The 116,300-nt window shown below is 44.6% G+C and overlaps 1 protein-coding gene and 2 long non-coding RNA genes across 3 annotated transcripts; 2 read left to right on the top strand and 1 right to left on the bottom strand.

Moving 5' to 3' along the window:
- Window positions 1-10,472: 10,472 nt before the first annotated feature.
- PTPN14 (protein tyrosine phosphatase non-receptor type 14) lies at window positions 10,473-105,582 on the bottom strand. Its single transcript, XM_073553360.1, has 19 exons — window positions 105,229-105,582; window positions 64,819-65,155; window positions 59,879-60,048; window positions 51,118-51,221; window positions 45,468-45,532; window positions 38,766-38,836; window positions 38,239-38,326; window positions 36,629-36,717; window positions 35,643-35,730; window positions 34,712-34,794; window positions 33,817-33,874; window positions 32,498-32,564; window positions 27,336-28,813; window positions 26,394-26,531; window positions 24,506-24,724; window positions 23,442-23,570; window positions 21,366-21,600; window positions 21,097-21,260; window positions 10,473-13,435 (listed from the first exon to the last, which is right to left on the bottom strand). The coding sequence occupies exons 2-19, from the start codon at window positions 64,999-65,001 to the stop codon at window positions 13,307-13,309; spliced, it is 3,558 nt and encodes a 1,185-aa protein (XP_073409461.1). The 5' UTR covers window positions 65,002-65,155; window positions 105,229-105,582; the 3' UTR covers window positions 10,473-13,306.
- Window positions 41,002-50,829, top strand: LOC141056904 (uncharacterized). Its single transcript, XR_012221955.1, has 2 exons — window positions 41,002-41,288; window positions 50,685-50,829. It is a non-coding gene; the product is annotated as an uncharacterized lncRNA (long non-coding RNA).
- Window positions 105,583-107,829: 2,247 nt separating the features above from the next.
- Window positions 107,830-114,117, top strand: LOC141056875 (uncharacterized). The gene is made up of 2 exons (XR_012221946.1): window positions 107,830-107,970; window positions 113,337-114,117. It is a non-coding gene; the product is annotated as an uncharacterized lncRNA (long non-coding RNA).
- Window positions 114,118-116,300: the final 2,183 nt, after the last annotated feature.

The raw sequence follows: 116,300 nt of genomic DNA, 5'->3' as shown, positions 1-116,300 counted from the left end.
TTTTATTCTGTCATCCCTGTCAAACAGCAGAGAAAACCTTTTCTCCTACGACTCATTGGGGGACACACAGAGACCGTGGTGTTATGCTGCTGGCCACTAGGAGGACACTAAGTAAACCTTAAAAAAGTTAGCTCCTCCCCTGCAGTATACACCCTCTCGCTGGCTGAGATTCTCCAGTTCTTACTTAGTGTCTATTGGAGGCACTTGGGTCTGGTTTCATACCCCACCGGTTTTATTTTATTTTTGAATTTTCTGTAAATTTTTATTTTTTAATTAACGGAGTGAAGGGGGCGACTGTTCCTTTCTACGGCCCGCTCTCCCCCGAACCAACAGGCATGCACGTGGAGTAACCCTTCACGTACACTTTCCTGCGACGAATGGGGCTGATTCCTCTGACGATGGTTCCCTTATGGTCGGTACTCCACGGATATGAGGGCAAGCGCAACAGGACGTAGCACAGGAGTGCATGAGCAGACCTGAACAGCGCTTTTTCAGATGCCCTGAATCAGCCCCAGAGCTCTCCGTCCCCCTACCCAGAGGGTGGATTGACTGAGCATTACCCCCCTGTAAAACCTCCTCCAGCTCTGCTACATCGCGTGGAGGGTGAGACAAAGACCCTGGACAGCGACGACCTGACTGAGCACAGGAGTGGAGGTATGGGGTCGGGTCCTTGTCCCCGAGAGAAGCGCTGACTTAGCATCAGCGGCGGTACACTGGCACCCGCGGGGAGGCCAGAAATTTAGCCCCTGACTTTTTCGGCCTGCTAGGCCGCAATTTAAATAGAGCCACCCTCGATAGCACTGCCCCCGGCGCCTACCACGGGTAGGCCAAAAATTTAGTCCCCGGCTTTTGCGGCCTACTAGGCCGCAATTTGAATAGCGCCGCCCGCGCTATCGTCACTGCCCCCTCTTGGCGTCTCTCATTCCACTTTTCAAGCGGGTCATCTTAACGAGACGTGCAATTCTAATCTCAGGGGCCATGTCTGTTACCTCTGCTGCAGTTAACCCTTTCAGGAGCAGCCGAATTCCGGGTGATGCCACAGGGCCACTGTTTTCCTCCCGGAGGACATAACACAGGACCATGGGTAAGCTGCATCTGCCCTCAGATTAAAGCTTAACCCCTTCCCGGCACATTCCCTGCAGCTGCAGTCAGACTCTGCCGTTAACCCTTTCTGGAGCGCTATGCCTCACAGGAGGCTAAATAGGCCGCTAAGAAGCCCACTGCGTTTTTCTACAGTGTGTACTACCTGCAAGTCGGCCTTACCACAGCGAGCATGACTCTCCAGTGCTCAAGCTAAGCCGTTATGCACGGACCGTGACCCGACCTGCGCTCTAACGCCCCTCGCAGCCGCTGCTGACGGGCCTCCTGCGTCTGGTACCCCCGAGTGGGCAGCGCCCCTGTCACAGTCGGTGGAGCCTCAGACCAAAGCTATATCCCCCTTCGGGAGGACTGTCTCTGCCAAAGCAAGCTCATGGCGCGTATCCTAGTCGTGTCCGCGCCTCAGCATCAGTGACTCCTGTCTCTCGCTCGCCCTCTCCTGAGGTTCACAGCGAGCATAACTCTGATTTTGTATCTGTCACGTCAGCCCCTAAGAATCCCCCATCTGATCAAGAGTCGCTTGATTCTCTTATAGAATCAGTCAACAGGATTCTGAGGTTGAAAGAGGAAAATATTCCCGCTCCAGCACTCCTCATTTAAGGAATAAGCGTGTGCACTGGTTATTTACCAGCCGTCCAGTATCCTAGGGATCAGCCATAAGTGGTTCACTGGGCAATAGTTTACTCCTGGCTAAATACTCTTTTGATCCAGACCTAATGAAGGATCGATTACAGATCCCTCCGGTGGACCCTCCTGTACCGCGTCTTGCTTCCACAACGCTCCTATCTGTTTCTGAGGGTTCCTCGGTCAGAAACCCCTCCGATCATCAAAATGACTACCTTGCCTGTTCAATTTTTTGGAAGCTTCAGGAGCGGCGTTTTTTCCATCCTTCGCCGCAGTTTAGGTCACTAAGGCATGGCCGCTTGGGCAGAAGTCCTGATTACTGCCTTCCAGGGCACCAATCTTCCTCCGGAGACAACCTCTGTCGCCAGCCAGATGATTCACGCAGCGAACTTTGTAGTAGACGCTTCTTTTCAGGCTGCCAATTGCGCGGCTCATACTGCTGCTAATGCGATCGCCATTAGAAGAGCCCCAGGGCTCCGCGGCTTTTGGGCAGATGCCACATCTAAAAGTTTGTTGACTTCTCCCCTCTTTTCAAGCGGGTCATCTTTTTTGGAGAGAGACTGGACCAGCTCATTTCTGATACTACCGGGGGAGAAGACAAGTAAATGCCTTCCTCAACAAAGGGCTGTTCGGCCGTTTTAGCTCCAACAGCTGGCGTGTTTCGATTTTCTCGCAACAATTCCAGTTGGTCCTCCTCTACCTTCTCTTTCGGATCAGGTCTATCCCTACGCGGAGACAGATGCTCCCAGATCTCATACAGATCTAACCGTTCTTGGAAATCCAGGCCTAGGGCTTCTGGATCTAGGGGAGCCAGATCTCATAGATCTACCTAATGACGACAAATGGGTCAGGAAGCTGGTTCTTAGGATATAATATAAAATTTCTTCCCCTCCCCCCCAACTTGAGTTTTCCTTTCCTCTTCCTCGAGAAAGACAAGAGCCTTCCTTCGGGCAGTTCAGGCTCTTCTAAGGGCTGGAGTCATCATTCCGGTCCCCCTTCACGAAGGGTTCAGATTTTATTCAGTCCTTTTGTGGTTCTAAAAGAGGACGGGTCCATGCGACCCATCTCTGGATCTCAATTGTTAATCACCTTGTCACAATACGGCGATTCCAAATGGAAACTCTCCGATCAGTTGTCGCTTCCATGGAATTGGGACAGTTCCTAGCATCCATTGACGTCAAGAACGCTTGCCTTCACATTCCGATCTGCCCGTCCCTCCAGTAGTTCCTGCGTTTTGCAACTCACAAGGAACACTTCCAGTTCGTGGCATTGCCCACCACTCCCAGGGTCTTTACCAAGGTCATGGCAGCGTTCCCCCGGGGAGTGGTACTGTTACCGTATCTGGACGACCTGCTCATCAAGGGTGCGTCCCTTCCAGTCTGCAAGGAATCTGTGTGGATAACAGTAAATACTCTTTCCCGCCTAGGGCGGAAGATAGACTGCGAAAAGTCTCTCCCAGGACCGGCTCACACCTCCCGCGGATTCACCACTCTCCCTCCAGGAGAGATACAAGCCTTACAACAAGCAGAGCGGCCTCTTTCTCGACCAGTTTCTCTCTCCATTCGTTTCAGCATGAGAGTTCTCAGAAGGATGGTGGCAGCGATGGAAGCAGTTCCATTTGCACAGTTCCACCTCCGTCCCTTACAACATGCATTGCTGTTAGCTTGGGACGAGAACCCGTTCTCCCTGGACCGTCGGATTCCTCCGTCCCTGCGGGACAGGCAAGCCCTCTGAGTAGACACCGAGGTCCTCCCTGAATCAAGGGCGGTCTTTACCCACAGTAAGATGGTTGGTAGTAACCTCTGATGCAAGTCTCCTCAGTTGGGGTGCGGTCCCTCGTCACCTCACGGCACAAGGTCATTGGTCAACCCGAGAGTCACGTCTCCCCATTAACTTTGGGAGATAAGAACAAACAGATTAGCTCTAAGGAGTTTCCACCATCTCTTCGCAGGTCTCACCATCAGGTCTCAATCTGACAACGCCACGGCTGTAGCGTATATCAACCGTCAGGGAGGTTTTCGGGGCAGGATGGCCATGCACGAAGTGAGTTTCATCTTCCATAGGGCCGAGACCAACCATTCGCCCATCTCACCAAGCCACATCCCGGGCTTGGAAAATAGAAGATAGATTTTCTCGGTCACCAAGGCATTGCCTCGAGGAGGTGGTCTCTTCAGCTGGAACTCTTTCAGATTTTTTATCGTTGGAGGACTCCAGATGTGGATCTCATGGCCTCAAAAGGTTCCTCGGTTCATTTTCCGATTGCACGATCCTTACGCCATCGGAGCGGACGCTCTAGTTCCACCATAGCTCCGGTTCCGGCTCCTGTACATCTTCCCTTGTTTCCGAGAGTCATCAAGAGGATCAGAGCGGAGGTAGTGTCAGTGATTCTAGTCGCGCCAGACTGGCTGCGCCGAGCATGGTATGCAGAACTAATACAACTAGTCGCTGACGTCTCCTGGCGATTTTCATATTATATGGATCTACTCTCGCAGGGCTCGATTTACCACCAGAACTTCGGGGTCCTGTCTTTGACGGCGTGGCCGTTGAATCCTGGTTTTTAGCTCAGGCTGGTTTCCCTCACGACGTGATTTCCACCATGATTAGTACCAAGAAGCCTGTGTCCATGTGCATCTATCACCGCACCTAGACAACCTTCCTTTTTTTGTGGTGCAAGGTTCATGGTCGATCACCTCCGGTATTTTCCATTCTGGCCATATTGGAATTCCTTCAATCTGGATTAATATCAGGCCTTGCGTTTAGCTCGCTCAACGGCAAAATTTCAGCCTTGTCAGAGCTTTTCCAACACAAATTGCCACCAAGCTTCAGCTCAAGACGTTCATTCAGGGAGTTTCCCATGTGGCGTCTCCTTGTAGAAGACCATTTGACTCATGGGGCCTTAACCCGATTCTCGGGGCCTTTCAGGAGGTTCCTTTTCAAACTGCTATAGGACGTGTCACTGACTGTCTTCTCTTGGAAGGTGGTCTCTCTAGTGGCAACTACGTCAATCAGACGAGTTTCGGAATTGGCAGCCCTTTCCTGCCGTTCTCCGTTTCTGAATTTTCATCAGGAAAAGGTAGATCTCAGGACGTTCCTGTCCTTCCTGGACAAGGTCCTCTCCTCTTGCCATCTCAAGGGGAAATTGTTTTGCCTTCCCTTTTGTTCTGCCACCGGTCCATCGCATTGAGAAAGCCCTCCACACCCTGGATGTGGTTATGGCGCTGAGACAGTACATCTCGCGAATGGCTCCTTTCCACAAGTCAGATGCCCTGTTCATACTTACAGACGGGCATAGGAAGGGTCTAGCCAGGTTGATTCACTTGGCGATTCAGGTATCCTACCGTGTCAGGAACGCACCTGTCCCAGCGGGGATTAGGGCACGCTCTACCCGGTTAGTCCGCTTTCACATTTGCGTTAAAGGCCGCAGCGTCGGCCTGCTCACGGCTGTCGCTAAGCCCCGCCGCGCCTCTGCCAGTAGCTCCGCCTCCGGGCGAATGATGCTGCATGCGTCCCCTATCACTGAGGACGCAGGCCGTGCGCAGTATGCGTTTGGCGGCGCCTGCATCCTTTTGACGGTGCGCCGAGCGCAACCAAATTGCAACAGGTTGCGTTTGGCGCACCATCAAAAGGACGCAGGCGCCGCCAAAACGCATACTGTGCACGGCCTGCGTCCTCAGTGCAAGCGCCCGGAAGCAGAGCTACCGGCGGAGGCGCGGCAGAGGGCGGGGCTTAGCGACGGCCGTGCGCAGGCCGACGCTGCGGCCTTTAACGCAAATGTGTAACCGGCCTTAGTGAGCGCCTCTTCGATCTTTCGGCACCAGGCCTCGCCAGAACAGGTCTGCAAGGCAGCAACTTCGTCCAGTCTGCATACTTTTACAAAAAGTTACCAAATTCATTCTCAGGATTCTCCGCAATTCTGCGACTTAGTCCAGCTTGCGTACCTTTAGGCTAAGTGCACACGTACCGGAACGCTCGCGGAAATTACCGCGAGAATTCCGGAATTCCATTCCACGGGAAAATCGCATTTTAAATTCCCGCGATTTTCCCGCGGGAAAAAACTAGCATTTTGTAAGCGTAATTAGCGTTTTCCAAGCGATCTGTAGCATCGCTTGGAGAACTGATTTAAAGTTGTAAAAAAAAAAAAAAAATAGTGTTATTCTCACCTTCCGACGTCCCGCGCATCCGTTCCCAGTAATCCTTTGCGAAAATGCCTGCGATGACGTCCGTTCTCGCGGTTATTCGCGATGACGTCGCGCGAATGACTGCGAGACTTCGCAATCCCGCGAGAACGGACGCCATCGCCAGGCTTACTGGGACCAGGAGCGAGGAGAGAGGCGGGAATGCTGCACGGGACGCCGGAAGGTAAGAATTTAAAATAAAAAATATTTTTATTCTATTTTTTACAGGGATATGGTACCCAAAGCCCGGAGGACAGTCTCCTCTCCTCCGGACCGTGGGTACCATCCGCAATTGTTCTGCTTACTTTCCGCATGGTGTGCACAGCCACATGCGGGAAGTAAGCGGAACAATGTATTCCTATGGGTGCGGGATCGCCGCAATTCTGCAAATTAATGAGCATGCTGCGTTTTTTACCGCGAAGCGATTCCGCTGCTTGGGAAACCGTGGATAAGTTTCTGCATTTTTTCCCACGCTGGGAGTCCCCAGCTGACCTGAGGTGAGCTTATGAGCGTGGGAAAAAAGTCAGATACTTCCCCATGCTAATTAGTTAATCTCCGGGAAGCCAGGGAGGCTGCGCAGAGCTTAACTAATTCATTCTGCAGTAGTTTATAGTGGGGCTGGTCGCATTAGTACCGGTCCTCATTGTAAACTATTTAACCCCTTGTGAAGGATTACAATGGTGGGCATGACTGAGCAGCGGAGAGGTAAGGATACTGTTGCTTTTTTGTTTTTTGCAGGTCATGGTTTTATTTTTGAATAGCAGAGTAATAAAAATTGGTCAAAAACTTGTTTATTTCATTAAAAGACTTTTTAATTAATGTCTGTTTTTTAACCCTTTCATAGTCTAGGGCTAATAATGGATCGGTGTCTAATTGACACCTCTTCATTATTAATCGGCTTAGTGTCACCTTCCAATTGCAAGATGACGTTAACCCATTAATATTAACCAATTAGCCACTGCTACAGGGCAATGGGAATATAGAGGATAAGTGCCAGAATAGGCGCATCTTATAGATGTGCCTTTTCTTGCGTGTCTGGGGGAAGATTTTAGTAGCTGGGGGGGGGGGGGGGGCGCAAAAACAATGGTCTCTCTCAAGGCTATTAAAATCTGCCCTCACTCACCTGCTTTACCTCTCTGGTTGCGATTTTGCTGCGGGAGCCCACGCATTTTTTTCAACCACTTAAACTAAGGGGTTAACACAGACGTCCCATATTTTACACAAACCCTAATTTAATTAGGGTAATAAAATTAAAAAAAAAAATAAATAAATAAAAAAAAAACACATGAAATGGTTTACTGTATGTAAGCCATGTGTCATTTCACGTCGGGTTTTGGAAGGAATTTACAGAAGCCGGCAATTGATTTTGCGGCTATTCTACCATGTAGAACATGGGTCCTCAAACTACAGCCCACATGCGGCCCGCCAAGGACTTTTATCCGGCCCCCCGCCAGGCCGACAATGAACTCATGAACTGCACTGCAGTTCAATGCCGGCGGGCCCTGTAATCGCGGGCGGGACGAGGCGCCTAGGAAAGGCGTTACGCAGCCCTCCATATGCAGCAGAACACAGTGCACACAGACTGCATGATTGTCATCACGCCGCCTGTGCAGGAAGAAGACTGGGATGAGCGGGCGCCTCTTCAGAGCAGCAGCGGACATAGGTGAGTACTTTTTTTTTTTTACGCCGGGTCCTATTGGGGTCATTTACCTGCCTATTGGGGACATTTACCTGCCTATTGGGGACATTTACCTGCCTATTGGGGACATTTACCTGCCAAATGGGGACCTGTGCTGCCTATTGGGGACATTTTGCTGCCCAATGGGGACCTGTGCTGCCTATTGGGGACATTTACCTGCCTATTGGGGACCTGTGCTGCCTATTGGAGCCATTTACCTGCCCAATGGAGACCTGTGCTGCCTAATGGGGACATTTACCTGCCCAATGGGGACCTTTACCTGCCTATTGGGGACCTTTACCTGCCTATTGGGGACGTATGCTGCCTAATGGGGACATTTATCTGCCTATTGTGTGCACAGGAATTTATTCATAATTTTTTTTAAACTATATTCCGGCCCTCCAACAGTCCGAGGAACCGTAATCTGGCCCCCTGTTTAAAAAGTTTGAGGACCCCTGATGTAGAACTATGAAAATAAATAAAATATATATATATATATATATATATATATATATATATATATATATATATATATATATATATATATATATACACACACACACACACACACACACACATACACACACACTAGCTGAAGAGCCCGGCGCTGCCCGGGCATAGTAACTAACTGTGGTTAGTTATAGCAAATTATAATTATCCTCCATCACATAGTCCCGTGCCCATATACCCGTCATACATATCCGCCATCCCATAGTCCCGTGCCCATATACCCGTCATACATATCCTCCATCCCATAGTCCTGTGCCCATATACCCGTCATACATATCCTCCATCCCATAGTCCTGTGCCCATATACCCATCACACATCCTCCATCCCATAGTCCCATGCCCATATACCCATCATACACCCTCCATCCCATAGTCCCATGCCCATATACCCATCATACACATCCTCCATCCCATAGTCCAGTGCCCATATACCCATCATACATATCCTCCATCCCATAGTCCTGTGCCCATATACCCATCATACATATCCTCCATCCCATAGTCCTGTGCCCATATACACATCACACATCCTCCATCCCATAGTCCCGTGCCCATATACCCATCATACATATCCTCCATCCCATAGTCCAGTGCCCATATACCCATCATACATATCCTCCATCCCATAGTCCTGTGCCCATATACCCATCATACATATCCTCCATCCCATAGTCCTGTGCCCATATACACATCACACATCCTCCATCCCATAGTCAACCATTATGACATCATAATGAGCGGCGGGGCTTGCAGCCTATGACGACATCAGCGTCGCCATGGCAACCATTGTGACATCATTATGAGGGGAGGGACTTGATACACACTTTTTTCCCCCCATTATGTAGATGGGGCAAAATTGTTTGGTGAATTGGAACGCGCGGGGTTAAAATTTCGCCTCACAACATAGCTTATGACGCTCTCTGGGTCCAGACTTGTGACTGTGCCAAATTTTGTGGCTGTAGCTGCGACGGTGCAGATGCCAATCCCGGACATACACACATACATACACTTGAGCTTTATATATTAGATATATTCTAATGTGTATATATCTATTCTTTCGTTTGGGTTTTAACCTGTCATAGGGCTCCATTATATGTCCATTTTGCAAGCCTGCGAGAAAATCGCATACACATGTCATAAGGATTACATACAGATGCTTACATGCGCAAAATACGCGCTCACACCTTGATTACGGATGACATACGGAGCACTATTTAGGGGACATTTCTCTGTATTACGCATGGAGAGTACAGACCGTATTTTGCGTCGGTTAGTGTGACCCAGCCTCACTCTCAACATTGCCCCCTGCTAGTACTGATTGCAACCTGTTGCGTTTGGTGCTGGTCAGTACTGCGATTTGGTGCGCTCGGTGCAGCGTCAAAAGGACGCATGCGCCGCCAAACGCATACCTGCGCACGGCCTGCGTCCCCAGGGCTAAAGATAGGGGACGCAGGACGCATGCAGAGTCCTGCGCCCGTAGGCGGAGCTACTGGTGGAGGCACGGCAGGGGGCGGGGCTTAGCGGCAGCCGTGCACAGGCCGACGCTGCGGCCTTAAATGCAAATGTGAAACCACCCTTAATATCGAGAGCATGCTGCACTATAAAGAAAATAAAAATGGTGTGGACACCTCTATTCTTGATAACCAGCCAGGCAAATCTGACAGCTGCGGGCTGCAACGTTCAGCTGTCAGCTTTAGCATGGCTGGTTATCAAAAATACAGGGGAACCCCATGTGTTTTTTTTTTTTTGTTTTTTTTTTAATTTATAGCGCAGACAGTGGCTGATGAATACTCCCATCAGTCGCAGCTCTATTAACACTTGAATACAACTCAACATTGTCCCCTGATCGCAGCTTGAGGAGGGAACAATGATGCGAGCTATCTTCATATCAGCACATGGAGCTGGGGAATAGTGTGAACAGTACTGCTGATTCCCAGGCGCTGGTACGTGCAATACTGATGTGGCACACTGTTGCCGCAAGTATTAAACACACGGACATATTTCCGGTACTGGAAATACCAGTACCGGAAATATCAGGACTAGTGATGAGTATACTCGTTGCTCGGGTTTCCCCCCCCCTCCCCAAGCATGCTCGGGTTCCCCCCCCCCCCAAGCATGCTCGGGAAAACCTGAACAACGAGTATACTCGCACATCACCAAATCAGGACGTGTAAAAGAGCCCTAAAGAGGAGACATGCACTACCCTCAGACCTTTTTTTTTTATTTAAAAGCAGAAAAAAAACTCAAAAAACTGAACAAAGTGGTTTTAAAACAGTAATGAATAGTAGTATGTCAAGCAGACCCATTTCCATAAGCTCAACCTGCACAGATATGTGACTAGCAAATTTAAGAAAGTAGAAAAGAATTGGATATAACCTTCATAGGTATACAGGCAGAAAATTATTTATTTTAAAACAATTTTTGAAACGGAAAAAAATTACAGTAAATTTGGCAAGAACTCAGTGTTTATTCATATACATAAAAAAACAAAACAAACTTTGCTCAAATTAGTTTTCGCTTTCACTTTGAAGGATAAATGATGGACCCCTCCCCCCCCAAAAAAAAAAAAAAAAAGGACAAAGTTTATAAAAATGAAAAAATTTACACAGAACAAACTTTTTTGGTCCATCAGTTTACAACCACAGCTGTAGAAAAACAAACGCCGCTAAACAGTCAAATGAATGTACAGGAAGGCAAATATACAGCTGAAATATAATACAGTATAGTAACAGAGCTCAGCCATATACACAGCGGCATGGTATCCCCATTGTGCAAACAGGTTGGGAAGGAGTTACTTTCATAATTTTATTTTTTTCTTAATTCAAAAGAACACAGTTAATTGCTGTACACGAAAATAAAATGCATAGAATACATAATATGTGCGCCCCGGGCACAGAGGAATGTGAGGTTTTACATGTTACAGTATAAAAAGGACCAGTACAAAATTTAAAAAAAAAAAAAAAAAAAAAAAAAAAAACTTTACATATGTATGAAAAGAAAGGCTAACATAATATTTAACTTAAAGCAGATAAGAAAATGTCTTTTTTTTTCTTTTTAAAAACAGTGCCACCCATGTCTATAGGCCATGTCTGGTATTGCAGCTTAGGTCCAATTCACTTCAATGCAGCGGAGCTGCAATAATTCACCTATTCTATGGACAAGTCATCTAAAGCCTGGAAATGGGCATATTCGGTATTAAAAATTGCTTTTTTTCCCTCCTAAACGTGCACCATACCTGTCCATAGGTTAGTGTGTGGTTTTGCAGTTAACTTTAAAAAAGAAAAAAACTCAACTGCAATACCAGGCACAACCTATGGAGAAAGTGTGGCACCGTTTCCGGAAGAAACCAGATCTAATTTTCTGATTCTGTACAATCCCTTTAAAAGGGAATCTGTCAACAGAACTTCACCTAAGAAACTGTTTATAGTTGCATCCAGCTCTTTGCAAGACATGTCCAGAAATACCTTCCCATGAAGTCCGTTCCTCCATTACTGAGAAATCAGCATTTCAATTAATATACAAATGAGGCTGATTAGCTATGGTAGATCTGATGCCTCCGTCACTCCAGCTCTAGTCCCCAACCTAGCGCCGACTCTTCCTGCTTGACTGACAGCCTCTATGATGTGCGACTTCAGGCAAAAGGAGCTTTCAGTCACGCTGGAGGCGGCAGCATTGGGCAAGGAATAGAGCTGGAGTGACAGAGGCTTCAGATCTACCATAGCTCTTCAGCTTCATTTGCATATCAATGGAAATGCTGATTTGTAAGTAACAGAGGAACGGACCGGCCGTGAAAAGGTATTGCTGGACTCGTCTTTGACAGAGCTACATGCACATATAAGTAGTTTGGAGGGTGAAAGACTTGACAGATTCCCTTTAAGACAATTTGAAACAATGATCTCAAACATTAAAAATATTGAAAAATGTGGCCCTTCTATTTTCTTTGGAGATCCCTTTGAGGTCACAGTATTTGCTCGCAGCCAGTGATAAGGGTAATAAGACCATGCTCTGTGAGCAAAACGCATCAGCAGCTGCACCAATCTCTGAGTCTGCATGCATCAGTTTGGAGTCCAGGGTGTTGAGCTCACAGAGCATGGTCTAGAAATATGGATCTCTATATTTTATGGTGTAAAATCATGGAATAAGTCGAAAACTCTCCGGATAGTGTAGCACTACATGCATGTGAAAAACGTTCTGTAATATTTTTGAATTTTTCAGACTTTTCTTCTTTTGGAGGGATTATTCACACGTAAAATTTTTGAATTTTTCTGTTACAGTAGCAACGAAAGTCACGAACTTAATCTCATTCACAGCATGACTTTTTGACCAATTTTCTTCTGGTTTTTTTTTCCCCCACTCAGTTTTTGTTCTGTGAGATCAGAAAAAAAAAAAAAAACCACCAACTGAAAAAATAAGCAGAATTTACACTGAATTTTTTCTCTATTTTCTTCTTTTCCTTCATTAAAAAAATGTCAAACACACACACTGTAAAAGCAGTAGAAATTGCCCCCAATAATTACTAAAGTTGTTGTACTATTTCTCAAAATTGACCACAGGAAGAGAAAAAAAAAAAAGTCTGAATGGTTACTATGGGAAACATTGAATTTTTTTTTTTTTTTTTTTCGAAATCTGACAATTGGGATGCTACTTTGAGAGATATAGAAAAATGGAAAAAAAAACAAAAAAAAACAAAAAAAAAAAACCTACCCAAGCTCAGCTTTTTAACTTTCCCTGTGCAGTTTAGAAAACTAAGGCTGGGCTCGGATAGGTGGCTATGGACCATACGATCACAGATTCTGGATTATAAATTGATTAAGGTGCATTTTTCATGTATACTAACTATACAGCAGGTTATAGACAAAAGTATATATTACTAGAGATAAAAAATAAAAATCAAGCAGTCTTTTTGCATATAAACTAGTGCACGATATTTATAACAAGCATTCCCCCCCCCCCCCCCCCCCCCCATTTTTATTGCTTTTGTACAGTTGCAGACTTCTGCGAATAAAAAAATTCAGGCATCAGATTAAAAAAAAAAAAAAACTCAACCACTAAAAAAACATCATACATCATAAAATGTGGTTCAAGAAACTGTCCAACTTTTTACATAAATAAGAAAAATAAATTAACTTATTTCAAATAAAAGAAAAAAAAAAAAAAAAAAAAAAAAAATGAATGAATCCGATATTAAATACAAAAAAAAAGGGAGGACACCGTTACGCTATTAAATGAGTCTGGAACTTTCAAGAAACTGGATCAGAACTTGGTAGACAAACTTATATTGAGCGATCGTCTGAATCAAAAACATCCTTTGTTCCCGGAGATGGTTCAACATCATTGGGATTTCAAGGTTCTAAAATAAAAAAATAAAAAATTTTTATTATATATATTATACATGCAAAATCCTAATTGTTTGGGATAAAACTGTTGCAGTGAGACATCAGGAGGCCCCATTTACTCATCAAAATCGTTAGGTAGAAGAGTTTCGTTCAGGCACACTATCAAAGAAAATACAAGTGCTTCTCACAAAATTAGAATATCAAAAAATTAATTTCAGTTCTTCAATACAAAAAAGTGAAACTTATATTCTATAGAGTCATTACACACAGAGTGATCTATTTCATGTGTTTATTTCTGTTAATATGATTATGGCTTACAGCCAATGAAAACCCAAAAGTCATTATCTCAGTAAATAAGAATAATTAATTAACAAAAGACACCTGCAAAGGCTTCCTAAGCGTTTAAAAGGGAACCTGTCACCAGGTTTGGCCGATACAAAATACAGCCACCGCCTTTCAGGGCTTATCTACAGCATTCTATAATGCTGTAGATAAGCCCCCAATCTGACCTGAAAGGTAAGAAAAAGAACTTTTATTATACTCACCTGGGGGGCGGCCCGGACTGTTGGGTGTCGCAGGTCTGGGTCCGGCGCCTCCCATCTTCTTGCGCCACCACCCTCCTGTTGCTTCATGGCTCCTCAGCATCACGCTCCTGCGAAGGCGTACTTATCTGCCCTGTTGGCAGAGCAAAGTACTGCAGTGCTCAGGCGCCGGGAAAGGTCAGAGAGGCCCAGCGCCTGAGCACTGCAGTACTTTGCTCTGCCAACAGGGCAGATAAGTACGCCTGCGCAGGAGCACAATGCCGGGGAGCCTGTGAAGCAAGCAGGAGGACAGCATCACAAGAAGATGGAAGGTGCCGGACCAAGACCAGCGACACCCATCGGTCTGGACCGCCCCCGGGTGAGTATAATAAAAGTTATTTTTCTTCTCATGCAGCTCGGATCGGGGCTTATCTACAGCACTATAGAATGCTGTAGATAAGCCCTGAAAGACTGTGGCCGTAACTCGTATTAGTCAAACCTGATGACAGATTTGCTTTAAAAAGGTCCCTTAGTCTGTTTCAGTTGCTCCACAATCATGGGGAAGACTGCTGACTTGACAGATGACCAGAAGGCAGTCACTGACACACTCCACAAGGAGGGTAAGCCACAAAAGGTCATTTCTAAAGAATCTGACTGTTCACAGAGTGCTGGATCCAAGCATATTAATGGAAAGTTGAGTGGAAGGAAAAAGTGTGGTAGAATAGCTTAGTTACTCACCGATAACGGTGTTTCTCGGAACCCATGACAGCACCACGGAGAGAGGGGATCCGCCGTTCAGGAACAGGAACCTACAGAAAAAGGGCGGTACCTCTCCTCCGCCTTCAGTTGGTTAGAGAGCATCAGAGGGTCTCCAGGTTAGTTAGACAACAGAAATACATACACAATATTATAATACTGCTTACTTATCAAAGCACCGTGCCTAAACGGAAACACTCTACTAACAATAACACGTGCTCACCATACTCGTGAAGGGGAATAAGCGGGTGCTGTCATGGGTTCCGAGAAACACCGTTATCGGTGAGTAACTAAGCTATTCTCTCTCACCCATGACAGCACCACGGAGAGAATTTCAGAGATTGGTAGCTTAGGGAGGGCCCACCGCCTGAAGGACCCTTCTCCCGAAGGTCAGGTCAGGTGAGGTCAGATGTAGAGGCTAGATCTAATCTATAGTGCCTAAAAAAGGTCGAAGGTGATGACCAGGTGGCCGCCTTACAGATTTGTTCTATTGATACCTCAGATCTTTCAGCCCATGAGGTCGCCATTGCCCTTGTGGAATGAGCTCTCAGCCCTTCTGGGATGGTATTCCCGCTGGATGAGTATGCCAGGGCAATCGCATCCCTTATCCACCTTGCCAGGGTACTCTTGGATGCTTTGAGCCCCTTCCGAGGACCCTGGAAACATACAAAGAGAGCCTTCCTTCCTACACTTTTTGGTGGCCTCTAAGTACTGTACTAGGCACCTTTTAACATCTAAAGTGTGGAACTTTTCTTCCCCCTTATTTTTTGGATTTGGGCAGAAGGAAGGAAGGACTACCTCCTGGGACCTGTGAAAATGTGATGACACTTTGGGCAAATAGGCTGGGTCAGGTTAAGATAACTCTATCCTCTAGGATTTTTGTGAAAGGAGGCCCCGCTGACAAGGCTTGAATATCACTCACTCTTCGGGCTGATGTTAGTGCCACCAAAAGCACCGTTTTAAGAGATAGGATTTTTAGGGGTGCCGAGTGAATTGGTTCAAACGGAGGGCCTGTCAGTGTTGAAAGTACAAGATTCAGGTCCCATGATGGTAATCTTTGACTGGCTATTGGCCTCGATCTGGTTGCGGCTTTAATAAACCGTGCTACCCAGGGATCACCTGCCACATCATGGTTATAGAGGGCGCCTAATGCCACTATTTGTACTTTTGTGTTGACCGCCAGACCCTGTTCTAGGCCCACTTGTAGGAATTCTAGGATCTTATCAATCTGAACCCCGTCCTGAACCTTTGCCATAGAGGTGGATAGAAATTTTTTCCATATTCTACCATAAGCTCTCATTGTAACCGGTTTCCTACTCTTTTGTAGTGTAGTTATCAGGTTTTCTGAAAAACCCCTGTCCCTCATCAGTGCCCTCTCAAATTCCATGCTGTTAAATGGAGGTTCGGTGCCTGAGGATGTAGCACTGGGCCCTGCGATAGCAGGTCCGGGAGATCCGGTAGGACCCATGGGTCGGTTACTGAGAGCATTCTTAGCCAGGAAAACCAGGTTCTTTTGGGCCAGAAGGGGGCTATCAGTATCATTCTTGCCCTGTCCTGCCTGACTTTCTTTAGGACTGCTGGAATGAGCATGATTGGGGGAAAGGCATATGTTAGATTTTGTGTCCATGGAAGCATAAATGCGTCCAGAGTTAGACGATTCCCCCTGGGATCTAGGGAGCAGAAGGCGTCTACTTTTTTGTTTTTGAAGTCGGCGAACAGATCCACGTCTGGGGTCCCCCACATTTTTACAATCTGCCGAAAAATGGACTGCTTTAGTACCCATTCCCCCTGTCGCAATTGGGTGTGGCTCAGAAAGTCTGCCCTTTGATTCTCTGTACCGCGGATGTGTAGGGCTGTCAGAGATAATAGGTTTGCTTCCGCTAGTTTGAGGATTTTGGCGGATGTGTCCATTAGGGTTCGGGAACTGGTTCCCCCCCTGGTGGTTTATATAGGCCACTGTGACCCGATTGTCCGAAAGGATACGGACATGGTGGTTCTGGAGTAGGGGTAGGAAGTGTGTTAGGGCATAGCCTACTGCTAGAAGCTCCTTTTGATTTGAGGAGGCTTAGAGCGAATGGGGAAATCAAGAACTGAGTCACCTCGTTGTTCATGTGCGCTCCCCATCCTGTGGGACTGGCATCTGTTGTCACTACGTGTGTTATCTTTGGTGCCCAGGGGATCCCTTTGGACAGGTTCTCCTGGTTTCCCCACCAAGCTAGGGAATGAATAGTGCTTGAATTTAGGGTAATGCGACCCTCTAGGTGTCCCCCTACTACTGCCTGGTTGGCCAATACGTCCCACTGGAGATTTCTCGTGTGTAACTGAGCCCATTGAACTGCTGGTAGGCAGGCAGATAGTGAACCCAACAGTGACATGGCCTTCCTTAGTGTCATGGAGGGATTTTGGATTGCTCTTGCTGTAATTTGAGCGATCTTCTCCTTTTTGTGGTTTGGGAGGCGACACTCCTGAATGCTTGAGTCTAGTGTTAGGCCCAAGAATTCTTGTACCCTGCTGGGCTCCAATCTTGATTTTTTTAGATTTAGAAGCCAGCCCAGGTCTTGTAGAGTGTTCATCACCCTGTCTCTCTGTTCCCTGCATTTTTGAGCCGAGCTGCCCGCTATTAGGAAATAGTCTAGATACGGGATTATTATTATATCTTGTTCCCTTATATGAGCCATCATTTCCGCTACTATTTTGGTGAATACTCGCGGGGCTATCGATATTCCGAACGGCAGGGCTCTGTACTGAAATTCTTTGACCTTGCCTTTTATTGAGACGGCTAACCTCAGATACTTCCTGGAGTCTTTGTGGATAGGGACGTGATAATAAGCGTCGCTGAGGTCCAACACCGTCATGTAGCAGTTTGGGAACAGGACTTTGGTGGTAGATTTGATCGACTCCATTTTGAAGCTCTGGTTCTTGACGTATTTGTTTAGCTTTCTCAGATTTATAATTGTACGAAAGGTGCCGTCTGGTTTGGTCACTAGAATAAGAGGAGAGTAGAACCCTCTGCCCATATCCTGCAGGGGGACCTCCTGGAGGACTCCTTTTTTTACTAGGCCTAGAACCTCGCTTTCTAGCGCTTCCTGTTCTCGCATGCTGGATCTCAGCGGCGTTGTTACATATTTTTGAGGCGGGAGAGAGAAAAAGTTTATCCTTAGGCCCTCCTGGATTAGGTTTATTATCCAGGGGTTTGTTGAAATTCTCCTCCAGGCTCGAAGGAAAAAGAATAACCTTCCTCCCACCCTTGGCGTACTGTCACTTGGAGGGCTTTTTGTCCCGGGGAGAGTTATTAAAGAAGAAGCCTCTATCTCTTCTTTTATCATCCCCACTTTTGTTCCCTTGGTGGTCTTCTCTGAAAAAACCTCCTATTCCGAAAGGGTCTTTTAAATGCCGCTGGCCCTAAGTTTGGGAATCCTTTTTTCTTGTCCCCTGCTTTCTGGAGGAGGTCATCCAACGTTTACCCAAAAAGGAATTTTCCTTCACAGGGGACTGAGCATAACTTCATTTTGGTCTGAAGGTCCCCTGGCCAAATTTTAAGCCATAGTGTCCTTCGGGCGGCCGCGTTTGAAAGTGCTGCTGTTTTGGACGACAGTCTGACTGAAATCGGCCGATGAGTCTGCTAGGAATGCAGCCGCTCCCCTTATTACTGGGATAGAATCTAGAATTTTATCTCTAGGTGTCCCTTCCCTCAGCTGTTTCTCAAGTTGGTCCACCCATACCATTAGGGCTCTTGAGGTACATGTCGCCGCTATCGCTGGCCTGAGGTTACCGCCTGCAGACTCCCAAGCCCCCTTTAGAAAGGTATCTGCCTTATCTAGGGGGTCCCTGAGGGTGCCCATGTCCTCAAAGGGGAGGGCGAATTTCTTTGAGGCTTTAGCGACTGCCACATCGAGTTTCGGGGCTCTGTTCCAAGACGTGGATGCCTCCTCCTCAAAGGGATATTTCCTTTTAAGGGAAGGGACTGTAGTATTTTTCCTGTCTGGCTTGTCCCATTCCCTTTTGATTAGACCCTTGACGATTTCGTTTAGCGGAAATACTCTCCGTTTTTCTGGCCTAGCCCCCCGAACATTATGTCCTGGACTGACTTATCCGGCCTCGGGTCCAATACCCCCATGGTAGACCTTACAGCTTTCACCAGTTTGTCTACCTCTTCTAGGGGAAAACAATGGCGTCCTCCTGTTTCCTCATCTGAGGATGAGGAGCCGGATTCTGAGGATTTAGTCGAGATTTCTCCCGATGTGGAAGAGTCTGACTGGGAGGTTTCTACCGTGTCTTTTTTCCTCGTTTTATCCTTATGTTTAAGGGATTCGAGGGCACTCTGGACCTCTGATTTAATTGCGGCCCTTAGGTCAGATGCGAAATCCAGAGTCTCCTGACAAACAATTTCTTTTGTACAGGACTCGCATAGTTTTTTCTCCCATGATACCGGTAGGGGTTTAGCGCAAGTGGGACATTCCCTGTTCTTTTTAGCCTTCTTCTTTCCCTAATAAGGGAGAGGGATTGCATTACAAGGGTGACATTCACGAAGATCACTTACCCCAAAAAAGGGCGCGCGGCTGCAGGTACCGGTTCGGGAGACGGAGTCAGGTCCTGTATAGGCTGATCTCCTGGTGGCGTTTTGCTCCTCGCTGCTGATGTGCTACGCCGCGTGGAGTGACTGCTGGAACGGCACTGTGTTTCATTCCTTTTGTCGGTGGTGGTGTTGGTGGTGCTGCTGCTGCTCCTGTTGCTGGTCGCTATCCTCCATTATTAGGATCGCTTCCAGCCAGGAGTTTCTGCACCTCACCTTTTTTAAACTTGGCGCCGCGTGACGTCACCGCTCCCCCTGCACGCGCTGGTCGGGAAGCGCGCTCCTGCGCATGCGCCCGGTTCCGGGACCCGGAAGTCGTTGGTCTACTTCCGGGGCAGCGGCCATCTTGGTACTCTCCGTACCATGGCGCTGCCCATGCTCCACCGGGTCCCGCTGAGCCCCAACCTCCTTTCCGGAGCGGCGACTCCGGCGTCTCTCCCCCCCGCTCACTCGGCAGCCCGCATCGGCCCCGGCGGCTTCGGGCACCGCACCTGCCGCGACAGGGGCCTCCCCGCTGCCGATACCTGGACAGGCCGGCCCCGGACTCCTCACAGGTACGCCGTACTGTGGGTCCCTCCGTCAGGGACAGGAACCCAACTGAAGGCGGAGGAGAGGTACTGCCCTTTTTCTGTAGGTTCCTGTCCCTGAAGGGCGGATCCCCTCTCTCCGTGGTGCTGTCATGGGTGAGAGAGAAAAAGGTGCACAAGCAACCGGGATAACCGCAGCCTGGAAAGGATTGTTAAGAAAAGGCCATTCAAAAATTTGTGGGAGATCCAAGGAGTGGACTGCTGCTGGAGTCATTGCTTCAAGAGCCACCACACACAGACGTATCCAGGACATGGGCTACAAGTGTCGCATTCCTTGTGTCAGACCACTCATGACCAATAGACAATGCCAGAGGTGTCTTACCTGGGCCAAGGAGAAAAAGAACTGGACTGTTTTCAGTAGTCCAAGGTGTTATCAGATGAATGTAAATTTTGCATTTCATTTGGAAATCAAGGTCCCAGAGTCTGGAGGAAGAGTGGAGAGGCCACAATCCAAGCTGCTTGAGGTCTAGTGTGAAGTCTCCACAATCAGTGATGGTTTGGGGAGCCATGTCATCTGCTGGTGTAGGTCCACTGTGTTTTATCAAGACCAAAGTCAGCGCAGCCATCTACCCGGAAATTTTAGAGCGCTTCATGCTTCCCTCTGCCGACAAGCTTTTTGGAGCTGGAAATGTCATTCTCCAGCAGGACTTGGCCCCTGTCCACACTTCCAAAATTACCAATACCTGGTGTACAAACAACAGTATCACTGTGCTTGATTGGCCATCAAACTAGCCTGACCTTAACCCCATAGAGAATCTATGGAGTATTGTCAAGAGGAAGATGAGAGACACCAGACTCAACAATGCAGACGAGCTGAAGGCTGCTATCAAAGCAACCTGGGCTTCCATAACGCCTCAGCTGTGCCACAGGATGATCGCCTCCATGCCACGCCGCATTGATGCAGTAATTGATGCAAAAGGAGCCCTGACCAAGTATTGAGTGCATTTACTGAACATAAATTTTAGTAGGACAAAATTTTGGATTTTAAAATTTTTTCAAGCTGGTGTTATAAAGTATTCCAATTTACTGAGATAATGACTTTTGGGTTGTCATGGGCTGTAAGCCATAATCAGCAAAATTAACAGAAAAACACATGAAATAGATCACTCTGTGATTGCAATTGTAACGGGAAGAAAAAGTGATGGAAATCTGGAAACCACAGGATGGATAGACATGTTGCTGATCTACAGTTTTTCTTTTTTTTTTAAATGTAAACATCCCCCAGATAAGAACCATACCTCATTTTGTTCAAACCAACGCATCATTAGTTCAGTGAGAATGACCACGCCGGTTCTCCCCACACCTGCCCCACAGTGAACCAAAACCGGAGGGGTGCAGTGGTTACTACTGTCCAGCATGCTGTTGGCGAGACGTCGCACAGACTGAATTTCCTCTAGGTACGCTGGAAGTAATAAAAAATATATTTAATAAAAAAAAATAAAATAAAAAAAATAAAAAAAAATATAAAAGAAATAGAAAAATCCATATGAACAAGCAGAATGCTTACATAAAAACCCTTGACCATCCTCTGGGCATCCATGATCCGGCCAGTCTGTGAACTGCAGGTGCCAAACAGTCCGTTCTTCACCCGACAGAAGATGCTTGATCTTTAATCCGGTGGTCGCATAGCAGCCAGAATCTGTACGGAAATTCGTGGTAACTTTAAATTTTCCGTAGGTGGCAGAGTTTTGTTTGGCCCCCCGCTTAGGCCAGTAACGGTGACTCTTGGCTCTTGCCTCCTCCTAGGAGATATACAGATGCAGATTAATGGAAGTATGCTACACGTTATGAAGCCATGTCGGGTGCTGGAATTTTTGGTTATTATGCATAATTTTAATGTTATGATATAAAAGGTGGGAAGTAAGGGAATAATAAAAGTGGTCATTTTTCACACCCAATTCTTTAAATTTATTTTTGTTTGGGGGGGGGGGGGAATGGATTTTTTTTTTTTTTAGGACAAAATGTTTTTCCCACATTCCTCAATAATCTTATTTTTTGTTATATAGCGCTAACATATTCCGCAGCGCTTTACAGTTTGCACACATTATCACTGTCCCCGATGGGGCTCACAATCTATATTCCCTATCAGTATGTCTTTGGAATGTGGGAGGAAACCCACGCAAACACAGGGAGAACATACAAACTCCTTGCAGATGTTGTCCTTGGTGGGATTCGAACCCAGGACTCCAACGCTGCAAGGCTGCAGTGCTAACCACTGAGCCACCGTGCTGCACAATAAGGCGCTTAAAATACGAAAGGCACTATAAACTACAATTTTTTTTTGTGTAATTTTCTTTCAGGATTTCATTTCACTTTTTTCCCCTCTCAGATGCAACTGCGTAGTTTAGGTGTAGCCTTTTTTGTGTTTTTTTTTTTTCATGTGAACATTGACCTATAAAGTAAATATAGAGGGGGGGAAAGAAAAAAAAAAAAAAAAAAAACACAGGGACAGGTCTCTCTTATGGGTATCACCCCTTGCAGTGCAAATGCCATGTCCCTCCCTCCTACTTTTTTTTTTTGTATAGATTTTCTGAAAACTTCATGCCTATTGTTTAATAAGTGCTGCAGATTTTTAGAGGGGAGCCTGAAAGAAAGTTGCATTTAAAAATACAATTGCAAATTTTAAGCGCAGAATCCCAGTGCTTGTGCCCTAAAAAAAATGCATTTAAAAAACAGGCTTAAAAAATGCAGAGGAAAAAAAAATCCAAAATTTTCGCATACCGGGTCGTGGAAAAATAATAAATTGGAAATAAGAAAAATAAAGGGCTGCTGAAACACAAAGCTTAGATCCCAGCTTGCACTGGAAACGGACAGGTTATCTTTGGCATCCCATGAAACGCATCGTCATAAAGGCCGTCGCGGCATTTCTGGGTACCGATAAGATTTCTGTATTGTGAGGCAATAACATAACACAACGACGGCACGGCCAAACCTCATACCAGGAATATGCGGAGATGCAGCCGTTGCATTTTGAAGATCCACAAAAACATCCACGGGGATTGATGGGAAACTGCGAGGCTCAATGTGGCACACGGGAAAGAAAACTTGCACCTCTTCTCACCGTGATACCAATACGTGGAGGTTCAGGGATCATGGAAATAAGGATGATGACGGAAAGGTGGGCAGCGAAGTGAAGGGAATATTTTTATTTTACTGTCCTACATGGGAAGGGGGTCTCCAAACACTCGGAACCACAGTAGACCCTTTTATCGTCATATTAGGGGTAGTAGCGGATGGCTTTTCAGAGTTTTACAGAAAGCCGCGTCTACTTTGCGGAATCGGTGGCACAAGACATTTTCTGCACTACGATCCGTGTCTTCTACACAGATCTTGGAAGACAAATTTATGGGAAGCACACATTTAACTTAGGAATTGCTAGTTGTAAGTAATTTTATAGGTCTACCAGTTAAATGATTACAGTGAGAGACCCGATCTACTCAAATCGACAAAAGGAAGTCTCAAAGTTGGCAAAAATGCTTATCTTTTATTTTAAAAAAGTTGTAAACACAAATGTTTCGGAGTCACCAGAGCTATCTATCTATCCACACACATATATCATGGGATGGTTCTGTACTATACATACCTCATCCGCCATCACCATTGCAATCACATTTATGGATTGTTCCCAAACCATCTGCCAGAAGTCAGGAAATGTGTGAGGCAAGGGGCCTTGGGTTGCTATGTAATGCCATTCTTTGTCACCCACGACCACCTGTGCAACACAACGAGATAATATAGATCATGTATCAGGACACGCTTGATGCTTGAGAGGATGCTTGACTTGGAAAATTAATTTTGAAATACTCTTAAGGAAATTAGATTTAACAAGGGAAGGATCTACCGTGGTGTGGTGACTGTGGCAATGGAGGACACTTCTGTCCATGCATCACCAGTGCCCATATAGTGGCACTACAGCACCTTCAATGTAAATATTACAGATCCCAACAGGCTAGAATTTGGAAATTACCAGGTAGGATAGGTTTTAATGCATCAAAAGTGGCCTTTTTTTTACTCTTATTTCCACTGTTCTTCTATGTGTTCTTTAAAAATATATATTTTTTTTCATTTAATGATACTTTTTATGGTCTTTATTACCCGGTGAGCCACATCCACTTAGTAATGCTGAGCAGCCTAAAGACACGCCCCAGAGGATGCTATAAGCATCGCCCCACTAGTAAAGACCATAAAAATTAGCACTAAATAAAAAACGGCAGATAATCAGGAGTGTGGGGGAAATAAAATAAGCAAGAAAATTGGCCATTTTTACCCCACTGGTGACAGGTATTTAAGTGCTTTCTTCCAGACAATAAATGACGGATCCTCAAAATTGTCCAGAGTGAAGAGCGCCTATAAAGGGTCTCAATCTGGAAGACTGGTCCTGTATTCACCGATTACCCATTAGTATGAATGAGCATGGTGCTTAGTTTCCTTGTGCTAACACTGTAGGGCAATTGAGCAACGACTGCCACATTTCTTAAAGCTGATCACAGGGGAAGGGGGCTGAGGTCTCAGGGCCATACTTTGTAATGGGTTCATTTTTAAGGATTTCTTCTAACCAGTAAGAATTGTCTACAGTGGATGACCTCTCAAAGCTCAGTAGCAGAACCACCAAGTCTAAAAAACGTGCACCATAAAGCTGTTGGTCACCTTAATATGAGAGGCGTTGATGTAACCACTTGGGTTCTCTTTGGTGGGTACAAGCTCAACCCTGTTCTCTTCGTAGGGAATATCCTCCGGGACACGATTGCGCTCCATGTTTTCTGGTGCAGTTGCAGTGGTGAAGACACCATCCGCCTTCCTTTTCGGAATTTGCTCATACTCCGTGAACACCATCCCTTCGTCTAGTTTCCTTCGCAATGTCTTACACTGTAGGGAAATAACGGCGGATTAGTGACTGGTCCCCTTGGAACTACAATGGCTAACATATTGGTCGTCCCATGGTCATTGTATTGGATGTTAATGATGTGTCCAATCTTTTCCACATTCCCATTAGCCCATGATATTCAAATAGTGGATGGCTTTGACATAGGCCATCAATGTTTGGTAGATGGGACCTCAAATGACTCAATTAGCACAAAGACTATAATCGCGACGCTCTTATGAGTGCCACATCCCTAATGTGTGTGCTGATGTCATAAGAGATGCGGCAGCTTTGTCTTGATAGTTGGGGGTTTTAGAGGTTGGATCCCACCGATCAAACACTGGTGACGACTTCCTTGAAGAGTGGCCATCAACGTTCAAGTTCTTGAGAACTTAACAAAAATCTGATTACTTTTAGACGCTCGTATCGGCCTAGCGTGCAGAGGTTTTCAACGGGTAGAAAACTGTCAGAAAATATATATATATATATATATATATATATATATATATATATATATATATATATATATATATATATATATATATATATATATATATATATATACACACACATACACACACACACACACACACACACACACACCGGTGGGAGCGTCCCTGCCTGAAGCCTCTATGGACTGCGCAAGTGTGACGGACGCGCCTGCGCAGTGCAGAGTGACGCTCCAAGCGTTATAGAATCACCTGGCGCCATCATGGTGGTGTGGTTCATGGGGAACTCCCCAATGATGTCAGTGACCCGCACCCCTCACTAACAGGCGCCGGAAGCGATGCTCTGGCCGCACTCCCATCGGAGACCTGCACATTAGTGTCTACACTGACCTGTCAGTTTCTGTCAGTTGCCGGGGGTGGCACGGTGCCAGGCTAAAGAGCTCGAGTGCGCGCGGCCTGTGTCTCCACTGCACATCAGGGAGGGGAAGGGGAGCTGCTCCACATCCTCCTCCCTCCTCATAAGCAGCAGACCTGGGGACTGAGTGTCTGGCCGGACTGCGAGGCAGGAGACATGGCAGGGCCCGCCGCGTACCATGCACACCAGGATAGAGATGAGGGGGGCGGCCATGCATACCATTATAGGGATGAGGGGGGCGGCCATGCACACCAGGATAGAGATGAGGGGGGCGGCCATGCATACCATTATAGGGATGAGGGGGGCGGCCATGCATACCATTATAGGGATGAGGGGGCGGCCATGCATACCATTATAGGGATGAGGGGGGCGGCCATGCATACCATTATAGGGATGAGGGGGGCGGCCATGCATACCATTATAGGGATGAGGGGGGCGGCCATGCATACCATTATAGGGATGAGGGGGGCGGCCATGCATACCATTATAGGGATGAGGGGGGCCATGCATACCATTATAGGGATGAGGGGGCGGCCATGCATACCATTATAGGGATGAGGGGTACCATGCATACCAGGATGGGAGACCATATAACCAATAAAAATGTTTCATAGCTAGTGTGTGTGTGTGTGTATGTATATATACACACACACACACACACACACACACACCGGTGTGAAGGCACTATAAATATGAACAAGGCCTAAGAAGTTTAAGGTGTAACAGGAAATTAAAGTCACAAAATTTACATATAATAAAGAACAAAAAAAAAAAAAAAAAAAAAAAACGCAGCAGAGAAGGTTCTCTTACCCTCTCGTCCATTGGCACAACGTCATCCTGCCTGTCTTCGGGCACAGGAATTCTGGAAACAGAGAGTCCATTCAACGCTGCCAACATCAGGGGTCTCTTCTGGGCCTCCAGGGCTGCCATCTCCGGCTTTTGTAAGTTCTTTTGGCGAGACAAAACAAGTTTTCATCTTTGTCAGCCGTGCCAGCAAAACACTGGAATGTATTTAATCTTAAAACCAACAATGCCGCGGCGAGATAAAAATGCCTGCTGACAACTAAAGCAGACGTAAGGGAGCGAACGAGAGCAGACGTGTTTACTGCATTCTCCTGATCGGTGTGAACACGCTAATCGTATAGAGTGCACGGGAATGGCTTCAGGATTGATGGCTGCTCAAATTACTTGGACTTAAAGGGTTATTCCACAGGAACGGTGATGGCTGATGCTCCCCACACCGATCCTGAAATGTCCTGTTAGTGTGGATGTGCGACCCCCAGCTTCATTCTATCGCTCGAATTCAAGGATAGCTTTATATGGCAAAGAGTCTATCTCCGGTAGTCAATGAATGAATGGGGGGGGGGGAGGGACACACACACGGTAAATGCCAGATACATGACAATCCCACCGTCTGGGATTCACAAGTTTCCAAAATAGGTTTGGGCAATCTATACAATGCTGTGTGAGCTAAACCACCTTGACTTGAGCCTGGAGATTTATGCAGCTGCTGTGTTTAGCTCACAGAGCATTGTTTAGACTGGATGCAATTCTATCCAGTTCTTGGTTGAGATCTGGACTAGATCTATGTAGTTTTACCACTTCTGAACGTAAACAAGAGCATGCTCACTTTCACAGACAGCAAGCAAATATCTTAAAAATAATGAGGAACTCAAGACAAGAAAGTTGAAGAAACCTCTTCAAGAAAATCATCTCATCATTCTGCTACCATTTTAAAATATTTGCACTAACCCTCATTAAGATTTCCCGCTCCACAATGGCATCCTCAGTAGAAAACATCTCAGACACCGGCCTTTCCTTCACCGGTTCTTTTTTGACCCTTTCTTTGACGCTGGTCAGATCTGGTTCTGAGATGGAAGGTCCTAAGGAGCTTCCATTTAGAGGCGTTTGGTCATTCCTTGACATGCAGAGAGTCTGGGATGGCCGGGAACTCATGGCCTTGGCTCTGGCAATGGCAGCAGATATGCAGGATGAATCGTGTCTTAAGGCTCCATTGCTGACACTTTTTCTTGGTCCTGGATACTCTGGTGGTGGCTTGTTTGGTATGCGCGCCAGTGCAGCGTGCAACTGGACATTATAGGGCACTCCCTGCATAAATGAAGTGTGGGGCACAGGTTGTTCAGCCTCCTCCTCGCTGTCACTACTGTGGATCAACATGGTGGCATCTGAAATGGTCTTCTTGTGGTGGTACATTGGAAGCTGCTGGACCTCGTGAGCCTTTTGCATGGCTTCCTCAGAGGGCATCTGTTCTCTTAAGGTATTCCTCCGAGGTAATGGAGCAGCAAGTGATTTTAAGGCCATGGCTTCCATCCCACGGACCATGTAGCTCATAACTTCCAAACTGTGCCGCTTGTTGATCGCCGGATGGTGATTATGAGGTTTTAGTGGTTCACTGACCTCCTGAAGGGACTGGCGAATGACAGGGGAGCTATCTTCTTGGAAAGTTTTTACAGACTGTTGAACTTTTCTGGCTACGAGATCAGGGCTACTACTGCTGACACGTTTATGCCTATGGCTTGCCAAGTCTGGAGTGCTGCTGGCAGGTCGGGGTGGCGGGTATGGAGGCGGAGGCCTAGACAAAAAGTTCCTAAGCATATGGGCAGCGCTAAGAGTCTGCGGGGCCACATTGGCCAACTCTGGAGTGCTGACAGTGTGGGAAATAGACTGGGAATTTGCAGGGTTTGTGGTTGCCTGGCCTGGCGGCATTTGGTCAGGTTGGTTGACGGGTTTGTTACCAAAATGGGACTGAGTAGCATAAGGAGACTGAGACATCATGTACGGAGGCCGGTCCTGAAATTCAGGTTGACTGTACACCAGGTTCTCCCGATGCCTGTAGGCAAGTGTGTTCCCAATATTGAGGTTTCGTAAAGACTGGCTCTGGCAGTCCGGTGGGTGAAGACTTCGGTTCATCTGCCTCATTACGGTGTCATAGTCCGGGGTCTGCCGGTAGGAAGGTACAATGATGGCGCTATGTCTGTATTTAGGGATGTAGTCCGACCTCATGATGTCGTTGCCGGTGATGCTGAGGTTGGAGGACATGGGAGACGCCTGGATGAAGTTCTGGGAATGGTTCAGAGAGGTCATGCTTTGGGTGCTTGACACGCTACCGTTCGGCACAGTGCCGTTCAAGATGGTATAGTCTAGGTATCTGTCCAGGCTGTTCTGGGATAGGAAGGTAAATGTATCCTCTCCCATGTGCAAGATGCTCTCTAGAAGGGAAAACAATGTCACTATTAATAGCTAAAATACCCAGGAATAGTCCATAATTAAATAAAACAGTCACTCAATGTATTGAGGAAATTAACTCTCCTCCAGCAGGAAGAAAAAGGTCTATGCCTCCTATAGGTAATAAGGGATCGTTGGGATATTCATCTTGGGGAGCATTGTCTACAAGATGCTCCACAGCAGCTGGATCTCAGCAATGAGAACATAGCGAGGCTCAAGAGACCTAAATGCAGAACTGTCACTCATACTGTAGCCCCACCCACATCCTTAGGCTGCCCCATGCCTTGACGGACATGGACTTCTTTGAGCACGATTTAAAGATATAAATAAAAGATACATATACCGTATATACACACCGACCCGTGTACAAGCAACCCCCCCTAAATTTGCCACAAAAAACTGGGAAAACTTATTGACTCGCGTATAAGCCTAGGGTGGAAGATGCAGCAGCTACTGGTAAATTTCAAAAATAAAAATAGATACCAATAAAAGTAAAATTAATTGAGACATTAGTAGGTTACATGTTTTTGAATATCCATATTCAATCAGGAGACCCATATTATTCTCCCTACAGTTCATGATGGCCCCATAAGATGCTCCATACAAAATACACCCCATATAATGCTTGCCCCATAAAGGTTATGGCCCCATAAGATATTCCATAGATTATGCCCCCATATGCCGCTGCTGCCAAAAAAAAAAAAAAACCTCTCGTAGCTGGGGGCCAGGTGCCGGTGTCCTGAGCAGGCGGGGACAGGTGCTGATGTCACTGCTGGCTCAGGACCCCGCCACTGGCGATATTTACCGATCCCCGCTCCATGGCTGCGCGTCGCTCTGTCCTTGCTTCTGCGTCCTGTCAGTGACGTTCAGGCAGAGGGCGCGGCGCTCATTAACTACATCACTGCGCCCTCTGACCTGAACATCACAGACAGAGGACACGAAAGAGGACAGACCAGAGCGCAGCGATGGACCGGGGACAGATGACTATAGCTTATATTTACCCCTTCCTGGCGCAGTCTCTGCAGCCCCCCTGCTTCTCCCGGTCTCAGGCGCCTCCTTCCTTCAACGGTCACGTGGTACCGCTCATTCAAGTCATAAATATGCGCATATTCATGACTTTAATGAGCGGTACAATGTGACCGCTGAAGGAAGGAGGCGCCCGAGACCGGGAGAAGCAGGGGGGCTGCAGAGACCGCGCCGGGTAGGGGGTGGTATGACCTGACACCCCCGCTCCCCCGTCAACCCCGGTATATGACTCGCGTATAAGCAGAGGGGGACTCTCAGCCCCCAAAAAATGGACTGAAAATCTCGGCTCATACACGAATATATATACGGTAATTTAAGCTAAAAATCAATTTTATATCCACTGTAGTGTGCATGGATGCAGAATTAATTAAGAATCCATCAGCTTGTTCTGACTGGGAGTGTGTAAGTTCTGTCTTCTGAGAACTCCTCTCTGCCGTTTGAGGACCACAGAACACATCAAAGTTCAGCTGATCTTTTATAGGGGCATAAATCAGCACAAAGTCCTCAGGAAAGCACAGATAATGGCGTTACTAACTCCGTTCACTCATTCTGCAAGGAGCAATGGGCAGGAGAAAAAAAAAAGCCAAACTGTGCAAAAATTGTTTAATAAAATTAAAATTGCAGAAAAAAAATACTCAAAAACAAGTGTTTAAATATAATAAACTATAAGCAATAAAATATAGTCTAGCGATATCATTATCTTCATTATTTTGTAGGATTTTTGCGTGCGCTGCGCACTTTTGAAGGTGCGCCGAATGCACCATGTTGCATTTTGGTGCGCTTGGCGCACCTTCAAAAGTGCGCAGCGCACGCAAAAATCCTACTAGCGCACGGTCTGCGCACCCTATGCTAAAGATAGGGTGCGCAGATCGCATGCAGCCGTGTGCGATAGGAGGAAATGACCGGACGGGGGGGGCGGGGCTTAGCAGCGCTGTGCGCTGCCTGTAAAATGCGCTAGTCTGAAACCAGCCTAAGCAGAGTTTTTCAGCACTTTTTTTTTTTTATGCGAAAAACACCCCCCTCGGCTTACGAGTCATTGTACCAGAAGCTGGCGGGGAGGAGAGCAGCGGGTCACAGGAGGCAGGAGATGGTGGCTGTAACTGTGCCCGCTGCTAAAGAGAAACAAGTATTCACTTCAGCAGCTGGAAAAAAAAAAAAAAAAAAAAAAAAAAAAAAAAAAAAAAAAAAAAAAACTCCTACTTGCCTTCCCTGCGTGCCCTCGCAGCATCTTGTTCCAGCTTCCAGCAGCCCCTGCAGCCGAGTGATCCTGTGTCCCCGGTGAGTGTAGAGAGGTGAGTATTCATTACCTTAATGAGCGGGGACAAGCGATCGCTCGGCCGCAGGAGCTGCTGGAAGACAGAACAAGATGCTGCGAGGGCACGCAGGGAAGGCAAGTAGGAGTAGTTTTTTTTTTTTGTTTTTTTATGCTTTTCTCAAGGAGGGCCATGCATTCAAGGACAGGGAAGAGGAGCCATGCAGACAAGGACAGGGAAGAGGAGCCATGCAGACAAGGACAGGGAAGAGGAGCCATGCAGACAAGGACAGGGATGAGGAGCCATGCAGACAAGGACAGGGAAGAGGAGCCATGCAGACAAGGACAGGGAAGAGGAGCCATGCAGACAAGGACAGGGAAGAGGAGCCATGCAGACAAGGACAGGGAAGAGGAGCCATGCAGACAAGGACAGGGAAGAGGAGCCATGCAGACAAGGACAGGGATGAGGAGCCATGCAGACAAGGACAGGGATGAGGAGCCATGCAGACAAGGACAGGGAAGAGGAGCCATGCAGACAAGGACAGGGAAGAGGAGCCATGCAGACAAGGACAGGGAAGAGGAGCCATGCAGACAAGGACAGGGAAGAGGAGCCATGCAGACAAGGACAGGGATGAGGAGCCATGCAGACAAGGACAGGGATGAGGAGCCATGCAGACAAGGACAGGGATGAGGAGCCATGCAGACAAGGACAGGGATGAGGAGCCATGCAGACAAGGACAGGGATGAGGAGCCATGCAGACAAGGACAGGGATGAGGAGCCATGCAGACAAGGACAGGGATGAGGAGCCATGCAGACAAGGACAGGGATGAGGAGCCATGCAGACAAGGATGGGGATGTTTGGACAATGCATACCCAGGTTATACTCGAGTCAATACGGTTTCCCAGTTTTTTGTGGCAAAATTAGGTGCCTCGGCTTATACACGAGTATACGGTATATTATCACCATCATTCTCTTGATAATATTTTTATAGTTATATTATTCATAAAACTAAAAAACAAAAAATTATAAACATTAATAGCATTACCTTTAGATTATTTATATTATATTGTTTTTAGTTTTATCAAATTGATATTTTAAAAAATCTGAAACATAATACATCAGTTAACATTATTAAAAATCAGATTATTTATATTAAAAAATAATAAAATATAGCCCTTGTATTTGTCCATAATTTTTTTTTTTTATATCAACGGCTGAATGTGACTCATTTAAGGAGAATGTATAGTAAAAGGATCTGAGGCTAAACCAAACAACCTTTGCTTGTATAGAGCTCGCTTTGAAAATGTTAAAAAAAATAAATAAATAACCATTAGTAGGGGGCTGCAATTTCAATTCAAATTCTGATTAATGATGCAGACTGAGCTTACCTTCAGATATGAAAGCCTCGTTACCGGGCATATGCCTCGGAGCCAATACAGCCGACTGTGGCCTTGACTGATTGGAAAGAAAAGAGGCAAGAAAAGCATTTTATTTCCTTAAAATTCTACATTTTTCAGAACATGAACTAATTCAACACCCCCACATAAAGTATGTCTCCCCTTTACAATGCCATGTTTCCCTCCTGTAGCCTCTGTGTTGCGCTGTTAACTGCTGGCTGCAGAATGAGTCAACTGAGAAACTGTAAGGGAGCTCACTGCGAGGATTCAGTGAGAGGGTTTGTAACTATCTGCCTATTTAGAAAGGATTTAAAGTTGAATGTTTAGGAAAACAAAGCGCCTATTAAAGCCATTTGGTGCAAAAAAAAAAAAAAAAAGATTTGCCCAAGGTGTACAACTTTTCTAAAAGAACATAAAGGAGTTATCCAGTAACTAATGTCGTAAAATCTGGATTACATCCATATACACATTCCAGATAAAGACAGTTGGGTACATCTAACGCATTATGGATAGCTGAGGATCCTTTTTCCAGACCACAGAGTTGGTGTTTTGTTGAATATATATATCTCCCCAATTTCTTGAAAAAAATAAGATAAATAAAAACATCAATATATTGGGACATAGACTAGGAAAACCATTGACAGGCTGTAATTCCTAGTACCACCACTAGAGGCCCACAGTCACATGTAGTATAAACCTCTCCCAACAGTGTATTGACAAAATCAGTATGGATTTCACAATAGTGTCACAAATATTCTTTTGTAAAAGCTGCTCATCTTCCACCAGTCACCTCAGAATGTGTGAAACCAAAAGCAAAGGAACATTAAGGGGAAAACGTCTGGCGCACAAGAAAAAAAAAAAAAAAAAAAAGAGAATTATGATAACCAAGGATGAAAGAAAGGAAAAACAAAAACAAAAAAAAAAACAACTCTATTCCCATATCTTAGAGTGGTCTTGTCTGTTGGTAAGCAATTGTCCCCCCCCCCCCCCCAAAAAAAAAAAAGACAATTTTGGAGCTTTTTTTCTTTTCTAGGGTCTTTGCATTGTGCTGTTCCTCTGCTATTCCTCCTGGACACTTTGGACTCCCTAACAAATAAGACCATTTATTCCTATCAATGCCGAATGAAAAGAAAACCGTAAAGCCCAGAGGAACAACAGAGGAAACGGACAATTCCGAATTCTATGAAATGATCATTTTGGAGCATCATTTATTATAAAAAGAGTTTAATAAAACAGACGTGTTCAGAAGTGATAGCGGGGGGGTCCTCTCCTTAACCCCCTTTTACAGTTGGTTTTCAGCAGTCACCTACCATGGAGGATCTTCCCCAGGAGGAGGGTCTCCGCACCGTGGGGGGTGTATTGTGCGCTCTGTCGAAACAGAAAGATAAAGTATTCATTTGTTGAAACATTTTATTTCTATCAAAACATTCACAAAAGGTTTAGGAAGCGGAGGTACGGGGGAGTCCCTCGCTGGGGTCTGCACATAGCAGAGCGGCTTTAGCCATCAAAGGGGGTTTCTTATTTTTTTATTTTATTTGTATTTATTTTTTACATCCTATCAAACAGCTCTCCATATGTCAACTACCTGCCTAGCTCAACAAGGCAGCGTGCCTGTTCGGGGACACGCCGTCACACGGAGGAGTATAAGGCTGTGTGCACACGTTGCGGATTCTGCTGCGGATTTTTCCCACGCAGATTTGTCTAAATCCGCAGGTAATTCTGCAGGTCAAAAGACCTGCGGCTCATCTGTGGATTTAGTGCGGTTTGACACCAGTCATGGAGCAGGCGCCAAACCGCTGCGGATCTGCACAAAGAATTGACATGCTGCGGTTATGTCGCCTTCAAAGTGGACGGGGAGGTCAGGAGATTGGAATTAGAGGGTATACAAACTTTAAAGGGGGTGAGCAGGGGATAAAGGTGGTAGAGGACCTTATGGCTTTTAAAATGAGGCATTATTACTATGCAAGGTGGAACTAAGGGGTTACTGAAGGGTTATTGTTACCGCACTTTAAGAGGACTGACACCACAATGAGTCTCAAAAAAAAAATCCAAAAGATGAGGACCCCATATGGAGGAGACTTTAGGGCCAACCCCTTTCCACTATTTCTTATGGAAGGATTCGCATACACCCTACTTGATCCGATTGATTGGTCCTGAAACAGATCAGATATGAGAAATCACCGTAAGATCCCGGCGATCACTTACTCGGTGCAGATCTTGTGTTCTTTGTAGAATTTCATCCGAGCAGCAAAGAGCCGGGAGATGTATTTGCTATTTTCAATGTCATCCTGTTGAAAGGTGATAAACAAGCGCAAGTCATCACATCACGCGGAAGAAACAGAATGAAACCCAAATCGATTACACCCAGAGAGCAATGGAAAAAAAGAAATCAAATAAAATCAGTTTTTATAGAAGACCTGTACGCTCTGTTTACTACATTGCTGTATTCACCAAAAATCATTCTGGATCTTTTTTTCTTTCCAGAATGATACAATGTGCTGTTCCTCTGTTATCCCTCCTCTAAATGTAGAAATAACAGGATGTAACTCAGGATCAGTAATGTATGTACATAGTGACTGCACCAGTAGAATAGTGAGTGCAGCTCTGGGGTATAATACAGGAGGTAACTCAGGATCAGTAATGTAATGTATGTACACAGTGACTACACCAGCAGAATAGTGAGTGCAGCTCTGGGGTATAATACAGGATGTAACTCAGGATCAGTAATGTATGTACATAGTGACTGCACCAGCAGAATAGTGAGTGCAGCTCTGGGGTATAATACAGGAGGTAACTCAGGATCAGTAATGTAATGTACTGTATGTACATAGTGACTGCACCAGCAGAATAGTGAGTGCAGCTCTGCGGTATAATACAGGAGGTAACTCAGGATCAGTAATGTATGTACACAGTGACTGCACCAGCAGAATAGTGAGTGCAGCTCAAAGTCAATTTATTTAACCTGCAAATATTGCTCAAGAACGGACATAACCTTTAAGTTAGGGGTGTAAAGTGCAAGTGAAGTACAAATCTTGTAATAATACCAAACATTATAAAGTTTGGATAGTGAATCTATTGTTTTGCAAGGTTCATTATGGGGGGTGGTGGTAGTGTTGAAAGGAGATTACTCACGTACCGTGTGAAAAAAGACGCTCTCTTCCTTTCTGTTCAGCTCCAGTACAATCACGGACTTGTTGTGTGTGATATTCCCAATGTCATTCCACCTGGAGACAAGATCTCAGGTTAGCTCCGCCAAGACTCACATTCCGACATTCCGCAGTCACGCCAGCAATATCTCTGCCCGTCCAGCCTCCAGCTTGGCAGGGCTCGCGGGACAGATTACCATTAGGATGCTTTCAAGAGCTATTCATCTCTGCGTGGCTGAAACATATCTCTAGCCGACCATGTCAGGACACAGAAGTGCGCTATTCATCCACTTGCTAGTGGTGAGATTAAGAGAAAAAAAAAATACCCATGTTCTAGCCTGCATGCAGATAAAGGACTGGTCAGGGTATGCTTCTCCTACAGCCCGCCGGGCCTCCGACACGCTCAACACGCCGGGACATCGCACCCAGGGAAATTATTACACGGTCCATCTGCATAGTGCTTGCTAACATTACTTTACACGGTCTCACCGGGGGTTGGATGGGACGGATCCATCTGATGTATGTATTGTGGAAGAGACAGTAATGCCTGCGGCAATGAGGCCTAACGCGTTCCTCACCGGAAATTATAAAGATATCGGGAGACTGCAAGGAACAGCGAGACCATATCTGAGAGATGACCACTTTACTCTTGGGTGCATGTGATCCCATAGGATGGCTCCTGATGAGCGAAGCACTCATCCACAATATAGAAAAATGGATAATAAGCCGTCTGTGACCTCCGAGGAGCGGGACAAGCGTGCCTGCAGGGTGCGGGTGCGTAACTAGAAGAAGCATCAGAGGCGTTACGTGAAGCTTCTAGGTCAAGTACAACAGTTATTGGGATATATTCACAATCGACAATCCCACAAACCTACCGCCGCAGCCATCAAGATGTTGCCCCCGACCACCACGGCCTCGAGATGCCCACAACTTCTGCGCCCGCTACAGCTACACCTTTAGTCATTATTTCACTCACCTGTAAGAGGCTGTGGCTTTTCCAAGACTGTCTCCAGTAAAGATCCCCATGAAGAAAATCCAGAGGTTGACGTCGTTGCTGTGGCTGTCCTACAAAACAAAAAAATGTAGCACAAGTTTAATATAATGGATAGATAATAATGTAACATGTGACTACTAACGTAAAGAGACGCAGAGTCAGTACAGCAGCCCCTAGTGTGTGCACAAGACACTCCGGGTGTTGTATGCGTTATTCACTTGTCTCAGCTCCAGGGCCGGGCCCTGCTCCCTTCTGCCAAGGATGCCCTCCTTTGCTGTAGTACATGCCAGGTTTCATAAGTAGCCCAATGAACTCCTGTGTCATCACCCGAGGCGTTTTAAGGCTGACCCAGAGTACTCAGTAAGGCCAGGTTCACATAGCGTTAATGCAGTCCGTTCAACACATAGCGCTGACCGGCTGCATTAACGCTACTCCCCAACGCGATCATGCTATGCAATCGCGCTAGCGCAGAGGCTTCATCTGCGCTAGCAGTGACGGACCGTCGAACGCTGCAGACCGCATGCGAGGGTCCGTCACAGAATGACGGCACATCGCCAACGCATGCCACTTACGACATGCGTTAGTGATGTGCTACATTATTGCAGTCTATGGGGGCGTTAACACATCTGTTACATAGCGTCAAACGCACCCCCATAACGCAATGTGGACCCAGCCTTAGCCTTGTATTCAGTTACTGTATGCTTTGGCGTTTCGCTTCACTTAACTCCAATTTTTTTTATCCAGTACTATACATTCACTTCTTGACTCAGACCTGCTGATTAACCATTTACCTGCTGTAAGCATTAAGAACTCTTCTCTGGTGTTTTGAACACTACCACACTACAAAACACTGCTACATTGAGTGTCTCTTTGCTGTAAGGAATTGTTTAGTTTGCTTTTCTACTTCCTTGTCAAAAGATCATCTGTTTGCTCACAGGAGACAACTCAGACTTTAACCATTTGGTTGCTGCAAGTCTTGGACTATACAGTCCCAGTTCCTTTATAAGTCTACAATCCTGACTGTCTCCTGGCGTTTCCTACTTCGCTTGTCTGCTTGCCGTCCAGCATATCCTGCTGATCCACGTGACATTTCGGCAAGACCTGTTCACTGTGCCATCGCCTTTGGTGCATGTTTGTCACCCTTGCCTTAGAGAATCCACCTCTCCAGGTGAACTTGCAACTAACACCCAGCATGCATCTAGGTGTGTGACTGAAGTCAGATCAGACAGCATTAAATTGGGTTCTGTATCAAGGACAGCTCAGAGGTTAGTGAGTGGGTAGAACTAAGTCCACAGTGAAATCAAAGTTCACCAGTTTTAATTTAAAAAAGGGGGACAAAAAAAAAAAAAAAAATCATCCGAAAGTCAGGAGAAACATTTTAGTATATATCTTCCCCAATTCACTTATCTCAATGATAAACTGTAAACTACAACCTATGGTAGAAAAATATTCCATTTATCATTGAAAAAAAAAAAAAAAAAAAAAAAAAAAGTCAGACGTCAATCCCCTAAATTTTCACGGTGTGCAATACAGCCAATGACTGACAGGTGTCAGTAGAGAGTCAAGCGCTCTTATTCTTCCAGTATAAATACCTTTACATGGAAACACTCCTGCCCGTATCCGTCCAAATGTTCCACTTCCTTTATATATTGAATTTCTGCTTCTTCCGGAGGTATCTCACTACAATATAAACAGTTCATGAACTGAAGACAGCAGAACCAAAACCTGACCGTCATTTATTTGTAATTTTTATAAAAAAATTTAAAAAAAAATAGTTGCCTTTAAGAAAAATGCTACAGCATACAATATCACATTCTACATTTATAATGCAGCAAGTTGGGAAACACAGGCTTTTATTAATTTTCTTTTTAAGCAGAAAAGGAGTATAAAATGCTGAAGACTTCTACAACAGCTGCTTACCTCCCTCTGGAACAAAGGATTGGGCATGCTGCAATACTACATGCCCCATCATTCTTTCCCCTGACATCTGCTACATCAAACAGCCAGCCAATCCAGTAACTGTCAGACATTTACCAATGGATTAGACTGACCTAAAAATATCATTTTTGCCAATTCTAGACCCAAATAAAGAAAAAAAATAAAAATAGTTGAGATTCACCTAAGAGTTTTATGTTCCAAGGCCACTTTGTGAAGTAAATCATCCAGCACAGCCTTGTCTTTGGTCCAGCTCTAAAACAAAACCACAGATAATGACCCAAACTAGTAAGGTAGAGGTTTTATATCAACAGTTCATTAGAATGATACGAGCATTATCCTTACAAGAGCTCTACAGCGCCACCACTGTCTATAGGTTGTGTCTGGTATTGCACTACACTTACATTCACTTGAATGAAGCTCAGTTGCTATTTCAGACACAGCCCTTAAAAAAAAAAAAAAAAAAAAAAGGAAAATTGCTTTTTCTTGGGGGGGGGGGGGGGAAGCAAAATGTATTATTAAAATGGGATGTCTAAAATGTGAAAACATGGCTGCTTTATTCCTAGGACAGGGCCATTTCTGGACAGAGGTTGTGCGTGGTACTTAGCTATATTTACATTGTTACTTTGCAACAGCTGTTTCTTTTTGGAATATTTGCCATATTTTTACTCCTGGACGCCATTTTAGGCTAGCTGTGGCTAAAACCCCAAACCTCCCTATGGAGGAGGTGTGGGCATGAGCAACAGCCAGATACATCTAGTGCGGCTTGTCAACTGGGAAACCAAATACAAGGCGATATAGGGGCTCCCATACACCTTTAACAGTAGCCAAAACAGCCATCTGTTCTTCCTACTAATCCCCTCGCCCTCCCTCCATACACAAGCACGCTCAGGTCATACGGTAAGTAAGCGATGGCCAAAACAACTTTTTGGGTTACACCTGCCTCCGCCGCGCCACTTGAGCCAATGCTGAAACTTCGCACTGTCTTAGAAGGGACAGCAGTGGTGTGGGGACCAAGGAACGCCATTTTTTGTTTTCCTAGAGACTGTGCTCCTTCCTAGCAGATGTATCATCGTCAAGGAAAATTTCCACTGCAAAATACAGCAGCCAGAAAGTTAAAAGCAACTAAAACTTTTTCTTTTTGTCTCCAAAAAAATTGGTGGTCTCTCAGTCACTTTTGCTTACAGAGCGAGCTCCGCTAATTTTTGCCTCGCTCATGGAAAACTTCCCACGACCACTACCAAGTCATCACAATGGATGGTGTGTGTGTGTAGGGCGTTCTACCAGAATATTGGGGCTTGCCTATAGGGAGGGGGTAGTTGCACCCAGGTCACAGTGCCTGACGGGTATTTTTGGCATGTAATGTAAACTCTTCCCAGATTTCTGAAAGTGTTGAGCAGCCTTCATAAAATTTGGTTTTGAACCCAAAAAATTACTGCCCGGTAATAAGTGGCAGAGACTGAATGCACCCAAGTCAAAAAGCCTGAGGTGGCAAAAGAAAAATGGTGTCCGGCTGTCAAATATGGTGTTCAAACTATATCTCGAGGCAGGACTATAAGGGGGGGTGTAGACCACGATTTTCATCCAAGTCATGGAGTCTAAAGGGGTATTTTGGCATGAAAGTCACACGCAACTCTTCACAGGTTTCGTAAAATCGAGCGGGTGGACTCCTAAAATATAGCGATCAACCTAAAGGGGCATGACAATAAAAAAGGTGGAAGAGTTTAAGTTGCACCCGGACCATTGAGCTTGAGGTGGGTCCAAAATGTCTCCGTCATATAAAGAGTCCAATACTATACACATCATAGTTTTTGGAAACTGGGTCTGAGCAGAAAAAGTAAATTAATGTGCATGCAAAATGTAATTGCATATGAACACATGACCTTTACACAGAGAAAACCAAAAGCAAAACACAAAACAAATATCCTGGAATAAAAAAGTAAAAAAATATATTGCAAAAATTGCATGAAGGTAGTAATAATAGTAACTAAATACCCTATTATTACTATTATTACTACCTTCATGCAATTTTTGCAATATATTTTTTTACTTTTTTTATTCCAGGATATTTGTTGTGTGTTTTGCTTTTGTTTTTACATCATAGTTTTTGGTGGACCATCCAAAGTAGGCTACCAAACCAGATGGCGATCATAACTGGAGGTCATCACCTTCCGGTGGAGGTCTAACCATGCAGAGCTCAGCAGCTATGATGGTGCTACATAAATCAGTAATTGTTACAGCACAGAGCCATCTATTTTGATGAGCCCACACACGCAAACCTTGACTTGAAGGACGTCTACATCACTGCAGCCTTTCTTCGCCGTTCCAACAGAGGAACACACCTCCGCTTCAATAGCCTTGAATAGGTCTCTGAAGGTTTGCCAAGTATGGATGACAGATTAAGCAATAAAACACACAAGGAATGCAACACGACAAGACCACAGTGTGACAGAAGGCGAGAGAGAAAAAACAAGGCCGCGGGCGATGGGTATTGTGCTCAGTAGACTCCCCGGTCCTTCCCCGGAGGCCCTGCACACATTATTTGTTTCTTCTGTCACAAAAGTATGCAGGAGGGAGAGGTATCCAGAGATAAGCAGGAGACAAGTCCGGACAGCTGCGACAAACAGAAGGCAACTTGCCGAAGGAAAAGAAAATAATAATCAAAGCAATGTATCCAAACCAGAGATGGATACGTACAAAACTAAAGGTAGTAATTACGAGAATGTGGGTGTCAATTTATCAGTTTATATATAGAATTCGCACACATAAGTAATATGATGCATGTACCTAGTGAATCAGCTTTTTATGTACTGACCCTGTATTATACTCCAGAGCTGCACTCACTATTCTGCTGGTGCAGTCACTGTGTACATACATTACTGATCCTGAGTTACATCCTGTATTATACTCCAGAGCTGCACTCACTATTCTGCTGGTGCAGTCACGGTGAACATACATTACATTACGGATCCTGAGTTACATCCTGTATTATACCCCAGAGCTGCACTCACTATTCTGCTGGTGCAGTCGCTGTGTACATACATGACATTACTGATCCTGAGTTACCTCCTGTATTATACCCCAGAGCTGCACTCACTATTCTGCTGGTGGAGTCACTGTGTACATACATTACTGATCCTGAGTTACATCCTGTATTATACCCCAGAGCTGCACTCACTATTCTGCTGGTGCAGTCACGGTGAACATACATTACATTACTGATCCTGAGTTACATCCTGTATTATACCCCAGAGCTGCACTCACTATTCTGCTGGTGCAGTCGCTGTGTACATACATGACATTACTGATCCTGAGTTACATCCTGTATTATACCCCAGAGCTGCACTCACTATTCTGCTGGTGGAGTCACTGTGTACATACATTACTGATCCTGAGTTACATCCTGTATTATACCCCAGAGCTGCACTCACTATTCTGCTGGTGCAGTCACGGTGAACATACATTACATTACTGATCCTGAGTTACATCCTGTATTATACCCCAGAGCTGCACTCACTATTCTGCTGGTGCAGTCGCTGTGTACATACATGACATTACTGATCCTGAGTTACATCCTGTATTATACCCCAGAGCTGCACTCACTATTCTGCTGGTGGAGTCACTGTGTACATACATTACTGATCCTGAGTTACATCCTGTATTATACCCCAGAGCTGCACTCACTATTCTGCTGGTGAGGTCACCAATGTCAGCTTCACACCAGAAATACCTCATGTTTATAGGTTTGAAATTACATTAGCAAAATACTTTGCTTCCTCCCCTACCCAGGAGCTGTGGTCTGTTCTGTACACGGTCAGACACAGGGGTGAGAGCTCAAAGGGGACAGCACAGGAAGGAGAGAGACAGCAGACAAGGGTGTAGACAGGTCCAAGAAGAGAGCACAGACGGGAGAAGTCAGCACATGGGGAAAGAGTGGACAGGTGGGTGAGCAATTCTCAACGCTGCAAATCCTGACCCCATTGTGATATTACCGCCTTCTATCTTGTGAACTAAATAAGGAGGGTGCACACACTCGTGCAAGTGACCACCGCACTTTCCACTAGCTGATCGGCAGGAGCGCAGAGAGTCTGCAACCAACAATCAGATTTTATTATGTTTTCAATATCAGGATTCCAAAAAAACTATAAAAAAATAAAATTTAAATAAAATATACTGTTATGTATATAGTTCATCTGCAGAACGATTTGTCTCGATGAATTGAGTCCCAATAAACCACAAATTTCCCATCTTGGTGAGGGAAAAAGCAGATACAGTAATTTTCACCTACAAAATACCCTGCAAATAAATGCAAGGATACAAAACGCAAAATACTAATGCTTATTGAAGGATTTCTCTTCAAGGTTACTGGCTAAGAAGCCCTGCTACATCTGATCTCGAAGTAATCAGCGACTCCCTTACATTTGCCTCTTATGTTGTCAAGAAAAAAAAAAATTAAATATATTGAAGCACCGCAACTGGTGGATCAGACTACACAGGGATTGTTTGTAGTCTGTAACCATGGAGACGCACAGGTCTGCAGAGCAGCTGCATGCAGGAAGCTAGAAGAGCTTTTTATTATTAAAACTAGCTGATGAGCCCAGCGCTGCCCGGGCATAGTAACTAACTGATTAGTTATAGCAAATTATAATTATCCTCCATCACATAGTCCCGTGTCCATATACCCATCACACATCCTCCATCCCATAGTCAACCATTATGACATCATAATGAGTGGCGGAGCTTGCAACCTATGACATCAGCGTCGCCATGGCAACCATTGTGACATCATAATGAGGGGCGGGGCTTGATACACACTTTCTCCCCCATTATGTAGATAGGGGCAAAATTGTTTAGTGAATTGGAACACGCAGGGTTAAAATTTCGCCTCACAACATAGCCTACGACGCTCTCGGGGTCCAGACGTGTGACTGTGCCAAATTTTGTAGCTGCGAGGGTGCGGATGCCTATCCTGGACATACACACGTACATACAGCTTTATATATTAGATTATGTAAATAAAAGCCGTATAAAAATTAACAAACTACTAGATTTAAATCTTCAAAAGAAGGCAGCTGCTATGTTACTGCTGTGTAAACAGTGTCCTATAGAAGGATCTCCAGAGCATTGACATGATCTAGGAGGATTATAATTTACAGAGATAAACATCTTGAATGGATTGCACATACGGCAGCAAAATAAACTTGACCTTATCTACCGGTTGTGGTTACAGGATCTAGTAAGCACGAGCAGATTATGCACTAATTGTTGCAACACGTTTCACATTCTTCTGCACTTTTCCCCACCAACCTCATCAACTATCCAAAGTTTCGGGCTATGTACAACAGTTTCGGTCTTAGCACAATATGCACCTGTTGCGCAGTAAACTGCTGCATAGCATGATACATGATGGCTCCCAAAACTACTAAACAGCTGATTCTGCTGGATTTGCCCTTGCCAAGTTAAAAAGTCAAATGTCAATTACTTCACGTGACCTAGACATTATATTTCTTTTAATACATCCCAGAACTGGGTTTGCCTTTTTTGCCTGTTGATTCATGCACAGTCTGTGATCCATTACTATACCCAAGACTTTTTCACATGTGCTGTTGCTTAGTTCTATGCCTCCCATCCTGGATGCCCATTGTTCAAGCTCATCTAAATCCCAGTTTCTCCGTTGCACACAGTTTTATTCAATAAAGTATTCACTTCTTTCATTATACCATAGGACATTTTGTTTTCAGTTTTCTTATTTAGTGGTTTTGCCTTTTTTTTTGGCCGATCAATCTCCCTCTCATTATGGTCCCGTGTTTACATGCACACTCATACTGTTTATATGTCTATTATGGGATTTACATTCATTATTGTATATGCATACTTGTACTTCACTCTGCCTTTGATTTCTCTTAATTACATGTTTAGCCACTACTAAGGAAGTTGACAAACTTATGAATTGACTTTGAGAGGCCTATATAAAATAGAAAACAAAAAAAAGTGACAGTTTTAAAACCTACACACCTCAAGATTATTTTAAACTGATGTCAGCAAATTAGTGAATCCTTTCTACGCTTCCCAGGAAGTAACATAACGCTGAAAAAGTGGAACAAAAAATTTTTTTCTTCCTCTAAAGTGTTACTAAACATCCTAACAGGCTATCATGAGTAAGGGTGCTGCGACACCTGAAACGCGTTGATAGCGCAACCTTTTGTTCTATCTATGCTGAAATTTTATCTTCTACTCTGACAAATCTGACGGAATAAAGAATCTGGCTTTTTCACTGTCATTGGGCTGGATCATCTCTCCATTGGAATTTTTCACTACAATACACGGCGGTTCCATGCTCAGAGCTACATGTTGTCTTAAACCGGTGAGCTGGAGGTGTTTTACTCCTATCCTAACAGGCCACCATAGTGGTCTTTACTTGGCATCAGACATCTGCAATCACAAGGTGCCGAATGGTTTAAAGAGGGAGCCTACTCCTTCTGTTAACAGTAAAGATGCTACTGGTGCAGCTGACAGCAGCATCTAAGGGGGTTATACTTACACCATCGATGCAATTATTCATTGCGGCAGATGAAGCAAGTTGTCCGCTTTAGCGTACAGCTGACCAAAAAAAAAAAAAAATGCATTTTTTGCCCACCGAGTCAGTTTTTTTTTTTTTTTATTCCCCCTGCTAGCAAAAAAAAAAAACAAAAAAAAAAAAAACCACACATTGGAGATCACTGGTTTCTACCAAAAAGGTGTGCATGGGCGACTTTTTTTTTTGGAGAAATTATGCCTAATGACTTGTGTCGACATATACTGAATATTCAGTGAGGGCAACAAAAAAAAAAAACAAACACAAAAAACAAAAAACACAGATGTATAAATGTACAGTGTGGAAACATACCGCAGGAAAAAGCATGTACTCAGCCAGGAAGTCGTGTGTCTCAAATGGATAAGCCTTAGATTCCACTGCAAGACAAAACAAGTCTTCTTTCATTAACACAAACAGAAAACTATTTGCAAATGTAAAGTCGTAGCCCAGGCAGCAGAAGCACAAATTATCTAACCAATTAAACCTACTAAACATTAAACAGTACCCTGGAAAATAAACTGGGCCAAAACCCAACAGGCAGAGAGAAAAGTGAGCAACATATCACAAGGGAGCATATAAACAGCTCGGAATGTCATGAACCTCTCAAAAGGGGTATGCCAATCTCAAAGATTCTATCCCAATATGTAGCAGGTGCAATAATAATAATGACATCAGCAAATACCTTCACTTAGTAATGTAGTATAGTTTTTCTGATTCGCTAGGTCTCTTTCCTCATGTGCAGGCATTGCAGGACCTTAGGTATCCATGGTTACAACCACTGAGCTTTATAGCTAGCTAGTTGCTAGGTTCTTGTAACCATGGATACCTAAGGTCCTGCAATGCCTGCACATGAGTCACAGCGAGTCAGAAGAACTATGCCACATCTCTAATTGGAGGAATTTGCTATTACATGTGCTACATATTGCATAGTATCTTGGAGATGGGAATACTCCTTTAATGACAAGGCGACTTTTCTTTTTTACACTAGTGGGTTTTTTTCTCCTAGTCTTCCACTGAGCCATAAACTTTATATTTTTCCATTCACCTTGGTGTTTGAGGGAGTTTTCCATTCATTTGGGACCAGTTGTAGTTTTAAATGACAATTCATTTCAGAGTATAAAATGTACCATATTTTTTTGATCATAAGATGCACTTTTTTCCCTCCCAAATTTGGGGAGAAAATGGGGTGCGTTTTATAATTCGAATATACAGACCGCGGTGGAGCAGGGTCTCAAAGTTGCTGCTGGCGGAGGCAAGAGTGCCGTGCTGTTACAGGCTGTGATGAGGGGGCGTTTGGAGGTCCGACACTGCGGGTGTTCGGAGGCGCGGGTGCTCCTCCAGCATTTTGTGAAAGCCTGGAACCCCCGCACTTCCATGGTTTACATTGTGGTGGACTCCGGATGTGCGACGCTGCGGGTGTTCGGTGGCGAGGGGGCCCCGCCGACATTTTGTGAAAGCCCGGAGCCACCGCACTTCCATGGCTTACTATGCAGTGGACTCTGGGAAAACGGCTGCCGGGGGCGGTGCATGTGCAGATGTAGATCTTGCCGCTGAGATCTCGTCTCCCGAAATGTAAACCATGGAAGTGCGGGACCTCCGGGTTTTCACAAAATGTCACGGGGAGAGTTTTTCCTATTTTTCTCTTCAAAATTTGGGGTGCGTCTTCTAATCCGCAAAATACGGTACTAAAAAAAAAAAAAATTCAATTAGAATTGAAATTTAATTCCACTAGTCTTTTTGGGGGGTGGGGGTTTGTTGTACATCTTTTTATGTTCAGTAAAGAGTGCAGGATTCTCCATATCAGTAGAATAGGGTAGTATTTCTTTTTACTTTTAGTGCTTAAAAAGTTATTTGTAGATACAGTGAAAGAAAAATTACTTGATCCCTTGCCGATTTTGTAAGTTTGCCCACTGACAAAGACATGGAACAGTCTGTAATTTTAAGGGTAGGTTATTATTAACCCCTTCGTGACCGGGCCAATTTTTAAAATTCTGACCAATGTCACTTTATGTGGTGATAACTCTGGAACACTTCAACAAATCCCAGTGATTTTGAGACTGTTTTTTCGTGGCACATAATTTATGAAAGTGGTAAATTTAGATTGATATCTTTTGTGTTTATTTATAAAAAATATCAGACACTTGACAAAAGTTTAAAAAAAAAAAAAAAATATTGCAATTTTCAAATTTTTAATGATTATCCCTTTAATCCAGATAGTCATACTACACAAAAATAATAAACATTTCCCACATGCCTGCTTTACATTAGCACCATTTTTAAAACGCTAATTTTGTTAGCCTTTTAGGAAGTTTAACCCCTTAGTGACAGCCATTTTACAGCTAAATGACCGGGCCAAATTTTTACAATTCTGACCACTGTCACTTTATGAGGTTATAACTCTGGAAAGCTTTAACGGATCCCACTGATTCTGAGACTGTTTTTTCGTGACATATTGTACTTCATGTTAGTGGTAAAATTTCTTCGACAGGTGTTGTGTTTATTTATGAAAAAAATGGAAATATGGCGAAAATATTGAAAATTTTGCAATTTTAAAACTTTAAATTTTTATGCCCTTAAATCAGAGCGAAGTGTCACATAAATCTCTTAATAAATAACATTTCCCACATGTCTCCTACATCAGCACAATTTTGGAAATACTTTTTTTGTTAGGAAGTAATTAGGGTTAAAAGTTGACAAGCGAGTTCTCATTTTTACAAAAAAATTTGATGTGTGCTGAGCACTTTGAACCTTCAAGTGCATCACAGAAGTTTATAACGTAGAGCCGTGAAAATAATCATTTTTTTTCCATAAAAAAAAAAAAAAAGATCTCTTCGCCCCTAAATTTTTATTTTTACAAGGGTAACAGGAGAAATCATACCCCCACAGTTGTTGTGCGATTTGTCCCGAGTACGCTGATACCCCATATGTGGGGGTAAACCACTGTTTGGGCGCACGGCAGAGCTCAGAAGGGAAGGAGCACCGTTTGACTTTTTCAATGCAGAATTGGCTGGAATTGAGATTGGACGCCATGTTGCTTTTGGAGAGCCCCTGATGTGCCTAAACAGTGGGGGAAAAAAAAAAAAAACCCACAAGTGACACCATTTTGAAAACTAGACCCCTGAAGGAGCTTATCTAGATATGTGGTGAGCACTTTGAACCCCCAAGTGCTTCACAGAAGTTTATAAACACAGCCGTGAAAATTAAAAAAAAAAAAATTTTTTTACCTCAAAAATTATTTTTTAGCCCGCTATGTTTGATTTTATCAAGGGTAACAGGAGAAATTGGACCACAAAAGTTGTTGTGCAATTTGTCCTGAGTACGCTGATACCCCATATGTGGGGTGGGGGCCACTGTTTGGGCGCACGTGAGAGCTCGGAAGGGAAGGAGCGCCATTTTGGAATGCAGACTTTGATGGAATGTTCTGTGGGCGTCATGTTGCGTTTGCAGAGCCCTTGATGTGCCTAAACAGTATAAACCCCCCACAAGTGACATTTTGGAAACTGGACCCCCTAAGGAGCTTATCTAGATGTGTGGTGAGCACTTTGAACCCCCAAGTGCTTCACAGACGTTTCTAATGCAGAGGCGTGAAAATAAGTCTTTTCCACAAAAGTGATTTTTTTTTGCCCCCAATTTTTTTTTATTATTTTCCCAAGGGTAACAGGAGAAATTAGACCCCCAAAGTTAGTAAATAATGGAAACCCCTCAATTCTTACCCCAACCCACCCCTAACCCTAATTTGCCCCAACCCTAGCCCCAATCCCAACCCTAATTCTAACCCTAGCCCTAATGGAAAAATTAAATAAAATATATATATTTATTTCATTATGTTTGCCTATCTAAGGGGGTGATAAACAGGGGGGGGGCCCCCCATTTACTATTTTTTTATTTTGATCACTATGGATAGTTTATCATAGTGATCAAAATGAATGAATGGAATCTGCCGGCCGGAGTCTGCAGATTCCAGGCGGGCGCACTACACATGCGCCCGCCATTTTCTCCAGATCCAAGATGGCGGCGCCCATCGGAGGAAGCCGCAGGGACCCAGGAACACCGGGAGGTACGTGGGGGAGGGGGGTGTGAGGGGAATCGGGGACCTTATTTCTCTCTCCTCTGATGTGCGATCACATCAGAGTAAAGAGATTAAATGCAAAATCGCGGCTTTTTTGTGGTCGCCGTTATAGGGTTAATAACAGCGATCACAAAAGCGGGGGTCGGTAGAAACCGACCCATGTTCTCTGGGGTCTCGGCTACCCCCGGCAGCCTAGACCCCGGAGAAAATCCGACACTGGGGGACGCCATTTACTTTCTCCACTGCACCGTGAATTAACGGAACTGAGGGTTTAAGTACCCTTAATTACCGCCGCTAAAAGGCGTATCGGCGGTCGTTAAGGGGGTTAAAAATGTAGCAGTAATTTTTCATTTTTTCAAGGAAATTTATAAAATTTATTTTTTTGAGGGACCTATCCAGGTTTGAAGTTACTTTGGGGGTGAAATAAAATATATATATATATATATATATATATATATACACACACACACACACACACACACACACACACATCTATATACCCCAAACATGATACCATTTTAAAAACTGCACCCCCTGACACATTGAGAACTGCTGTCAGGTAGTTTGTTAACCCTTGAGGTGATTTTCAGGAATTAATGCAAAGTGGTATAGCCGGAATGAAAAAGTGTTTGTTTACCACCTAAATGTCGGTATCTTCTGAACTGACCAATATATCCGGGAGACTGTAAGGCCGCTATTTGGCCATGAAATGCTATGGTAACCATCAGGACCACACAATCGTGATCTCTGTGTGTCAATTAGATTAACGCGGAAGCCCCCACAATCTATTAACCATTTATTTAATGTAGTCACTTTTGACAGCAGCAACTAATGGGTTAAACAGATATGGACGGTGCCAACACCGATCGTTTGTGAAATAGCAAGCCGCCAGATATAGTGGACAGCCGACAGCTGCTGGATTGTCACCTGTATGGGGATGATATTCCCTTATATCGCCGGTTAACTAGGCCCCGGAACGCAGCAAAATACTTCCGGGGCTTAGTTAACCGGCTCATGTGCAGTAAGGCTTCTCGGCTTTGCCCGCAGTTGGGCAAAAACATACTGCGCGTGCGTGAGCCAAGAATGCTTAGCGCACACGCGAAATATGGCGGACACCTACTCCTATTCATGAAAAAACTGCGGACGGCGGCCAAGGATGGGGAGGCGGCAAAGATCCAAAACGCCGCCCATCGGACCGGACAGACCTCATTTAAATAGCCCGCCAAAACCAGGTGACAGATTCCCTTTAATTTCCATTTTGGGCTTGCTTAACATTTTTTTTAAATATTGCTGATTTTATAAAAATTAAAAAAAAAAAAAAAAAAAAAAAACACAGTTCTGATAAAGCCGCCCCTTTGAATTCCACAAGTTAAAACTATATGAAAATTTATACTGAATAAGTTTGCATTATTATGGGGTACATTATCATACTGACAAATATTTATTTATTTTTTTAACAGGTGGAACCAAAAAAAACCCAAACCAAACCATGAAAAACAGCAATTCTGCAACAGTCTCCTGCATTTTGATTTTATGGCATTCATGGCGCAATATAAAATGACAAACTCACTTTATTTACTTCCAATATACCACATTTATATAAAATCAGTCTGTTATGTTAATTTTCTATTTAAAGAATTTTTTTTTTTTTTTTTTTTGGGGGGGGGGGGGGGGTTGTGACACTGCTGGTAATTGTGATTTGTCAGGAAACTGGCATAAAACAATTCCAAAAATCATGTTTTGCGCAATGCAGAGTTGAGAAGAAAAATTTTCTGCAAATTTTGGGAGGTTCAAGTTTGAAGCAGCAGAGACAAAATAAGTGAAGCTTGCGAGCACCATATAACACGGCTACGCCCGCCGGCCAAATTCAACAACGTGCCGGAGCTTCATTACCTTGCACAGCTAGTGCAGCTAGTCGTATGCACTGATCCACAGTACATCGCAGACGGCCATCTAGCACATCCTTCCTCAGCTGGAGGTAATACTGGCACCTAGAACTAAAGGCAAGAGAGGAAAAGGTTAGAAAATGCCATGTCACCAGCAGGGGGCAGCTCACAAAGTCACTATATTAAAAGGAGCACAGGGTCAAGATTTCAGAGCAACTTTATGTTTAGTGGGGGGGGGGGGCATGCCTCACCCCCTCAGTTTTGCAGGATGCTCCTTTAAGTTCTGTGCATGCTGTAATGGACATTAGTTTTCCAGATTTTTGTTTAGACACAGTATCCCTACCTGATGAAGCAGAGATGCAGTGTAAAGAAAGGAGGGTCTGATAATAGCAGGTGACTACCTTTGATATTTCTGTAGTCAACATAGTCAAGGTGTAGTCACAGCTGAAACCCTAACCATGTTCATAAGGCACTCAGTCCCTGTAATACTCAGAACTGTATGTAGAATGCCACGCTCCTCACTGCGCTCCTGCCGTTGTCAGCGTCACTGTGCACACAACTCCAGAGACGCCGATTACAGACACATCTTATGTGTTACTCAGAAGAGACAGCGAGCTTCTTATAAGAACAAGGACACGATCTTCAGAAAACTTCACATGACTTCTATTTTGAGAACAGAACATAACGTACTTTACTAAAATCTGTCATTATTCGTGCATTTTCTACAGTATTATATTATACTCAAAAAACACGAGATCAGAGATTGTGTTCCAAAAACCCATACACAGCATAGTTATTTTTTATGTATATTAGCTAAGTAATCAAACTACTGATCCTGTTCTGATCCCAAGTTACATCCTGTATTATACTCCAGAGCTGCACTCACTATTCTGCTGGTGCAGTCACGGTGTACATACATTACATTACTGATCCTGAGTTACATCCTGTATTATACTCCAGAGCTGCACTCACTATTCTGCTGATGCAGTCACTGTGTACATACATTACTGATCCTGAGTTACATCCTGTATTATACTCCAGAGCTGCACTCACTATTCTGCTGGTGCAGTCACGGTGTACATACATTACATTACTGATCCTGAGTTACATCCAGTATTATACCCCAGAGCTGCACTCACTATTCTGCTGGTGCAGTCACTGTATACATACATTACTGATCCTGAGTTACATCCTGTATTATACTCCAGAGCTGCACTCACTATTCTGCTGGTGTAGTCACTGTACATACATTACTGATCCTGAGTTACATCCTGTATTATACCCCAGAGCTGCACTCACTATTCTGCTGGTGCAGTCACTGTGTCTATACATTACATTACTGATCCTGAGTTACATCCTGTATTATACTCCAGAGCTGCACTCACTATTCTACTGGTGCAGTCACTGTGTACATACATTACTGTTCCTGAGTTACCTCCTGTATTATACCCCAGAGCTGCACTCACTATTCTACTGGTGCAGTCACTGTGTACATACATTACTGTTCCTGAGTTACCTCCTGTATTATACCCCAGAGCTGCACTCACTATTCTGCTGGTGCAGTCACTGTGTACATACATTACTGTTCCTGAGTTACCTCCTGTATTATACTCCAGAGCTGCACTCACTATTCTGCGAGTGGAGTCACTGTGCACACACTATTTCCCTGGTTGGCATTAGAACTAGACAGCCGTATGTGGTCAGACAACACTTATAACAGCTTATTTTCCTACGGAAAAGTTGCCAGTATTAATAAAAAAAAAAAAATATATAATTTTTTTTTTATATATACATACACACATCCACAGTACAGACCACAAGTTTGGACACACCTTCTCATTTAAAGAGTTTTCTTTTTTTTCATGACCATGAAAATTGTAGATTCAGTCTGAAGGCATCAAAACTATGAATTAACACATGTGGAATTATATCATTAACAAAAGTGTGAAACAACTGAGAATATGTCTTATGTTCTAGGTTCTTCAAAGTAGCCACCTTTTGCTTTGATTACTGCTTTGCACACTCTTGGCATTCTCTTGATGAGCTTCAAGAGGTAGTCACCAGAAATGGTCTTCCAACAGTCTTGAAGGAGTTCCCAGAGATGCTTAGCACTTGTTGGCCCTTTTGCCTTCACTCTGCGGTCCAGCTCACCCCAAACCATCTCGATTGGGTTCACGTCTGGTGACTGTGGAGGCCAGGTCATCTGGCGTAGCACCCCATCACTCTCCTTGGTCAAATAGCCCTTACACAGCCTGGAGGTGTGTTTGGAATCATTGTCCTGTTGAAAAATAAATGATGGTCCAACAAAGCGCAAACCGGGTGGAATAGCATGCCGCTGCAAGATGCTGTGGTAGCCATGCTGGTTCAGTATGCCTTCAATTTTTAATAAATCCCCAACAGTGTCACCAGCAAAGCACCCCCACACCATCACACCTCCTCCATGCTTCACGGTGGGAACCAGGCATGTAGAGTCCATCCGTTCACCTTTTCTGCGCCGCACAAAGACATGGTGGTTGGAACCAAAGATCTCAAATTTGGACTCCTCAGACCAAAGCACAGATTTCCACTGGTCTAATGTCCATTCCTTGTGTTCTTTAGCCCAAACAAGTCTCTTCTGCTTGTTGCCTGTCCTTAGCAGTGGTTTCCTAGCAGCTATTTTACCATGAAGGCCTGCTGCACAAAGTCTCCTCTTAACAGTTGTTGTAGAGGTGTCTGCTGCTAGAACTCTGTGGCATTGACCCGGTCTCTAATCTGAGCTGCTGTTAACCTGCGATTTCTGAGGCTGGTGACTCGGATGAACTTCTCCTCCGCAGCAGAGGTGACTCTTGGTCTTCCTTTCCTGGGGCGGTCCTCATGTGAGCCAGTTTCTTTGTAGCGCTTGATGGTTTTTGCCACTGCACTTGGGGACACTTTCAAAGTTTTCCCAATTTTTCAGACTGACTGACCTTCATTTCTTAAAGTAATGATGGCCACTCGTTTTTCTTAGCTGTTTTTTTCTTGCCATAATACAAATTTTAACAGTCTATTCAGTAGGACTATCAGCTGTGTATCCACCAGACTTCTGCACAGCACAACTGATGGTCCCAACCCCATTTATAAGGCAAGAAATCCCACTTATTAAACCTGACAGGGCACCCCTGTGAAGTGAAAACCATTTCCGGTGACTACCTCTTGAAGCTCATCAAGAGAATGCCAAGAGTGTGCAAAGCAGAAATCAAAGCAAAAGGTGGCTACTTTGAAGAACCTAGAATATAAGACATACAGTATTTTCAGTTGTTTCACACTTTTGTTATCTTATTCCACATGTGTTAATTCATAGTCTTGATGCCTTCAGAGTGAATCTACAATTTTCATAGTCATGAAAATAAAGAAAACTCTTTAAATGAGAAGGTGTCTCCAAACTTTTGGTCTGTACTATATATATAATATATATATATATATATATATATATATATATATATATATATATATATATATATATATATATATATATATATATTTCTCCCCCCCCCACAATTTTACACTTCCCACTGGCACTAAACCTTGGGAAATGTTTGGGAGATTGTTGTTCTGAAGCTTGCAGAATTGTGAATACAGCTCTGGAATAAAATATGGGCTGTAGTTTAAAATATTCTTATTAAGTGATCTAAATAAGTTAATTCTATAAGTAGTGATGAAGGTGGATGAGGGCTTTGGTGTCATCTTCAGAAAGCAGTTGATGAATGCTTCTGTAATCACATGAAGCAGAACAACCACAACAAGCATCTGTGGAATCTGATACAGGCTGGCGCTGTGCGCAATTACTGTGGGAGCTACCAGGAATGCCGGCATCAGGAGGGAGGCAGACAGGACATACAGCAGGCTAAACGAGCCATTTCACAGTTCAGGAACGCCGCATGTCAGGTCTTCAAAGGTAAAGACAGAAACCAGAGAGGAGACAGGATGTAACTCAGGATCAGTAATGTAATGTATGTACACAGTGACTGCACCAGCAGAATAGTGAGTGCAGCTCTGGGGTATAATACAGGATGTAACTCAGGATCAGTAATGTAATGTATGTACACAGTGACTGCACCAGCAGAATAGTGAGTGCAGCTCTGGGGTATAATACAGGATGTAACTCAGGATCAGTAATGTAATGCATGTACACAGTGACTGCACCAGCAGAATAGTGAGTGTAGCTCTGGAGTATAATACAGGATGTAACTCAGGATCAGTAATGTAATGCATGTACACAGTGACTGCACCAGCAGAATAGTGAGTACAGCTCTGGAGTATAAAACAGGATCAGTAATGCAAGTACACGTTATGCCGGATTGTTTTAGGACAGATTCCTTTTTCTTTGGATTTACATTATTTTGACAGCACTATTAGCCGTGTAGAGTGCGTTATTTGTGCATCAGGTATACCAGAACCTGTCAGAAACACGGTGGAGCCGATGTTTTTGGAGCCTAGGATACCGAGCTGTAAGCCTCCTCCTCGCCCTGTAGGAGAACATGCCAGCTTTCCTCTACTCCTCGCAGTGATTCTGCCCTTTTAGAACCCATCTGCAGATGCAGAACAAACAGTGGATATCTCCGGCAGTCGCTCAGGAATCTTACTGTTTGTCTTTGCAGGGAACACTGTGGCCTTTTAGGGTGAAAATCCAACATTTGTTAAAAATAAAACTTTGCTCACGAACTGTGCAATGTGAGGCCAGTAGCGGCACGCCGGCAGCGGAGGAGGCCGCAAGCTGCAACCTGAATCTCGCTCTGCAGCCTTGAACTTCTGCATTCATTACTCCAAATTACAGGGAGAGGACGCCAGGTCTGCAACACAATACATTCCCCCACCGCAACCTATAATTTACATCAGGGCTAATCCCAAATACCAGGAGAATCAGAGCATGCAAAACACCAACAGAACCTAAAGAGCAGAGGACTACCCCTCCCCCGCACACGGCCACCACATGGACTGCTCACTTTGTGGCGGATCAAAAGCACGATAAAAACAGAAGGAATCTCATCCAGAGGCCCAAATTATGTAGGAGCCAGGATAGTCGGACATCCAGGAATTAAAAGGGGGTCTTAAGGCATTCATGCTGTGTAGTTGGAAAGTTGGTAAAACTTTTATCAAACTTTGTGGTTCAAGTTCTAACAATTTTTAGTACGAGATTGCCGTCAGTGAATCAACACGCTCGTCTGCAATCCGAGGCGGTAATCCTGTCCATAGCTAGTCCTGCTCTCAGCTGAGAAGTGGGTACAATTGTAGCCAGTGTAGACAATGCTCTGTGAGCTCAGCTGCCTGGATCCCAGATTGGCAGTTTACTAAAAAAAATGTATCAGATTTAATACACCGCTTCTTATGGATTTGGGTTCTAGTGCATTGTCTTCACTGGATACAATCGCAGCTTATCTAGGCAATGCTCTGTGAGCTAAAAACACCTGAGGGTGCTGAGCTCACAGAGCATTGTCTACACTGGAGCAGGACTATAGAGATGGACAGGATTGCGGCCTCAGATCGTACATGAGCGTTTTCATTCACTGACAGCAATCAAATGCTAAAAAGTGGCAGAAATTGAATCACAAAAGTGTATTAGAAAGCTCTAAAACGCAACAGTAAAGCATAAAAAACACATTTAATTCCCAGATCTACAAGTGTCCTCCCGGCTCCTACACGCCTTTGTTTATTAAGATACTGCTACTAGGGAACAAATTTTTCCAAAACCATACGACCCCTTTATGAAATCTGCAGCTTTCCAACTCCTCCTTGTATCCAGTCATTGACAGCAAGCAGATTTTTTGGAAATAAATTGTAGCTGCACCACAAAAGTAACTAAGAAACTACTGGGCAGCACAGTGGCTCAGTGGTTAGCACTGTATTGGGGCTCAGTGGTTAGCTCTGGGGTCCGAGTTCAAATCCCACTAAGGACAACATCTACAAGGAGTCTCTATGTTCTCCCCGTGTTTGTGTGGGTTTCCTCCGGTTTCCTCCCACATTCCAATGACATACTGATAGGGAATATAGATTATGAGCCCCAATGGGGACAGTGATGATAATGTCGGTAAAGCGCTGTGGAGTTCATGGCGCTTTTTAAACTAGTAAAATAGACTTTTCAGAACTTTTATAATAGGATTGTGGTGACCTCAGAGAGATTGTGTAGACGGCTTCTGAGGCTCAATCTCCATCCACCCGCGGTGGCCAATGGTCACATGTCTGTGAAGGTAAACTATAGGCCAGAAGCCAGGGCGGGTGGACAGCGTTTCAGCCATTGGTGTTGGTCTTAAGCCCTCCATACATCACAGACAGCCGTTGACCCAAACCATCCTACGTTTCCACCGGCAGCCCTCTCAGCACCTTGTTCTTTCGGGAGCTCCCGTGTTTTCTATGACAAAGTCTACGTCATACATTCATGGAGGCTGCTTATCTGTAGGAAACAAAGGATCAGAAGTCCGAAAGCAGACTAGTCACGTCTAACTCCACGACGTCATCTGTAGAGCCCCCCATACACAGACTGTCAGCCCAACCTGTCGATATCCGTGCGTTCGCCTACATTTAGTCCTGTGTGTATGGGGGTCTTTACCCTTAGACCCAGACTCATTAAGACTTCCGTTTCGTACACCAGTCTTAACGACAGGAATGTAGAAAGAAGACGCGCCTGTCATGAGGAGGAGGTGGAGATAATGAATTAGGGGCATCTTAAGCGGCACAAATCCTAAATGCATAAAATGCATCTTATTCCCGCACGTCCATCATTAAAGACTGATGTACGAAACGGAAGCCTTAATGAATCGGGGGCTAAGAGTAAAGGCCCCGCCAAAAAGGCGGCTGAACTCACTGATGGCCACAGGTTCGGCCGACAGTCTATTGTCTCCGCACACCTAAAAGGGACTGGAGTAACATTTCCGGTGTCAAACCAGAATTCACTCCTTGATAATCGGGGGCATCCTAAAGTCTAAGAAAACATCAATGCTCCCAGACTTTATATGCCCGTTGTCTTCTTCAAATCAGAGGACGCTCTGAGAAAATCAAGGCTGCGTAACAAAGACGTAAAACATATCAATAAGAATGCGGAAAAGAAAAAAAAAAAAATATATATCTCAAGGTCTATAGAAGAATCCATCAAGATCAATGCTGGGAGGGGTCCGAGAACGATCGCTACAAGTAGTAATAGATATATTGTCTATTCTGGATACAAGAAGAGCTTCTCACATCTTGAACGGTTGTTTTGGGAAGCAGTACAGACCGCCTCTTCCCTGATAACAGAGAATATATAGCAAATAGCGGTAAGGCCATTGGCCACTGGCTAGCATTAGTTTCCATTTACAGTGGGTTTTCTGAGAAGTCACGTTGCTCATCAATGAGAGATCACTGGGGGGGGGGGGGGGGGGGGGTCTGATCCTTTTTGAATAGTAGCTGTTCTGCAGCACCTGGCAGCGGCCACTACACATTGGATGAGGCTGCACTTTTCAACGCAATCCGAAGCGTATACATCGACGGCCGCCAGAGTGACAGCTGCTCATCAATGGAGGCATCGTACACCCACCGATCCGATAACGGATAATTGCGCTGGTCATGCATATTAAATGGCTATTGACCGAATGATTCTTTGGCCGATCAGTCGCTGACCGTCACCTCAGCCAACTCTCCGATACAAAGCAGTGCTCGCTCAGTCGAGTGCTCAGTGTTCTCCATGAGAAAGTCACCAACTAACACGGCATTGATGGCTTATCTCAGGGAGAACAATGCGATCAGCAGTGCAAAATCAGAAAGGATTGCACAGGCCACACATGTGGAGACCACATAATGTTACAGAGCGGGGACACCGAGTGCCGAAGAGCAGAAAGGTCACCACCGCTCTGCTGACTCCGTACCTGCAGAGTCCAGACCTCCTCTGGTATAACACCACTACAAACACTGCGCCCCCGCCAGGAGTTTCAAAGCCGAGCATCTGCATGCAGCCGTACATCACCAAGCACAATGCTGAGCGTCGGATGGAGAGGTGTAAAGATGCCACCACTGGACTCTGGAGAGCGTTACCCTCTTACTGCATTGGGCACGCTGTACAGTTTGGTGGAGCAGGGACAATACTATGGACTTATTATCAGTGGTCAGCCTCGACCCCTTAGTTCCTGTGAAGGCAAATCAGTTGTTTGGGGAAAGCTGTTTTCTGTCCCCATGACTGTGTCCAGTGCACAAGCTCCATACAGACACGGAGGGGAGAACATGGGCGGCCGCCCAGAACCCGGACCTCAGCCCCATCCAACACCATTGTGGGCCCAACATCAGGTTCTGACCTCACAAATGCTTACCTGGAGGAAGGTTCAAAAATTCCCACAGACCACTCCAAAATCTTGTAGAACCCGAACAGTTATATCTGCAGGGGCCAACTCCATATTAATGTCCATGGATGTAGAAGGGGAGGAGGCGAGGAAAGCTCCTGTGGGTGCAATGTGGACGGGTCCAATATTTGTCCCATATGATGCAGATTTTAAAAAGTTGTAAAACTCCAGGCTGAATGACTTACGGAGGCCTCACATGCCCGGAGTCATTCATGTACATTCACTACGTGGAACATAACGAATGTCAGATGACCCGAGAGACAAGTCACGAGTACGAAACGAATTACACCATGAAATGTTATGGACGTTTCACCGTCAGGCCTTATTCTGCCAGACTTTAAATCTTGTGCTACAGAAGCGTAAAAACTTCAGTCTAGAAAAATTCCCATTACATGTGAACTATAAACAGGCATCTGGCCCTTTAAATAAGAGTAAATGGACACTCACCTGGGGTTGCTCTGGTTCAGAAACGACATGCTGGGCACATAAAACATGACCGCAAAATATAGCAGGGGTTCGATGGAAAACTTGTCCAGTTGCTTCTTCAGCGATTTCTCCAGCTCCACCCATCGCGCTTGGTGAGACTTTGCAACGAACCAGAGGCCAAAATAACGAGTCTAGGAAAAAAAAAACCAAAAAAAAAAAACAAATCCATACACAAGGCAAAAAATACTTCTCCAGACAGCTCAAGAGCAGGCCGCCAGTTATGCTGCTCCACGTATCACAGCTTCTAACCTATATTTCCACGCCATTTCACCTCATCTATATCAGGTTTTCTCTGCCCTCCCTGAGACTGTAGATACTTTCTAGCCACACTTGAGATCTCCAGACCCCTTTTCCCCTTGGAGTTCATTTTATTGTCTACTAGGTTTTTTTTAATCATTTCTTTGTGACCTTGAGCAAAAACAGTTAAAGACGAGGGGGGGGGGGGGGGGGGGGGAAGAGAGCAATTGGACCCCAAGTGTTGCCAGTCGTTTTGCCAATACTTGGTGCCATGTCATTGCCAGCGTGTGAGGACCTCTCATATTGACAGCAGTTGTCCAATGTATTTCTACGTTCCCAGGAACAGGGATACATAATTTGGCTTTTTCTCGACTCCTGATTGCTCTAAATGATAGGTTTTTAGACCTCACATGATCAGCGTGCATTTATAGGGTCCTGGCGCGTAATCAGTGCCAGATTGTGATCGCGTTGCTGTAATAACGTGGTCACTCCATGCAGCTTGCTTGAATCCGGGCCAGTCGTACGGCAGCTGATCGGTCGGGGCGAGAAGGCGCGCGCTTCTGTTAATGGAATCTTAGTGTGTGGGACACGTGAGCGCTACTCGCTGCTAACCGCTTCCCATCCCGCGGTCCTGACTTCAGCAATTGCCGCGACATAATGGAAAATATCTGCTAATTACGGGCTGGAAGACAGTCAAACGCCGGAGGCATATCTCCGGGGAGGGAGGAGATTAAATGCTGAAAAATAAGCAATAATTGCCCTGTGGTCCGTTTGTTCATAAGCTATTGATCTGAATGGGGTAAATATTCTTAAAGGAGCAGTGCCATGTAAAATGCTTCCCCTAGCGTGGGCAGCACGGTGGGTCAGTGCTTAGCACTGCAGCCTTGCATCTGCAAGGAGTTTGTATGGGTTTCCTCCCACATTCCATAGACATACTGATAGGGAATTTAGATTGTGAGCCCCAATGAGGACAGCGATGATTCCTCCAACGACGACAGGGATCACCAGATCAGCTGATAATTTTCCAGGATTCCATGCAAAACGAATCGGAACAGTCCTGGCAAATTATACCAATAATCACGAGGACCCGGAATTCCTCTGCATGGACTGAGCATAGAGGGCACGTGTGACCACCAGTCCATTAACTGCTATGGGACCAAGATGGTCAAAATGTCAGTCCCAAATGAAAGTGGTGATCAATCATGGGCACCTACACAATCTCTTAAAGGAATGTGTCATCAGAAAATGGCGGTTCTTATGCTTTATGTACTTACTATTTTTTCCCCGTATTAGAAAAAAGCCAAAACAAAATTATATATTTTCTCATCCATTGTCCATTCTCATTATCTGGTCCTTCAGACCGTGTTTTATCTACTGTACGTAGAGGTCATCAGTCATTGTACAGGAGGAGGAGGTGAGCTGTGATATCTCCTATTGTGAATGCAGGGCCAGGAGTTACCTACTGTATATAGAGGTTATTAGTCATTGTACTGAAGTGGGAGGGTAATGGGCTCATCGGCAAGGTAGATTTGGCAAGCCATAGGTCCGGATGAGTCGCACATATTGGGGGTGGTGATGAATTAGGGCTGGACTTGCAGCTTAATATGTGGAACAGAAAGGATCACAAGCGCTGGATACTGAGAACAGCAGACGGATCAGCGGAGTTAGAAGTTCTAGATGCAGCAGAGCCAAATGAGACAATATCATAGGAACAGCAGGGAAATGAAGGCAATCCTAGATAGTTGCAGGTGTGGTAACATAGGATCAGGAAAATGAGCAGACAGGACCAAGAATAGCTGAGACAAGTGAGTAATCTGGTAAACGGAGTCAGCAGAGTTAAGGCTCCTGCAGACGTCCGTGGATCTCACAGAGCGTAACGTACGGACTGCCTGCGATTATCCTGACCAGATGACAGCTTATCTCTTTCTATGAGGCTGTGACACTCGGGTCAGTAGACCTTAGGGCAGCTGTGGTCCGGGACAGGACAGAGCCACAGACTTCTGAATGAGCCCTTAAGGTTGCAGATTGCCCTAGGAATAGTAGAGCCGAGTTGGTCACTGGGTGTTAGTAGCAGAGTTGAAGGTAAGGAATAGCAGGACTGAGCTTGGTAGTAAAAGCAGATTACTGGATCGCAGGCAGGAGCAGCTGAAGAGCAAGATGGGAAGCGTGGTTCATCGCCTGTAGAAGTATAACGTGGCTGCCAGTTAAACAAGCCCTAGAAGGCTTTGAACGATGACATCACAAGTGCATGCTGGGTTACCACAGCGGCCCAACAGGAGATGGCACAGAGGGAGTCGGGAAGAAAGCTGGGATAGGTGAGTAATAGGAAGGAGGGGTGCGTCCCTGCCCCATCAACAAAAATACCACTTTTGTGGGAAAGATTAAGTGTCGGGTGGCACCTCTATACACCGTAGATAACAAGATCCACCACTCACAATAGGTGATGTCACAGATTACATCTTCCTTCACAATGACCTTTTCACACGCTCATTAGGTGCTACAATAGAGAAGATAGAGGCAGAGACTGGTGATTGCTGCTAATGTAAATGTGAATTTCCTGAAACTAAGTCAGAGTCTTAAGCCCCCGTTACACATAGCGATATCGCTAGCAATATCGCTGTAATGTCATTGGTTTTGTGACGCAGCAGTGATATTGCTACATGTGATGCTTACCGCTGATCGCGCGAGAAGATCCTGGCCCATTTCTCGTCAGGCGCTTCCAGCGACGTGTGGACGCGGGCAGGAGGACGTCAGGATCGCCGCGTCTGACAGGTAAGTAGCGACCCCCAACCCCTGCTGTGTCGCTGGTGAGATCTGCCTGTGTGGCAGCTCACTAGCGACCACTTAGCGATGCACCAGTGATCCATATCGTTGTTGGGATCGCTGGTGCATCGCTAAGTGTAACGGTACCCTTAAGAAAAAAAAAAAAAAAATATATAAGGGCCGCTACAGAGTTTTTTTAAACAAGCTCATTTTCTGGTGACACATTCCCTTTAAAAGAAGAACCATTTTAGAACGTGGAGACGTGAAGAACGTAGCGACACTGTCAGGGCACGTTCACACGGCGTACAATCACTGATGAATTTACACAATGGGAATTCTGTAACCGGCGTTATTGGAACTTATCGTGCTGCAGGAACGCCGCTGTGAATCTGCGCAGCGCACACGGACGTGCTGCAGAGTTCCCGTCTCAGTTTTACCAAGTGCTTTAGTCCATACACAAAGTGCTCACCAGAAAGGTCACAGCAGGTCTGAAGAGAACGTAAAACTGGAAACAAGCAGCGGTTTGTGTCGTTTGTGCTATGTAAGACTCGGGAGCCGCCCGGCAGAACTTTTCCCCTTTTGCCATTGTCCAAGCTATTTTTACAGGTCACAATTCGAAGGGAGGAAGCGGATTATAATGTGTGGCGTTTGTGGTGGAAAGACGACGTGAAATGATAGATTACCAACCCATTGTTAATTTACAGGACCTCAAAATAAACGGCCAAAACCACCTACTTCCCTTATAGCACGGAGGAGTTTATTCCATTCTTAAAGGGACAGTCCCGATAGAGACAATTCTTGAGAATTCTGGATATTCAGACATTTATGGCACAAATGTCTTTTAGGCTAAAACAAATTTTATTTTATTAATGAATTTAAAATTAAAAAACATAACGTGTTCACAACAGGTCTTGATTAAAAATTCACTGCCGTTTTGTGTCCACAGCTCCACCGTTAAGACCTATGTGTATCCGAGGCGACAGATGACGAACCGTGACTGAACGGAAAGCCACGAGAAAAAGAAAAAAAAAAAAAAAAATATAGAAGGGAGTATGACTGTAGGATCTGACGCCACAGTCGGTTTATTTGTAGTCTGTTACTACAGAAACATAGAACTACATAGGAGCTGAATGTTTTTTTTTTTTTGTTTTTTAAGAAACACAAGAGAGGGGAGTATTGGGGTACTGAAATTAAAGTGTAGACGACCCCTTGCTAAATACTGCCGCATCGTGCGTTTTTTGCATGCGCATTCGTTCTCTAGGGGTTAAAACCAGTGTCTACACATTTAACGCCAAAAACGCATGCGCACTAAAATGCAGACGAACGCATATCCATGCGCACTCCTGCGTTCCCATAGACTAATGCGTTATTTTGTCGCATTCCGTGCGCAAGCTTTTTTACGTTTTTCGGCGGACCCAAAAATGCAACAGGTTGCGTCTGACGCGCACCTTGAAAAAAACGCATGAGCACGAAAACGCATACGAACGCGTGCAAATGCAAGACCACTCGCCCCCCCCATGTTAAACATAGGTACGCAAGATGCACGGTGCAAAAAAACGCTAATGTGTAACCAGCCTTAAATCTGTCCCACGGTTCCAGAAATGTGGGCTATTTAGTGCTTATACAGAGGAGCCTGAAGCCACGCCCCAGAGGAGCCCGAGAGCCACGCCTACTTAATGACTACCACTAAGTATAAAGGCTCCTGTCTCTGGAGCCATATGGCGGATAAAAAAAAAAAAAAAAAGAGAGAGAAGAGGAATATTTAGGGGAGCAGCGGGGATAGCAAGTCAATTGCTTTTGATGGAGAACGCAATAATAGTAACAGAAAGACACCCCCCAAAAAAAAAAAAAAAAAAATTATTTTTTTTTTCCCTTCTCTTTAAGTCAACGGACAGCCTTACCTCACCAAGCTCCAATCTTTGGGCCACAGCGTCTAGACAATCCTGCCCGGTGCTATCCACATTGAGCGTGCACTCTATCTCAGAGGAGTTGAGCAGCCGAATGCGACTCACAAAACAGTTCTTGCTCAGGACATTGTACCTCTTGGTCCGCTTTAGCTTAATCGGCTTAATCTTGAAAGGCATGGCTGAGGACTGTTGATTTGGTGGTCGCCCCCCTGAGGGCAGCCCCCTCTTCACTTTATTTTTGCTTTAAATCTTCCGCCACAAACTACTTTTGTCCTCCAAGTGTTGGCATAGTTGCCCATACCCAGTGCGATCCAACAGAGGCGTCCGGTACCTGCAGAGACACGTGAGATGCAGTGTGAACATACAGGGGGGGAAAAAAAAAAAAAAAAAAAAACAAAACACACACAACATTTAAGAACTCAAAAACTCCACACCCAGCCGCCGTACAGGAGACGTAGTGGCTTCTTTATGACAAGACGCACGAGCCGAAGTAGAGAAATAAAAAGAACGGTCTGTAAGTGTGCCACGTCAGAACACTTCACTCCGGTTGCTATAGAGATTTACAGGAAAAAGAAGAGTGAAAAACCATACAATAATCAGGAACCATGGACGATCTGCAGAACAGTCAATCTGTAAGACTCGTTATTTATAGCAAAGCTCAATCCAGGATGCTGCTCCCACACAGCGACATGTTCATTATTAAAAATTCCAAAGAACATTAAGGAGAAAAAAAAAAAAAATAATAGAGAGTAAACTGACTTCTTGTTCTTCACATAGATAGTAGCAGCAATAGGCTGACTGACCCTGTTTGTATAGAAGCTTTATATGAGCATGCTCTAATCTGTGCAGAGGTCATTGTACAGAAGGTGACCTGTGACATCACCTATTCTGAATGTTTGATGCCGTGTTATCTACTGTATATAGAGGCATTATCAGTGATTATACAGGAGGAGGTGAACTGTGATACCACCTATTTTAAATGTTAGATGCAGTGTTAGTCACTGTACAAGAAGAGAGGAGGAGGTGAGCTGTGACATCACCTATTGTGAATGGAGGTGTTATCAGTCATTGTACAGGAGGAGGTGAACTGTGACATCACCTATTGTGAATGGTGGATAGAGGTGTTATCAGTCAGTCATTGTACAGGAGGAGGTGAGCTGTGACATCACCTATTGTGAATGGTGGATAGAGGTGTTATCAGTCATTGTACAGGAGGAGGTGCACTGCGATATCACCCCTATGGTGAATCCCGTGTTATCTACTGTATATAGAGGTTATCAGTCATTGTACAGGAGGAGGAGGTGAGCTGTACCAGTTATTGTATTCCTTGTGATAATGAGACTCCTGAAAAGCCTTCTATGCAGAACAGAAAATGTGAGTCTAGCATACGTCATTAGCAGCCAGGGTGAAAATTGCAAGATTTCAGGTTTTAATTCTCGGCAAGTGAAGGGATGTCAGTCATATCAAAAGCTAAATGGGACTGAATAGTAGACGGCTACGTGGGAGCGCTGCTGATCGGCGGAGCTTTCCGGAGCCAGTTCTCCATTGCACAGATAGCGACTGGAGACTAATCAGAAAAAGCTACAAAGTGATTTTTGGTTGTGTTAAAATTGTAGATATATCACACTCAAAAGCAGCCACAGGAGACTGCTTAAAAAAAATGAGTATAAGGCTCCCCGTCATTCATGACCTGTAAAAACGCCTGATAACAGGGAACAATAGCCCCCATCACGTTTGCCTGCACAGCTTCAGTTTTCATTACATATGAGCCCGATGAAAGGCCAAACAGCTCTGTACATGACTAGTCCATGACTAGAGAGCACCGGGTGTCAGGAGCGGATCACCGGTTATGCCTCATCGGTCACATTCTGCTGCATAATCCAACGTGTGGTCATGACACACACAACCCTGAAATTCCACCGGGAGCATTAACTCTTCAAGAAAAATAGCAGCTCCATGAGTGGACAGACCTTGGAGAGCTTTACTTGCAACAAAAAAAAAATAAAAATAAAATAAAAATCCATGGAAAATCCAAATCACTTGCATGGAACTGGGATCTCCACCACTATGCTCAAATATATGAGTGCATTTTTATCTATTTTTTTTTTTTTTTTTTTTTTGGGCGGGGGGCACAACATGATGTTCCTTCATGTATAATGACTACAGTAGGTCTCTTGAAGTCACAGCAAAGACGTCCACGATGCTGGGAATAGGATTGCCGATGCAGAAGTGGTCAAGCTGCCACGGGGGACGGAACGGGACGCCGGACCAGGGTAGGTCAAACCTATCCACTCCCCTTCAATACCTTCCATTTTAGTTTCCCAGCCGCCCTAGTGGGATCTTCTGCACCTAAAGTGACGACTGCCATCCCATCTATCAGACACATCGGTGCCAATCACTGATCACAGCACGATTTGGTTGTACGGCGGACATCGATCCTGAGGATCAATCAGGTGGCGGATGCATGGGATGTGCATTTGGGGACCGCCGGAGCAGCTGGGGATTCAAGAGGAAAATAGTTGTAAAAAAAAAAAACAAACAACCACACTATTTGCTACTACAGGTAATGGTTTTGTATAATCCAGGCAAAAACATTAAATTCTTGTTTTTGGTAGCAGGGCTGTGGAGTCGGAGTCCATTTTGGTGGAGTCGGTGTCATGGAAATTGAGGAGTTGAGTCGGAGGTTTGGCTTACCGACTCCACAGCCCTGTTTGGTAGTACTTTTTTTTATATATATATATATATATGCACAAAAGAAAAATTTAAAATTTTCAGCAAATTTGGCGTTATGAAGCAAACGTCTCAGACATTGGCGGGTTCAGTCTGAGATTCAGACACGTCCTTTCATCAGATCGGCTTCAAAATTACTTGAAAATGACAAAAGACGAACCACCAGATACCACCGAGAACAATGCGGCTTCACACTGTAAATAAGACACGGTGAAGACCGACATGAAAAGACTTGCTGGGCCTCTTGAAGTACTTTTTTTTTTTTTTTCTCCCCTTCAGTCAAAAGTATCAAGCACAAGATCTTAACCAAGTACAAGAGAAATTTTGGAATCCTTTTCAAAGCCGGAGCACTCCCTCACAGAAATATCTTAAATACACAGCCCCTCAGCACACATCGTACAGACAAAAACAGGCTTGTGCTACCCACAGTGTGGGCTGACAGAGAAACTCGGCCCTCCAAGCCCCATACTTAGAAGTAAGATTTATGAGACTGTCGAGGAGAAGGTCTCTTTGAAGTCAGCAATCTTTGATTGGTCCTGTGGAACAAGAGGACTTCAGGACTAAAACTTACCGTACTTTTTTATTTCCCCCCCCAAGGTCTCTGAAACGTTTGAGGGAATAATAATAATAACAACAACAATAACAATAATATATATCTCCAAAGACATACTGATAGGGAATATAGATTGTGAGCCCCACCGGGGACAGTGATGAAAATGTGTGCAAACTGTAAAGCGCTGCGGAATATGTTAGCACTATATAAAAATAAAGATTTATATATATATATATATATATATATATCTTTATTATATTATATAATATATTACTATATATTATATATAGTCACCATTACATGTGCCAAGGTTTTGTTGTTTTAGCTATCAAACAAATTTTGCAACTACGAGATCAATTATATCAGTCATCATCTAATCAGCGGGGTCTGACTGCTGGGACCAGATTTGGACTGGCCCACGGGGGGAGCAGGAGAATCCTCCGGTAGGCCACAATGAAGTACAGGAAAACGCATCGTATTTTCATTCATTAGGCTAGCCAAATATTACACAGAAACAAAAAAAAAAAAAATGTAAGTTTGCTTTATCAGGGTCATGCTATTTTTGCACGTAGCCGAACAGCAGGCCCCAAGAGTCACCATTATTGGTGGGCCTTTACCAATACAGTCTGACACTGGCTGGAATGCCTAACAAACCAAAGAATGGGATATTAGATCTGATCAAAAAAATAGTGCTCAAGTCACTCTCTACGCCAACCCCATAAAGATGGATGGAGCAGAAGAGAGCATGACCGGCCATAACATAATTCAGACAGAGCACAGTTCTGGGGACTTGGGGGTAGGTGTCCCACCGGTTGGACCCCCACCCATCAACTTTAAAAAAAAAGCCGCCGTGCTACCGCTAATTGTGTATGTCCTATAGCAAGAAAAACAGATTAATCAATCGAGATGTCGAAACGCTAATGACCTATTTTAGGAGATGTAACGGTCACCTCTACACTACCCAGAAATGGATATTACCAATATACTTTCCAAACAATCCCGGAAAAAAAAAAGGGGTAAAAAGGGTCTCGACTCCCAGAAGGGTTGGCAAATCTCCTTAGCGGACAGCAAAGTGTCCCAGAAAAACAGTTTACGGGAAGTTTCTCTTGTGTAACGCCGAGATGCTCCATCATCAGAAAAAGCCGTAGCGCCTAAACAAATTTAGGAGGCAGAAAGCGGTGTGCAGGAGGGCTTGTATGTAAAATAGGGGCTTGGTTAGGAACAAAAAAAAAAAAAAATTTATATATATTTTTTTTTTATCCTCAACTGCATGGATCAATTTGTTTTTTTGTTTTTTTTAACACTCCTTTCTGAAGACGTCTCACCATCTTACACTATGCCATCTGGTTGGGGCTTTCACACATTCTTCTCAAAGACTTGAATTTTGTGGTCGCACTAATTCCAGAGTGAACTCCTGCGCAGCGCTTGGCAACACATGAATGCACCAGACAATTGCCAACTCTTGGAGTTCGGATTCACTTAGAGGATATAAAAGATTGGCATTTCACCAGCGTTAAGTGTGCCACCTGAGGCTCCACCAAACAGCGAGCAGACAGATTGGAAAGGGAGGAAAAAATAATCACATATAAAGTGTTTGAAATCTAGAACTACACATCTTATTCCCTTCTTATGTTCCCGCTAGATCATTCATAGGATAAATTGATTATTTTACCTTGGTGAGCAAAAAGACCAGCCAGTAAATAAGTGTGTGTAACATGGCCACTAGCGATGCGTGAGCGTGTTGGGCTAAGGTGTTATCTGAGCATGCTCGAGCGCTAACTAAGGGTCTTCGGCGTGCTGGAAAAATAGGTTCTAGTCCACCGCAGCTGCATGTCTCGCGACTTTTCGACAGCCGAAACACATGGATTGATTGCCTGTTTTTTTAGGCAACCCCTGCATGCATTGTTGCGGCGGAGACATGCAGCCGTGGGGACCCATTATTTCAGCACGCCGAAGACACTCAGTTAGCACCCGAGCATGCTCAGATAACACCTTATCCCAGCACGTTCACTCATCACCAACGGTCAACACTGTTTGAGTCCAAAGTGGTCGTTTCCCCCTCCCCCGCTTCTTAAAGGGGGGGGGTTTTGTCAACATCACAATACGATTTTACTCAAAGTGCTTGTGAAAAGCAGCAACTTTGCAATTTACGTCTCATAAAAAAAAATCCCCTCCGTTCTTCTCTTTAAGTATTTTTGTTGATTGCTCATTGCCTACGTTACGGATCACCTCGGCGTTCTATCGGCACTGGCTGGCCTAGTAGGCAAAGAGGACGGCGTGGTCAATCTTTGTGCAATAGATCTCACAAATGCTGCTTTGGCTGCTGGACCTGCAGGGGCGGACATATCATTGGTGCAACCTGTGTGGCCATACGGGGGGCCCATTCCCTCCTCCAAAGAAGGTGACACTGTATTAAAGGGCCCATATATTGTTTTAGTACAAGGGCCCTCTTCTGTCTGCGTCCACCAGTGTGGACCCAGCCAGCTGCACCGCTCTTGTACGCCTCCGATGCAGCAGTAGCAAAGCAGTCTCTGCTGGCAGCATTGCAGGGGGGCATAGTTCGGGGCAGCGGCTAAGTCACTTCCCGGGTCCAAACAGCTTCCCCGACTTCTGAAAATTGGACCCAAGACAATCCCTTTAAATATTACTATCTTCCCGAGTCAGAATAGTAGGCCATTACATAGCTATTGAATAGCAGAAGGACAAAAAGAAAACTCATGGCCACCATCGGGCAATGGAACCTCATGTGTACCACGTACGACAATGGCTTTTCACAAGGCACAAATTCCCCCCCAATTTTCCCTTATTTTTAAACGGCTTTGTAGTTAAAAAAAAAAAAAAAAAAAAAAAGTGCAAATTTTCTTGTAGTCAGATTTTTCACCCAAAAATGTGCATCCATTTTGCCATTTTCCATTGCTTTCACCACTTTTTAAAAGCGGGTGAAGTTTGAGCATGGGTGGGAAGTTGTGCTAAAATGGTTTAAGCCAGATTTAGGAATTGAACTTTTTTTTTTTTAAAAAACAAGTTGCGAACTCACTAAACTAGGAAAGGAGGAGTAACAAAAAAAAAAAAATAGTTCTAGACACAAGATGCGTCAACTTTATCAAACATGCTGCAACACTTTGCCATAATTTGTGCCAAATTTACCACAGCGGCCCAAAAGCAGAACGGCCTCTCGAATTCCACGGGATCCGACAAGATCTCAAAAAAAAAAATCACAAGAGGAGAGGACCATAGCTGAGATCAAACACTTAAACATTTGGTGAGTTTCAGGGTGGGATATTGGGACAACAAACATTTGACCATTAGGGACTCAAAAAGCTCAACAAAAGGATCAGCTTAGCTGCGGTAAAAATGACGGACAACACTCGTAAACAGAAATCTAACCAAAATGTAGCCCATTCGCTACTGGACTCTCTAGTCTTCTCCATTGTAACGTCAATGAACAAAGTTTCTGTTCCACATTCCTGAACAACCTGCGAATTTACAGCTGTCGACAGGCTCCACTTCCCCCGATACCGGGCATAACTCGTACACAGGATGGCAGCGCAAATCCTTGATCTTCCAGGTGAAACATCTGTTACTCTGAAAAGCAACTAAAGCCCTCGGTGAACATTTCACACAGGATTTAGATGGATTTGCGGGTAAAGAATAGAGTCTTTCATGACTCTGGAGAAAGCCAAGATTCCACCTTTGCGCTTGCTCAAAACAAGCAGAGAACGATTACTCCTCTGCAGAGTTATGCCAGGCATGCAGATATTCCTACCACAAAATCTAGGAGAAAACAAAAAAAAAAAAAAAAAAAAAAGTTGATAAAAAGTTTTGCTCATTATTTAGTTTTAAATTTGGTATTGCACAGTTCTGCAAAGTAGAATCTTGAATTAAGCAACCGTCAGATTTAAACATTTGAACCAACTATTTTTTCCCCAAAGCTACTGTTGACGGGTGCGGAGATGACTTGGCTTTCCGAATCATCATTTACTGCTCAGTCTTAAAACGGTTATTCCTAAAATATTAAGTTATCTACTACGAAACTGGGGAGACAAACTTATAGACTGATCACTGGTGATCTGACTGCTGGAACCCCCAGTACTGATAAGAATGGAGCTCTGGAACCCATGAACTGGTTTCTGCAGCGCACCGGATTCACATACGTGACCTCAGCTACATTCATTGTCTATAGGACGGATGGAAAAATAGTGGAGCGCTGCACTCTGTCAGCAGTCCCATGCACAATAATTGAAGTGGATACCAAGAATGGGCATCTCCAATCCATCGAAGACAAGGCTCTGCAGACACAGATTCATGGGATTCCGGAGCTCCATTGTCAAACAAAAGGAGTCCCAGCAATAAGGCCCCTAGGGATCATTTTGTTACCCCCTTTCCTATGGATAGAGAATAACTCACTATCTTGGGAATAACCTATTAACATCTTTTCTTCGAACTGAAGTCAGCGTATCCAGCAACAGGGCAGGATCAAATACACCGCAAACACATACCTACCTATATACACTGCTCCAAAAAATAAAGGGAACACTTACACAACAGAATATAACGCCAAGTAAATAAAACTTCTGAGAAATCAAACTGTCCACTTAGGAAGCAACACTGATTGACAATCAATTTCACATGCTGTTGTGCAGATGGAATAGACAACAGATGGAAGTTATTGGCAATTATCGAGATACACTCAAAGGAGTGGTTCTGCAGGTGGGGACCACAGACCACATCTCAGTACCAAAGCTTTCTGGCTGATGTTTTGGTCACTTTTGAGTGTTGGTTGTGCTTTCACACTCGTGGTAGCATGAGACAGACTCTACAACCCACACAAGTGGCTCAGGTAGTGCAGCTCATCCAGGATGGCACATCAATGCAAGCTGTGGCAAGAAGGTTTACTGTGTGTCAGCGCAGTGTCTAGAGGCGCTACTAGGAGACAGGCCAGTACACCAGGAGACGTGGAGGGGGCCGTAGGAGGGCAACAACCCAGCAGCAGGACCGCTGCCTCAGCCTTTGTGCAAGGAGGAACAGAATGAGCACTGCCAGAGCCCTATATATTACACAGTGAAAATTTTAGATTAATAGCATATTAAAAGAATAAAAAAAACAAAGTTTACAAATTTATTTAAAAAAAAAAAAAAACACAAATATATTAGACACTATGCACATTGCATTTTAAATTATCAAGCTGACGATCAGGAGGAAATACTGAGAAGTGACTAAGCTTCTCAGTTCTGTAGAAGTATTGAAACGAGTACGGGTCAATTTTTTTTTTTCCTCTTTTGGCAAAACAAAAGGGAGTAGCTTTTGCTAGGTAAAAAAAAAAAAAAAAAAAAAAAAAACCACACACACCTTTATACTCATGGGAGCAGTGGAAATAAACGAACAGCAAAATCTGGCCACAGGTCCCCTTTAAGTAATATCTTTGAAGGATAGCTGAGTGATTAACAAGTATGGCGCAAATATAGGAGGACTTTAATTTTTCTCGCTGATGGAGTGAATCTGGACACAGGATTTGGGACCCCCAATTGTAGTGATCTGTGATGGTGGCAGAGGGCTGGTCCATAATGGTCAAAATACTTGGTAGGGAAACCTCCTAAAGGGTTAAGCTAGGGTTATCCAAAGGTTAGGTGATGACTTGGGTATAGGTGGGGGTCTGACAAGACGCTGGGACCACCACTGAAACTAAGAAATGGACTTAATACCTTGAAGGAATGAACCAGTGTCCAAGTATGTGCAACACCACTTCAGTCACTCTATGGCAGGGTCCCCAACTCCAGTCCTCCAGGCCCACCAACAGGTCATGTTTTCAGGCTTGCCCTTGTATTGCACAGGTGAAGCAATTATCACCTGAGCAATACTAAGGAAATCCTGAAAACATGACCTGTTGGTGGGCCTGGAGGACGGGAGTTGGTGGAGCCCTGCTCTATGGGACTTCAAGAAAATATCAAAAAATGAGCATTGTGAAAGGAAATGGACGGTTTTCAAGGTCTCTAATTCGGTGGGATCCTTTATGGATTACTTCCTGGGGATATAAAAAAAAAAAAAATCTATACTGGTCAAGATCGGTACGTGTCTCGTTACCTGAAACGGTTGTACTGTAAGTGGTGGAGTACCTGTTTGTAGGAAGGTTCCTACTGAATGACACCGAGCAGAGATCTTAAGATTTTGGCCAAGTTCATTTTGTATAAACTTTTCAATCAAAGAATAACCTTTATTAGTTGACTCTGAACTAACAGTTTTAAACTGAAGTGATGAACTTGCAGACAGTTTATAGACCGGTGATGGTAGTAGGCGCTTGTTTTGGACACTCGTGTTTTATATGTATTGCGCGGTGGTATGGTTGTATCCGGCACCTGAGGCTCGGTGATAAGCGAGCGGGGCGGATCTCTGCTCACCACAGATTTATTACTAGACTTCCATTTCCTGAATGGTAATTGGATGACATTCCTACTTTTTCCAAACTACTGAGCTGTTAAACAATCCTGTCTCACATTTCTCCTTTGTTCGGGAATGCTTAGTCTTATCCCTGCATGGTAAACAGCAATTTTTATGCTAAATGGAAGGAACAACAAGATCCTAAAAACCAAGCCCAGAATATACCCTTTGACCGATACCCGACCCTCTACCTCCCCTATAGGTTGTCGTGCAGCATTTTAAGCTTCTTTAATGGTACACAGAAAACCTACCAAAAAAGTAGCATTCTCCTCAATTAATTCATCTGATATTAAAATTGAAAATAGGATTTAATTCTGTATTTTATGTGTCCCAGGAGATTTGCCATGTACCTTCTTGGGATAGGACATCAATGCTTACATATTGTATGATCCTTTTACGTACTGTGCCCATTCACAGATGGTTGAAGCTTGTCGGGTGAAATTTAACAATCAATCTTCGAAGTGTACGGCCATCTTTAGGCTCTAGCCCTCCTGCGAAAGAGCCACTTCAACCCAAATCCCCCCCTCCAGTAAACTAAATCCAAGTTTGGTTCTTAAATTGTGAACCTAAAAAACGGGCCATATTGAATGACCATCCATTCAGCGTTCATTGAACGCAGGAGAAGAACGAAACGTTGACCTTGCGATACGCCAAAAAGAATCCATTGATGCATAGTTAAAGTGTTAACTGTGTTGAAGAGGCGTCCAAACAATTTAATTTTGACGAAAAAGTCGATACCAGATTGCTTATAGAAACCGTATCTGTGATCACTAGTTTTAATAAACCGCCACTAATGGTTTCGTCCCCAGAGGTGAGGAGTCTCAATCTCATCAGCAAGTCAAATACACGAGTGGCTGCAAAGCACAGACTGGGCGAGCATTTTTCAAATAGAATTAGGTTCCTCTCCTGACATTGGCTTCAGCTGGGTTCCGATGATATTTCACAGCCACAACAAGGACGGCAATGGCCAGACTGAGGGCGGATCTCCTTCCCCAAACTTACACACTCACAATCAGCAGTAAAGTCCAGGTTTCGCGGTCCATATACAGACCCTGTAATATTAGTCTGAACTCAGCTTTACACATCCTGATACAAAGTAATGACGGGAAAATAAAGCCCAAGAGTGAAAATTACATTTTATACTAGCACTCACTAAAAAGTTAACCATAAGACACTCAAACCTTTGGATTCCAATATGAGAAAAATCATTTGATTTTTTTTCTAAAAAAAAAAAAAAAAAAAAAAAAAAAAAAAAACAAACACACAGCAAACTCAGATGTTGCTTTAAATGTTATAATTTCACACTTAATTTTTTATCTTTTGAATAAATTTATTGTTATAGCGCCATTTATTCCATGGCGCTTTACATGTAAGGAGGGGTATACATAGTAAAAACAAGTACAATAATGTTAAACAATACAAGTCATAACTGGTACAGGAAGAGAGAGGACCCTGCCCGCGAGGGCTCACAATCTTCAAGGGATGGGTGATAATACAGTAGGCGAGGGTAGAGCCGGTCGTGCAGCGGTTTGGTCGATCGGTGGTTACTGCAGGTTATAGGCTTGTCGGAAGAGGTGGGTCTTCAGGTTCTTTTTGAAGGTTTCGATGGTAGGCGAGAGTGATATGTTGTGGTAGAGAGTTCCAGAGTAGGGGTGATGCGCGAGAGAAATCTTGTATGCGATTGTGGGAAGAGGAGATGAGGGGAGTAGAGGAGGAGATCTTGTGAGGATCGGAGGTTGCGTGCAGGAAAGTACCGGGAGACGAGGTCACAGATGTATGGAGGAGACAGGTTGTGGATGGCTTTGTATGTCATGGTTAGGGTTTTGTACTGGAGTCTCTTTGCAATGGGGAGCCAGTGAAGGGATTGACAGAGGGGAGAAGCTGGGGAATAGCGGGGGGACAGGTGGATTAGTCGGGCAGCAGAGTTTAGAATACATTGGAGGGGTGCGAGAGTGTTTGAGGGGAGGCCACAGAGCAGGAGGTTGCAGTAGTCAAGGCGAGAGATGATGAGGGCATGGGCTAGGGTTTTTGCATATTTTAGGTTGAGGAATGAACGGATTCGTGAAATATTTTTGAGTTGAAGGCGGCAAGAAGTGGAAAGGGCTTGGATATGTGGTTTGAAGGAGAGATCAGCGTCAAGGATTACCCTGAGGCAGTGAGCTTGTGGGACTGGGGAGAGTGGGCAGCCACTTACTGTAATGGATAGGTTCGTTGGGGGGGGGGGGGGGGGGGGGGGTGTCACGCGAGATGGGAGAAAGGATGATGAATTCTGTTTTGTCCATGTTAAGTTTCAGAAATCTAGTGGAGAAGGATGAAATAGTGGACAGACATTGAGTGGTACTGGTTAGTAGGGAGGTGATATCTGGTCCAGAGATGTAGATCTGTGTGTCATCAGCATAGAGATGATACTGAAAGCCATGAGATTCTATGAGCTGTCCCAGGCCAAAGGTGTAAATGGAGAAGAGCAGGGTCCTAGGACTGAACCTTGTGGGTTCATACTCAATAGTTGAGTATGAAATATAATGACTTTGCATTTTTACATTTAATTGAAATTACAAAAAAAAAAAAAAAAAAAAAAAAAAGTGATTGTTTACCTAAAAATTGGGTCATCAACATTTGATCACTGGGGGTCAGTCTCCTGACCAATCCGTAGAATCACTGTTTACCCAAGTACAGCGCCGCATGCACAGTAGTGGTCATGCAGTTTACTATCCAGTTCTGTGCTACACTGTACATAGCACTGTGCCCGGCTGACCAGAGGACATTCGTAGCTTTTATTAAAGGGGTTTTTCCAACCTAAACAAGTTAGTACCTACTCACTGGACAGGTTAATTTTTCTTTGCGAGTGATACTAATTAAAACTATTGGGTTAGGCTGAAATACTCCAAGCCGCTCGGCTGGTATGCCATGAGACTGATTGGAGGGGAAGAGTATAGTAAAAAAAAAAAAAGAGCCGGCTTACCGGTAATGCTCTTTTAATGAGACGACAGCACCCACTGGAGGTAGTGGATCCGCCCCATAGGAACAGGAAACCTACAGAGAGAAAAGCGGGCGGTCCGCCTCTCCTCCTCAGTTGTATTTCAGAGTACCAGGAGGACCGCCAAGGGTTAGGCAACGTTTTTGTATTTTAACGTTTAACTTATTTACTTTATATTTAAGAAACACACTATTAATATGTGGTGTATCTATCGTTATCTTCATGGGGAGGGAAGTGAGCGGGTGCTGTCGTGGACTCATTGAGAGGATTACCGGTAAGTAATCCGGCTTTTTACCCTTCGCAACGACAGCACCCACTGGAGAGATTCCAGAGACCATCACCTGGGTGGGACCACCATGCCAAGGACAGTCCTGCCAAAGCTTAGGTCGGAAGTTGATGAGAGGTCAAGTCTATAGTGATTATAGAAGGTAGAAGGGGGTTGACCAAATTGCCGCCTTACATATGGCTTCGATTGGAACGTCTCCCCTCTCGGCCCAAGATGATGCCATTGCTCTAGTAGAATGTGCTCTGATGCTCTCCGGAAGAACTTCATTTCTCGCGGAGTAAGCTAATCGGATGGCCTCCCTGATCCGTGGGGATAAGGTGCTCTTCGTGACTCCTTAGGCCGGTTTCACATTAGCGCGTTTTCAGCGCGCGCACGGCCGGGGGTAGCTCCGCCCCCGAGCCGGCTCTCTGCCCGGCGTGCCCGCCCCTTCCTTGTAGCGCCGCCTCCTAGCGGACGGCGGCGCCTGCGATCGGCGCACCCTATCTTTAGCATAGGGTGCGCCGATCGTGCGCAGGTCGTGCGCTAGTTGCGCTTTGACCTGCGCTGCGCACTTATGACGGTGCGCCGTGCGCGCCAAAATCCGAAAAGTTCGATTTTGGCGCGCACGGCGCACCGTCAAAAGTGCGCAGCGCAGGTCAAAGCGCAACTAGCGCACGGCCTGCGCACGATCGGCGCACCCTATGCTAAAGATAGGGTGCGCCGATCGCAGGCGCCGCCGTCCGCTAGGAGGCGGCGCTACAAGGAAGGGGCGGGCACGCCGGGCAGAGAGCCGGCTCGGGGGCGGAGCTACCCCCGGCCGTGCGCGCGCTGAAAATGCGCTAATGTGAAACCAGCCTTACCCCTTTTTGCAGCCCTGGAAAGATATGAACAGAGCCCTACACTGCCTCCAGCTCCTGGATCTTTCGATGTATTTTAAGACAGTTCTCCTAATGTCTAGGGTGTGAAATTTTTGCTCTTCAGGAGTGGAAGGGTCCCTGAAGAAAGTGGGGAGAAGTATCTCTTGTGATCTATGGAATTTTGCTGATACCTTAGGAAGGTATGAGGGGTCTGGTTTTAAACCCAACCTATCCTGATATATCTGTAGGAAGGGTGGATCTATGGATAGGGCTTGTATGTCGCCAACTCTCCTCGCAGATGTTAGTGCTACTAAGAGGGCCGTTTTGAGTGACAAAGTATTTTGGAGATACAGTGTCTATTGGTTCAAAAGGGGCTCCCGTTAGGGCGTCTAGGACAAAGTTTAGGTCCCAAGGAGGGATTCTAGGTATGTGAAAAGGGGCCATTCGTTTACAAGCTGTAATAAATCAGGACACCCATTTGTTCCCTGCTATATTATGGCCGTAGAGTGACCCTAATGCGGACACATGGACTTTCAATGTATTTACTGCCAGACCCAGTTCTTTTCTTTTTTGTAGAAATTCCAAGATAGGCACAATCGGAATTTGTGGAATGAGGTTGTATGGAACTGCAGGAATTTTCTCCATATTTTGGTGTAAATTTGGGTAGTAGACTGCTTCCTGCTCTGTAGGAGCGTAGCAATTAATGTTTCAGAAAACCCTCTTGACATTAGTAGCTGCCTCTGAAATTCCACGCCGTCAAGTGTAGGCTGTCCACATGGGGGTGGAAAAAAGGTCCTTAGGAGAGTAGGTTGGGGATCGAGGACCCAAGGATCTGATATCGACATGGTTCGTAGCCATGAGAACCACGGTCTCTTGGGCCAGAACGGTGCTATTAAAACTATCCTCACCTTGTCCTCTCTGATCTTCCGAATGACCTGTGGTAGAAGGATTATGCTAGGTCGAATTTCCATGGGGCCTGCAGGACGTCTAGTATGTCTGGATGATCAGTCAAGGACAGGGAGGCGAATCTGTTTAATTGTCTGTTCTCTTTGCCACGAAAGAGGTCTACTTGAGGCTGCCCCCATAGAGCTATTATGTCCTTGAAGATGCGGTGATTGAGGCACCACTCCCCCTGCCGAAGTGTACGTCGGCTCAAGAAGTCCGCTTCTTGGTTGTTCTTTCCCTTCATGTGGAGGGCAGAAAGGGACAACAAATAATTTTCGGCTAAGCTTAAGATTTTTGCTGTGGAAGACAGTCTCTGATCGAGTAACTCCCTGTCTGATTAAATACGCCACTGTGGAGGTGTTGTCCGATAAGATCCTGACATGCTATTGCTGGAGATGTGGAAGAAAATGATGTAATGCATAATCACTGCCATCAGCTCCTTCAGGTTAGGTGAATATTGTAATTCCTCCTTACTCCATCTTCCCTGACAGAAGCTATTCCCCATATGGGCTCCCCAGCCATGGGGGCTAGCGTCAGTGGTTAGAGTATGTGATGGTGATATTACCCGTGGAACTCCTGCGGACAAATGGTTACTATCTAGCCACCACCTTAGAGAAGTCAAGGCTTCCTGGGATAGGGTTCTCTTGTTCTCGAAGTGACCGCCAAGCCGTCTTTCTTCTTGGAGAATGATGTTGCAGCGTGCGGATGTGATACTGGGCCCACTGAACTGCCGGGGTACAAGAGGTGAGCGACCCCAATAACGACATTGCCTCTCTCAGGGACATGCGTGTTCTGTCCATTGCTGATCTAACCTTATCTTTAATGAGCACAATTTTTACCTGAGGAAGTAGACACCTCGGGTCGTAGAGTCTAACTGGAACCCTAAAAACGTCTGGATGGAGAGTGGGACAAGTCTGGATTTCTGGAAGTTGATGATCCAGCCTAGATCCTGCAAAGATGAGACCGTATCAGCCACCCGTTTAGCACACTGGCCGATCGAGTTCCCGATAACTAAGAAGTCATCTAGGTAAGGCACGATCAAAGTGTCTTTTTGACGAAGAAAGGCCATCACCTCCAACATCACTTTGGTGAAGATTCTCGGTACCGTAGAGAGACCAAAGGGCATGGCTGTATACTGAAAGTGACGGATCTCGCCTTCGAATGCTACTGCGACCCTTAGATACTCTTGGTATCTGTCATGAATAGGGAGATGATAGTAAGCTTCTTTTAGGTCAATGCCTGCCATTACACAATTCGGAAAAAGCCTAATGGTGGACCTGATCGATTCCATTTTAAATTTATAATTAATAAACGTATTTAGTTTTTTCAGATTTATGATTGTTCTAAACGTACCATCGGGTTTGGGAATCAAAAATAAAGGAGAGTAGAACCCTCTACCCTCTTGTTCTTTTGGGACGCTTACTAAGACCCTCTTGGATAGTAGACTCCGAATTTCTATTTCGAGGGCTTTTCGTTGTATTGGTGAGTTAAGGGAGGTTATAATAAATGAGTCGTGGGGAATATGAAGGAATTCTATTTTAATTCCTTCTTTTACTATATTTTAAAATCCACGAGAGCGATGTTATTGCTTCCTATTTTGGAGCAAAAAGTTTGTCTACCCCCTACTGGGGGGGGACTGGTTGTTCAGTATTTCTCTTTTCGGAATCCTGAAGCTCTAAACATGGTACCCTTTTGCTTCTCTTCCTTTGTGGCCCATCTCGATCTCTCTGTTTGCCTTCTCTTCCCAAACGGCCGCCTTTTGAAGGTTCTCCTGTAGAAAGGGATAGAAGAGTCAGGGAAAGCCTTCTTCCTTTCTTTAGCTTTGGTGAGTATATCGTCTAGGGCTTTCCCAAAGAGGAACTCACCTTCGCACGGGATAGCGCAGATCTTAGATTTTGATTGTGCATCCCCCTTCCAGCTTTTCATCCATAGTGCCCGCCTGGCGCGGTTCACAAGACCCGATCTTGCCGCTAGGCGTAGGCTGTCTGCGGATGCATTGGCCACGAAGGCTGCTGCTCCTCTAATGGGATAGCGGCACGCAGTTTTTCCCTGGACACTTTCTACTCAATCTATTGGTCCAACTGGTCCAACCATACCAGCATTGATCTGGCAGTGCATGTGCTGGCTACTGCTGGTTTAAAAATGCCCGTAGTTGCCTTCCATGACCTTTTTAGTGATTATTCTGCTTTTCAGTCTAGTGGGTTGGACAGTAGGCCCGCATCCTCTACCGGGAGAGTAGATTGTTTAGAGGTGGAGGCTACAGCAGCGTCAACCTTAGGAATTTTCGTCCATTTTAGTAGCTCATCATCACTAAATGGATATTTCCTTTTTGAGGCTGATGGGAGGAAACTTCTCTGATCTTGTTTCAATTTTTGCCCCTACCCTCTGAGGGAGTACTAGCCCAGGCGATCGCCTGTAGTTCCTCTCTAATGATGGTCCGTATGTCCTTAGAGGACACTGCGGCTCCCTGTTTGGTCTCCCTAATACATTGTTTTCGAAGTTTTTTGGGGTAGGTGTCAGGGAGAGACTGAGCGCATAAAGCGCATTCCTTGTGTTTAAATTTTTCTTTTTTCTTAGGCTGGAAAGAAGGGGGAGACATGGCGAAAAAAGGGGTGTCAGCTTGATAGGCAGAGTTTTTTTGCGCACTCACCCAGTGAAGCTTACGGTACCGGATCGGATGGCTGGAGGTGCAGTCCTGGCTCCTGCGTCACTTCTGCGAGCGATGTCCGTGGATCCTCTGCCGGAGCAGTTTCAGGAGGTGCCGCCACCCGCAGAGTCCCCTGCCAGAGGATGCGCATCTCCTGGGGATGACATGATTCACCGCTGACCCCTCTGCGGCGTTCGTTTAAATAGGGAGGGTTCCCCCCCCCCCTTCTAATCCTCTGACCCGGAAGTTCTCTTGTTCCGGGTCAATTCCGCCGCTTCGCGCCTGCGCAGTAGCGCTTGTGGGCACCCTGCACCTCTGCCATTATGCCCCGGAAGTTCACCCATTACTTCCAGGGCTGGAGCCTCTACGTCGGGCAGCTCATGCCCCACTTTGTACACTGGGCCGTGTCCCCCGTTCCCGGAAAGCTGCACTTTTTCTCTTCGCGTCACTGGCGCTCTCACTGCTTCCCCTGCGGCAGCTCCTCCATGGCCGGCAGCTGTCCCGGCACTCCACCCGGTGTGCTCCTGAGTGAGACCGGGCGGCCCTCCCCTGACCCGGCCATCACTCCAATCTATCCAACAGACGAGGGGGGAGCCGTCTAACGGAAACTCCCCCGACGCTTCTTCTGGACCGCAGCCCCTGCCGTTCCACAGAAACTGCACAGGCGGCGTGCCTTGGCCCAGGTATGCTATCTGTAAGATTCTTCCTGGGGTTCCCCTAGGAACAGGAAACCAAAACTGAGGAGAGGCGGACCGCCCCCTTTTATCTCTGTAGGTTTCCTGTTCCTATGGGGCGGATCCGCTACCTCCAGTGGGTGCTGTCGAGGCCAAGGGTAAAATGATACCCTATACCAAGTATCAGGGAATGTGCACAAAGTTTATTGGCGCAAGTCTGTGCTCAAATTTTTTTTCCCCACCCCAAGCCTCTGACTATCCATTGGTATTGTAAAACCTGTTTGTATGTTCAGTCTTTGAGGATTTTTCTTCTGCTTCAGGTTTTGAAAAGAATGCCTCGTGGCAGAAAAGTGTATGTCACCTCTGTGGCTACTGATGGAAAATGCTCCATACCAACCACTGCTAACAAAAAAAAAAAAAAAAAAAAAAAAAAAAAAAAAAAAAAAAACACCACACACAAACTAATTGACCTTGACTCATCGTTGCCTTTGCATCTTTTTTTTGGGAACTCAATTCATTAGTCTATTTTATACAGTTTCACCTACCGGTAATATTTTTGGTTTCGTATGTTATCCACTTTGTGGGTAGAAATTTTTCGATTCCCGGCATTTTCTCCACACTCGTAATTTGCAACTTTTTAATAAGTCATAACATTTGGCAAAACTCCACTACAGTCCTCCCCTTGGTGTATTTTTGGAGTACGCCAGTATTTTGGTTGCAATTTTTGCAAAACGGGCAACTTTTGGCAACAAAGAGTTGGAAAAGCAGAGAAAAAAAACCTTTGATTTTGATGAATTAATGAGTCATGTGCACCATTTTTTCTTTAAGGATTCGGTGCCAAAATCAACAGTATGCCAAGACAAAAAAATTAAAATGAATTCGGGCCAGCTTTTGACTGCCTCAAAATAGAAAGAAAAGTTACCACAACATTCCAAAATGTAACATCCCTAAGAATAAAGGCTATCCACGGTTCTCGTGAATCCCACGGCAGGGGCCTTTAGGAAGAAATTTAAGCCTTCTAATCTAAATCTGTTCCTTCCACCTACAAATTAGACACCACATTCCCATGCTGAGAACCGGGCTCAGAACTCTACAAGTCTCGTTTTTTCCGAGAGTGAGAAGCCTCTCGGGATCTATCAGATCAGTGTACAGGCCGGATAGTGACCTATAACAATATGAAGGTCAGCGACCATGGACCCAGCACAGGAAACTGAGCACGATACTGAAATGCTACGCTGAAACTAGACAGGCACGAAACGTGAGAATTTCAGAATCCAACCGAAGATAAGCACCTGCTGATCAAAAACAATACAAGAAAAACAAACAATGCCCCCCCGTGTTACGGCCCAACGCATTTTTTCCAAGCACCCATCATGGGAATATCTCCTACTTTGTAAAATCAAAATGTTGACGAGATGAAGACAGTAACGAGTCACGGATATTTAGAGAGTTTCGTTAAATGGGTCTTAAAAGGTGAGGTCCTTGACCCTCAGAAATAGGGTCCATTTGCACTTTTCCTACACCATTTGGTCATTTTGGCACCGTCTGATTTAGCCCATAGGCATGGGACAGAGCTGGCCAACGCTTTAGGTATGTTAAAGTTTTCTATAAGTGGAATTTTATGGCCAAAAAAAAAAAAAAAGTTTTGGAAAGTAAGAAATGTGTCAAGCAGATGTTGGAGGGGTATTTTAACCTAAAATTCCAATCACATATATAAAAAAGGAGATGTGTGGTACTGGTGGAAGTTCGACTGCTGGGAACGGAGTAGAGCAGTGGCCAGTGTGCTATGGGAATGATGGATACAGATGGGACATTCCCCTCTCCAGAAACAGTGGGGCCAGCAACCCCATGAACCGCTGACAATCAGATCCTACAGCTGGGGGAGTTGTCATATTTTCCTTAAGGTGGAGAATGAGAACTTCCTGTTCTGTCCTATATGCCTCAATATAGGAGATGCTGCAAAAAAAAAAAAAAACCCACTAAAATTGCCTTAACCGTGTATTTTTTTTTCCTTCAGATTACTACCATCATATCTCAGGGTGAAGCACGGATTCATACTCCTTTATTACGGAAGGAAGTCTTTCCCGTACTCCGTTATGCCCTCACGAAAGAACAACCACACGGAGCCCAAATCTTGTGCAAATGGGAAGGGGTCACTTTGTGGCTGTGTCCATAGTAAAACGATACTAACGAGAAGAATGGACAACTCCCTATGAACAAGAAATGCCGAGACATGAATAGATGATTTCAGGTCCCGGCCATATCAGACAAGATTAGGAATACAGATGAGAGAAGCTCCATTAACTCCCAAGCTGCTTAATCAGCGCACCTCACTTGCTTCCAAAATTCCTATTAATTTCTATAGGATTTATGCAAACCGCATTCGGCTATTATCATAAGCCTCTTGTGTGGTGGTCGGGAGCTAGAAGCAGTTATTCCCTTTTAGGCCATGAAGGGCAGAAAAAAAGCTCTAATACTTCCATAAAACGGGACAAAGAAAGAAGATTGTTTAAGAAGCCTTCACACTTTACAGACTTTCCATGAAGTCTACAAAAGCACTGTGACCTGGACCCCCACCGACCTGAATGACATTTTGGGGGAGAGATGGCTCTAGATTATATATCCCATCCTGTCCACAGAATGCCATAATTGATTAGTAGGGTCCCACATCTGCCTAGAGAACGCCAACTGCTTTCAGTGGAGAAATACGTCAGAATTCCCTTACAAAAGTATAGGAATTTCAATCACCTCTGCACTGACAGGGGGAACGCGTCAGAGACCAGTTCCCGAGCCTAAGGGTCCCGTTACACATAGCGACGCTCCAGCGATCCCGACAACAATACGACCTGGTAAGGATCGCTGGTGCGTCGCTACATGGTGGCTATTAATCTGTCAAAACAGGTAGATCTACTCAACGACACACCAGCGATCCGTTTAACAGCCTCGGAGGTCGTTGAGACCTTGTCACAGCAGCTTTTCTGACGACTCACGCCTGCATCCCTGAGTTCAGCGTCGCCAACGAGGTCGCTCGTCGGCAAACACAGTGATGCATGCTGGCCAGCGGGACACCAACGATCAAAAAAATGGCCCAGGACATTCGAGCACGATCAGCAATAACCAGCAGGGGGGGGCCTGGTCGCCGCTATGTGTCACACATAGCAAGATCACTGGCGAGGTCGCTGTTGCGTCATAAAATCTGACGTTTCAGCGATCTCGCTAACAATCTCGTTATGTGAGACGGGGGTCTTAAAGCTAGCCACTCACACATTTGCCTACTTCCCACATTTTATATACAGAGGATAAGAGGTTATGGCACACACGATAAATGTGGCCCTATTTAAGCCCCTTAGCGTTTTCACTCACACTATCCCTTATTGCCAGCCTCTCCAGGCACGCGGACCGACGGCCCCGCAGCCTCTCCAGGCACGCGGACCGACGGCCCCGCAGCCTCTCCAGGCACGCGGACCGACGGGATAATAAAAATAAAAACTACCCGCCTCTATGCAGCATGTGGCCTGAGGCTCTGTGCACAAGTGGAATTTAGTGACATCAAGTGTGGAGCCTCAGACAGGCTAAATGGCGGAGGAGGCAGTTGCCTGTTCCCTTCTACACCATTGCAGTAGATGCTGACTCATGAGTTCATAGCGCCCACTTGGTCTCCTGGTGTGGATGGTACGCTCCTGCACATACGACCGTTCATGCACTCTTTCGACTCCCAAATACATGTGTTTGAATAAGACAAATGGACATGCTTTGTCAAGGTGCCAGTGGAGAAAGACATTGCCAAATCACTTTCAACTACCCAATCCATCTCTCTTGATATCTTGTCAGGGGAGAGCCGAGAAGCCCCCCCATACACATTACACTACCACCCTGCCCCATCTATATCGTCAGACTTGAGTCTAATATATATGGAGGCCTTCAGGGGCTGGAAAGGCCCCTTAGGCCACATAGAAAGTCACAACACAACGAGAGTGAAGGTGGTCGCGTTGGGACCTGCAGGATGCTGCAATGGGAAACCTTACTAAATCCATAATAAATCCAGCAAGTTTGGATCCCTCGATAACATTCCGATCTTCGCCTGCACGAACTGCGATACTACTCAATTTGTCACGTAGCCCGAGCCTTAAAAAACCACATGAACAAAATATGGACAGTATACAAAAGTATTTTATATCACACTTTGTAGGAAAAAAAACAAACAAAAAACCTTCGGGTCTGAACTCCTTGTTACATAACGTCTACGAATTCCTTGTTTTCCGGATGATTGTCGTAGGATGTGATAGACAAGTGAGAAAATGACTTGCACACAACTTTCCAAACTTCACAGGTTTCTCCTACAGTTGACAGATCTCACAAGCTACATTCAACCCTCGGGGTCCGCAAAAAAAAAAAAAAAAAAAAAAATTTATGAGCCTCCTATTAAAAGGTTCCACACAATGCCACAAAAAAAAAAAAAAAAAAAAATTGTTTTTAAAAGGAACATTCTTGCCTTAGTCTTGTAAGTTTAGTGTTGGCCGTAACAATGCATTCCAAGCTCTCCGGGGCTGATGAACTCTGACAAACACTGTCCTTTCGTGGACCATAAAAAAAAAAACAAAAAAAAAAAAAAAAAACCAGGGTCACAGAGCATTTAGTGCCACCATCATTGGAACGCAAGATACCTCCACAAGGACAAAAAAAAAAAAAAAAAAAAAAAAAAATTTATGAGCCTCCTATTAAAAGGTTCCACACAATGCCACAAAAAAAAAAAAAAAATATTCCCCCTCATTCTTTTCTTTGTGTGACCCTATTCATCACATCCTATTGTTTGCTGCAAAGGGCAAAGTAGTTGGTGCCCTAAATTGTAGCCTCAAGTCTTACGCTCGGTGTAGTCATTGTAGACATTACTAAAACCCAAATTTAAAACAGATGTTGGATGACTTTTTTTTCCTCTTTTAAAAAAAAAAATACACAAACACGCTTAATGTGTGTTTGTTTTAAGCCGGGATTAGGAGAACCGCTGCTGTCCTGCTGCAATTCTCAGTAGGCTTTGACAGCTGCAAATCTGAAACGGCCACCCTGGATACAACCAAGTACTACATGTATTTCCCCCCCCCCCCCCCCCAAAAAAAAAAATAAATAAATAAAAAAAATTAAGTATATTATATATAAAAGTTACACCAGTTATAATACTGGTGACTTTATGAAGACACCCAACTGGTACCATTGGCCAATTCTAAAACCTTATTTCATGGGAACAGGAACCCCAAAAGACATGGCAGGATGCAGAAATCTAAGATTCAAGTCTAGTGGTGAACCCCACAGAGATATTACATCATCACATTTAGAATTTCTCAACCACCTAAAAATCACCTGCACGCTCGGCAAGGCTAAGCGTGCATACCCAAGAGGCGTTAGCTCAGGAGGCACAGATCAGGCCAAGCACGGGGCGCATTTCATGGACATGTGAAACTCGGCCTAATATCTACGGCCCTCAAAGTCGTCACAGATGGTGGCATGTCTCAACACACAAAGAGGCCTTTAGCTCCCGAAATTAGAAGAAGCCATGTTTATACATTATGGGAAAACGTCAGGTTAGGGCAAGGAAAACAGTACACCGACACAGGCAACTCCAGAAACAAGGTATTCAGAAACAGAATACACCTCAAAATCTTCACACCCCCCCACAAAAGACCTCATGCCCAGACACAAAGACCTCCGGCCTAGAACCAAGGTGCACTATAGGCTCACGCTGATCTACGAGAAGGACCATTGCTGAAAACTAAGCGAGTCCATGGAATCCAATGTTTTCCATGCAAGACTATGGAGGTTCTTCCGGACCGGTCATTAAATTAAGTGGCTTCTATTAGTTTTTTTGATCATTTAATTCCCGAAGAGGCATTTTATTTAAAAATAATGAATAATGCAAGTCGCTTTATTAAAGTGGATCCTGATTAAATCAGCTCTAAGCGGTCAAATCAAAAGGCTGAAGAAAAAAAGAAATGCTTCGATGAGAATAATTCAAAACTACAATATTTCAAGAAAATAAAATCCCTTCCAAAAATTCCTTAAAAAAAAAAAAGTTTTCTTGAAAAGCTCCTCGTCTTGATGCCTCAGAAAACTCCAAGTTATCGTACCCTCATAGCGTTTTCAATGGCCTCCAGCCATCACCCTACTTTGTTACATCCTCCCACTTCATCTCCTGCACTGCTCAGCTACTGAGAAAGGTGTCCCCTGGGGTAATCACACCATCCTTGAATTGCTTGGTGTTAATGGGCTTAAAAAAAAAGACCTTTGACTGCATTATTTTTTTTTAATTTAAAGGGGTATCCACAGCTCCAAGATCCTATTCCAATATGTAGTAGGTATAATAAATTAGCAAATACTTCTAATTAGAAATGTTGCATAGTTCTTCTGATTAGCTATGTCACTTAGCCAAGCCTACGACCACTCAAAATGACAGTAGTCAGTGGTCGTATCCATGGATACCCAAGCTACTACAATGCCCTGGACATGGGGTAAGCAACATAGCGAATCAGAAGAACTATACCACACTTCCAATTGGAGGTATTTGCCATTATTATTACCCCTACTACATATTGGGAAATGATCTTGGAATTGAGAATATCCGTTTAAGGCAAGCATCTAGAGCTCTTTTCTTTTTCTTCTGTGCCCCCTCCCATCCAAAGTTATGTTCTTTAACGGTGCAAATTTTCCCCTCAGCCAACTGGGTGTATACCAAACAACTTCAGGGGAAGCGTTTGCCTTTTCTCCTCTGACTCTGGCCACTAAAAATATGGCCACAGCCACGGAGGTCCCGTGGTATACGCCCAGTTGGTTGAAGGGGAAATTTGCACCATTATTATTGAGGGGTATAACTTTGGAATGGAGCGGCACAGAAGAAAAAGAAAGACTGTTCCAGAATCAGTGAAACAGCGGCATTAGAGTGAAATAAAATTAAAACAAAATAATTCAGTGAAAAAAAGTCTTTAGTGTGCACAGGCACTGATAAGCTAAACCGACCCTCCAACCTTAGAAGAGACGCGCTGGAGAGGGTCAATAAGTCATTTGCCCCTACTCCAATACCTCCATAATTAACATATCTGTCAAACCAAAACTAAGGCAATAACTGATTCTAGACCTTAGTCTGTCATAAAGATATGTCAACCTTCATCTTCATGGAGTCTTTTCAATACTTATTTCCCAAAGATCAATACTCTCTTGCTCCTCTGCCCTTTCTATAAAGGGTTTTGCACACTGTTTGACTTAAAATGATTTGTCTCGGTGAAAAAGCTTAAAAAAGACAATAAGTGTTGTCATAGGGACATAAAGACAGAAGTTTGGGTCTAATTGGCCCTTATATTTCCATTTTTTGCCAATATGCCCACTCACCGGATTGTCACTCACTGATATAATAGCAATATGCGATTTAGGGGAGGCTGCATCACTTCGAACTTAGGAAAGAGGACGATAACCAACACAGGAGAAAAAAAAAAAAAAAAGCAGCAGGTGGATCCAGAAAGTCCACAGGTCAGGTCAGGAATGCAGGGGCTCAGGGCTGAGAAGAATAGGATCTGCCATCAGGAGATCTTCCACGAGTAGTTCTTATCCTTCTAGAAGTCACGTACACCGTGTTTTTTGGAACGGTTTTAAGACATTTTAAAAATCAGATTAGAAAAAATTTCAAGGACTTCAAAATCAGTCTACACGGAATGTTTGTAGTCTGTAACCATGGAGACCTAGGAACTGAATGCACAGAGTGGTAGAGCATAGGTTCTAGGAGAGCTTATTCCGTCAAATAGTAGAATAACTGCATCGCATAGAAAAATCATAAAACAAATTCTACTGAGCCATATGTTCTCCGTATACTATACAGCTCTGGCAAAATTAAGAGACCACTGCAAAATGTTCAGTTTGTCTGATTCTTCTCTTTATAGGTATACTAGCTGAACAGCCCTGCATTCTCCGGTCATAGTAACTAACTACGGTTAGTTGTAACGAATAATAGAAAATATATATATATTTTCTATCTCTCTCAAGTGTGTGTGTGTGTCCGGGATAAGCATCCGCACCGTCGCAGCTACAGCCACAAAATTTGGCACAGTCACACGTCTGGACCCCAAGAGCGTCCTAGGCTATGTTGTGAGGCAAAATTTTAACCCCACGCATTCCAATTCACCAAACAATTTTGCCCCTGTCTACAAACTGGGGAAAAGTGTGTGCGCGCGCGTCAAGCCCCTCCCCTCATTATGATGTCACAATGGTTGCCATGGCGACGCTGATGTCATCATAGGTTGCAAGCCTCGCCGCTCATTATGATGTCATAATGGTTGAACATGGGATGGAGGATGTGTGATGGGTATATGGACACTGGACTATGGGATAGAGGATAATTATTTGCCAAGACTAACCACAGTTAGTTACTATGCCCGGGCAGCACCGGGCTCTTCAGCTAGTGTATATATTTTTTATACATACACACTAGCTGAAGAGCCCGGCGTTGCCTGGGCATAGTAACCAATTGTGGTTAGTTATAACAAATTATAATGATTATATTGCACATAAAAACCATGCATCTAATTCTATCCTGTGTGATACTGACTGCTGAGCCGTGTATCTAATCCTATCCTGTGTGATACTGGGCTCCCCCTGCAGTCTGTGTCAGAGGGTGGTCTGTGTTGGCACGGTAATAAATTGTGTTATTTCCAGCTTTACAGAAGGACGATAACACCATAGAAATGATAAGAATAATAGGCCTCAGTTACCACAACTGTCTACAAAGGAAACTGTTGCTGATAGCAACCAATCACAGCTCATTTTTCATCCTTTAAACAGCTCGGCGAGTTTTGAGTGGCGACTTTTGTGTTTCAACTTTTATGTGGCGAGGTTGGTGTATGTGTGGTGAAATGTGTGCTGAGGGTGGTATATGGGTTGAAGCACGTGGCAGTGTGTGGCGCATTGTGTGTGTTCATATCCCCGTGTGTGGTGAGTATCCCATGTCAGGGCCCCACCTTAGCAACTGTACGGTATATACTCTTTGGCGCCATCGCTCTCATTCTTTAAGTCCCCATTGTTCACATCTGGCAGCTGTCAATTTGCCTCCAACACTTTCACTTTTTACCCCACTATGTAGATAGGGGAAAAATTGTTTGGTGAATTGGAACGCACAGGGTTAAAATTTCGCCTCACAACATAGCCTATGACGCTCTCGGGGTCCAGACGTGTGACTGTGCCAAATTTTGTGGCTGTAGCTGCGACGGTGCGGATGCCAATCCCGGACATGCACACACACCCACATTGAACTTTATTATATTAGATTTTACACAGAGATTTGACTAAAATGTAAATTGCTCTTTTATTCCATAAACTACTGACATGTCTGTGAATCTCCTAGCACTAAATGTACGTATTTTCAGAAAAATGAGAATTGGTCAAAAGAACAAAAAAAAAAAAAAAAAAAACGCAGTGCTTGTAGACCTCAAATAATGCTAAGAAAACCAGTTCATAATCATTTAGAAACAATACTAATGTTTTAACTCAGGAAGAGTTCAGAAATCAATATTTTGTGGAATAACCGCGATTGTTAATCCCAGGTTTCATGCGTCTTGGCTGCTTTCCACCAGTCTCTCACACTGCTTTTGGGTGACCTTATGCCACTACTAGTACAAAAATGTAAGCAGTTCTTTGTTTGATGGCTTGTGACTATCCATCTCCCTCTTGATTACATTCCAGTGGGGTTCAGGTCTGGAGATTGGGCCGGCCATGACAGGGATTTGATGTGGTGGTCCTTCATGCACACACCGATTGACCTAGCTGTGTGGATGGCGCATTGTCCTGCTGGAAAAACCAGTCCTCAGAGTTGGGGAACATTGCCTGAGCAGAAGGAACCAACTGTTTTTCCAGGATAACCTTGTATGTGGCTTGATTCAAACATCCTTCGCAAAGATTAACCTGCCCAATTCCAGCCTTGCTGAAGCATCCCCAGATCGTCACCTATCCTCCACCAAGTTTCACAGTGGGTGCAAGACACTGTGGCTTGTACGCCTCTCCAGGTCTCCGTCTAACCATTAGACGACCAGGTGTTGGGCAAAGCTGAAAATTAGACTTAGAGAATATTACCTTACTCCAGTCCTCTATGGTTCAATCCTTATGGTCTTTGGCAAACTTCAGCCTGGCTCTCCTTTGCTTCTCATTGATGAAAGGCATTTTTTCCCCCCTTCCCTGTTATGAACGGGTAGCCGAGGAGGAAATAAAAAAACAATACCAGCTAAGTCTCAGAAAACCAAAGAGGTTGGTAACTATGCAGACCCCTGATCCTAACACGCAACTAGCAGCAGTCGTGGAGCGTTCCTACGGTGGTCCTAGACGCCTCGTCAGAACCGGAGAACTAAATAAGCCTAAAGCAGGAAAAGAGGCAAACTGCCCCAGAGCAGACCCCAAAGGAGAGACAGCCCCCCATATGTATTGACGGTGAAAAAAGATGAAAACACAAACAAAGGCAGGAAAATACGCTGAGCAAACGATGGGGCCCGACTAACTAGAAAGGAAAGACTGTCTGCAATCTGCCAAAAACCCTACAAAATGTCCAAACACAACTGATAGCAAAATTAACCCTGAAGTCACTAGACTTCACCCACTACATCAGCACTCTGAAATATTCTGAGACTGAGCAAAAAGACGCCAAAGGGACAAAAAAAAGGGCAATTTGGAAAACAAGAGTGGAAATTCAGCACAGCCCAGCCAGCTGGCTGACCACACAAAAAAAACTGAAAAGACCAACAAGAGCAAGTGTGAACATTAGCAAAAAACAAACTTATCTTGGAAGACTGGAACAGAGCTGAGTCCAAGACCCGAGAAGAAGACTGAGGGAAGCAGACTGAATCACCAGCACCTGGATAGGGCGACGGCTGTGTTATATCCAGTCTGACATTCCAGAGATCCAATCACTATCTTCCTCACCAGGTGACAGATCTCTACCACTTAAACAAACCTCACTACCTCCTGTCACCACCAGAGGGAGAACGGAAGGGGACCTCTCAACTGGTGGAGGAGAAAAATAGCTCATAACACTTCCCCATGACAGCACCGCAGACATGAGAGATGGTATCCGCCCCAATGAAACCTGTAGCAGAGACATAAGAAGGGGGTGGCACCTCTCTTCCTCAGCTTGGTTTCCTGTTTCCAGCAGGCAGATGCCTGCGGCAGAGTCCGGACCTCCGGAGGGATCCTCCTCTGATGTCGTCCGGTCAGGAGGCCGAGGTCCGCGGGGAGAGGATGGCAGCGAGGCGCGGTGGCGCGCGCCTGTCAGCCCAGCTCGGTGGGCGCTGTCCTCCTCGTGAGACTCCCCGGTGGCCGCTCCAGTGCAAGGCTGGTCACTCCGCACCGGAAGTGAGGTCACACGCCGGGGGAGCGGTGTACTGGGCACTTCCGGGCAGGAGCGGTCCCAGAAGCGCGCACCGCTCCTCCATAAAAAGGGAGGCAAGGCAGGTGCCACTGGTCCCCGAGAGGCTGCACACAGACTCCGGAGTTGTAGAGCCAGACCAGCAGCACAGCGCAGATGGATCCTGAAGGCGAGATGCGCGCGCAGGAGGAAGAGCCACCAGCTACCGGGGTACCCAGAGGGCTGGGTGAGTGCCTTTGTAAGGCAGCACAATATATTAACAACTGCCCTATGCATGTCTTCTGTAGGGGGAAGGCCACATCAAAGCAAAAGAACAAGGAATGTGCACTATGCAGAAAGGCCCTAGCTAGATCTTATGAGAAGCGACTGTCGCTCGTGCATAAAAAAAAAAAAAAAAAGAAAAGTGGCCGAAGAGTCACCATCCCTGCTCCAGAGCATTAAAACTATGATCAAGTAAAGTTGACAGTAAAAGATGAATTAAGGGAGCAGACCTATACTTGGCTCCGATATAACTCCTGCTTCACCCCCGCCCCCTCCTCTCCGTCCTACAGAAATAACTACTGACAGAGTCTGAGAAAGAACAAGGGGAGATAGGGCCCTCGGACTCGGACCTGGACTCCTCGGACGAGGAAAAGGTTCGTCCATATTCAGGGCCGGATTATAGGAGGGGCAGGCGGGGCTTCAGCCCCGGGGCCCCCACCACAAGAGCTTCTAAGGGGGCCCCCACCACTGGGCAGCGACCGCCAACGCAGCGCGAGGATAAATATTAGACGCCGTCAGTGAATAGCAGGAACGGAGCGGCCGGCAAGGGTCCGTCCTGCTTCCTGCCCGGAGGCCGCGCTTCCTGTTTTCACACGTCATCATTCAGCGGCCGCTGCTGTGTGAGGGAGGAAGCGCTGGCGATGCTGCGGAGGACAGGTGAGAGGAGAGAGGTGGTGTCTTGTGTGTGTGTATGTATGTGTGTATCAGTGTACGTATGTATGTATGCATGTCTGTCTGTGTATATCTGTGTGTATGATGGAGCAGGCAGAGGCAGTGATGGGACATGGGAGTGATGATCTAGAAGGCAGTGATGGGGGTGATGGAGCAGGCAGTGATGGGGGTGATGGAGAAGGCAGTGATGGGGGTGATGGAGAAGGCAGTGATGGGGGTGATGGAGAAGGCAGTGATGGGAGTGATGGAGCAGGCAATGATGGGAGTGATGGAGCAGGCAATGATGGGAGTGATGGGGAGAAAGCAGTGATGGGGTGATGGAGAAGGCAGTGATGGGGAGAAGACAATGATGGGGTGATGGTCGAGAGGGCAATGATGGGGTGGTGGGTGAGAATGCAATGATGGTGGTGGTGGTGGAGGAGGAAATGATGGAGGTGGTGGAATGGGCAATGATGGGAGTGGTGGGGGAGAAAGCAAAGATAGTGGTGGAGAAGAAAATGATGGAGGTGGGGGAGAGGACAATAATGGGATGCGAGGGGAGGACAATGAGGGGTGTGGGGGGACTCCCGGACTTATAATGGCCTTAGGAACAGGGGGAGGTGGAGGAAGACATTAACGCTTATTATGTCTAATACAGTCCCTTAGTATATAGTGTACTCACTAATTCTGTATAACACCATCCTTAGTTACATAGTTTCCTCTTTTATTATGTATAACACCATCCCTTATTACGTACCATCCTCTCTAGTTATATATGATGCCGTCCCTGTATAAAATGGTGCTAAAGGACCCTTTCAAGAGTACATTCCCAAATATTGAAATTCTTTTGAGAATGTATTTGGTCTTGATGGTAACCAATTGCAGTGGAGAGAGATCATTCTCCAAAATGAAGCTAATTAAAAACAGACTTCGCAGTACAATGGTCCAGGAACGTCTATCCCACCTTTGCTTGTTAAGTATTGAACATGACATTCTTGAAGAGCTAGACTTTTCAGATCTGATTCTAGAATTTGCTATGAAAAAAAATCAAGAAAAGTTCACCTCTAAGTTTCCAGTACTTTGGCCTTCCTAAATGTTCCAAAAGGTTTGTAAAACTATGCTCACATTGTGATCAAATATGATATGTACATCCTTAAAAGCTCAGATATGGTATGCTGTAGAGCAGTCAGAAGCAGGGGAGACAGCACAACCCCTTTAATCACTTTAACATAAGTAAAAACATGCGTTTAACCCCTTCTTTTTTTTTCAGTTCCTTTTATGTTTAATACATTATGGGTGTTCTGTTCGTGGCATCAAATCTGTTATCATACATCTTGGATTACCTGGATATATACATCTTAAATTATACATGGAGAATAACTGTTAGGTAAGCAAAGCTGCAAAGTTCTAGTCTGCTCATATCCATTCCATTCTAATGATGATTATTTTAACTTTTTATAATTTTCATTTCCTTATAGCATACAAGTTGTGTTTTGAGGTTACTACAAGAATCATTGGATGTTTGATGGATAGAGTTCATATGATCCTTCTCAACGTACTCTATTTCATTATATGATGGGTAAGTGAAATTTTTAAGGCACATATAAAAATTTTTGCATTTAATGCTGGTACTAATGTTGACATTTTACTTATTCTGTGTGTTAATTTTCCCCTGGAGCTCTGCAATCTGATGACAGACATGTGTTGGATACAGAGATTTGACAGGGGGGGTGGTAAAACTTAGTTGTCAATTTATTCACGACTTTCTAAGAGGTATTACAGAAAAAGTACAATTCAGAGTTATGGGAAAAGATGCTTTGAAATTGTTATATTATGTGGAAAGCAAGAGAGCCAGACAAAATCATACATCATTGTGGGAAAAAATACAGTAAAGCTTGTAATGTATACATTTAAGCTTTTATCTGTACACACTTTTATATAGAGCATGTTTTCGATCGCCAACACCTCCCCCTTGTACTTGGAGATGCTCACAGGCACATTAAGACAGGTGATATATCCTCCTTCAGCCAGCAACAATTGCTGCCGGTGAAAACTTTCCCTTTCTGCATTTTTATTATTCCTTGGCTGTCTTAACATTGGGTTCAATAAAAAAAAAATGTGAGTAACTCTTTCTGTCTATAATTGGACTGCTTTGAGTTATCCTGGACTGTATCTCTATTGTAGTACTGTAAATCTGAATGTGGCAGAACAAGAGGATAAGATTAGATTGTACATCTAAGTGCTACAGTTCGCGCTCTACTGTTATGGCTAAAATGTTAATGATATGGGGGCCCCCACCAGATTTTCTGCCCAGGGGCCCCCACCAACCTTAATCCGGCCCTGTCCATATTTCCTATCTGAGGACATTGGGAAATTACTAAAGCTTGTAAGGTCCACAATGGGACTTGAAACACCAAAAGAGCCAAAGTCAATACAAGATGCTATGTTTAGCAATCTTGAGGGGGAAAAAAAAAAAACAAAGGGTTTTTCCCTTCCATGATAACCTGTTAAATTTGATCAAGAGGGAATGGAAGGAACAAAAAAAAAAAAGTCCATACCTCAGGCACTCAAACTTAAATACCCGTTTGATGAGGTATGCGATAAATGGGAAAAAAAGCTCCCAGACTAGATGCCACCATTGCTAGTACATCCAAGGGAATAGCATTGCCATGAGGACATGGGCGCCTTAAAAGATCCCCTTGACAAGAAAGCAGACGCTTTTCTAAAATCTGCTTGATCATTTATGCCGGGGGTGGCCGCCACTTGTACAGCACATGCTATGGTCAAGTGGTTAGATGAATTAAGTGACCAAATTAAGAATAAATGCCCAAGGGAAACACTGCTGGAGGCAATACCTTCCCTACAGAAGGCAGCAGGATTCCTGGCTGACGCCGCAGTAGATTCTGTACGAGGTGCCGTCCGTGCACGCTCCCTTTCAAATTCAGGCCGCAGGGCACTTTGGTTAAAAAACTGGTCGGCAGACTTCCAGTCAAAGGTTAAACTCTGCGCCGTCCCGTGTGAGGGTCAATACCTGTTTGGGAAAGCATTGGACGAAATTTTAGAAAAAGTGCCTTTTAGGAAAAACGGTTTCCACCCCCCTTCCCTAGGCGTCGGTGGACTGAAGCTCGCTCGTCCTTTCGTGGAGCAGGGAACAGAGGGAGCCGAGGGCAGCCAGACGATAGAACCACGCGGGGCAGACCCTGGAGGGGTCCATCAATGGGTAGCATTGCCCGCCTCAAAGTGGGTAACCGACCTGTTAGCCGAGGGCCTACGACTACGTTTTCTAAGCCTTCCACCTCAAAGAGTAAAAGTGACCCGGGTAGCCAAAGAGAATCAGGCCACGCTAGAAAAGGAGATTCAACTCCTCATGCAAAAGGAGGTACTAATAAAAGTAGGGATCATCAAATACAGAAAGGATTTTAAAGCACTCTGTTCCTCACGCCAAAACCAGGTGGGTCACTAACAATATTCAAACTCAAAGCCCTGAACCAATACATCAGAACAGAGAAATTCAAAATGGAGACCTTGGGGTCAGCAGTGAAGCTACTCGACCCAGGTTGCTACATGGCAGTAATAGATCTTACCGACGCCTATTACCATGTCCCAATATGGGGGGGGGGGAAACACCAACAATATCTAAGATTGGTAGTAGAGATTGCTCAAGTCCCCACTCATCTCCAGTACCAGTGCCTACGCTTCGGGGTATCAGTGGCCCCTCATATATTTACAAAAATCGGGGAAGTAGCGTCCTTTATAAGAAGGGAAAATATTCTGTTGGTACCCTATCTAGACGATTTCCTCGTCATAGCAAACGACAAGCAAAATTGCGAAAATGCAGTTACAAAGGTCCTGAAAATATTAACCAGGTTAGGCTGGATGATTAATCTTAAAAAAAAAACAAAAACAAAAAAAAAAAAAAAAAAACAAACACAAATTAACTCCAGTGCAGTCACAAGAATTCTTTGGAATTCAATTGGACTCATTAAAACAGCAGTGCATTCTTCCAGAAAGGAAAGTTGGGGCTATCCAGCAAAAAATACAACGGATACAATCCGGTTGAGCCATATCAGTAAGTGAGGCGATGTCGCTCCTGGGCACGTTAACAGCAACAATCCCAGCGGTCCGGTGGGCACAAAGCCATACGAGAGAGCGACAGTGGCAGATCCTATCCGAACAGGAGAAGGGTCCTTCCAATTTAAATCAGGAGATCATTCTCTCCCCTCAAGTGCAGGAGTCATTAAAATGGTGGCTGAGCAACGAAATCTTAAACAGATTAGTGCCCTGGACTACGCAAAACTCGGAGGTACTGACCACGGCCGCAAGTCCGAGTGGTTGGGGGGCACACAGAGAAACGAACCCTACAGGGCCAGTGGGAACCCGGAATGAGGGATGCATCCTCAAATCTAAAAGAACTGGCGGCTGTGAGGCGAGCCCTTCCCCTAATAAAGCGAGAAGTGCAAGGGAGACATGTCACCATATTATCCGACAACACGCTCATAGCATACATAAACAGACAAGGGGGTACAAGGTCGGCAACCCTTATGGCAGAGGCCAGGGAATTATTCGCATGGGCGGAAAACAATCTTCTGTCCTTATCGGGTACACATTTAAAGGGGGCAGACAATTATCTGGCCGATTTAAGCCGTCATGTACTACACCAGGGAGAATGGTCCCCAAGTCAAAAGATATTTTGGGAAATCTGCGCTGCCTGGGGCACACTGGAGGTATACCTGTTTGCTACCAGGGGGAAGGGGGAGGAGAAAAAAAAAAAAAAAAAAAAAAAAAAAAAAAAAAAAAAAACGATAAGTGGACAGGTTCTACTTCCTAAATCCAAGAGAGCAACCAGAGGGGGTGGATTCGCTACTACACCGGTGGAAATTTCGTCTGGCCTATGCGTTCCCCCCGCTTTCATTGATTCCAGTAGTCTTGAAAAAGATCCGACAGGACAATGCGCGAACAATCCTGGTTGCGCCCTTCTGGCCGAAAAGGGCATGGTTCACATGGCTCAGACGCATGTCTATCTCAGACCCATGGATCCTCCCAGATACCCCGAATCTGCTATACCAGGGCCCAGTAGAACACCCCAGGATTCACAGGCTGCACCTCACTGCGTGGAACTTGAAAGGGCACTCCTAGCAAAAGGGTTCTCAGTCCCGTTAGTAACCACCCTGCTCGCTAGCAGAAAGAAGGTAACTTCACGTAAATACCAAAAAACTTGGGAAAAATTCTTGCAGTTCACAGGCCGACAATGGACTGGGACAGCCCAGAAAATACCAATAAAAGATCCTAGAGTTCCTCCAGAAAGGACTGGAAAAAGGACTGTCCACAAGCACCCTAAAAGTGCAGGTATCGGCCTTGGGTGCATTGTCTGATCAAAGACTGGCTGATCACCCATGGATCCATTCAGGACTCCTTTACATCCAGGCCCACAAAATTAACATCTAAAGTAGCTCCCTGGGATCTAAATTTAGTATTAAGGGCACTGACAGCGTCTCCATTTGAGCCTATTGCTTCTATCTCAATAAAGGCGCTAACGCTAAAAACAGTACTCCTGGGGGCCCTAACTCGTCGTGTCTGCGAGCTGCAGGCAATATCTGTAAATCCACCATATACCACCTTTTTGGATGATAAGAGTGATCATAAAAACTGATCCGGCCTTCCTATCGAAGGTAAATTCCACAGGGAGCAGGAGATAATTTTGCCCTCGTTTTTTCCAAATCCCAAATCCCAGGGAGAGAAAACCTTCCATTGCCTAGATGTCAGACGTTGCCTGCTTCAATATATAGAAGCCTCAAAATCATGGCGACAGTCTTCAGTCCTTTTTGTCTCCTTTCAGGGGAAAAACAGGGGTAAGAAAGCTTCAAAATCAACAATTGCACGATGGCTACCTATGGGCATTGCACTGGCTTATTCTTCTTTAGATCAGACTCCCCCACTGGGTGTAACGGCTCACTCTAGAGCCATAGCCACGTCCTGGCCTGAAAGGGCAAATGCTTCAGTTGAGCAGATCTGTAAAGCAGCAGTATGGTCTTCACCATCCACTTTATTCCGACACTATAGACTAGACCTAGGGCCCTCAAATCTGGCCTTTGGGAGAAAAGTGTTGTCTGCTGTTGTCCCACCCTAGGAGTCTATTCTATCTTTCCTCGTGTCTGCGGTGCTGTCATGGGGAAGGGAAAAAATGATAATTACTTACTGGTAATTTGATTTTCCAGAGCCATGACAGCACCGCATTGTTCCCACCCTATCTTGGTGATGGTTGTGTGGTGCACCAGAAAATTTAAAGTTGTATCTGGATATGTAAATCTATGTAAAAAAAAAAAAATAAAAAGGAAAAAGCTGAATATTAGTGACACTGTTATATAACATGTATGTAAACTAATAAAGGCGGTTACCTTTGCATACTCTGAAACAAACTGAGGAGAGAGGTGCCGCCCCCTTCTTATGTCTCTGCTACAGGTTTCCTGGGGGCGGATACCATCTCATGTCTGCGGTGCGGTCATGGCTCTGGAAAATCAAATTACCGGTAATTATTTTTCTAGCTTTACATGACTTCAGCCCTGCCTCTAGGAGCCTGTTACAAACTGTTCTTGCCATGCACTTCACCCCAGCTGCAATTTGCCATTCCTTTTGTAGGTCACTTGATGTCATCCTGCGGTTGCTGAGTGACATTCAAATAAGTTAACAGTCATCCCAGTCAGTGGAGAGTCGTTTTCACCCTCCTCTGGTCTGTAGCTTTGTGGTCTCCAGTGCCTGCTGCTTCACCTTATTGTAATGGACTGCCATCTTAGAAATTTTAAGGATGGAGGCAAAATGACGCTCACTGTATCCCTCTGCTAGCAAAGCCAGAATTGAGCCCTTCTTTACCTCACTCAAGACTTTTCTTTTCAACTCCTTTGGCATGGATAAAAGTTATTTTTTCATTCCTATTACTTTTGGGATATTACTAGCACTTGTTTTGCCATCCAGCTTGTCCTATTGGAAGAGGATTGTGAACACCACAGCAGGGTTTTTTTTTTTTTTTTATACTTTCCTTTGTTAAATATGATTTGGTTCAGGTGATCACCTAATCAGAAGAACATTTAGGGTATGTGCACACGTTGTGGATTGGTGTGCGTTTTTTTCTGCAGGTCAAAATCCCTGCGTTTTTTTATGCGTATTTGCTGCAGATTTCCTGCCGTTTGTGCGAATTTTGCACCTGTGGATTGCTATAATGGAATGGGCGTAAAAACGCTGCGGAATCCACACAAAGAACTGACATGCTGCGGAAAATAAACAGTTGCGTTTCTGGGCGGATTTTTCCGCAGCATGTGCACAGTGGTTTTTATTTTCCAAAGGATAACATTATACTGTATATCACTAGCAGATTTGCAGCGGATCCGCAGAGGCAAATCTGCTGCGGATCCGCATACCAATCCGCAACGTGTGCGCTTACCTCAAGTAGAATGAGGTGTACTCTGATTGGAATTCAACTGACACTGGAATGGAATGGCTGTCAGACATGGAGAGAAGCTGATTTTTATAGAACTGTGCAGGGGTGTCTTAATTTTTGCAAGAGACTTATATGCGCCATTTATTATACTATATGATCCACCTAAGAAGCCTGAAGCTTACACTCATAGTCTGACGCAGGTGTTTGGTGTGAAGTACCATGAATAAACATAGGAAAAGCCCCCCAGCTTTCTACGTTTAGGATCCAGATTGTCGTCAGACTTGACGTAGATTTCCGTTCCGAATCTGCACCAAAATCTGACGAGACCGTTTGGCAGCCTTAAGCTGAGTGCACACGCTGCGGATTCACCTGCGGATTTTTCCGCACGGATTTGCAGGGATATCCGCAGGTTAAGTGACCAGCGGTTTTCCCCTGCGGACTGACACCTGGACAATGAAACAGGTGTCAAACCGCTGCGGAATCTGAAGAATTGACATGCTGCGGATTTAAAACCACATGGAAAAGTCTGCAGCATGTGCATTGTGGATTTGAAATCCCATTGGCTAACATTGTACTGTACAATGTCTGCGGAACCGCAGGGCCGGATCCGCAGTAGAATCCGCAGCGTGTGCGCATACCCTTATTTTCTTGTCTGTATTACTTCCCTAATTCCTTGCCCAGTAGGCCTTATAACCAAACATCATTATTCTAGCATTACAAAAGTTCTTCCTCCCCCAGAGAGGACTGTGAAGCAGATTTGCTCCAAAAGCCTCAGAAATTCCACTTTGATGTCCATACGACCACTTTGAGAGTTAAGTCCCCGCTGGAGAAACATCTGGGGCGTAGAAACTGCTGACACTTGTCATGAATTTGATGAGCGCCGGTCGTCATGCAACTTTTTCCAAGCTGGGCAAAAATGGCAGGAGAGATACAAGAGTCACAAAATGATAACGCGGCCTCAAGTTGCACCAAGATTACGTAACATTTCAAAGCTTTTTTTTTTTTTTTTTAAGAGGATTTGGAGTTTCCACTCAGTTTCCGCTCCAAGATTCAGTGTGCGCATAACCTAAAGAGTTTTTGAAGAATTTGAGGAGCTTTTAGAGCAGAAATACTCCAAATCTTCTTAAAAAAAAAAAAAAAAAAAAAAAAAAAAATTTTGATGATTCGAATCAGTTTCTGCTCCAAAAACACAGCAAAAAGCCTGTGCAGATACCATTATCCTGTTCACACTGAGTATTTTTGCTGAGGTTTTGGAGAAGAAACTGATTCAAATTTTCCTCGGAGAAAAGTCATGAAAAACGTGTGTTTCAGTTTCCATTCCAATAACAACTCAGTGTGAATATACCCCAAGGAGTTTGAGAATGCCAGGTAACAGCCCGTGTGGAAGCCAAAAACATAAGTAGTCTGAACTTCACAGGTTTCTCACATCCACATTGGCCACCATGACGGTTCCTGTAGTGCTCGTCACTCAGCTTTCCCGGACTCCTGAATGGAAAGAAAAAAAAAAAAAAAAAAAAAAACACCACACACGTCCTAATAGAGCAGCAATACGGCAGCGGGGCCAGACATGGCACATATCCCATTCAGGTGTAATATTAGTAGAAAGCAGGAATGTCAGAGAAGTGTGTTGTAACCAGATGAGGAGCGGGGTCTCTGCGGCCAGTGCAGACTTGACTGATCGCTTAACAAAAGGGACAAGGTAAAAAAAAAAAAAAACCACAGTGGGCGGTCCACGGATGCCAGTGTAAACACACAACGTACGGATCCAGGCAGAACACACATTGTCGGATGCGAGGAGCAGACATGTTCCAGCACGGATCCGCGCCGGGGCGACGACGTGCCCGTCTGGGGTTTAACTTCTTCACCGCCAAGGGTGCAAATTACAGAATTATATATGGCTTGATAAAGGCTCTGCATGAGCCGAAACGTCACCAACCATGTGGGTCTGAAATAAAACCACATTGTTTTTGAAAAGGAGTGCTGCCTTCAGTTTTTCATATGTGAATTTTGGCTTTAGGGATAATTGCTTGGGAGGCCTGTGCACCTGAAGATTTTGGATTGTGCTGTTCCATTATCTCTTGAGAGAGATAGATATATATATATATATATATATATATATATATATATATATATATATATATTTTTTTTTTTTTTAATTTTATTTTTTTCTACTCTCTCTCCTCATTGCTGTGTTTCTGCAATGCACACTAATAACTTAATGAATGATAATCCCATAAAAAAAAAAAAAAATAAACCCAGTACAAAGGGATAGACGTTTCTCAATGCATTTGTGGGGGATAGAAAAAAAATATTTTATATTGGATGCAATTGTAGTTAATAGTATAATATATATCCAATCACTACAATTGCATCCAAAATTCACCATGACCATAAATACAAAAATTTGTGCAACGATTATTTTTGTAAGCAACAGACATCACTGGCCTACAGGGAGAATTAGGCACCTCAATGTACAAAAAAAATAAAATAAAAAAAAAGATAAAGGTCATCCCAAATATTTGCTGTGCCTGTGGCCTCCTCTGTCCCCTTGCAGGAGGAGAAAGCAATGAGACCTGAGCCCAGTGTGCACTTACCTGCATGAGTCCCCAATGCTGCTCACTCCAGTCTGTAGAAAAAGCTCCAGCCAACAATAAAAAAAACAAAACCCTGTGTCCTCAAGTCTCCTCCACCAGACAACAAGTCACCCTCCACCTGCAGCAGAGACTCAGCCTGGATCTCCAGCATCAGGTCTCCAGCCAGGAGCAGGACTCTGCAAGCTCCAAAATCTGGAGCTGAAAAAGTTTTGGCTGCAAACTCTGCAAATGAAGGCAGAATAATGAGGAGGAGGAAGAGGAGGAGGCTGCAGAGACTGGGCAGAGTCACAGGAGGAGGAGGTGCTGCCTGGGACTCACAATGTCTTGGTGTGAAGTGCATTGGATGGACCCTGCTTCTTCTCCTTCCTTCTTAAGTGCTGGAATCCCAGGAATGTGCAGCCACTGGGGATGCTACTTGCTTTATTATTAATCAAAGGGAAAGGGGGCACAGAGCAGCCCCCCATCCTGGAGGGAAGACAGAGCAACAACCTGCTGCACTTACAGGGGGGGTGTTGGGCAGGAAATTGCAGTCAGGGGTTAAATCTCTCAGCCTGACTTTCTGAGGCCCCCAGGATTTCATGCCATTATTACTTAGTCACATTTGATCAGTTTTTTTTTTGTTGTTGTACAAATTTAGTTTTTTTTCAATGTGATTTTAAGATTTTTTTTTACATTCAACATAAAAACATTGACGAAAGAGGAGACGAGATGGAATCCTGAGGGTGTGTGCACACGCTGCGTACAGTACCATTATTCCCTATGGGAATACAAAACCGCAGTGCAGACGTTTTCCTGCGGTCAATTCTTTCCGCGGATTCCGCTGCGGTTTGCCATCTCCTCCATTGTGGAGATAAAAAACCGCAGGGCAATCCGCAGGTAGAACTGCAGGTCTTTTGACCTGCGGATTTTACAAAATCCACGCGGCCAAATCCGCACCCCATTCCACAGCGTGTGCACGTAGCCTAAGACCATGTTCCAATGTACAAAAACATGTTTTTTTGTTTGTTTTTTTTTACATTTTTCACAGATGTCTGTAGCAAAATACGCAATCCATTTATTGTGGTTTATTCTATTTTTATGCATTTTGTGGCAGCTTTTATAATTGCATTTTTTTGGGAAGCAACACTTAAAAAAAGAAGCAAGTGCAATTTTTATTTCCGGCTCCCTTTACAGGTCTATGGGGAAAAAAAATGCACCAAACCACGCAGAGTTCAACAGTTGTTTTTTAGGCTACTTTCACACATCAGTTTTTTGCCGTCAGGCAGGATCCAGCTATTTTTTAGAGAAAACGGATCCGGCGTAAATTTTGGAGAACTTTTGGAAACGGATCCGTTTTTCTGCCGGATCCGTCTAGCAGGTTATATCTGTTTCCTGGGGGCTGGCCAATTGGATCTGAGCATGCGCAGACTTAAAAAAACAGATCCGGTGGCTGGATCCGTCTTTTTCTGGATCCGGCACATTCCGGCGCCTGGATCCGGCAAAAAACGGACGGACCGCAATGCCAACCGGCGCTAATGCAAGTCAATGGGGAAAAACCGGATCCGGCATTGCATTTTGCCGGATCCGGTTTAACAAAAAAAAGCCGGATCTCGCCTGACGGCGCAAAACGGATGTGTGAAAGAGGCCTTAGAGAAGTTTTTATCAAATCAGATCCATTTTGCTTTACCTGTTAAACGCAGCGGACAGCGAGAAAACAAAAGCAGCATTAACCCCTTCACTCATCGGCGATTTTTTTTTTTTTTTTTTTTTTTTGCAATTTTCATTTTTCTTCTCCCTTCTTCCAAGAGCCATAACTTTTTTTTGTTTGTTTTCATTTTTCTATCCACATAGCCGTATTGGGGCTTTTTTTTTTTTTTTTACCGAGCCGGGTTGTACTGTTGAACGACACCATTAATTTTATCACATAGTGTACTAGAAACGGTGGGGAAAAAAAATTCCAAGTGCGTTGAAATTGCAAAAAAGTGCAATCCCACAATTGTATTTTTTATTTGTTTTTTTTATTTACCTCGTTCACTATATGGTAAAACTGACCTAATAATATGATTCTGCGGGTCAGTACGAGTACACAGATACCAGACATGGATAGGTTTTTTTATTATTATTTATGTCGTGAAAAAAATCTGAAACTTGTAAAAAAAGAATAAAAAAAATAAAAAAAAATTTTGTTTTTGTCACCATTTTCCGAGAATCGTGGCATTTTTATTTTTGGGGATCTGCAGCTGGGTGAGGGCTTATTTTTTTTCCACCCTGAGTTGATGTTTTTATTGATACCATTTGGGGTAGATACAATGTTTTTTGTCAATTTTGCTGCTGCCGAAGAAAAACTTAATTCTGGTGTCTCGATTTTTTTTTTTTAACGTCTACCGATTGGATTCATTTATCTTATATTTTGATAGATCGAACAGTTCTGAACGCAGCGATACCAAATATGTGTATTTTTTATCTATTGGTTACTACATGGGAACACGGTCTGTGCGAAAACCGCTGCAGATTTTGCTGCAGAAATGTGAATTTGCTGCAATTTTTACCTTTTGCATTGCAAACTGCGCAGGCTGCGGGGAAAGCCTCATTTACTTGTTCTGTTTTTTATCTTGTAGGTGAAACATGTGTGCACACCGTTAGTATTTGCAGCAAGGGCGGACACACAAGGGTGCAACCTGTGCAGTCACCCTGGGCCCCAAGAGATAAAGGGGCAACATCCACCTCCAAAGGAGCGAGTAGCATCTGTCACAGACACTTAGGGTATGTGAACACGTTGCGGATTCTGCTGCGGATCCGCAGCGGATCTGCAAGTGATATACACTACCATTAAAGTCTATGTCAAATGAAAAACGCTGTGCTCATGCTGCAGATTTTTCTGCGGACTTGAATCCGCAGCATGTCAATTCTTTGTGCGGATTCCGCAGCGTTTTTACACCTCTTCCATTATAGAAATTTGCAGTTGTAAAAACGCAGGCGAAATCCGCACAAAATCTGCAGAAAATCCGCGGGTCATTTTACCTGCGGATTTAGCAAAATCCGCGTGGAAAAATTCCCAGGGTAATCCGCGACTTGTGCACATACCCTTAGAGGTGCTTGTGCACAAGACTTCAGAAATCTCACTACTTTGCTGGTACTGTAAAACGCACAGAAAAAAATGGCAAATTGCTATGTGTGAATGAGCTCTAAACGAAGCCTCAAAAATGGGCAACACTCAGATGACACACGGATGGCGCTCGTGTGATGCTGCTTAATTTCATGGACCCGTTGTTTTCAATGGGGGGGGAGTTTGACATGGATCAAAAACAGACCTTTGCACAGATTTAAAAATGCTTTATGTGTCCTTTGCACCTCTTCATGAGCAAAAAGCCCCATATTAGAGCAAAATTGTGCAAAAACTGATTGAAATGTTTAAAAGGTTGCAAACGATGAATAAAGCTACAGCAACAAGGTGACCAAAGTAGTAGCTGTGGTGCAACGGGTCACCATGTGGTCGGCGGCGGCATGGCGGAGATCAGATGCATATTTTCTTTGTTGTATTACATGGTGCACTCAAATTAACCTTTCAAGTATTTGACATCTAGGAATAGCCCTGGAGCATACATATCATTGGTGCAACCACACAGGGGGCCAAGAGGTAAGGGGGCCCATTTCTACCTCCAAAGCAGGTGCAAATTTGCATTTTTAGGAACTTTTGGGGCTGCGAAGGGCCCGTATATTGTTCTTGCACAAGGGCCTTTTCTGTCTGTTTCCGCCAGTGGAATAGCGTATGCTCTCCATTTGATTTAAACCCAAAATGGATCTGTTGCAGCAGCCGTAGCTTAGAAACATAGCTGATGATGCTAGTGTGAACAGTGCTTAACGCACGGTCCTCCAGAGCAGGAATGGATCTTCTCTTGGGCCTCCCGCTTCAGGTTATAAAGGTAATCTGTAGCAGAGACGTAGAAAGGGATGATCCCATCAAGCACGTTGAGCGAGTGTTATGTATGGAGGGATGTGGAGTAAGTAGTCATTTATCATCCAAAAAGTTCCAACATGGCGGACCCACTTTTTTCTCCAAGTTAACCATTTTATAGGGTCAGAGTATAGCAGCTGCAGATTATCTGCTCCTTATGAGTTTCCCCCAGTTTTCCATGCTCGGTGTATCCGCCTGTGGAGTTTGCGATTGCAGCAAACACTGAGACACCTGGTGAGAGGCGACGCAGTACAAACTGGCCGGGAGGTGCAGAATGTGACACTCGTTTGTTCTCTTAAACCTCCAGTATTTTATACCCCCATCCAGCTCATTAACTTTTAGGGCTCCAGTCATTATACAGGACCCGGGAGTATTATCTCTGTTTATTCTGTAAGGGCTCAGTCACACTTGCTTATTGTGGATTTATATTAATTCTGTTTTTATTTTTGGCGGTGCAAGTGTTAGGCTACGGGATTGTTTTTTGAGGGGTCGGCTTGATCCCTTTATTCCAATAAAGGAAAATCTTAAATTTTAAGTGTAGATCAATAGTGCAGGTAGATGTAAGAAATAAAAATAATCTTTATTTATATAGCGCCAACATATTCCGCAGCGCTTTACAGTTTAACAGTTTCAAAACACAACAGTCATAAGTAACAACGTTAACAATACAATAATTAAAGCAAAATAAGACGACCCTGCTCGTGAGAGCTTACAATCTACAATGAGGTGGGGGGATACAAAGTACAGGGGTGTATTTACAATGGTGTATTTACAATGATGGTCCAGCCATCTTGAGGGAGTGAAGGATAGATGGAGATAGTGAATGGGCTACACACGCACACTTACACATAGAATGACTTTGATTACTGAACGTGATAGGCCGCTCTGAACAGATGTGTTTTGAGGGAGCGCCTGAAACTATGCAAATTGTGGATAGTCCTAATTTCTTGGGGTAGAGCATTCCAGAGGATTGACGCAGCGCGGGAGAAATCTTGGAGTCGGGATTAGAGCAGAGGTTAGTTGAAAGTCATTTGCAGAGCGCAGCGGTCGGTTAGGCCGATAGACAGAAATGAGGGAGGAGATGTAAGGGCGTGCTGCACTGTGGAGAGCTTTGTGGGTGAGAACAAGTACTTTGAATTGGATCCTATAATGTAACGATTGGCGAAGAGCGGACTCTGTAATGTATCATATCAGAGAATTCTCCTTCCCACCCTACCCACACCCCCCGTTATCAACCTCTTTTATTCTTTCTTCTCTGCCTCCTAAACTTGTCATCTTTTTTGGAAAGCAAAAAAAAAAACAGCTGAAGCCATGACCGACTGTCAGCTCACAGTGATGTCAGGTTATACAGCACATTACACTCTATGGAGAGTAGATGGAAGAGGAGGAGTGAGGCGCAGAGAGAGAAAACAGGAAGAGGGAGACACATAAAGATCGTGCAGAGCTCTTGAACAGGTTTTTTGCCTCTCTCCAGAGCTGGATTTACATCTTCCTGTATAATATCCTCCATGCCGCTGCTTGTCTCTCTGTGTCCAAAGAAAAGTTTGCTGTGTATAGGAAAGATAGTAACAGCTCTTTCTTTCCACTAGCTCAGAATGGAGTGCAAATTAGAGCCCAACATCAGGGTCTGACCTCATAAATGTTCTTCTGGATGAAGGGGTAAACATTCCCACAGACCCCTTCAAAATCTTATAGAAATCCATTCTAGAAGATCGGAAGCTGTTACAGTCATATGTTAAAGTTTGGGCACCCCTATTAATGTTAACCTTTTTTTCTTTATAACAATTTTGTTTTTTGCAACAGCTATTTCAGTTTCATATATCTAATAACTGATGGACTCAGTTATATTTCTGGATTCAAATGAGGTTTATTGTACTAACAGAAAATGTGCAATCTGCATTTAAACAAAATTTGACCGGTGCAAAAGTATTGGCACCCTTATCATTTTCTTGATTTGAACACTCCTAACTACTTTTTACTGACTTCCTGAAGCACTAAATTGGTTTTGTAACCTCATTGAGCTTTGAACTTCATAGCCAGGTGTATCAAATCATGAGAAAAGGTATTTAAGGTGGCCACTTGCAAGTAGTTCTCCTATTTGATTCTCCTATGAAGAGTGGCATCATGGGCTCCTCAAAACAACTCTCAAATGATCTGAAAACAAAGATTATTCAACATAGCTTTTCAGGGGAAGGATACAAAAAGTTGTCTCAGAGATTTAACCTGTCAGTTTCCACTGTAAGGAACATAGTAAGGAAATGGAAGAACACAGGTACAGTTCTTGTTAAGCCCAGAAGTGGCAGGCCAAAAAAATATCAGAAAGGCAGAGAAGAAGAATGGTGAGAACAGTCAAGGACAATCCACAGACCACCTCCAAAGACCTGCAGCATCATCTTGCTGCAGATGGTGTCACTGTGCATCGGTCAACAATACAGCGCACTTTGCACAAGGAGAAGCTGTATGGGAGAGTGATGCGAAAGAAGCCGTTTCTGCAAGCGCGCCACAAACAGAGTCGCCTGAGGTATGCAAAAGCACAATGGACAAGCCAGTTACATTTTGGAAGAATGTCCTGTGAACTGATGAAACAAAGATTGAGTTGTTTGGTCATACAAAAAGGCGTTATGCATGGAGGCTAAAAAACACAGCATTCCAAGAAAAACACTTGCTACCCACAGTAAAATTTGGTGGAGGTTCCATCATGCTTTGGGGCTGTGTGGCCAATGCCAGCACCGGGAATCTTGTTAAAGTTGAGGGTCGCATGGATTCAACTCAGTATCAGCAGATTCTTGACAATAATGTGCAAGAATCAGTGACGAAGTTGAAGTTACGCAGGGGATGGATATTTCAGCAAGACAATGATCCAAAACACCGCTCCAAATCTACTCAGGCATTCATGCAGAGGAACAATTACAATGTTCTGGAATGGCCATCCCAGTCCCCAGACCTGAATATCATTGAACATCTGTGGGATGATTTGAAGCGGGCTGTCCATGCTCGGCGACCATCAAACTTAACTGAACTGGAATTGTTTTGTAAACAGGAATGGTCACAAATACCTTCATCCAGGATCCAGGAACTCATTAATAGCTACAGGAAGCGACTAGAGGCTGTTATTTTTGCAAAAGGAGGATCTACGAAATATTAATGTCAATGATAAGGGTGCCCATAATTTTGCACCGGTCAAATTTTGTTTAAATGCAGATTGCACATTTTCTGTTAGTACAATAAACCTCATTTGAATCCAGAAATATAACTGAGTCCATCAGTTATTAGATATATGAAACTGAAATAGCTGTTGCAAAAACCAAAATTGTTATAAAGAAAAAAGGTTAACATTAATAGGGGTGCCCAAACTTTAACATATGACTATATCTGCAAAAGGGCCAACTCCATATTAATATCTATGGATGATGCAGACGACCGTAAAAATTGGACGAGCGCTACCCATTGCCTTTACAGATGGCGCTCGCCCCCATGTGCACAAGTCTGAGGGTTAAATTCTCCACTTTGCGGGTACTGTAATATGTCCACATTTTTCAAGTGTGAGCATACCAATGAGGTTAACTAAGGCTGGTTTCACATTCGCGCTTTTTAAGCGCACGCACGACCGGGGGTAGCTCCGCCCCCGAGCCGGCTCTCTGCCCGGCGTGCCCGCCCCTTCCTTGTAGCGCCGCCTCCTAGCGCACAGCGGCGCCTGCGATCGGCGCACCCTATCTTTAGCATAGGGTGCGCAGATCGTGCGCAGGCCGTGCGCTAGTTGCGCTTTGACCTGCGCTGCGCACTTTTGACGGTGCGCTGTGCGCGCCAAAATCCGAAAAGTTTGATTTTGGCGCGCACGGCGCACCGTCAAAAGTGCGCAGCGCAGGTCAAAGCGCAACTAGCGCACGGCCTGCGCACGATCTGCGCACCCCATGCTAAAGATAGGGTGCGCCGATCGCAGGCGCCGCTGTCCGCTAGTAGGCGGCACTACAAGCAAGGGGCGGGCACGCCGGGCAGAGAGCCGGCTCGGGGGCGGAGCTACCCCCGGCCGTGCGTGCGCTGAAAAAGCGCTAATGTGAAACCGGCCTAAGCCGGACACAGAAGTATATGCTGCAATGAATGCGTGCACCCTCGCTATGTCAGATTTTGCTGTAATATAAATTATTAATTTTCATTCTGTTCTTGTTTATTCCAGAAAATAACCCAAATTAGAAGCCAAGTGAAAATAATATCCCGCAGCGGCGCCAGATCTACACCTGGTAAACACGAAATGATTCCACCCATTGAGTCATCTTCTGGATGTTGGACGTGGAATGTTCATTACGCAATCCCAATAAACAAACAGGTCGAGGTTTACAAGAGCGGGCATGTCTCCGCACCAATGGCCCAAGGTTAAGAAGACATCACCCAGTGGCACGAATGCCACGCAAGTGCAGAAGAGGAGCTGGATGGAAGTGTCTTTAGACTTTCCAAACCTAAAAATCGACATATCTGACATCCGTTTGTCACATACGAGCAGGGGCTTTAATGCATAGAACAAGTACCCAAAATATGTTGCCGCTCACTTTCTTGTGTTTTTTTTTTTTTTTTGCGGACACATCTCCATTTTTGATCCGAGTCACGAATCAAACTCACTCAAGTGAACGCTTACTTTAAAAAAACGGATGACAGATGCCGTCCACGTGTTACCTGACTGCTGTCCGTTGTTTTTATGGTATAAGGATATGTGCATATGACGCCTTTTTCAGGCGGATTATGAAAAACCAATCAGAAAAAGCTCCAAAGCATGGAAATCTGTATTTCTATATAAAAAAGGCTCGCTGTGCACATGTTCAGGTTTCTGAATGTCCTTCATCCTCTTCAGGTCTCTAAAAAAATCAAGTCGTTAAAATAAGTGACCGGTCCACTCTTCAGGCGGTTTATGCTCTAAAAGAAGCTCTGTACTTTCCAATAAAAGTCAATGGAAAAGCTTAAAAGACGCCCAGACATTTTGTTTTTTTTAAGCCTTTTGCCATCAGTTTTGCTAAAAAACAAAAAAGCGCTAGTGGTTTCTGCGATATTCAGGGGAGTGAAAAAAAAACTCACGGAAAAAGACAATAAAGAAGACATCACAAAAACCATGGGAAAAGACTCCAAAAAAACCCGCTAAAGTTTAAAACTGTTGGAAAAACACTCGGGGGGAAAAAAAAAGATACAAAGACGATTCAGAAAAAAAACAACCAGATTCCCGGAGAGTTTTCTGCTTCAAAAACTGGGTGAGGTTAAAAGACGTCATAAATACATACCCTGAGGGTGCAGTCAGACGGACGTATATATCGGACCGAGATAAGAGCGGTGCATGGATCGGCCGGTGGCTCTTCAGATCTGAGTGTGACAGCTGCATAAACGCTGTCATGATTGAATCGGAAGACCCGCCGGCCGGTCCGTGTACTGTGTTCCGATCTATATTTATACGGAATCCTCATGGGTAGGAAAAGCTTGGAAGCAACACTGATGGTAAACACGGTGGCTCAGTGGTTAGCTCTGGGGTCTTGAGTTCAAATCCCACCAAGGACAACATCTGGAAGGAGTTTGTAGGTTCTCCCCATGTTTATGTGGGTGTTCTCCACTTTCCAGCCACATTCCAAAGACGTACTGATAGGGAGTCTAGATTGTGAGCCCCAATGGGGACAGTGATGATAAGGTCTGTAAAGCGCTGTGGAATTAATGGTGCTACGTGAGTATAATAATATGGACACATGAATCATGGATGATAAACAGATCCTGCACACTGATGAAAAACAGTACTTTTTATATGCAGTAAAGAAAATTTGACGTCTGAGCGAGAGTCAGGGTCAGAGGAAAATATCAATGCTTTGCACAAAATAGAACTTGGAACTTGCGACAAATTTTGGGACTTTTGACCCCAGTTTTCTGGCATAGAAATAATCAGAAATCCCCCCTTTCGTGTTTCAGTTCTTTATTATTTTAGGATCTGTGATTGCTGCCCATGAATGGGGATGGTTCTACTTTACTGCAAAGTTCACACTCGGCGTTTTTGTAGCGTTGATTTTTTTTAGGCTTTTTATGCAAATTTTCAGCTGTGTTTTACAGTACCAGCAAAGTCTGAGATTTCCGAAATCTCATACACACATTGTTTTTTTTTTTGTCATCAGGATTTTGTGCTTTGCATGTTTTTTTGCACAATATCACTACATTCAGCAATTTTTGAGCATTTTTAAGCATTTGGATGAACAGACTCCAAAATGTTACACTTTAGGATGTATATACTGGAGAACGCTCCTGAATTATACCTCTGATGGACGGCATACTGTGGGATCGGACATCCCGAGGCTCCAATGCTGAAAAAAAAATTACTGTGCAAAAAAACTTTTTTTTGGGGGGGGGGTTGTCCACTTTAGACAATGTCATATTTTTTTTCCCTAGCTAGTGACAGGTAATCCTGCTGCCTGGATCCTTTATCGATCAGATGTAAAGTGTCAGGAAAAGTCTGGCAATAAAGTGTTCATTTTTCCTGCAGCGCCACCACAGGAAAAATTAAGCATTACATGGTGGAAACAGAAATCAGTGGGTCATGGCTGTAAGGCCTGAATGGGTCGGGGGGCATGCAAAAGTACATTAAAAGCCTTCAGGCAATTCTATATGTGTCCTTTTTATTGTGTGCCCTATGGAGGGGCCAAACCGCAATGTGAATGCCCCTTAGTTTCATGAATCTGCCCCATAGAATGTAGAACACAAAGGATTTCTCTCGCACCTGTTCACTCACTCATTAGTCGCTGCTCTCCGGGGCGGACACGCGGTTAATGTAGAGTCGCCTGGAATGTATAGGTTGTTTTATAGGGGCAATGAGCTAATATTTGCTCTTCTGGCTCGTAATGCGCCATATAACTCTTATCTAATGTTTGCTTAAAGAGCATTACTCTGACCCTAAAAAAAAAAAGGAAGAAGAATGTCTGGAACGGGATGAGACTAGATATTTTAAGTCGTGTTCATACTTGGGTTTTAGTTTCAATATGGATAATTATGGATTTATGGGATTGAAACTGAGGTTAAGTTATACTCAACCCCATGCTCATGGCTAAACAAATCTTTCTCCAGCATCAAGGGGCTTCTCCGGTGGCGCTCACTTCTGCACTAGGTGGTAAGGGAATTATGTTGC

Source organism: Dendrobates tinctorius, unplaced genomic scaffold (assembly GCF_039654945.1).
Source record: "Dendrobates tinctorius isolate UK_male_01 unplaced genomic scaffold, ASM3965494v1 ptg000201l, whole genome shotgun sequence".
NCBI lineage: Eukaryota > Metazoa > Chordata > Amphibia > Anura > Dendrobatidae > Dendrobates > Dendrobates tinctorius.
The sequence above is the reverse complement of the archived record's forward strand: the minus strand, read 5'-3'. Positions and strand labels throughout refer to the sequence as shown.

Coding starts and splice junctions, on each gene's coding strand:
- PTPN14 (XM_073553360.1), bottom strand. CDS start 65,001: ATGCCTTTCAAGATTAAGCCGATTAAGCTAAAGCGGACCAAGAGGTAC. Junction 33,875..34,711: donor GAACACAAGATCTGCACCGA/GTAAGTGATCGC, acceptor CTGTTTCGACAG/AGCGCACAATACACCCCCCA. Junction 21,601..23,441: donor CAATGGTGATGGCGGATGAG/GTATGTATAGTA, acceptor TATATCTCCTAG/GAGGAGGCAAGAGCCAAGAG.